Source organism: Oryctolagus cuniculus, chromosome X (genome assembly GCF_964237555.1).
Source record: "Oryctolagus cuniculus chromosome X, mOryCun1.1, whole genome shotgun sequence".
Lineage (NCBI taxonomy): Eukaryota > Metazoa > Chordata > Mammalia > Lagomorpha > Leporidae > Oryctolagus > Oryctolagus cuniculus.
In genome coordinates, this window is record NC_091453.1 from 37,966,207 (window position 1) to 38,110,385 (window position 144,179).

At 42.9% G+C, this 144,179-nt stretch overlaps 1 protein-coding gene and 1 non-coding gene across 9 annotated transcripts; both read right to left on the reverse strand.

Moving 5' to 3' along the window:
- Positions 1–11,076: 11,076 nt before the first annotated feature.
- On the reverse strand, positions 11,077–117,730 carry PHF8 (PHD finger protein 8). Of its 8 annotated transcripts, none has more exons than XM_070067348.1 (22): positions 117,617–117,730; positions 115,142–115,346; positions 96,057–96,142; positions 95,621–95,729; positions 93,249–93,409; positions 92,175–92,316; positions 90,601–90,787; positions 86,089–86,251; positions 72,221–72,308; positions 71,444–71,550; positions 69,763–69,854; positions 64,379–64,468; positions 62,256–62,558; positions 61,387–61,490; positions 54,006–54,184; positions 53,611–53,696; positions 52,266–52,399; positions 51,367–51,680; positions 37,210–37,305; positions 19,385–19,494; positions 14,733–15,069; positions 11,077–13,662 (listed from the first exon to the last, which is right to left on the reverse strand). In XM_070067348.1, the coding sequence occupies exons 2-22, from the start codon at positions 115,237–115,239 to the stop codon at positions 13,574–13,576; spliced, it is 3,075 nt and encodes a 1,024-aa protein (XP_069923449.1). In that variant the 5' UTR covers positions 115,240–115,346; positions 117,617–117,730; the 3' UTR covers positions 11,077–13,573. The 8 variants fall into 8 exon arrangements, with proteins under 8 accessions (XP_069923449.1, XP_002720073.1, XP_051683673.1 ...); XM_002720027.5 differs by having other exon boundaries at positions 117,563–117,730; XM_051827713.2 differs by lacking the exon at positions 117,617–117,730 and adding an exon at positions 116,371–116,571 and having other exon boundaries at positions 15,013–15,069.
- Positions 117,731–131,955: 14,225 nt separating this feature from the next.
- LOC127485037 (small nucleolar RNA SNORA69) lies at positions 131,956–132,083 on the reverse strand. Its single transcript, XR_007912238.1, has one exon. It is a non-coding gene; the product is annotated as a small nucleolar RNA SNORA69 (small nucleolar RNA).
- Between the last annotated feature and the right edge of the window lie 12,096 nt (positions 132,084–144,179).

A 144,179-nucleotide genomic window follows, 5' to 3' on the forward strand; every position in this document is an offset into this window, starting at 1 on the left:
TTTCATCATTTCTATCCTTTGGCTCTCAGTTGGAAATCTTTCTGGTTCTTGGTATGATTTTTTTTTTAAATCCTTACTATTTTGGGTGTTATTATGAGACTCTGGCACTCAGTTAAATCTTCTGTGTTGGTCTCTTATGAGAAGGTTCTGGTAGGGGAAGGATGTGATGCTGCCTCATTAATGCCAAATATGGTAAAAGACCAAGCTCTCCACTTAGCTTTGTCTCTTGGTGGGGAATGGGGGGATATTGGAGCCTGGGAAATGTCTATGCTTTTCAATCAGTCTGATGGTGAGGGTAATGGTGGAGTCAGTTTTTCTCCAGTGTTTGACTGGAGTACAATTGTCATTGTCTGTTTTCTGTATTGCCAGACCACCCCTTTCATGGGCCTTCAGCTGGAAAAATCGGACTTTCCTTGGTGTTCTTTTTTCTGCCTCTGTGGGTTGCTGGCTTCTCCAGTGTCTAGTCTAGGACCCAGTGTCTAGTCTAGGACGTGTGCGGCAAGAAAGAAAACCAAGGAACTCAGCACAGTATCTTCCTTTAGATCTCAGTGTCCCTGGCTGATCTGCTTTCTCATTACCTCTCAAAGTCTTATGTTTGCTTTGTACTTAATATCCAGGGTTTTTAGTTGCATTTGGTGGGCAGAATAGGGGAAAATATATCTACTCCATCTTCTCTGAAGTGGAAGTTTCAAAAAAAACATCTTTTGGGGTGGGCATTTGGTGCAGCAGCTTAAGTCACTACTTGGAACACCTGCATTCCCATATCAAAATGCCTGGAGTTCCAGCTATTCCACCTCCAATCCAGCTGCCTGCCAATGTGTACAGTAGAAAGCAACACAGGATCACTTGAGTATTTGGGTGCCTTACATCCACACAGGGGACCTGGATGAAGTTCTGGACTCCTGGCTTCAGCTTGGTCAAGCTCTGGCTGTTACGAATATTTATGGAGTGGACCAGCAGATGGAAGGCCTGTCTGTCTGTCTGTCTGTCTCTCTCTCTCTCTCTCCCTTTCTCCAAACATAACAAAAATAAATTTAAAAAGAAAATATCTCTTGATGCTGAGTTGCAATTAGACTGGAGGAAAACCATGGAGGAGACAGCAATATAGGGTAGGAGGTTATTGTAATTTTCTAGATGATAGGTGACAATGGTGTGGTCAAAGTGGTAGCAGTGAAAATGGTGAGGAGTGGTCAGATTCTACGAATATTTTTAAGGAAATCCAAAAAAAATTTGCTTATGGCTTGGATATGGGGGCTGGGAAACAGAGGAATCAAGGATTATCCAAGGTTTTTGGTTTGAGCAACTGGAAAAATGATTGTGCTAATTACTAATGGGGAAGGGAGAGAAGCAAGGTTGGAGAGAACAGATTAGGAGTTTAAGTTTGGATATATTTTTCGGGTGAAAATGTTGAGAAGACAGTTGTGCACTACTTCTCTCCCCCTTCTCTTTTTTTTTTTCTTTGACAGGCAGAGTGGACAGTGAGAGAGAGAGACAGAGAGAAAGGTCTTCCTTTGCCGTTGGTTCACCTTCCAATGGCCGCTGTGGCCGGCACGCTACGGCCAGCGCACCGCGCTGATCCGATGGCAGGAGCCAGGTACTTATCCTGGTCTCCCATGGGGTGCAGGGCCCAAGGACTTGGGCCATCCTCCACTGCACTCCCGGGCCATAGCAGAAAGCTGGCCTGGAAGAGTGGCAACCGGGACAGAATCCGGCGCCCCGACCGGGACTAGAACCCGGTGTGCCGGCGCCGCAAGGCGGAGGATTAGCCTAGTGAGCCGCGGCGCTGGCCTATCCCTCTTCTCTTTATTTATTCCTTTTAATTTATTTATTCCTTTTAGCTATTTGTGAGACCTCATTTTATGTTCCACATATGCTGGCCTCTTGCTCTCTCTCTCTCTCTCTCTCTCTCTTCTGTTATTTGCTGAATAAGTTCTTAAGATCCATTTTCCAATTACATTATCTCTCCACAAGTAACTCATCTCTGCTTAACTCATTCATTGACTTTTTTTTAAAGATTTATTTATTTACTTGAAAGTCAGAGTTACACAGAGAGGAGAGGCAGAGAGAGAGAGAAAAGAGAGAGAGAGAGAGAATCTTTCATCCACTGGTTCACTCCCCAATATCCAGCTATAGAGAGCTGGATAGGAAGTGGAGCAGCTGGGACCGGCGCCCACGTGGGATGCCAGCGCTTCAGGCCAGGGCGTTAACCTGCTGAGCCACAGCACTGGGCCCCATTGACTTTTAAATTTTCACTTTTACCTCTTAGTATCTACATGGGATTGGTTTCAGGACCCTCCCTCCGTGCATACCAAAATCTGTGGATACTCAAGTCCCTTATAGAAAAATGATACAGTATCTGCATATAACCTACACATATTCTTCTACTTTAAAATTATTTATAATACATCATGCAATCTAAATGCTGTGTAAATAGTTGCTAAATTGTATTTTTTAGGAAATGATGTATGTTCAAAACAGAAAATAAAAAAAGTTATTTCCACAGTTGATTGAATCCTTGGTTGCAGAATTCACACAGTCAATTGTATTGTATTTTTGATTTCTAGAAGGCTGCTCTGTTTTTTTTTTTTTTTCAAATATAGCTGTCCTTTTCAGTAACATCTTGTTCTTTTTATTTCTTCTTGTATGTCCTCCATCATTTTGTAAAATTTATTTATTTTAAATTATAGCCTTAATCATTTTAACATTTATTATCTCTGTGAGCTTTCTTGTTATCTGAAGTTCATAGAAGTTTAATCCTACTGTCTATTGTGTTTGCTGACTCTTGCTTATTGTGGATTTTTTTACTCATGTTCAGCTAGGATTCATTGATGACAATCCTGTTCATCCTGACTAGAAGGCATACTTACACTGAGAGGTTTGGTTTTTGTTTTTTTCCAGATATCTGAGAAAGACCAATTTATGTGTTAATCTCAGAAGTTGTAGGTTCTGTGACCAATCAGGTAGTTCAGATTTGAACCGTAAATGGGGTTAAGCATTCATAGAGAAGGAAAACAAAACTTCCTCCATCCTAGGTCCAGGCCAAAATCAGACAAACCACCTACCTTGTGTCCCTATGCCAATGGGAAGGTTATTTCCTAGTCCCTTTCCCTGAGGGTATAGTTCTTTGAAGGCAACCTCATCATAAGGATGTCCAAAAGCACTCTCTTTCCCTTTCAAATTAAGACAAATTCCCGGGGGCCGGCGGCACTGTGACCAAGCAGATAAAGCTGCCGCCTCCATTGCTGTCATCCATATGGACACCACACGGGCCCGGCTGCTCCACTTCCGATCCAGCTTTCTGCTGTGGCCTGGGATAGCAGAAGATGGCCCAAGTGTTTGGGCCCCTGCACCCATGTGGGAGACCTGGAAGAAGCCCCTGGCTCCTGTCTTCGTATCAGCCCAGCTCTAGCCATTGTGGCTGTTTGGGGGGTGAACCAGCAGATGAAATCTCTCTCTGCTTCTGCCTCTCTGTAACTCTTTCAAATAAATACATAAATATTAAAAAAAGAATAATCCCACTTTGTTCTAATATTTCTTAATTTGGGTGATGATTTATCAATATTTACCTTTAAAATTTGTACCCTTCTCTACATGTAGATTATATTTTAATTAAAAAGTATATGAAAAATAGGCCGGTGCCGTGGCTCACTAGGCTAATCCTCCACCTGCGGCGCCGGCACTCTGGGTTCTAGTCCCGGTCGGGGCACCGGGATTTGGTCCCGGTTGCTCCTCTTCCAGTCCAGCTCTCTGCTGTGGCCTGGGAAGGCAGTGGAGGATGGCCCAAGTGCTTGGGCCCTGCACCCACATGGGAGAGCAGGAGGAAGCACCTGGCTCCTGGCTTCGGATTGGCGCAGCACGCCAGCCAATGGCGGCCATTTAGGGGGTGAACCAACGGAAGGTTTCTGTCTGTCTCTCTCTCACTAATTCTGCCTGTCAAGAAAAAAAAAAGGATATGAAAAGCAAAACATGTTTTTAAACCATTAATGGGCCAATTCTACCCAAATTGATATATAGATTACAGGCAATTCCTTTCAAAATGTCAGCGAGAGAAAAGTTTGTTCTAAAATATATATGTATGGGTGAGCATTTGGAACAGTGGGTATGTTGCACTTGAGACATCCACATACCATATCAGAGCACCTAGTTTGAATCTCAGATAATTCATTTCAAATATAGTTTCCTGCTTATGCATACCCTGGAAGACAGCAGGTGATGGCTAAAGTACTGAGGTCCCTGCTACCCATGCGGGAGACCCATATGGAGTTCTGGGCTCTTGGTTTTGGCCTAGCCCAGTCCTGGCTTTTGCAGGCATTTGAGGAGTCAACCAGTGAATGGAAGGGCTCTCTCCATCTGTTTCTCTCTCTGCCTTTCAAATAAAAATTTAAAAATATGTATCTATATGAAAAGTCACAGGCCCTATAAAATGGAAGGAACCATTCTGCCCAATAGTAAGGATTGCTATATAGGTACATTAATTAAAACTGTGATTTTGGTGGAGGATTTATGGAACAGAATACAGATTCCAGAAAGAGACCCATACAAGTGTGGCCACCTGATTTTTGGCAAAGGCAACTAACTCAATAGAGTAAGGATGGTATTTTTCAATAAATTATGTTTGTACAATTGTACATTTCATAAGTAAAAAAGAACTTTGACTTAAACCTCTTATTATATACTAAAAGTATCTCAAAAGGAATCATAGATCTAAACATAAAACTATGTACAATTTTAAGAGTTAACATAGAAATTTTTCATGACCTAGAGTTAGGCAAAGAATTTTTAAACAGGATAATCCAGAAAATAAATAAAATTGATAAATTAGAATTTATCCAAATTAAGACACTGATAAAAGGATAAAAAGACAGGCTACAGACTGGAGAGATATTAGCAAGTCACATATCTAACAAAGGATTTGTATCCTAAATATATAAAAAGCTCCCCAAACTCAACCATAAGCAAACCATCCAATTAAAAATATCAAAAGACTTGAACAGACACTTCACCACAGATGTATAAATGGCACATAAGCACAAGTATGGAAGCATTGTGGTGGAAGTGATGTGGTTTATGTGGGATGACCACACTCACAACTCCAGAGGGTCCTTTTTTGCCACAACGACTACAGCCTATAATCCAGGCCTAAATCGGCAAGTAGATGGCATTCCTAGACTACGGGGATCAAGTCAGGGATAATTAAACTGGTACAAAACTCAGACCTGTTTTGAAAAATATTTGTGGGAAATGATCACATCCTCATTTGTTGCAGGCAGCCATCCTGTGACCATGAAGTATCCAGAAGATAAAATTAACACATATCAAAGAGGGTAGCACTGAAGTGAATCAAATCTCTGAATACACTGTGCCTAAAACCCACATACCTCTACATTTTCAAATGACATAAGCCAATGTCCCATGCTTGATTTGTGTTTTTTGTCATTTCCAATTGAAAACATCCTCATGTCTACCACACTTACTACAAGTCAACATCCTTTAAGACTTGTTTCACCTTCAGGAAATTTTTCATGTCTGTTAAATGTTCCTTTTTCCTCTGAGCTCTTCCAGTTCAGAGTCTGAGCCACTCACCTTATCACGGCTCTCCCACCCTCTTTCTGACATGTGCGCGCATGCACACACACACACACACGCCCCAAACCCTTATGGCATCTTCATGTTGCTTTGCCTCACATTTCATCCCTTCCTCAGTTGTATCACTGATCCTGGTACAATGTGATACTCAACATTTGTTAAAATTGTGACTCTGTTTCCTCTACAAGACCATCAGTTCTTGAGGGTCTGACAATCCTTCCACTTGGCTCCTCCCTGCTCCACTATTTCTTGCATTAAGCCATAAAGATGAGGCTCAGTAGCAAGAGAAAGAGGTTCAAGGGCATCCATGCTTGTTTATTACTGCTTGTGTATCCCTCCTCCTAGTCATCTGCCTCCATGCCTTTGCTGGAGATGGAGCCAGCCAAGTTCCACCTGGAGCATCTTTCTATTTTCATGCGTTCTAAATTCTACCCCTTCAAACTCAAGTCTTGCTCTAGGAGGGAGGAAGGCTGTGAGGGACTGGGAAGGGACTAATGGGAACTGAGTGGATGGTTATGTTCATATCTTGACACGGGCATGAGCTAGAGGTGTATACATTTGTTTAAACACATGAAATTATACTCTTAAGATGTGCACATTTATTACATTGTATGAATATTTTACCTTAAAAAAGAATCACATTGAACTCTAGTAAATGGCATGGATTCTGAAGTCTTCAAAGGAATGTATACCCACATATAATTATGAAGTGCATAAAATAAAGATGGGTCGATGCATAAACATATCTGATAAAATCCATTGTAGTAAAATGGTAGTTATGGAATCTGGGTGGTGGATATATGGGTGTTCATGGTAGAGTTACTTTGACTTTCTGAATGTTTGAAAATGTTCATAGTAAAATGTTAAAGACAAAATTAAAGGATGTGGATTAACATTTCTGGTATCTTCACACTCGTTAGACCTCCGTTACATATTAATCAGAAACTCACAACCAGCCTTCACGCTGGTTTCTAACCCACTTTGGTCTTTATAACCCCAAGGATCCCCAAAGAGAACATTCTGAAAGATAAATCTGACCTCCATGTTCCAGGCCCTGTTGGCCTCTTCAGCTTCATCCCGATATGCCTCGCTACTTCAGACTGAGATCTAGCTCAACTCAAGGGCTTGTAGTTTGATTCACATATGAGGATGCTTCAGGACATCTGACTTTTGCTGTCCCTCCTGCTTGGAATTTTTCCAACTTCCCTTCTCTGGTAAATGCTTTGAAACTCAACTCAGGTGTTAAAATCTTTCCAGAATACTTTCCTACTTTGCAGAATGGGTTGGGTCTCCCTACTTCATTCTCCCGTGGCACCTTGTACTCATTAGCGACACAGTATTAATCCCAATATGCTGTACTTGGGTTTTTATCGCTGCATACTAAAGCACATGCTTCCTGAAGATCAATGGTATGCACGGGGCCTGACATGAGAGTCTGTGATAAGTCACTGTAGAACTGAGCCACTGATACTGAACTGGCATCTTTCAACAACTCTGTCACAAATTTGTATTTTCACTACAGGAATTTAAGGACCACCACACCAATAGATTCAGCCACCTCCCTTTGTTCTTTAAACAGCACCTTCCTCATGTAGCTGACAACCTTATGATGTAGGGATTATGTCTTAATTTTACAGATGGCAAAATTGAGGCAAGGAGATATGAAGCAACCAGCTCAAGATAGCATAAGTGGCAGAACCGAAATTGAATCACTGATGTTTTCAACTCCCAAACACATCCACTTTCCACAAGAGTCCACTGTCTATGTTGGGTCAGGTTTTGGAAAACCTTGAAATCTTGGGTTGTAAAAAGCAAAGGAAGGCCATGGAATGTTCTTTAAAAAAGCAGGAGAAGAAAATAGAACTGTAGGGAGGTACTCCTGATAGGTTGTATATGACAGAATGGAAATAGAATGTAGGGAAAGGCGCTGGCCTCTGAGAATATAAAATGATTATTTTATCTCTCCTACCACATCCAGTGATGAGAGGTGGCATTATGGTTGGTTCTACGGTAAAATGAACTGCTTTGAGTTTAAAAACTGAAAGGGGGATACAGGAGTCCATCTTCTTTACTTTGGGTTCTGAGTGGCTGACTCCATTGTTTTACCTTCTGGAAATGGCTTGGATTTCCACCCCTTATGAGATGTAGAAATAGGACAAAGTCACCATTTGACGAGACAGCTGGGTAAAGGGTTCCTAGTGAAGTGGCTTTCGATGGGAGCAATTATAAGATGGTGCCCTCCCCATCTTTCTGTAACTTCCACACTAGCCTCCCTGGCTTCAATCTCTCCCCCAAAGAGATCCTTTTTAAAAGTAAGTTGGAGCTGGTGCTGTGGCATAGTGGGTAAAATCACTGCCTGTGATGCCAGAAACTTACATGGGTGGCAGTTGGAGTCCCAGCTGATCCACTTCTGATCCAGCTCCCTGCTAATGTGCCTGGAACAGCAGCAGCAGTTTGCCCAAGTTCTTGGGCCCCTGCATCCATATGGGTGACCCGGATAAAGCTCCTGGATTCAGCCTGGCCCAGCCCTGGCTGTTGTGGTCATTTGGGGAGTGAACGAACCAGTGAATGGAAGTGCTCTCTCTTCCTCTTTCAAATAACTAATTTTTTAAAATAAGTTTTCTGTTTAAAACTCTTTACTGCTCTCTGCCATTAAATAGGACTCCAGTCCTCCATTATCTGGGGTTTTGAAATAAATATTAAAGACCTAATTAATTATAATCACATACCTTCTCAAAATACACCTTTCCTCCTGGAGATTCTACATAAGCCCCACCCCCTCCTTCTCAGTGAGTCAAGGCTGCACTTACACCAAATTGCTTGTCCTTCTCTTCATCTCTTTCTCCACCTATTTTTATTCATGCTATGGCCTTGGTATGGAACATTCTTCCCACTGCCTCTCCTAATTACTTTTCATTTTTCAGTTCAGGCATCATCTGACAGGAAGCCTTCCCTAAATTACCTGCTTCCTTAAGATGGATTCCCTGTCCAATATGCCATTTTCATCTCTACCACTATGCTCTACCATCTGGTGCTCTTCTCTACACAACTTATTGGAGCGCAAGTATCTTTTCAGTCAACTTGGTGTGAACAGGGTCCTAATGGAGGGGCTGTTTAGTTTAGGCAGGGTACACTATGTGAGCAAGCAAAAATGGAGATCTGTACCCAGGGCAAGTCAGGGCTAGAGGATTCAGTTTGGGAATTTATAGCATTCAGAAAGTTCAGGGAAAATCAAGCCTCTAGAGGGCTTCTTAGCTGAGATAATTAAAGTTGGCAAATGTAGACCCAGAGAGCCCTCTCTCTGCTCTGGTTTGGATGTGGTTTGTCTCTCTCAAAACTCATGTTGAAATTTGGTTGTCAATGCAGTGGCGTTGGAATGTGGGCCTTTGGGTGGTGAATGGGTCATGGGAACACAATCCTCAAGAAATGATTCTTTCTCTAGATAATGGGTTAGTTCTTGAGACTGGATTAGTTCTAGCAACAGTGGGTTATTATAAAGCTGGCATCTCCTGTCACACGTGCCCCTCTTGCACATATTCCTCTCCTACTTTTCCATCATGAGGTGAAGCAGCATGTGGCACTTGCCAGATGAGGTCACCTGACCTTGTACTTCCTAGCCTCCATGCTCACGAGCCAAAAGAAACCTCTTTTCTTTATGACTTACCCAGTCTATGGCATTCTATTTTAGCTACACAAAACATGCTCCCAAATTACTCATTGAGATGGAAAGCTCTTGTGTAATTTTTTTCTATATACTTTTTCACTCCATACTGGAAAAAGGGAATAATGGCGCTGGGTGCCTTGCTCCCCTCCCAGAGTTAGAAAGCAGCCTCTGATCTGCTGGCATCTCCTGCCTGGACTGAGAAGTAAGGTGACTAAGACTCTAGGTTATCCTCTAACCTGAGGCTGGTGCTTTGTCCCTTCACAGAATAGGCTGGGAGTTGGTGACATAAAAAACCTAGCCTATCATTTCTGGAAAGGCTATGAAATCCCTCTGCTTTCCTGTTGCCTTTCTATCAAGAGATGTAGTTCCTTGTGCCCCAGACATGAATCTTCTCTACCCAAATCCTGGCTAATACTGAGACTCAGATTGAGAACTGGAGATGATTTAACCAGTAGGTGCCAGACTCAGACTGCTTCACTCCAGACCCCCGAAGTAGAATTTTCAAGACATCTTAGATAGGGTTTCTTTAACAGGTACTCAGGGTCACATAGTGTCAAAGTGGTGGTGAATTTGAAATTAGGTTCCAAACTGTATTCTCAGGATAGTCCTCTGGACACAACTCTTAATTCTGTACCTTGCATGCAACAGGTGCTGAATAGACATCCAGGGGTGCTTGAGCTTCAAAAGGTTTTTGGGCATGGTAAAGGGGAAAAAACAACAAACATGAGCTTTGGAACCAGGAAGATGCTGGCAAGTTTGTCTCCTTAACTGTAAAACAAGGCTAATTATTTCATGAGGTTGTCAGTGAGGATTAAACTAGCCCTAAACTGGCACCCTAAAGGCACTTGATAAATGATAGCAGTTATCAGTGAGATGTGGTGGAATACAGTAATAAGAACACAGACTCTGGGGCCAGCATTGTGGCACAGCAGGTTAAACTGCTGCCTATAATGCTGGCACCCCATGTGGCTGCCAGCTCAGGTTCTGCTGTTCCACTTCTGATCCAGCTCCCTGTGAATATGTCAGAAAAAGCAGAAGATGGCCCAAGTGCTTGGGCCACTGCCACCCACATGGGAGACCCAAATGGTGTTTCTGAATCCTGGCTTTGGATTGGCCTAGCCTTGACTGCTGTGGCCATTTCGGGAGTAAACCAGTGGATGGAAGATATCCCCCCAGCAGCCCCCCCATAACTCTGCCTTTCAAATAAATAAATAAATAAAATCTTAAGAATAAAAAGAATTTGCATTCTATGAAAAAAACAAACATTCTAGATCCAGGCTGGCCCCAGAACTTCTTATATATGCGATGCTGGAAGGTTGCTTTGCCTGTTCCCTCACTGGCAGGATGAGGATGTTGGTGAGGATGAAATGAGTCCATATATATATATACACATACATATACATATATATATATATATATATATATATATATATATATATGTATGTATGTTATCCCACATTCACAAAAAGAAGACACAAGCACAGTCAGTATAAACAGCTTCTTCATGGAAGCTATGGAAAGTCTCTCCACTGAACTTTTAAGTCCCTCTGAATTGTTGCACCCTTTCTTTTCTGCCCACTATACTTCTGGTTATCTGTTTCGAGTGTGTGAACTGTGTCCCTCCTAAGGGCAGGGATCCTGTCCCCTTCCCACACCAGGCACAAGGCTGGGCACCAGAAGTGCCTAGTGACAATTTGCTGAAAGACAAAAAGAATACAACGAGAAGGTAGAAGGCGGAACTCCTGGACCCCACACCACATTACCACCAACAAAAACAAATCAAAACAAAAAAAGAAAAGAAAAGAAAAGAATGCCAAGCAAAGCAATTGCCAAGATAAATCACTTTTATCTCTATAGGAAAGGGAGAATCTAAAAAAAATATAAATTACATTAGTAACACAACATAAGAAAAAAACAGGGGAAAAAAAAAACGAGAAGTCTGGATGATACTACTCTAACCTATTTATAAAAAGGCCCTGCATCAGAAATTCACAATCCTACCCACTTCTAAAAATATATTTAGACATGTACAGAAGCGGTGGGCTTGTTTTTAAATTGTTTGCTTTGTCTGTAAAAATATATTAAAGGTGAATAGAAATCCTCTCTCCCTGCCCCCTATCTAACCCTCAGCTCTCTGCTGGGGATTGGAGATCAGAGGTAACTATCTCACCATGTTCTAAACCTTGGTTACTACCAACTCCCAACCTCCTCCTCAACTCACTTCACTTAGAACCTGAAACATTAAAAACAAAAACAAAAAACACCAGCCTCTTTGGAAAAGCGTAACTCTGAGGGTAAACTTGCTTTTCATTGGAAACAACACAAAACAACAAACAGGAGGCTATGAGAATCCAACTAAACTAAATAAAACCCAGTCAAATGGAGGCTGGGTTTCAGCTCCACAGAAACTAACAAAGAAACAAAGGGAAAGAGGCCTGGAATCAGGGGAATTTGCTAGCAATTAGCTGCCTTTGAAAGATCAAGAGTAGGTGTTAACGGGCAAAGGGCTGGGGACCTGGTATTGGTTACAGCAGCCAGCGCCTAGTCAGGCAGTCGCCTACACAGGGACAGAGGTTTCTCCTGCCCTCCCCTCACTATTCTCTGCTCCCTTGAAATCCCCAAGACAAGCAAAGCTGGGTAGAAACAGAGGGGAGGGAAATAGGACCTCAAGTGCTAAGGGGGAGGTAGCCAGGCTTTTTGCCTTTGGTGTGACTAGATGGAGGACTGCTTGGCCCCTGGGGTCCCCAAGGTAGAAAAAGCAAATGGACTAAGGGACCCCTGATTCCAAGGAAGGAGAGTAGAGGAGGGGCTATGGAGAAAAGAAAGACAAACTGGAGACACAAAGAACACAAAGGAAGCCTCACAAATTCCCTGTGGCCTGCATGGTAGCTGTTCAATTCCCCAGAAGCACTGAGCAAGCTGGGGTGAGGTTGGAGTGAAGGGTAAAGATCAAGGATACACTCCATTTGGGAAGTGCCAAAATGGAGGGGCAGGGGATTCTCCATCAAGTCCAGATTGCCAATGAGACAAGACAGGAGGGAGGTGGGGGCACTGTCTGGACAATGCAGACAATCCACGCAGGAAAGAAGGGGGAAGGGAGGATCATCATCAGATGGTCTGCTTCTTCACATCTGAATGTCTCTTCTGGGCCTAGGGTCAGCAGTGGCCCATCTGTACTTTGCTTGAACGTCGAGTTGACCTGTGGCCTGGAAGTGCAAAAGCCCAGGATTGAAAATGTGAAACCTGAAGTTTTCTTCAGACTGAGACCTCAGGTGAGGAAAGAAGCATAGAGGTTCCCAGGGATGGGTTGTCCTGCCGCACCCTGTCTGGAAGGTCCAGGCTGGGCTCGGTGGTATAGGTGGAAGAAACAGGTTGGAGGGCCAAGGTTATGTGCTTCAGTGGCAGGTGCTTTCAGGTTTCTGGGAGATGGTTTTCATCTGCTGGGGCCCGACCACAGCCACGTGGATAATGTTCTGCAGGATCTCAAAGTCCAGGCAAATCCCTGGAGCTTACCTGGCACGAGGGGCTTCAAATGTAGCCAGCCAAAAGTAGCTTCTTCCAATGGGCCACAAAGTCAATGGTCAACAGCTTGGGTGTCTGTTCTCTCCCAACTTAAAAGTGACAGGAATCTCTTTTCCTCCCAAGGATAAGTGAAGTCAGCCTTTCTAGGCTACCTCTGGAAATGGCCCACAGTGGGGCAGTACGAAAGACACTAGGCCCTCCTCTTTATTTCCACAAAGTTTTGGCAAGAGGGGGCAGACACCATAGCCTTCTCTCAGGAACAAGTTTGGAGGTGGGGCACATCCACTGGATTGGGAGGAAGACGAAGGCAGAATGGACAGGCTTCTGGATAAAGGGCTTGAGTTGCACAAAGTATTGAGTACTGGGACCTCCCACTTCATGGCCAGAGAAATAGGGAGGGCCCAGGTTCTCTTTCTTCATGCCTCTCTGCCTCCTACCATCCAACTCTGGGGCAGGGTGGGGATGGGGGCCAAGAGTAAAGGACAGACAAGGCAGGTAAAAGGGACCTGGGCTGGAAAAGGAGAAAAGTGGTTCTGGTCAGCTGGAGACCTTTCCCATTTTCCTGCTACTCAGGGTATGGAGAGAAGGCGGCAGGATGATCCAGTGGAAATGGAGAAGGAGTTGGGAGCAGCTGGAGGACGGGGTCTGTGGGGGGAGTCCGTGCCTTTGGTCAGTCCAAAGAAAGCAGGACAGTGCACCTCAGCACCTTGTCCAGGGCAGATAAGATCCAGGAGTGCCCCGACAGTTGACAACAGAGAAGGCAATGGGGGTGTAGGGGTGAGAGCTGGAACACAAGGAAGCTCACAGAAGTAGTTTGCCATTTCTGTGGATTTTCAGGATACGGCCGAGTCTCTGTTTTGCTGTGGCCAGGCCCTTTTTGGGACGCTTTCCTGTGGGGGAAGGGAAAAGTAAGCAAGGGATATGGCAAGGGAGGGTGTCAGCAGCAACTCTAGCACCAACTATCCTCAGGTCACCTCCCCTCCTCTCTTTGCTCACCAAGCCTCCTCATCCTTCAACCATAATGGGCAAGAAGCCCTCTTTAATCATTTCCATCCAAGACCACATGCCCTGGTTCTTCCTCCTTTGACCTCCTGATGCAGATACAGACACAGACACCCTGCTTATAGTCTGTATGTTTTGTTTTCCTGTTTTCCTTTTAAAATTCTGCAAGGAAGTAAATGTGCTTCCATGTCATCTCATTTTGCCCACCAGGATTAGACAAGTGTCTGCTTAATGATTATAGCTCACCCATATTCTTACCACCCAACATTACACCAATTTCAGAATCCTTGATCTGCACACTCTAGGGACCCAGCTTTGAGGATCAATGTGAGGGAAGAGAGGGCTTGAACCCTGTTTCTTGCCTGTTTCTCTCCCCCCCACATCAAATCTCCTCCCTGGTTCCATCTGACCCTCTCCATCAGTTTATCCCCTCCCTCTCCATTTAGTCCCAGCTTTTCTTCACTTCTGCCTGAACCTGGATACAAGGGCAGTTCAAAAACTTTATGGAATATGGAATTAAAATATAGTTTATATTGGTGCATAAAGATCAAGGCTAACTAATTTGATGGTAAGGATGGAATGTGCTACCTTGAGAAATACTGAGTAGCTATTGCTGAGGTCATATAGGCAGAGACCCCATGTGTATTATGTATATCATAATACACATTTTCCATGAACATTTTGAATACCCTCCTATGTGTCTCCTTCCTAGAATTCCCACCTCCCATCTACCCTCTAATCTGCCTACTAGAAGGATGTTTCTAAAGCCAAACTTGATCTTGTCTCTGCTTAAAATCAGTCAACGTCTCTCCATGGCCCATGAGATTAAGATTAGTACAAGCACCTTAGATTGGCCTTCAGCATCCCTCCCTGATGTTCTCATCTACTAGAACACCTAGGGTTTAGAGCAGGTGGCCCTGAGATCCCTCTCAGTTCTTCAACAATATGGTAGTTGTACCTTGTCCTGTCTGATTGCTCTGGGAGCCAACTGAAGGGCGCCGCTGGGTCAAGAAGACGCCGGGGGCCATGGGTGTGGTGCTGCGGTTTGCCTGGGCCATGCCAAAAGCATTGGGACGAGCAGTATACTCATGGTCAGCAAGACTTCCTGACAGAGCCTCTTGTTTGGGTTCAGGAGGAGGCAGGGGTGAAGAAGAGGTGGGAAGCTGGGGAACAGCAGCCAGAGTTGGGGCTGGTACTGTCACACTGATATTGGAGTCTTGAGGTCGAGGTTGTTCTACCTCCTTTAGCAAAGGTTTCTTCTTGATGTATTTCTTCTTTTGGGCCTTCTGTAACTCCTGAAACACAAACCAAGTGAGAGCAGAGATTTAGGACTGGAGCAAAGAAGAAAATTTCCCAGGAAAAGAACTAGAGAATGATATGGTTCTGCAACCCATCACCCACCTCCCATCCCCACCAAGTCTAGCCAGCATATACACCACAACACAAATCCTTCCAGTACCTGAAGTGATCTCTTTGGTACCATCCATCCTTAAGTCATCACTACCACTGATCAGTACACTGGCAAGAGAACTGTAGATGAATTTGGAGACTTGGACTTTCGTCCTAGCTTTGTCACTAGTGAGTTGATGGTGAACATTTCTAACAACAACCAAATTTACACTAGGAGCTAAGGCACAGTAGACATTTTATCTTATTTAAATACTCAGAACAGCCCTAAGAATGAAGAACCCTCACTTTACAGATGAGATAACTGAGGTGCAGGGATATTAAGTAATTTGAGCCAAAAGCCTCACAGTTGAAGTAGTTAGTGTCAGTATTTAACCAGGTCTATCTAAAGATACACCCTGTGAACTTCTCAAAATCAAATATCTGGGGAGTAGAACTATTAGTTTTGGGATAATCAAGGCTTACACTCCATAAATTGGATCTTTGTCAAAGTTACTAATTTTTCTGAATCTCAGCTGCTTCACCTATAAAATGGCTAAAATAATATCTGCTTTTCAAAGTTGTGGGAAAGATTAAATAAATTAACAATATAAAAATACATAGCATGGGGGCTAGCACTGTGGCTCGGTGGGTTAAAGCCCCAGCCTGCAGCACTGGCATCCCATATGGGCAACAGTTTGTGTCCTGGCTGCTTCACTTCTGATCCAGCTCCCTGCTAATGTGCCTTGGAAATAATGGAGGATGGCCCAAGTGATTAGGCCCCTGCACACATGTGGGAGACCCAGAAAAAGCTCCTGGCTCCTAGATTTGGCCTGGCTCAGTCCTGGTTGTTGTGGCCATTTGGGGAGTGAACCAGCAGATGAAAGATCTCTATCTCTCCTCTCTCTAACTCTGCCTTTCAAATTAAAAAATAAATTTTTAAAAAATACATAGCATGCAGTGGCATTCAAGTGGTAAACCAGTCTATCTTTACCTCTTATAATGTATTATCTTCATTTTACTGGTGCTTTACATAAAAAGATTTATTTATTTGAAATACAGAGTGACAGAGAGAAGGGGGGAGGGGACAGAGGGAGAGGGAAAAAAAGAAGGAAAGAAAGAGAAGAGAAGAGAGAGATCTATCCACTGGTTCCATCAGCTGCCGTGCTGCTGGGGCTGGGCCAGGCCAAACCTAGGAGCCAGGAACTCCATCTGGGTCTCCTACATGGAGAGCAAGGATTCAAGCACTTGAGCCATCATCCTCTGCTTCCTAGGCACATTAGCAGGGAGCTGGATTGGAAGTGGAGTAGCTGGGACCTTAACCAGCATTCCCATATAGAATGTAGGCATCCCAATTGGTAGTTTAACCTAGTGCACCACAACATCTACCCTCTTTCACTGGTCCTTTCCTTTTCACAAAAAAAAAAACTTGACAATCCTCCAGGTCACTGGGTCTAAAAACCTCAATTTTATATGGGAGGGAGTAATAAGGAATTGTGTCACTTCTCCCAATACCTTGGATTTCATCCATCTATTGCTCCATGGGCTGCTATTCACTGTATAATGAATAGAATACCTGCATAATGGGCATCTGTAGCCCTGAGAACCTGGAAAGGTAGTGCTGAGAGCATGTGAACAACTTCACCTTCTGAAATGCTACACAGCCACACAGACCACCTCAGTGATTACATTTCTTTGCCTTCCCTTGGCAACACGAGCCTATTCCTGCCTTCAGAAGATCTGATAGTCCATGGCTACCATAGAAATTTCTGGAGGACAAGAATAATAATATTAGTAATACATGCAGGTACTGTTCTTTATTTAATTAATAAACATAAAAATACAAGAAGTAAGAATTATAATCACATTTTAAGAACGAAGGAACTGCGGCACAGAAAGGGTAAGTCAGTTCCCCCAGTGGCCAGACTGTGATTTAGACTGAAGCCATGTGGCTTTAGAATCTCTTCTCTCAGCCACACTGCTATTCTACCCATAGCAGAAAGAACATTTCTCTTCCCCTTTCTTTCATCTTGCTCTAAAACTGTCCCTTCATATCTAGATCACTTAGCCTAGATTTTTCTACCTTTGCTGCCAGTATCTTAGGCATACTTTTTATCCATATATCCCTTTAAATGACTAGAATACCTTACAGTAAAGACTACTTGCCAATTCATTCTCTTGCTGAAAAAGCTGTTAGCAGGTCCTCAACCAACTTCCAACTCCCTTGTCTGACATTCATGATCTTCACAGTGTGGCTGCTTACAGCTAGCCAACCCATAATGACAATGATGAAAGCTGACATGCCTATAGCACTTACTTTGTACCAAGTGCTGTTCTAAGAGTTTGTACATATATAACTTCATTTAATCCTAAGATAAAATCTATGAGGAAACTGAGGCAAGAACAAATTAAGTAACCTGCTCAAGTGGTAGAGCTGGGATTCAAACACAGGAAGGCTGGCCCCAAAATTTGTTCTTTTAACATTTCTTATTTTATCCCATTCTGTACCATGAAGTCTCCAATCTAGAAAAGTCACTCATTCACTAACCCAACACTGACTAAACACATCTGCTTACCATAGTGAGGACACCAAGTTAAATTAAATATATCCCCACTTTTAAAGCACCTGCAGTTTAGAAAGGGACATAGATGTACACTTAGGATCTTAAGCACTATGAGATAATGCTACAGAAGCATGGAAGAAAGTCACTAAAATAAACTGGTGGTAGGAGGTGTGGAGGGTTGTTAGGTAAGGCATCGAAGAGGGAAGAAGGAGCAGCTTGTGCAAAGGTGCAATGCATGAGACAACTAGAAACACGGAGTAAATTATGAGTACTATAGTGCAGTGTGGCTGGCATAAAGGATGTGTGCATGAAGGGCTGGGAGGAGAGGTGATTACAGACAAATCAAGAGGGCCTTGTATGTTGTACCAAGGTGTTCCCTTCTCCTGGACTGCCTCTCTGTTGCCTACAAAAAGCTTATCCTGTAAAACCCCTCCCCGATTTCAAAACTTCTTTGAGATAATCCCTGGTCAACCCAAACAGAAGTATGCTCCTTAAAAGGCACTAGTTCATACTCTTAATTAATTACTATATATTTAAAGAGTAGAATCCCTTTTCCTCAAAGTATGTCTTGCATAGCACTGGGGTATACCTACTAGATAGATGTTCTGGTCAAAGTAGGGCCACCTGGCCTGCTTGGTAACTACTGGCTCCAGTAATAGCCTCTGAGACATTTCTAAGCAACTCAAGAGCTCCATAAAACATACTATGAAAACATCATGCTATTAAATTTTATTTAAATAGGATATAATTAATAAATTATATAAACATTTAACTATTTATTTAAATAGCAAGAAACATAAAATCTGAAGTTAGAAGATATGAGTTTGAATCTTGTTTCCTCCATTTACTGGATGCATTATCCTGGACTATTCAAAGAGAGCCTCATTTTCTTCACCTGTAAAATGATGAAAATACCACCCATTGAACAGGGCTACTGGACATATGACATGAGACATTATACATGGAAACACCTGACACACAGATGCTCAATAATATGCTAAGCTAGGATACGGCATGAAGAACTAAGAAGATGTTGACAAGGAAAGAACCAAAAGATTCACCTCCAAACGTTCCTAGAGTTTGCGAACCACACTACATGTTGAAGAACTTTGTAATCTATAATGCTAAGAGGTGAATTTGATTCTAGTGATAATGCCACTTTAAGACAAAGTGGTGTGTAAAAGTTTTCTTGAGAGGCAGGTGGTTAAGATCAAAGTAATAGTATATTTAATAAAGGGGATAGGAATACTCCCTAACAGACCAAATTCCAATACTGAGTGGCTAAGAACTTGAGTGTACTCATTTGAGTGATCTCTTTGTGTTTTATCTGGGGGCAAAGGGGAGATCAGGTCCTTCTCATCTGAGAGACTTTTTATACAATCTGAAAGGCAAGTGATATCAGCAAGCGTTTTTCTCCAGCCCTGTATTTTCTTTCATCCTAAATCATGTCAATTATGTAACTTGTGGAAGTAGCTTGTCAATGAGTTGGGACATGAAGGATCTAGGAGGGGACAAGGATACTGCCAAGGATAAAGATCAAAGGTTACCCACTCTCCACTGAGACACTAGTGGGATCCTATCAGCCTGAAAATCCGAGTTTTAGATTCTAAGTCAAATAGGAATCAGTAGCAGGGTTAGTGTCTGAGATGTCAGCACTTACCTGTTGAGCCAGTTTTGCTGCTGCTGCAGCCAAGCCTGTCTCGATGGAGGCTACCCGTGTCCCTTCACGAACAGGACGATCCTGCTTTGGTAGAGTTGGGGTCACACGGGCTACAGGGAGACAGGATGAGAGAAGGTGTCACTCTCTAAGACAGTTATTAGAATGCCAACTATATATTCCCCACCTCCAAGCTCCCCAAATGTAATCTCATTGGCCTTACTGCTTCTGGCTTTTTCAAAGCCAGATTTTGCTTTCATTTAGGTAAAAAGCTAGCTCACCTATACTCAAAGAACACACCACTGGCCCAACTAACTAAAAAAAGGAAAGGCCCAAATCAATAAAATCAGAGATGAAAAATGGACTGTAACAACAGACACCATAGAAATAAAAAGAATCATCAGAAATTACTACAAAGAGTTGTATGCCAGCAAACAGGGAAAGCTATCAGAAATGGATAGATTCCTGGACACATGCAACCTACCTAAATTGAACCATGAAGACATAGAAAACCTAAACAGACCCATAACAGAGACAGAAATGGAATCAGTAATAAAGTCCCTCCCATCAAAGAAAAGCCCAGGACCAGACAGATTCATTGCTGAATTCTACCAGACATTTAAAGAAGAACTAACTCCAATTCTTCTCAAACTATTCAGAACAATCAAAAAAAGAGGGAATCCACCCAAATTCGTTCCATGAAGCCAGCATCACCTTAATCCCTAAGCCTGAAAAAGATGCAGCACTGACAGAAAATTACAGACCAATATCCCTGATGAACATAGATGCAAAAATCCTCAATAAAATTCTGCCTAATAGAATGCAACAACACATCAGAAAGATCATCCACCCAGACCAAGTGGGATTTAACCCTGGTATGCAGGGATGGTTCAATGTTCACAAATCAATGTGATACACCACATTAACAGACTGCAGAAGAAAAACCATATGATTATCTCAATAGACGCAGAGAAAGCATTTGATAAAATACAACACCCTTTCATGATGAAAACTCTAAGCAAACTGGGTACAGAAGGAACATTCCTCAATACAATCAAAGCAATTTATGAAAAACCCACGGCCAGCATCCTATTGAATGGGGAAAAGTTGGAAGCATTTCCACTGAGATCTGGTACCAGACAGGGATGCCCATTCTCACCATTGCTAGTCAATATAGTTCTCGAAGTTTGAGCCAGAGCCATCAGACAAGAAAAAGAAATTAAAGGGATACGACTTGGGAAGGAAGAAGTCAAACTATCCCTCTTTGCAGACGATACGATTCTTTATTTAGGCGATCCAAAGAACTCTACCAAGAGACTATTGGAACTCATAGAAGAGTTTGGCAAAGTGGCCGGATATAAAATCAATGCACAAAAATCAACAGCCTTTGTATACACAGGCAATGCCACAGCTGAGAAAGAACTTCTAAGATCAATCCCATTCGCAATAGCTACAAAAACAATCAAATATCTTGGAATAAACTTAACCAAGGACGTTAAAGATCTCTATGATGAGAATCACAAAATCTTAAAGAAAGAAACAGAAGAGGATACAAAAAAATGGAAAATCTTCCATGCTCATGGATTGGAAGAATCAATATCATCAAAAAGTCCATTCTCCCAAAAGGAATTTATAGATTCAATGCAATACCAATCAAAATACCAAAGACATTCTTCTCAGATCTGGAAAAAATGATGCTGAAATTCATATGGAGGCACAGGAGACCTCGAATAGCTAAAGCAATCTTGTACAACAAAAAGAAAGCTGGAGCCATCACAATACCAGATGTCAGGACATACTACAGGGCAGTTGTAATCAAAACAGCATGGTACTGGTACAGAAACAGATGGATAGACCAATGGAACAGAATTGAAACACCAGAAATCAACCCAAACATCTACAGCCAACTTATATTTGATCAAGGATCTAAAACCAACTCCTGGAGCAAGGACAGTCTATTCAACAAATGGTGCTGGGAAAACTGGATTTCCATGTGCAGAAGCATGAAGCAAGAGCCCTACCTTATACAAAAATCCACTCAACATGGATTAAAGATCTAAATCTACGACCCGACACCATCAAATTATTAGAGAACATCGGAGAAACTCTGTAAGATATAGGCACAGGCAAAGACTTCTAGGAAAAGACCCCGGAGACATAGGCAGTCAAAGCCAAAATTAACTATTGGGATTGCATCAAATTGAGAAGTTTCTGTACTGCAAAAGAAACAGTCAGGAAAGTGAAGAGGCAACCGACAGAATGGGAAAAAATATTTGCAAACTATGCAACAGATAAAGGATTAATAACCAGAATCTACAAAGAGATTAAGAAACTCCACAACAACAAAACAAACAACCCACTTAAGAGATGGGCCAAGGACCTCGACAGACATTTTTCAAAAAAGAAAATCCAAATGGCCAACAGACACATGAAAAAATGTTCAGGATCACTAGCCATCAGGGAAATGCAAATCAAAAACCACAATGAGGTTTCACCTCACCCGTTAGAATGGCTCACATACAGAAATCTACCAACAACAGATGCTGGCGAGGATGTAGGGAAAAAGGGACACTAACCCACTGTTGGTGGGAATGCAAACTGGTAAAGCCGCTATGGACGTCAGTCTGGAGATTCCTCAGAAACCTGAATATAACCCTACCATACAACCCAGCCATCCCACTCCTTGGAATTTTTACCCAAAGGAAATTAAATTGGCAAACAAAAAATCTGTCTGCACCTTAATGTTTACTGCAGCTCAATTCACAATAGCTAAGACCTGGAATCAACCTAAATGCCCATCAACAGTAGACTGGATAAAGAAATTTTGGGATATGTACTCTATAGAATACTATACAGCAGTAAAAAAAAATGAAATCCAGTCATTTGCAACAAAATGGAGGAATCTGGAAAACATCATGCTGAGTGAAATAAGCCAGTCCCAAAGAGACAAATATCGTATGTTCTCCCTGGTCAGTGACAACTAACTGAGCACCAAAAAGGAAACCTGTTGAAATGAAATGGACACTATGAGAAACAGTGACTCGATCAGCCCTTGTCCTGTCGATGAACAACTTAATACTTTATCCCTTTTAGTATACTTTTTTGTTCTACTTAATACTATTGGTTGAACTCTTTAATTAACACACAATTATTCTTAGGTGTTTAAATTTAACTGAAAAGTTATCCCTGCTAAATATAAGAGTGGGAATAAGAGAGGGAAGGAGATGTACAATTTGGGACATGCTCAATCGGACTTGCCCCAAACGGTACAGTTAGAAACGTGGCAGGGGATTCCAATTCAAGCCCATCAAGGTGGCATGTACCAATGCCATCTTGCTAGCCAAAGTGATCAGTTTCGGTTCACAATTGATCATAATGATAGGACTAAGAGTCAAAGGGATCACATAAAAAAGGCTAGTGTCTACTAATACTAACTGATAGAATTAAAAAGGAGAGAACAATCCAACATGGGAAGCGGGATACACAGCAAACTCAGAGAATGGCAGATGTCCTAAAGAGCACTCTAGCCTCAGAATCAGCCCTTGAGGCATTTGGATCTGGCTGAAGAGCCCATGAGAGTATTTTAGGCATGGAAAGCCAAGACACTCTGGCAAAAACAAACAAAAAACCTAAATGAAAGATCTCTGTGAGTGAGATCCCAGTAGAAAGAATGGGCCATCAAAGAAGGAGGTACCTTTCTCTGAAGGGAGGAGAGAACTTCCACTTTGACTATGGCCTTGTCTAAATAAGATCAGAGTTGGCGAACTCAAGAGGCTTCCATAGTCTTGGTAACTCATGACAAGAGCCTAGGGTGATTACTGACGCCATAAACAAGAGTGTCAACTGTTAAATCAACAACAGGTGTCACTGTGCACTTACTCCCCATCTCTGTCCTTAATGTGTTGTTCAATGTGAATTAATGCTATAACTAGTACTCAAACAGTACTTTACACTTTGTGTTTCTGTGTGGGTGCAAACTGTTGCAATCTTTACTTAGTATATACTGAATTGATCTTCTGTATATAAAGATAATTGAAAATGAATCTTGATGTGAATGGAATGGGAGAGGGAGTGGGAAATGGGAGGGTTACGGGTGGGAGGGAAGTTATGGGGGGAAAAAGCCACTGTAATCCAAAAACTGTACTTTGGAAATTTATATTTATTAAATAAAAGTTAAAAAAAGAAGAAAACAAACAAAAAGAATAAAAGTTGGGGTTGCCACTATGGTGCAGCGGGTAAAGCTGCCACCTGCAGTGCCAGCATCCCATATGGGTGCTGATTCAAAACCCCGGTGCTCCAATTCCAATCCAGCTCTCTGCTATGGCCCCTGGGAAAGCAGATGAAGACAGCCCAAGTGCTTGGACCCCTGTACCCACATGGGAGAATTGGAAGAAGCTCCTGGCTCCTGATGCCCAGCGCTGGCTCTTGCAGCCATGTGGGATGTGAACCAGCAGATGAAAGATCTCCATCTCTCTCTCTCTCTCTCTGCCCCTGCCTCTCTCTAACTCTGCCTTTCACATAAATAAATAAACCTTAAAAACAAATAAACAAAGTTAACCTCCCTGAATTGGCATTTAAAGTTGTCCAAATTCTGCTCCTGGGCTATTATCTTCCCAACTTTGTTCATATACCCAACCCACTGTTATGGTCTGAATGTCTCCTCCAAAACACAAGTTGAAATTTTTTTTTTTTATCTTTTGACAGGCAGAGTTAGACAGTGAGAGAGAGAGACAGAAAGGTCTTCCTTTGCCGTTGGTTCACGCCTCCCAATGGCCACTGCAGCCGACGCTGTGCCAATTCCAAGCCAGGAGCCAGGTGCTTCCTCCTGGTCTCCCATGAGGGGTCAGGGCCCAAGCACTTGGGCCATCCTCCGCTGTACTCCCGGGCCACAGCAGAGAGCTGGACTGGAAGAGGAACAACCGGGACAGAATCCGGCGCCCCAACCAGGACTAGAACCTGGGGTGCCGGCGCCGCAGGCGGAGGATTAGCCAAGTGAGCCACGGCGCCAGCCCAGAAGTTGAAATTGAATTGCCCCTGTGATAGTATTAAGAGGTGGGACCTTTAAGAGGTGATTCTGTCATCAACCGTCATGAATGGATTAAGATCATCACTGTGGAAATGGGATGGTTATAAAATGGGGGAGTTTGGACCTTTCTTCTCTCTCCCCTGTACGATCTCACCATGCGGCACCTTCCATCATGGGATGATGTAGCACAAAGTCTACATGATGCCAGATGCCAGCCAGCACAAAGCTCATGGACTTCCCAGCCTCCAGAACTGTGAACCAAATAAACTTTTACTCAGTCTGTAGTATTCTGTTATAGCCGCAGAAAACAGACAGAGACACCCACACTCTAAGATTCTCCAGATAGATGGCTTTCTTATTACAATTCCTGAATATGTATAGCTCATTCTCACTCCCTGTGCCTTCATTTAAACCATCTACTCTGACAGGAGTACCTCCTTCCCTTTTGCCTGTCTATTCATAACTTGCTCTTCCTTCAAAGACAAGCTGGAATCAGTCTCTTATGGGAAATCGCCAGGACTTCTACAGTCTCAGTGACTTTTCCTTCCTCTGAACTTATGATCTATATAAGCCACTTCAAGCACAGCACATATAACCTTGTCTCATCGATGTTGATGTATGCTTTTTTGTCTACAAACCAGGCTGAATTCATGAAGACTGACTTCTTGGATAACTCTTTTATGGGGCCTTAACAACCTTGAATCCAAAAATAGTTACTCATCCCACCTTTTCAATAGAAACTACATTTCAAGATAACCAAATAGCCCCAGATGACGAGGAGCAGCTCTTTAGTACCGAAGAAAACAGCTAATAAATGTAGAAGGAATGGCAGAATTAGAAAATCACAAATTTCAAGTTCTAATGAAACAACTGATTCTAGACAAGTGGATAGTCACACAGCACCAAATTACTTGCCATTCTCAAGAAGAAAATTCTGGGGCTGGTGCTATGGCATGTCCAGTAAAGCAGCTAGCTGCCTGTGATGCCAGCATCCCACACAGGTGCTACTTCAAGACCCAGCTGTTCCACTTCCTTTCCAACTCCCTGCTAATGAGCCTGGGAAAGCAACAGAAGATGGCCCAAGTTCTTGAGGCCCTGCACCTACATGGGAGATCCAGAAGTTTTTGATTCCTGACTTTGGCCTGGCCCAGCTCCAGCCATTGTGGCCATTGGGGGATTAAACCAGCGGGTGGAAGAGATATCTTTCTCTCTCTCCCCTTCACTTGCCTTCTCTCTCTACATAACTCTGCCTCCGAAATAAATAAATAAATCTTTTTCTAAAAAGAGAGAGAAGGGAGGGGGAAAGGAAGGGAGGGAGAGAGAAAGTAAGTCTTCTATCCATTGGTTCACTCCTCAAATGGCCACAACAGCTGGAGGTCGGCCGATCTGAAGCCAAGAGCTTCATCCGGATCTCCCATTTGGGTGCAGAGGCTCAAGCACTTGGGCCATGTTCCACTGCTTTCCCAGGCCACTAGCAGGGAGCAAGATCAGAAGTGGAGGAGCTGGGTCTCAAATCAGCGTCCATATGGGATGCTGGCGCCGAAGGAGGTGGCTTAATCTACTACGCCACAGTGCTGGCCCCAGTAAATAAATCTTTTAAAAAAGAAGAAGAAATACCTAATTTTACAATGGTAAGATCAGGAAATCACCACCTAAACAAAACATTAACTTTGGTGTCAGTAATAGACAGCAAGACATTTTGAACTTCCTGATGTAACACATTAGGAAATTCACAGCATCACCTGGGGAAGTAGTTATGTCAGAGTTAAAAATCAAGCAAGTCATTCTTATTGCTTCCAGTGTTTATGAATAAAAAACAAATTAAATGATTCCATGAGAAAACAAGCAAAACTTCTAAGATAACTGATCTAGTCTCTTGAAAAAACACCTTATCACATGGAAGCAAACAGACAATTGCAGAAGGTATGACATGCTAAAGGGTAACTGTATCAGTTTCTACAACAAATAAATAGCATGAAACAATAAAGGGGAGGGAGTAACCTAGATAAAGACTTAAAAGGCATGACTGTTAAATGCCACATAGACCCTGCTGAATTAGATGCTGACTTAAGCAAATCCATTGTAAAAATAACCATTTCAGACAAAGTAGGAAGTCTGGTTATGGGCTTGGGATTAAATATCAAATAATTATCAAATAATCATTGATTTTATCATGTATGATAACAGGCTTATAGTTTTGTGAAAAAATGTCCATATTTTTTAGAAATGCATACTGGGGGTCAGCACTGTGGCACAGCGGGTAAAGCTGCAGCCTGCAGTGCCAGCGTCCCAGATGGGTGCTGGTTCAAGTTCCGGCTGCTCCACTTCCAATCAAGCTCACTACCATGGCCTGGGAAAGCAGTAGAGGATGGTGGAAAAACAGTAAAAGATGACTCAAGTCCTTGGGACTTTGCACCCACGAGGGAGACCCGGAAGGAGCTCTTGTCTCCTGGCTTTGGATCTGTGCAACTCTGGCTGTTGAGGGCCCGTGGGGAGTGAACCAACAGATGGAAGACGTCTCTCTCTCTCTGCCTCTCCTTCTCTCTCTGTGTAACTCTGGCTTTCAAATAAATATATAAATCTTAAAAAAAGAGAAATGCATACTGAAGAAGCTGGCATTGTGGCATATTGGGTTAAGCTTCTGCCTGTGATGCCAAAATCCCATATAGGTGCTGATTCGAGACCCAGCTGCTCCACCTTCTGATCCAGCTCCTTGCTAATGCACCTGGGAAAGCAAGAGATGCCCCAAAGTACTTGGGTCCTTGCACGGACAAGACTCGGATGAAGCTCCAGGCTCCTTTCTTTGGCCTGGCCCAGGCCCAGCCCCAGCCATTATGGACATTTGGGAGTGACCAGCGGATGAAAGCTCACTCGCTCTCTTTCTATGCCTCTCTTCTCTCTGCAACTCTGCCTTTCAAATAAAATAAATAAATAAATCTTTAAAAAAATACATTCATACTGAAATACATGGTGGAAATGAAATCGTATCTGGTATTTGCTTTTTAAAGCAAAGACAATTTTAAAAAAAAGAAGAAAGAGATAAATATGGCAAAATCTTGATGACTGCTCACCTACATGAAGGATCTTTGTGAGTGAGACCCCAGCAGAAATAAGTGGCCACAGAAGGATGTACTTTTCTCTGAAGGGAGGCAAGAACTTGCACTTTGCTTATGGCCTTGTCTAAATACTGATAGAGTTTGTGGATTCAAAAAGCTTCCAAAGCCTAGGCAGCGCATGTCAAGAGCCTTGGGTGTTCACTGACATCATACTCTAGAGTGTTAACTGTTAAATTAACAATAGGAGTCAAAATGCACTAACGTTCCATGCAGGACCTCTATCCTCAATGAGCTGTATTATGAGAGTTAACTGTAAAACTTGTTCTCAAACAGTTTTGTGTGTGTGTGCATGCAAATTGTTGAAATCTTTACTTAGTATAGTATAGTGGTCTTCTCTGTATAAAGTTAATTGAAAATGAATCTTAATGGAGAATGGGAATGGGAGAGGGAAGAGGTGGAGGGATGGGAGGGTGGGAAGAATCACTATTTTCCTAAAGTTGTACTTATGAAATTTGTACTCATTAAATAAAAGGTTTCTTTGGGGGAAATAAAAAAGACACCTGCATTCTATATCAATGTCTGTGGGTTCAATTCCTGGCTGTACCTCCTAATTCCAACATGCTATCAACAAAGACCCTAGGAGATACCAATGATGGTTCAAGTAATTGGGTTTCTACCACCTATGTTGCAGACCTGGATTGCATTCCTGGCTCCCAGCTTCAGCCCCAGCCCAGTCCGTGCCCAGACCCAGCTGTTGCAGGCATTTAGGGAGTGAACCAGTAGATGGGAATGTTCTCTGTCTCATAAAAATGTTTTTAAATTATTATTTGGGAGGATTTTACATAATCTTACAAATAATGGAATCCTGTCAGTTATAGCAAAATGGATGGAACTCGAGGCTATCATGTTAAATGAAATAAATCAGACACAGAAAGACAAATGCCACATGATCTCCCTCATATGTGGAAGCTGAAAAAACCCCTCAATCTGCTGATTACTAGAAGCTTGGAGGGGTAGGTAGGGATAGAAGGAGTTAGGATAATGGGTATCAAATCAGAGTTAAACTGAAGGAATAAATTCTTAGTGTTACAAAGCACAGTAGGACGGGCCGGAACTGTGGCACAGTGGGTTAATGCCCTGGTCTGAAGTGTTGGCATCCCATATGGGCGCTGGTTCGAGACCCGGCTGCTCCACTTCCTATCCAGCTCTCTGCTATGGACTGGGAAAGCAGTAGAGGATGGCCCAAGCCCTTGGGCCCTTGCACCTGCGTGGGAGACCCAGAAGAAGCTCCTGTCTCTGGCTTTGGATCGGCACAGTTCCGGCCTTTGTGGCCATCTGGGGAGTGAACCATCAGATGGAAGACGTCTCTCTCTCTCTCTGCCCCTCCTCTCTCTGTGTAACTCTTTCAAATAAATGAATAAATCTTAAAAAAAATAAACAAAATATAGTAGGAGATAGTAATTCATAATAACATAGTATACACTTTTATGAGCAAACAGAAAAAAGCCTCCAATCATAAAGTAATGTGAAAGAAAAATGTTGATTACCCTGATTTGATTAGTATACATGTATTGAAATGTCATAATATAGCTTATAAAAATATAATTATTAATAAAATTTTTAAAAAATTATTGCTATTGTCAATAGGATCTTTTTCTAAGTATATTATGGTTATTACTAATATAATTCTTAAGTTTTGAATATCTGGTTTATATCCAATGATTACCCAATTTATTGAATTCTATTACTTTTAACAGTTTTTAATTCATTCCTTTGTATTTTCTAACATGTTTTAGTCATATATATCTATTTTCTTTTTTTTTTTTTTTAGATTTTATTTATTGAGAGGTAGAGTTACAGACAGAGAGGGAGAGACAGAGAGAAATGTCTTCTATGTGCTGGTTCACTCCCCAAATGGCTGCAATGGTTGGAGCTGGGCCAAAACAAAGCCAGGAGCCAGGAACTTCTTCCTGGTCTCCCATTCAGGTGCAGGGGCCCAAGCACTGGTTCCATCTTCCACTGCTTCCCCAGAACTGAAGCAGAGAGCTGGATAGGAAGAGCAGCTGGGACACGAACCGGCATCCATATGGAATGTCAACACCGCAGGCAGAGGCTTAGCCTACTATACCACAGCACCAGCTTCTCTATTTTCTATATATATTACACAATTATATAATTACTTTCACTTGTCAAGTACTTATTAAACATCTCCCAAGTACTAGGTACTATGTATGGTGCTACAGATTCAATGATGCACAAAAATGACAAGGATTATCACCCTGAGGAATCCTCAAATCATGATAATTTGGTCCCCTAATTTTTTTTTTTGACAGGCAGAATTAGACAGTGAGAGAGACAGAGAGAAAGGTCTTCCTTTTTCCGTTGGTTCACCCGCCAAGTGGCTGCTACGGCCGGCACACTGCACCAATCCGAAGCCAGGAACCAGGTGCTTCCTCCTGGTCTCCCATGCAGGTGCAGGGCCCAAGGACCTGGGCCATCCTCCACTGCACTCCCGGGCCACAGCAGAGAGCTAGACTGGAAGAGGAGCAACTGGGACAGAATCCGGCGCCCCAACTGGGACTAGAACCCGGGGTGCCGGCGCCATAGGCGGAGGATTAGCCTAGTGAGCCACGGTGCCAGCTGGTCTCTTAATTTTTAAAAGGTATTGTTCTTTTTTTTTTTTTTTTTTTTTTTTTTTTTTTTTTTTTTTTTTTGACAGGCAGAGTGGACAGTGAGAGAGAGAGACAGAGAGAAAGGTCTTCCTTTGCCATTGGTTCACCCTCCAATGGCCGCCCACGGCCGGTGCGCTGCGGCTGGCGCACCGCGCTGATCCGATGGCAGGAGCCAGGTAATTATCCTGGTCTCCCATGGGGTGCAGGGCCCAAGGACTTGGGCCATCCTCCACTGCACTCCCGGGCCACAGCAGAGAGCTGGCCTGGAAGAGGGGCAACTGGGACAGAATCCGGCGCCCTGACCAGGACTAGAACCTGGTGTGCCGGCGCCGCAAGGCGGAGGATTAGCCTAGTGAGCCGCGGCGCCGGCCAAAAGGTATTGTTCTTATTAGTGCTTCATTTCTAATATAACTGTTTAGAACTTCCTTAGAACAATGCTAAATAAAAAGCAGTGGGCACATTTGTCTTATTCTTGATTTTAATGAGAATAGCTTCAGTAGACTGTGTCAACCTTTTCAGAGTTAAGAACTCACTTTGAAAATGTGGTAAATTGGGGCCAGTACTGTAGCACAGAGAGTTAAGCAGCCACCTGCAAATCCAGCACCCCATATGAGTGCCAGTTTGAGTCTATGCTCCTCCACTTCCAATCCAGCTCCCTGCTAATGTGCCTGGGAAAGCAGCAGCAGATGGCCCAAGTACTTGAGTCTCTGCCATCCACATGAGAGACCCAAATGGAGCTCTAGGCTTTTAGCCTCAGCCTGGCACGGACCCAGCTGTTGAGGCCACTTGGGGAGTGAACCAGAAGATGATAAATCTTTCTTAAAAAAAGAAAACATGATAAATGTTACTAGCAAGGAAAATACATTTATATACACATACATTTATATAAAGTTTTAGATAATTCAAAGATCCAAAAGTCCATGAACACAAACTAAAACAGTTCTCTATAGTTTCATCCTGTTGATCTTAAGATAGACATTCTTCTTCATATTAAGGAAGCAACCTTTTATTTCTGGATAACTAAAAGTCACTATTTTTGAGATTTTTTTTTAAATTTAATTATTTCAGAGGCAGAGAGGGGAGGGGGGGAGGGGGTTACTCCCCTGACAGCTTGTTCACTCCCCAAATGCCCCTAACTGTGGGGGCTGTGCTTAGCCAAAGCTGAGAGCTGAGAACTTAGTCCAGGTCTCCGTGTGTGTGGCAGGAATCCAAAGAACTGAGCCATTACCTGCTGCCTCCCAGAGTACACATTAGCAAGAAGCTGGGGTTGGGAGCAGAGCCAGGACAGTTTGATATGGAATACAGGCATTTCAAGTGGTGTCTTAACTACTAGGTCAAATGCATCTCAACTTTGGGTTGCTTTTATTGTTTTGTAGGGTTTTTTAAAAAGTCACAAATAGGCATAGCGTAAGAGAGATAGCACACAAGAATAGACAAAAAGATTGATGGCACAAAGTAGATGCTCCCCAAGCAGTCCATGATATATATGAGTTAGTAGATAATGTAAAGAAAGCATTTCATGGGCTGGCATTGTGGCATAGTGAGATAAAGCCATGTCCTGCAGTGCCGACATCCCAAATGAGTGCTGGTTCAAGTCCCAGCTGCTCCACTACTGATCCAGCTCCCTGCTAATGCGCCTGGGAAAGCAGCTGTGGATGGCTCAAGTCCTTAGGCCCCTACACCCATGTGGGAGACCTGGAAGAAGCTCCTGGCTCCTGGCTTCAGCCTGGTCCAGCCCCAGCCATTGCAGCCATTTGGGGAGTGAATCAGTGGATGGAAGATCTCTGCCTCTGTCTCTCTCTCTCTAACTCTGCCTTTCAAATAAATAAATCCTTTTAAAATTTTTAAAAAGAAAGCATTTCAGCTTAGTGAGAATATGGTTCTAGTACTAATAGTTACCTAATTGTGGGGAGGGAACCAATTAAGACTCAGTTCAACATTATATTCTAAATAATTCTAGTTAGATTAAAACATTAGATGTTTAAAAATCATGCTTAAAAAATACAGGGGTGGGAGCGTGCATTGTGAGTGCATCAGGTTAAACTACTGCCTATGATGATGGCATCCCATATAAGTACTGGTTCAAGTCCCAGTTGCTCCACTTTTAATCCAGCTCCCTGCTAATACACCTGTAAAAACAGAGGAAGATGGCCCCAGTACTTGGGTCACTGCCACCCATGTGGGAGAGTCAGACAGAGTTCTGGGCTCCTGGCTTGCACCTGGCCCAACCCCGGCTATTTTGGCCAATTGGGGAGTGAACTGGCAGATGGAAGAGCCCTTTTTCTCCCTAACTATCCCTTTCTTGTAACTCTACCTTTCAAATAAATAATTATTTTTTTTGTTTTTTAAATGCATGAGTGCTAATTATCTGTTCTCTGACCAGGGAAACAATGGAAAAAAACAACATTTGATATAGAAATATCCAGGTTTTTCATTCATGAGGGAAATTACTATAAGCAAATTGTATTTTTTTTAAAAAAGATTTATTTATTTATTTGAAAGTCACAGTTACTGAGAGGGAAAGACAGAGACAGACAAATATTTTCCATCTGCTGTTTCACTTCTCAGATGGCTGCAATAGCAAGGGCTTTGCCTCGGTCTCCCAAGCACTTGAGCTATCTTCCACTGCTTTTCCCCATGCTTTACCCACAACACCACAATGCCAGCCCCAGCAAACTATATCTTTAAAAAGTATGTGTATTTGTGTGTGTGTATATACAGTCCCTGATTTATAACGGTTAAACACTGTATACTTTACAATGGTATGAGAATGATACATTCAGTAGAAACAGTACTTTGAATTCTGATTTTTGATCTTTTCCCTGGGCTAGGGCTTACACCCTACCATGTAACACTCTCTTATAATGTTAGTCATCAGCAGGGAGCCACAGCTTCCAATTGGCCACAGGATCATGATATTCTATAGTGTTGTTAAGCTATGATATTTGATAAATTGGGTGCATTAAAATGTATTTTCCAATATAATATTTTACACTTTGTGTTAATCAAGTTGAAATTTTGAGGCATAACTGTGTATGTGTATGTGTGTGTGTGTGTGTGTGTGTGTGTAAGGCAAAGGATAGCTATTAGCTATTTCTTTACTATCTAAATAGAAAGGGCAATTTAAAATGCTTGAAGACCCACAGGGATAAATGGGCAAAGGATAGAATCAAAATTTCCAAAATAAGAAATTGTAATGTACAAAAACATAGGCAATGATTAATCAAAAATGTAAATTAAACCAATGAGACTTGTTTGCTTATGAATTACCAAAGATCAAGGTAGACATTCCACATTTGCAACCAAGTATCTTTCTCCCTTTTCTGCTTAGTAATAAAAACTCTGATTTTGTGGGACAGCAATATGCCTAGATAAAAAACTACACTTCCTGGCTCCTGTGACATGTAGTCTTGGCCTTGACATAACTTCAGCCAAAGAGATGTTCAAAAGTAGAGGGGAACAGGTATTTACCATAGAATATGATAGGAAGTCCAACTATCCACACTGGAATGCTTGGGTTTAACACCTGGCTCTGGCTCGTGATTCCAGCTTTCTGGTAATGCAGATTCTAGGAGGAGCAATGATGGCTCAAGTAGCTGCGTTCCTGCTACTCATGGGAGACCTGAATTAAATTCTCAACTCCAAGTTTTGGTCCCAGGGATGACTAATGCAGGCATTTGAAAGGTGAACCAGTAGATGGGAACTGTCTTTCAAACAAATTTTTAAAAATTAGACCTTAAAACTCCTTGGAGGAGGTGAGGCTTAGCAGGCCATTTCCTTTTTCCTTTTGCTTTTCCCTTTTCTCCTGACTGCAACCCAGATTCAGTGCTGGAGGTAAAGTAATTATCTTGTGATCCTGAGGGAATAAGCACTCACTAAGGATGCTTGAGAGGTTCCTGCTATTCATAGGCAAACACTATTCCTCAAGGCCTACAAGGATTTCATAAAGAAGCATTCTCACACATGGCTGGTGGGAGTGTAAATTGGTACAACTTTTCTGAAAAGCAATTTGGCAATTAGTATCAAGAGCTTTAAAAACATTCATATTAACAAACTGTGTTGGCAAGCGTGTAGGGAAACAAGCACTCTCATGCATTGCTTGTAGCAGTGTAAACACATCTCTAAGATCTATTATTGAGTAAAGCAAAGCATGTAACAGTGTATAAAGTATGTTTCCATTTGAGTAAAAAAATAAAGAAAACATATACACATATTTGCTTATTTATACATAAATGATCTCTGACAAGATAAATAAGAAACTGTAACAGCAGTTGACTCCAAGTAAGGAACTGGAAAGCTATGGAACAGGGTTGTGAAGGAGACTCTGCACAGTTTTATCCTCATATACTTTGGTCCTTCTAAGGTTCCATGGGGATTTATCTGAAGTAAATAATCACAGAGATACATTTATGTACAAAGATGTCCATTCCAAATGTTATCACTAACTATGAAAACTTGACTATAGCATTAAAGGAGAAGCTAAGTAAATTGGGACTATCCATGGAATAGCTATTTTATTTCTATTCAAATATTTTATTTATAACCCATGGCTTAAGAACATGTTTATGGGGCCAGCACTATAGTATACCAAGTAAAGACACTGCCTGCAATGCCCACATACCATATGGGTGCAGGTTTGTGTCCCGGCTGCTCCACTTCAGACCCAGCTCCCTGCTAATGGCTTGGGAAAAGCAGTGGAAGATAAAAGCTCCCAGCTTTGGCCTGACCCAGTGTCAGCCGTTGTGGACATCTGGGGAGTGAACCAGTGGATGGGAGCTCTCTCTCTCTGTCTCTCCCTCTCTCAATAACTCTTTCAAAATGAATAAATCTTTATGAACATGCTTACAATATAATATTAAAAGACCAGGTATATTTATTAGTGTTCAATTTTTAAAGTCAATTTCTAGTAGATGTGGAATGTTAATCACAAGACAATGTATACAGTAACAACTTGGATGGTTTAAACATAAAGTGTGGATCACAGAAGATTGGAGGAGGGTAAGAACAGGGGCAGTGATATGCGTATCTTACAAAGTAGGTAATCAAGAGAGACTGACAGAAATTAGTGAAAGAAGAAATAGAGTTGATAAATAGGGAAATGAGGATATAAACTACTTTATCACCTTTAATTCTGAAGGCATTTACTAGGAAAATGAACACTATGAGGTTGCTGTTTAGACACAGGATTGAAGGTAGGAAAAGCAGGTGCAGAAGAACTTTGCATTTAATCTTAAACTCTTTTTTGTACTATTTGATATGCTATACATTCTACTTTGATTAAAAGGCAGAAAACAAAATGAAAAAGTAGGATACACAACTGTATACACAGTGTGATTTCAAACACCAAAAAGGAAAAATGCAGAGAAAACAAATACTAAAAGAAAATATGTCAAAATTTTAACAGTGGTTAATTCTAGATAGCAGAATCATGGGCAGTATCTTCTTTATAACTTCCTCTATTTTCAGTATTTTTCCTTTTTTTTTTTTTTTTTTTGACAGGCAGAGTGGACAGTGAGAGAGAGAGAGACAGAGAGAAAGGTCTTCCTTTGCCGTTGGTTCACCCTCCAATGGCCGCCGCGGCCGGCGCGCTGCGGCCGGCGCACCGCGCTGATCCGATGGCAGGAGCCAGGAGCCAGGTGCTTTTCCTGGTCTCCCATGGGGTGCAGGGCCCAAGCACCTGGGCCATCCTCCACTGCACTCCCTGGCCACAGCAGAGGGCTGGCCTGGAAGAGGGGCAACCGGGACAGAATCCGGTGCCCCGACCGGGACTAGAACCCGGTGTGCCGGCGCCGCTAGGCGGAGGATTAGCCTAGTGAGCTGCGGCGCCGGCCCTTTCCTTATTTTCCATTATACTAATGAGAAAAATTTACTTTGATAGAGGAGAAAATACAGGTAAAACTTACAGGAGAAAAAAAGTCAGAAAATGGGTCTAAAATTAAAAAAAAAAGAAAGAAACATTTGCTGATTGACTCACTAAGAGAGCCCTTCCCAGGAATATCCTGCTGCCCCACTCCATCAACCCTCGGCAAACACCAGAAAGGCCAAATATGGCTGAGAGGGAACAACAGGCATTCACAGATCCCAGCACCCTCTATAGCAGATATTTCATTGTGTGCATTCCTCCTTTGCAATGTGACTTTGCAGCTGTCCTCTCAAGAGGTGCAATCTACTTCCCACCCTTGGAACCAAAGCTTGGCTGTGTAATTTGCTTTTGGCCAACGGAACGGTAGCAGACATAAGTAGAGGCTTGAAAAGGATTTGCACATTTAGGTTTTTCCTCTCTTGCTGCTGGAAACCTTGCTCCTACTTTGTGAAAAAGATTGGACATTTTTTGAAAGACTATGTGGAAACAGGCCCTGGCCATCTAAGTTAGGACCCCAAGGAAGATACTTTTAGAATATCCAGCTCCTACTCTAGCTGGCCCAAACTGGAAGAACTCAGCCAACCTATAAAATCATGAGACATGACCAACTATTGCTACTTTAAGCTACTACATTTGGGGTACATTTAAGCTACTACATTGGGGTACTTTAAGTTACTACATTTATTGAGCAGCAAAAGCTTGCTGATAGACCCTCCAATGTGAAACTTAGTCCACAAGATAAAGAAAATTCTGTGATCACTCTAATTCCTATGTCCAACTCAATTATCATTCTTCCTTCCTCCCTAAGGGATGGTTTCTCAATATAGGAGACAGCTTTGGGCTTTGCAGAGTCAGCAAAATTTCCCTCTTGGACAATAAAATAACTAAAGGGCTGGGATGATGACATCACAATGTTTGCAGAAGCCTTAGACTGCTCTGTGAAATCTGAGTTCTTTCTTCCTTTCATCTCAAACCATGTAATATCAAAAGCAATGCTCCATTACTTCTGGTTTTGCTGCACTGATCATACAAACTCCATGTTTTACTGAGGATTTTAGCTCCGGCACCTAACATGGTACCTGAATACCACAAATGCTTGCAGAATAAACAAATGAGTGACTGAATTAGGTATTCTTAGATTAAATATCCCTCCTGCCCCAGCCTATATTTTCTCCAGACCACCCCCTACAAAGTTTAAGAGACTGGATCACCTTTAGGACTCCAGGGAGCATCATCTGAATTCTTCTTTTTCTTGGGTCGAGATTTCAAAGCAGGGTCGTCCTCATCAGACTCCAGTGAAGGGTAGACTGCAGGGAAAGGGGAAAACAGGACAAACTGAGATCTCATCCAAAAGGGTGAAGACAGAATGATAGATATCTATTTAACTCCTCCCACTCCCCTACAAGTGTACCCTTTCCTTAATCCATTCTCAACTCCAAGAACCCCTGAATATGCCACACATATTTCATGCCTTTCTTTCTACCTTTGCTGCAAATGTCCATTTCCAAGGTTCATGTAATTCTGACTCATTCATCCAATGTCCACTCAGTGCCTAACTTCATGGGTTTCACTTTACTCTTCAAAATTTAGCTCTAGATTCATCTCCGCACAAGCAGCCTTTCTTCACTCTCCTAATCTGATTCTGCCTGCTTGTCAGCTCACCATTATATCCTATGCATACTTCTATTGGAGTTATTTGTTATATAGTATTAAAGTGATTAGTAAATCTGTTGCCTCCAATTTACCATGAGGGCAGGGACACGTATTATTTCATATTAAGAGAGACTAACACAATGAAGAGTAGGTGTGCCCAGTGTTTGCTGACTGAATGGAAAAATAAGTGATATATAATTAATTCACAAAGGGAACAGAAAGAGCACTTGGGTGAATTAGGAACAAGATTACTGGAACTGCATGATCTAAATGACAAAACACACATACAGAAGTTATCTCATCTAACACAAACACAAACACATGGCTTTATCACATTGTCCTCGTAATTCACAAGCTACACACACAGGATTTAAAGGGAAGATGATCTAGAAAGGTCCTATTGATGAGGTCCATACTCTGATAATAGGGGCTGACGTTGCTGTATGGCAGGTTAAGCTGCTGACTGCAATACCGACATCTCATGTGAGTGCCAGTTCAAGTCCCAGCTGCTCTGCTTCTGATCCAGCTTCCTGCTAATGTGCATGGAAAGGCAGTGGAAGGTGGCCCAAGTATTTGGGTCTCTCATGGGGGAGACCTGTATGGAGTTTCTGGCTCCAGGCTTTGGACTGGCCCAGCCCTGGATGTGGCAGGCATTCAGGGAGTAAACCAGTAAATGGAAGATCCCTTCTCCATCTGTTCTTCTCTGTCACCCTGTCTTTCAAATAAATGAATAAATCTTAAAAAAAAAAAAACCTCTGAAACTGCTGCTAAACCTAGAAGAGAAATAATGTCAAAGAGTTAAAATGTCCTCCTAAATTATTGTAACGCCACTATTTCTAATAATCAGTGTCAAAATTCTATAGAAAATCCTACTTCATCAGAGGAACCTAGCTGCCTACTTCTTCCTAGAAGGGCCACTTTGCAGAAAAATAAGTCTACTTTTCAGGCCTTCCTCCTTGAGCAAAGAATTAAGAACTCCTGTATAATGATTTTCTTTTAAGAAAGAGGAGTAATTGTCCCTAGAAGGAAATGACACCTGGTAACACAGAGTAGTTAGTGTTATTTCACTGCATCTGAAAGATTTTCCAACTCAAGAGAAGTGAGATATGAAAGAAACACCCTGAGCCTCAGGGTCACAATTATTTTGAAATCTTGGACTGACCTACTAGTGACCTGGGAGAGCTTCTCTAAGTCTTATTATCTTCTTCAATAAGCCTGAAATAATAGATACCACCTGCCTTGCAAAGTTGTTGAGAATTAAGAGATTCTATCTGCAAAGTAACTTACAAAAGTAATTCCATTCTAAAGTTCAGGTCTTATTCAAGAGGGGATAAGATGTAGATAATAATTAACTCTGTACACTGAAAGAAAATATGTTTCAATATGCATATTAAAAATATGCACTTCCTCAACATGAAAAATAGCTAATATCACAATAGTAAAAGACTGAAGTTTTCCTTTAAGATCAAGAATAATACAAGACTGCCCACATCATTACTAGTCAACACTATAAATTATTTACTAGTACTGTTAATTCTAGCCATAGCAATTAGGCAAAGAAACAAAAGAGAAATAAAAGACAATCAAATTAAAAAGGAAGAAGTAAAACAATCTCTATTTACAAATAAACTTACATAAAAAAATTCTGAAGAATTCATATATACACAGAGAACAATTTAGAGCTAGTAATAGAATTCAGCAAAGTTCCAAGATACATGGTCAACAAACAAAAATTAGTTGTCTTTCTCTGTGTTAGTAATAAAAAATCTAGAAAATAAATTAAGAAAAATATTCCATTTATAATATCAACAAGAATAATATAGGTATGGATAAATTTAACAATGGAAGTACAAGATTTGCATGCTGAAAACTATAAAGTATTGCTGAAAGAAATTAAAAACCAAAATAACCAGAAAGACATCCAATGCTTACGGACTAGATGTCTTAATATTGTTAAGGTAGCTATAAAGCAATCTATAGATTAAATGCAATCACTATCAAAATAACAATGCTTTTTATTTTTTATTTTTATTTTTATTTTTTGCAGAAATGGAGCTCTTAAAATTTAAATGGAATTGCAGGGGACCCTGAATAGCCCAAAGAATTGTTCTCATCCATTTGTGTTTCTGTAACAAAAACACCATAATTTGAGTAGCTCATAAATGACAGAACCTTATTTTCAATAGTTCTAGAAGTTGTGAAGTCCAAGATCAAGGCACCAGCAGATTTAGTGTCTGATGAGGGCCTGCTTCCTGGTCACAACTAGCCGGCTGTCATCTTACTGTATCCTCACATTGGCAGAAAGAGCAAGGGATCTCTTAAGGGTGTCTTCCATAAAGGCAGCAATCTCATTCATGAGAATTCTGCCTATCATTCCCAAAATGCCTGCTCAGCAAGCACTATTACACTGGGGATAGGTTTCAACAAAGGAATTTGGAAGAACACAAACATGCAGCCCATACCAACAATGTTGAAAAAGAACAAATTGGACAATTCATATTTCCTAGTTTTAAAACTTTCTACGATGGCCGGCGCTGCAGCTCACTAGGCTAATCCTCCGCCTGCGGCACTGGCACACCAGGTTCTAGTCCTGGTCGGGGCGCCGGATTCTGTCCCGGTTGCTCCTCTTCCAGTCCAGCTCTCTGCTGTGGCCCGGGAGTGCAGTGGAGGATGGCCCAAGTCCTTGGGCCCTGCACCTACACAGGAGACCAGGAGAAGCACCTGGCTCCTGGCTTCGGATCAGCACGGCGTGCCGGCCACAGCGGCCATTGGAGGGTGAACCAACAGCAAAAAGAAGACCTTTCTCTCTGTTTGTCTCTCTCACTGTCCACTTTGCCTGTCAAAAAAAAAAAAAAAAAAAAAACTTTCTACGAAACTACAGTAATCAAAACATTATAGTCTCAGTATGAGAACAGACATGTACATTAATGGAATAGAACTGAGAGTATAGAAAGAATTTCATATACCTATAGTTAATTGATATTAGGGGTGCCAAGACCATTCAATTGAAGGAATTACCTCTTCAATAATTGATGTTATACAAAGAAAGAATAAAAATATCAATTGATAATTTAAAGCTGAATGCAGGCCGGCGCCGCAGCTCACTAGGCTAATCCTCCACCTAGCGATGCCGGCACACCGGGTTCTAGTCCCGGTTGCCCCTCTTCCAGGCCAGCTCTCTGCTGTGGCCAGGGAGTGCAGTGGAGGATGGCTCAAGTGCTTGGGCCCTGTACCCCATGGGAGACCAGGAGAAGCACCTGGCTCCTGCCATCGGATCAGCGTGGTGCGCAGGCCGCAGCGCACCAGCCGCGGCGGCCACTGGAGGGTGAACCAACGGCAAAAAGGACGACCTTTCTCTCTGTCTCTCTCTCTCTCACTGTCCACTCTGTCTGTAAAAAAAAAAAAATTAAAAAAAAAAAACTGAATGCAAAAAATTTATTCAAATCCAAAAGAAGGAAATGAGAAAAAGGAACAAAAAGTAGATGTAACAAAGAGAAATAAATAATACTAAACCTTTATCTTTATATAACTTCAATTACATTAGTTTAAAAACACCAACTAAAAGATCATTAACGCTGTCTATAAGAAAACTACTTAACTGTAATCATAAAGGTAAGCTAAAAATAAAAGGATAGAATAAGATGTAATATATTAACACTAATTAAAGAACTCTAAATCAGTTATATTATCAAAGTAACTACAAACCAAAGAAAATTACCAAGGATAAAAAGGGATATACCATTATTACAAGCAATGAATTCATAGAAATAGTAATCTTAAACGTGGATGCACCTAGCAGCAAAGGTTCCACATATATGAAACAAACACTGTTAGGGCGGAAAGGGCAAACAGAAAAATCCTCAAATACTCTTGGAGACTTCAACACATCTTTCTCAGTAATCAATGAACCAAGTAGAGAGATCTGCAAGGACACAGAAAAGTGTCATCAACCAACTTGATCTAATCAAAATTTATAGGCCACTTAACTCAGTAACAATAGAACAGAATTCTCAAGTTCATAAAGAAATTTCACCAAAATAGACTAAATCCTTGGTAATAAAATACATTTCTCTTTTTTAAAGATTTATTTATTTATTTGAAAAGGCAGAATTGAGAGAGAGAAAGAGAGAGACAGAGACAAAGATCCTCTATCCACTGGTCCATTCCTCAAATGGCTGCAACATTGTGGAGCTGGTCCAGTCTGAAGCCAGGAGCCAGGGAGCCTCCTCCGGGTCTCACACATGGGTAACAGGACACCAAAGCACTTGTACCATCCTCTGCTGCTATCCCAGGCACACCAGCAGCGAGTTGGACTGGAAGTGGAGCAGCCCAAAAGAAATCATACAAAGTATGTTCTCTGACCACAGTCAAACTAGACCATGAATCAGTATGGAAAGATAACTAGAATATCTCCAACACTTCAAATTAAAACATCCTTAGGGCCAGTGCTGTGGCATAGCGGGGAAAGCCACCACCTGCAGTGCCGGCATCCCATATGGCACTGCTTCGAGTCCTGGCTGCTCCACTTCCCTTCCAGCTCTCTGCTATGGCCTGGGAAAACAGTGGAAGATGGTCCAAGTCCTTGGGCCCCTGCACCCTCTTAGGAGACCCAAAAGAAGCTCCTGGCTCCTCGCTTTAGATCTGCGCAGCTCCAGCCATTGCAGCCAAATGGGGAGTGAACCAGCAGATGGAAGACCTCTCTCTCTTTGCCTCTCCTCTCTCTGTGTAACTCTTTCAAATAAAATAAATAAATCTCAAAAAAAAAAAAAAGAAATTAAAACATCCTTTTGATCCACGGGTCAAAGAAAAGAGTTCAAAGATAGAAAATAGTTTAATGTGACACAGAAAATTGGTGAGACATAGATGAAGTGCTGCTTAGAAAGAAATTTAAGGGGGCTGGCCATGTGACACAGTAGGCTAAGCATCAGCCTGTGGCCACCATCCCATAAGGGTGTCTGCTCGTGTTGCGGCTGCTCCACTTCCAATTCAGCTCTCTGCTATGGCCTGAGAAAGCAGTAGTAGATGGCCCAAGTGCTTGGGCCCCTGCACCTGTGTGGGAGACCCAGAAGAAGCTCCTGGCTCCTGACTTCAGATTGGCTTAGCTCCAGCCATTACAGCCATTTGGGGAGTGAACCAACGGATAGAAGACCCCCCCCCCCCAACTGTCTCTCTCTATATATAACTCTACCTCTCAAATAAATAAATAAGAAATTTAAGCATTAAATGTTTACATTAAATGGGCCAGTGCTATGGCACATAGGCTAAGCCTTGGCCTGTGGCACCAGCACCCCATAAGGGCGTCTGTTTGTGTCCCAGCTGCTCCATTTCCAATCTAGCTCCCTGCTGATAACCTGGAAAAAAGTGGAAGATGGCCCAAGTCTTTGGGTTCCTGCACCCATGTGGGAGACCTGGAGGAAGCTCATGGCTCCTGGCTTTGGATTGGCTCATCTCTGGCTGTTGAGGGCATTTGGGGAGTGAACCAGCAGATGGAAGACCTTTCTGTCTCTCCCTCTCTCTGTCTGTAACTCTACTCTCAAATAATAAATAAAACCTTCAAAAAAAGTTTACATTAGAAATGTAAAAAAGGCCTCAAATCAATAATCTCTATTTCTACTTTTGACATTAGAAAAAGAATAAAATAAATCCATAGCAAGCAGAACAATAATCTCAAGAGCAGAAATCAGGGGAAGAAGAGAGGAAGGGAATACTATGTTCCAAGAATTGTATCTACAAATCACATTGAAAACTAATGATAAACTAAATTTTTTGAAAAGCAAAAATTAATGAAATTGATACAGAAAATGGAATTGAAAGCTTTGAAAAGATCAATTAAATTGACAAAATGCCAACAAGAATGACAAAAAAGAAGCCACAAGTTACTAATATCAAAAATGAAAAAAGGGTTACCACTAAATGTCCCAAAGAAAATTAAAGGATAATGGGAGAACTCTATAAACTCTATGCCCAGAAACTGAACAACTTAGATGAAATGGATCAATTATTTGAAAGACACAAACTACCAAAAAATCATTCAAGGTGAAATAAATAACCTGAAAATCCTACAGCTTCTTTAAAAATTAATCCCACAGTTAAATTCTGAAAAAGAAATCTTGGAACCCAGGTGGTCACATTGTAAATTCTATCAAATCTTTAAAGAAGACAAGACACCAATTCTGCATAACGCCTTCCAGAAAATATTTTCTTTAAGAAGAAGGAACATTTCCCAACTCATTTTTTGAGGCCAGCATTAATCTGATACCAAAACTAGAGTAAAAGAATACAGGAAAAGAAAATTACAGATCACTATTCTCCATGTACACATGGAGAATATGTGTATATATACACACACACACACACAAAATCTCTGGTGAAATACTAAATTAATTCTGGCAATATGTAAGAATAATAATTATACATCATGATCAGATGGAATTTATCCTGTGAATATAAGGTTGGCTCAATATTCAAAAATCAATGTAATATACCATATTAACAGACTAAAGAAGAAAAATGGGGGAGTGGGCATTTAGCCTAGCAATTATGACTCCACTTGGGACAACAACATCCCATATTAGAGCGCCTGGGTTTAAGTTCTGACTCTGCTCCTGATGCAAATTCTCTTGTACTCTGTGGGAAAACATTTTGGTGGTTTCTCAAAGAGTTAAAAATAGAATTACTATGACTCAGTAATCCTACTCCTAGATATATGACCAAGAGAAATGAAAACATGTATCTGCACAGAAACATGCATAAGGATGTCTATAGCAGCATTATTCCTAACAGCCAAAAGGTGGAAACAAAAAATTTGTTTAGCACATGAATGGATAAAAAAATTGTGGTAATAAATGGGGGCTTTAAAAAGTTCAAGTAGGCCGGCGCCGCGGCTCACTAGGCTAATCCTCCGCCTTGCAGCGCCGGCACACCAGGTTCTAGTCCCGGTCGGGGCGCCGGATTCTGTCCCGGTTGCCCCTCTTCCAGGCCAGCTCTCTGCTGTGGCCAGGGAGTGCAGTGGAGGATGGCCCAAGTGCTTGGGCCCTGCATCCCATGGGAGACCAGGATAAGTACCTGGCTCCTGCCATCGGATCAGCGCAGTGCGCCGGCCACAGCGCGCCGGCCGCGGCGGCCATTGGAGGGTGAACCAACGGCAAAGGAAGACCTTTCTCTCTGTCTCTCTCTCTCACTGTTCACTCTGCCTATGAAAAAAAAAAAGTTCAAGTAAAATGTGTATTATGGAAAAACTACACAAAGATCTCAAAGTTTTTCACATGAAAAAAATCCTCATCTTTGAATCTGATTTCTCCACAAATTTTCTGAAACAGAAAGCAGATTGCGGGATACCAGAGGATAAAGAGATGAGGATATGGAGATTAATTATTTATTGAACATGAAGTATTTTCTAGTGAGGGCAATATCTTCAAAAATGGAAGTGACCATTTTATAGCACTGTAAATGCACTAATGCCACTGAACTATGCATTTTTAAATGGTTGTATGAAACAATAATAAATCTGATATTCTCAGTCCCGCATGTATCACTTAAATGGAAATATGGGAATGTGGATAAAAAAAGCTGTGTAAATAAAAAATAAAAATAAAGATGTTAATCCTCCCCAAATTATCTATATAGTTTGAAAGGCTTTTGTTTTAAAATCTAGTAATATGAGATTTTTTAAATGGTTTTCTGGTATCTTTTGACAAATAGTTTTTCTCGATTTATTTGTTAATGTGGTGATGAACATTAATAGGATTACTACTGACTTTATACCCAAATTTTCTTCTTGCAGTTAGCTGTACTTGGTCATAGTGTTCAACAATAGTGTGTCTAGTTTATTTTATTACCAGTATTTTCAAAAAGTAGGGATTTTTTTGTGTCTTATCATTTGGTTCTAATATTTGATGTTTACTATTTTCTTTCTTTGCTTTTCTTTTTTTAAAGTTTTCATTTTATTTGAAAGGCAGAGAGACAAACACAGAAAGACAGATCTTCTATTTATTGGTTCATTCTCCTTATGCTCCAATATCCAATTTGGGATGCCCACATGGAAGGCAGGGACCAACTATTTCAGCTATCACCTACTGCCTCCCAGGATGCACATTAGCAAAAAGTTGGAATCACGAGAAAAGCTAGGATGTGAAACTAGACACTCCAGTATGAGATGTGGGCATCCCAAGCGGTATCTTAACCACTGTGCCAAATGCCTGCCCTCACCTCCACCTCCCTCATCCCCAAATTAAAAGTATTTTCTTATGAAAGATGGAGCAGGCATTTAGCCTAGCAATTAAGATGCTGTGTCCCACATTAGAGTGCCTGGGTTCAATATTGGGCTCTAGCTCCAGACTCCAGCTTCCTTCTAATACAGACTCTGGGGAATAGCAGTGATGACTCAAGTGATGGGGTTTCTGCTACCCACATAGGAGTCCAGAATTGAGTTTCTAGCTCTTGGTTTTGGCTTGGCCCAGACCCAGCTGTTTCAGACATCTGAGGAGTGAATCAGTGAGTAGAACCTCTTTATCTGGAATATTTTTAAAAGAAAATGGAGAATGGGGGTAGGCATTCATAGCTCCTGCATTTGGGGAATGAACCAGCAGAAGATTTCTGTGTATGTATATGTATGTATATGTCTACCTTTCAAATGAAATGAAAATAAAAATTTTTAGAAAACTAAAAAGAAAAAGAAAAACAAGCTACACTCTGGGAGAAAATATCTGCCAATCACATATTCAATAAGGGACTACACAGACTATATGAAGCATATTCAAAGCTCAACAGTTAAGGAAAGAAAGAGCCCCAAAGAAAAACAGGCAAAAGTCATTTAAAGTGCTGTTTAAAGACACTTCAAAAAGAATGGATATATAAATGGCAAACACAGAAAAAGATGCTCATTCAAGATCATTAACCATTAAACAAGCCATTAAATGAGATATCACTACACTTATTAGGATGGCTAAAATATATATACTGACCAGTAGGTACAGCAACTTGAAGCTCATATACTTGTAATGGGAATGTAAAATGCCATAACTACTCTGGGAAAGTTTAGTAGTAATTTTCTAAAGTTAAAACATTCACAATCCATATTGTCTAGGAATCCCATTTCTAGGTATTTTAGTAAATAGAGAGATGAAATCTCATGTTCAAACAAAAGTCTGTTCACAGTATCACTATTTATAATCATCTCAAATTGGAAACAACTGAAATGTCCTTTAACATGTACATCCACACAATGGAATACTGCTCAACAATAAAAAGAAATAAGCTATTCATACACAACATGTATGAATCTTAAAGGTACTGTGCTGAGTGAAAGATTTCAATCTCAAAATATTACATACTAAATAATTCCATTTATATGGCATTCTGGCAAAGGCAAAAGTGCAGTGATGGAGAGTAGATCAATGGTTTCCAGGGTTAGGAGTAAGGAGAGAGTAAGGTGACAAAGAGGGGCAGGAGTAAGAAGACAAAGTGTTCTGTGTCCTGATTGTGGTAGCTGCTAGAATGTAAACATGGATACAGAAAAAAGCCAATTTTGCTTCAGACCAACTTAAAAAAATACAATTTTATAGACACAATGAAAGCAAATGAACAGAACTTTCAACTCAGGATGTCAGATGAAGAACATTAAAAGAGAGAATAAAATAAAATCAGAAACAACAAAAATAGGGGCGGGTGTTCGGTGCAGCAGTTAAGATACTATCACTTGGGAAAACCATGTTCCATATTAGAGTATGTGGGTTCCAAGTCCTGGCTCCACTTCCGATTCCAGCTTCTGCTATTATACACCCTGGGAGGCAGCAGAAGATGGCTCAAATTCTTGGGTATTTGCCTACCACATGGGTGACCCAAACTGAATTCCAGGCTCCTGGTCTCAGCCTGGCCCAGCCCCAGCTGTTGTGGACATTTTTTGGGGAGTGAATCAGTAGATCCAAGATTGATCTCTCTCTCTGCCTTTAAACTAAATAAATATTTTTAAAAAGATACCATAAAACCATTTGTTAAAACCTCATGTGACTTGATTTTGAAACAAACAAAAGCCTTCCAAACTAGAGATAGAGACTCTCCTGAACTTTATGAAAGTAGTCTACCAGAGACCTAGAGAGACTTACATACTGAGTAGAGAAACATAAGCAGTACTACTTTAAAGTCAGAAACAGCACAAGGATGCCCCCTATCTCCACTATGACAGCACTGTAATAAAACTAGAAAAATCATTAAGTATGAATATAGAAAGAAAGGGGATATTAGGGCCTGACCTGTGTCCTATAAAAATCTGTATGCTAAAGGCCTAATCCCGCAAAACCCAAGAGTGTGACTGCATTTGGGGATAAAGCCTTTAAAGAAGTAATTAAGTTAAAATAAGGCTGGGTGTGGTGGTGGCGGCACTAATCCAATCTGACTTCTGTCCTTACAAGAAGACATTAGGATGCACAGAGATACAATAGGGACACATGCACAGATGGATGATCACATGAAAAGGCAGCAAGAGGGATGTTATTTGTAAGATAAGGAGAGAGGCTTCACTGGAAACCAACTCTGCTGATACCTTGATCTTGGACTTCCAACTTCCAGAACTGTAAGGTTATAAACTTCTCTTGTTTAAACTGCACAGTCTACGGTATTTTGTTATGGCAGCACTATCAAACTAAAACAGAACAAATACATCAACTAGCTCAAGAACTCAAGACAATTACGAAAAAACTTAATAAAACTAGTAAGTATATAGTAAGGCAGTCCAATACAGGATCAATATGGAAAGAAAATAATTTGCCTACATACTTAGGAAAGCCAAATAGAAAATGTAACACATAAAAAGATGTCACTTTTAATAGCAACCAAAATAAAATACCTAAGAATAAACTGAAGAAGAAATAAACCAAGGAAGAGATATATGAGGGGGTCTTCAAAAAGTTTATAGAAAATGTATATTATAAAAAAGCTGTTCAGGGATTTAAAATTTTTTTTGCATCAAAATAAACAATTTTTAATTCCAACTTCCATGAACCTTTTCAAATGCCCTTGTACAAGAAGACCTGAATAAATTGAGAGATAGCTCATTTGTGAAGACAGAAAGACAAGATGACCTATTTTGTGTCTGCTTAAACCCAAAAGGTAAATAGGGGAACGACGTCAATGCTGTCCAGAAATTGTACTATTTCAAAAGCAATTTTCTCTGGCATACTGTTTCTAACCAATCCATGGTGGACTTTCTCAAAACTACAAAGAAAGCCTTAATAATATATGAAGATGTACAAAGATCCTGCAATTGTGCCACCTATCAGTGAAAGAGCAACTACTGGCTCTGTTTTCTACAAAATTAAGTTCTGATGGGATAGGAGACTGGTTAAAAGAGGAGATGAAAAAACTGCAAAGACATTTCCCCCCGTGTTTAAAAAATTGATGAAGACTAGACACTGGGTCAGATTTTAATTCAATTTTTATTTGATGAAGTTGATATGCATTTTAGGCAAATGCTTTTAAGACTCCACTTCTGGAAGGAAAAAGCCTGAGTCCAGGGTTTAAGACTCCAGTGATTGTGATCAGAGTAAATGCCAATGGCCTTTAATTGGACAAGTTAGGACTATTCATTATTTGGGTCAGCGTTTTGGCTTCAAAGGCATATACATTTTGAAAGATACGCCCCTAATCTCTTTTTCTTGTAAACCCTATTACTTTTACCACACAAATTTTCAAGATATGTGATTTTTCAGGAATGTATATACCCCATTATAGCAGAGGGGCCTCCAATAAAAGATGTCATTCTCCATAAATTAATCTATAAATATTATATACTCTTAAATCTTGAAATCTCAATTAAATTATTCGCTAATTCTAAAATTCACCTGGAATAGAAAAGGCTTAATACTAGCCTAGAAAATTTGAAAAAATAAAGACAAGTAGGGAGCTCTCTCCTTGTTAAACTGCCTTTGCAGTGTTGCTGGGCAAAGCAGGAAGGAGAAGGAGGAAGCAGAGGCTGAGTAAGCTGTTTTTTCTAAGAGGATTGGCTAAACCAGGTCCAGATGTCTTGGTTGCAGCTTAATGTGATTGGCTGCTGAAGGAAGAGTAGGTGGCCAGAAGAATGCCCCTAAGCCCAATCACAGGTTAGTACAGAGATGATGGGTTTGTTGAGCATTGTGCTCAAATCCAAAGTACATTCAGCACAAGGGATTAGCTGTACCAGACACAAGGCCTGTGGTAACTAACCTACCTCGTACTGCCATAGGAATAAACAAATTAATTTTATGGAACAGAATAATATTAATAATATCTAACACACAGTGCTTACTATATGCTGGGAAATGCTTTAAATGCTTTTTGTATATGTAATCCTCATAATAACCTATGAGGTAGGTACTATTATCAAAAAGAGGCATAGAGAGATTAACTAGCTTGGCCAAGGTCATGTACCCATTAAAACACAGAACTGAGGACTACAGTAAAAAAACAAATCCACATATAAACAAATATGGGAATTTATTTTATGACAAAGGCAGGACTTCAAATCAGGGAGACAATGGTGAACTATCAATAAATGGTATTGAGGTAAACGACTATCTGTGTGGAAAAAAATAAGGTTAGATTCTTACCTCCCATAATTCAAAAAACTTAATTCCCGATAAAGAACTAAAAGTTTGGGGCTGGCATTGTGGCACAATGAGATAAGCTCCATCTACAACACCGGCATCCCATATCAGAATGCTGGTTTGAGTACCATTATCTACGCATGTCTATATAAGGGAATAAACACAATAAAAGGAAAGTTATACATCAAATTACTAACAAAGGATGCCTTTGGACCCAGGTTAGAGTGTTAGTCACAAGAATTTTTTTTATCATGTTCTAATTTTGACCAATAACCTTGACCAAATAAATAACTTTTGATAATACTACCAAATTAAAAACCTCTCATCACCTGTATTATACAAAAAATTCTTTACACATTGCAGTTTCACTAAATCTTAGCTTAAAAATAAGGGCTCAGTTCCTAAACGTAAAATGCCCATGGAAAGGTCATTACAGTCATCCCTCAGAATCCACAGGGATTGGTTTGCAGAGGTCCTGTGGACACAAAAATCTGTGGCTGCTCAAATTCCTTATATAAAATGGTCTAGTCTTTGCACATAAGCTATACATATCCTCCTACATACTTAAAAATCATCTCTACTTATAAAATCTAATACACTGTAAATGCTATGCAAATGGTTGTCAAACTGTATTGTTTAGGGAATAATGATAAGGAAGGTCTGCACAAGTCCAGTACAGATGCAATTTTTTCCCCAACACTTGGTTGAATCTGCAGATGCAGAAACTGTGGATACAGAGGGCAGACTATATATACCTTTGCAAGGCATGAACTGCCAGATAACATAAATACAAGTTGTGGAAATAAAATAGGCCAGGAAAAAACCAAGAGTTACAAGCAATGAAAATTGGACAGTACTAAAAATTGATGATAGCTAATTATAACAGCTACCATTTCTTGAGGACTTCCCATAAACAAGACACTGTGCCAAGTGCTCTGTACAAGCATAGTCTTTAATTCTTACACAACCTGAGAAACGCCCCCATTTTACACATTAAGTAAACATGGCTCAGAGAAACTAACAGGCTTAAAGCCAGGCCTTTTGTGAACTACAGCCTGTCCTCTGTTGGGGCTGGGTTTGAGACTGGGGCTGAGGGGAGCCCTTCTGGCCTGGACCCACGTGCTTAGCTGCCCTTACTATACTCTGCGTCCTTGAAGCATGCTCCCAAGCTGTCCTGTTCATCCAGACTGGCGTTCTCCTCCTCCTCCTCGCTCTCGGTTCTCCAGTATGCTGGCCGCTTGATGGGCCGCTTCCCTGGGGTGCGCTGGGAAGCAGGACTGTTAGACACTGTGCCCAGCCCACTGCTGGAGCTCCCACTGCTTCGGTCCTGCCCCCCGGTCCACCAGGCCTGCAGGCTGGAGGTAGCCGGTGAGGACGATGAGGACTGCAGGTTGGCCATGCACAGCATGCCCTGGATAGCCTCCTGAGTGCTGGGAGAGGCTGGGGCCTCGCTGCAAGGGACAGAGGAGAAATGCTGAGGGAATTTCTCTAGTTGTCAGAGGAAGCCAGTCATCAGAATAATCAGGGTGGAGGGACAACAGCTGTGGGGATCAAGGAGGGAAGAAGAAGGGGGGGACCACTCAAGGTGATAAACTAGAAATCAAGCTAAAGGATCAAGACAGTATTAAAGATCGTTTTTATGAAAAGCCAGTCCCTCTTGTCTCAAGTGCCTCCATAGACAGTAGGCAAGATGGCAAAAACTAAGGAGCATACCTCCCACCCAGTTCACCCATGCTGCATTCTCTCCTTTTATTTTTAACTGTACTCCTTCCATGATTCTTCTAAACTCTCCCAATCTCCAAAGTTCCCCAAATTTATTTCCCTTGAAATCTGTATATCCTATCACTGTCAGATCTTATGCTCCTCAGGACAGGTTTCTTATCTACTTTATTCTTTCACCCCAAATGCCCTCAATAATTCTTTGTTCCTTTAAATGGCTCAAAACATATCTACTGATTGGCTGACCTAGCCCCTTGGGTGGGAGGGAAGAATGCTGTCTGATAGCATGGAAAGGGAAGACCAAAGCCAATACTCACGTGAGAGCAGCATAGTCAGGTCCCCCCACCTGCCTGCTGGCCTTGAGCAGATCAAGAATTCCACCAGCTCCACTTCCATTCCCAAGCTTGCTTTCAACCCCTTCCATCATGTCTTCATCTGTTGTGTAGTCCTCCTGTTAGGGAGAGAACATGTAATGTCAGTTGCCCAGAGTTCCTCTCACAAGGTTTTTTTTTTTAATTTTATTTACTAAATATAAATCTCCAAAGTACAGGTTATGGATTATAATGGCTTTTTCCCCCCATAACTTCCCTCCCACCCACAACCCTCCCATCTCCCGCTCCCTCTCCCATTCCATTCACATCAAGATTCATTTTCAATTATCTTTATATACAGAAGATCAAGTTAGCATATATTAAGTAAAGATTTCATCAGTTTGCACCCACACAGAAACAGAGTTTAAAGTACTGTTTGAGTACTAGTTATAGCATTAATTCACATTGAACAACACATTAAGGACAGAGATCTTACATGAGGAGTAAGTGCACAGTGACTCCTGTTGTTGACTTAACAAATTGACACTCTTGTTTATGGTGTCTGTAATCTCCCTAGGCTCTTGTCATGAGTTGCCAAGGCTATGGAAGCCTTTTTGAGTTCACCGACTCTGATCATATTTAGACAAGGTCATAGTCAAAGTGGAAGTTCTCTCCTCCCTTCAGAGAAAGGTACCTCCTTCTTTGATGGTCCGTTCTTTCTACTGGGATCTCACTGAGATCTTTCATTTAGGTTTTTCTTTTTTTTTTTTTTTAACAGAGTGTCTTGGCTTTCCATGCCTAAAATACTCTCATGGGCTCTTCAGCCAGATCCAAATGCCTCAAGGGCTGATTCTGAGGCCAGAGTGCTGTTTAGGACATCTGCTATTCTACTCTCATAAGGTTTGAATACAGAGTTGACAGTCTGACTTCTGATAGTATCTTCTGAGCACCAAGTACTATGCAGAATATTCACACTTTCATCTTAATCTCTGCAGCACCTTTGCGAGTTAAGAATTCTAACATCCATATTTTAAAGATAAGGAAACTAAGGCTCAGTAAAGCTAAATACTTTGAGTAAGGTCACATCAGATACTCCAAATCAGATATGCTTTCTGCTACATCACACTGTCTTTATTCTATTCTGTATTAAAAGATTTTAAAAATATTTCAACTAACCTGTAATTTCCCATTTTAATGCGAAGCAGTCCTTAGCAAATGATCTTTTACTTAATGGACACTTCAGGAACTGAATGCACAGGACATTTCGACTCCCTCCCAATGAGAATGACAATCTGTCGTCTATCTCCATGACCAGAATGAGCAGAAGACTAGATATAGGATGGGTTCCTACCTCAATGTCAAACTCAACTTCTCCTGGTTCACGAACTCGGTTAGGGTCAGAGCAAGGCTTTGCACGGGGCAACTTCCGGGGAAATTCTTAAACAAAACAAAAACAAAACAACCAGAACGCACTTATTTTGAAGCCAAGATTAGCATCTGAGCCAAATACCCAGAGGGAAGAAAATAACACAGTAATTTTCCTGGAAGTAATGATCACAGCCCACTAATTTAGAGAGATGAAACATTAACTGATAAATCTCTAGAGAAAAGGAAACAATGGGGGGGCCTACAAAGTCTGGTAAATCAGAATCTCAACAAATTCAGGCCTAATGTTTTGAGACTACCAAAGGGGCCAAAAATATATATGAAATGGGCAGGCCAGGGAAGAGAAAATTAGAGACACACTTGGTCTTATTATCAAGGTCGCCTTTTCCTTTCCCAGTCTCTCGTCTATCTGGAGCTCATCATCTGAATCCAAGTCAAATTCATCCTCCATCATCTGTTCTGTCACCGCCCTAGCCTTTTCGGACTTCTTTGCAATCTTGGCTCGCCGGGATTTGGGTAAGCTCTTCATCCTCTTGGTACTGAAGATAAAGGGAAGGAGAACAAAAAAAGCAAACAATCATACGCAATATTGTTAAGATGGTAATTCTCCCATAATTGATCTTGGCAAGATTCATTGCAACCTCTATCAAAATCCAGCCAGCTTTTTTTGTATACTGACAAACTGATAGTAAATTGTACATAGTCATGCAAAAAGTTTTAAATAGCCAACACTATTTCAAAAAAGAAAAAAGTTGGAAGACATATTACTCAATTACAAAGCTTATAATAAAGCTATAGTAATCAAAACAATGCAATATTGGCTTAAGGATAGACATACAGATCAGTGGAACAGAACTGTGAGTCCAGAATAATCTCCTAAATTTATGATCAACTGATTTTTGACAAAGGTGTCAAGGTAATTCAGTAGGGAAAAGATTTCAAGAAATGGTACTGAGACAGGGTTGGTGTTATGAGGTAGCAGGTAAAGCTGCCATCTGTGATACTGGCATCCCGTATGGGTGTTGGTTCAAGTCCTAGCTGTTCCATTTCCTATCCAGCTGCCTGCTAATGTGCTTGGGAACGCAGCCGGGTGGGGTGGGGGGATGGCCCAAGTGCTTGGGCCCCTGCATCCACGTGGGAGATCCTGAAGAGTCTCCTAATTCTTTGCTTTGGCTTGGCCCAGCCCCAGCCAATGTGGCTATTTGAGAAGTGAACCAGTGGATGGAACATTCTCTCTCTCTCTCTCTCTTCCTCTGTGTGACTCAAATAAAATAAACAAATCTTGTTCAAAAAGAAAGAGATGGTGCTGATAAAACTGAATAGCCATATGCAAAGAAATGAATATGGACCCTTATCTCACATCATACACAAAAATTAACTAAAAATACATCATAAACTTAAATGTGAAAGCTAAAACTATAAACTCTCTAGAAGAAATCACAGGAAAATATCTTTTGACCTGACAATAGGTAAATTAAAAACTGACCATTAAGAAGATAATGCTTATCCAAACAATCCTGCCATTTGTGACAATATATTCTTAGGGGACATTAACCTAAGTGAAACAAGTCAGACACGCAATGAAGAATACTCCATGGGGCTGGCATTGTGGCACAGCATGTTAAGCCACCACCTGTAGCACTGGAATCCCATTGGTTTGAGACCCTGCTGCTCACTTCTGATCCAACTCCCTGCTAATGCACCTAGGAAAACAGCAAAGATGGCTCAAGTACTTGGTTGGGCGCCTGCACCCACATGGGAGACTGGAAAGTACTCCTGGCTCCTGGCTTTGGCCTGGCACAGCCCTTCCTGGCTATTGCAGCCATTTGGGGAGTCAACCAGCAGATGGAAGATTCTCTGTCTCTCCATCTCTCTGTAACTCTGCCTTTCAAATAAAAAACAAATCTTTAAAAAAGAAATACGCAGTGACTTCACTTATATACGGAACCTACAGACATAAAATTTATAGAAACAAAATGTATAACTGTGGTTTTGAAAGGCTGTGGGGTAAGGGAACATGCTAACCAGAGTTTCAGTTATGTGGGATGAAAAAGTTCTAGAAATCTCATGCACAGCAAGATGACTACAGACATATACCTGAAATTTCCCAAGAGTAGATAAAAACACAAACACACAAAATGGTAAGTGTGTAAGGGGATGACTTTGTTAATTAGCCTGACTACAGCAATCATTTCACAATTTAGATGTGTATCAAAACTTATATATATATGTGTGTGTGTGTATGTATATAATTTTTATCAAAAAATGAGATACCACTTTGCATCTCTCAGAATGGCTATAATTAAAAAAAAAACAATTGTTGGTCAATACGTGAAGAAACTCATGGTTCCTGGTGGGACTGCAAAATGGTACACACATTTTGGAATAATCTTTGGCAGTTTCTTAAAAAGCTAAATATAGTGTTACCATGTGACTGGGTAATTTTACTCATAGGTGAGAAATGAAAACCTATGTCTACACAAAAACTTATACATCAATGTTCAAAGCAGTATTATTCGTAGTAGCCAAAAAGCAGAAGTAATGCAAATGACCATTAACTAGTAAATGTTTAGATAAATATAATGTGATATATCCATACAATGAAATGTTGTTCAGTGGTAAAAACGAATCAACTAATGATACATGCTACATCATGAATGATCTACCCACCCCCCAACATTATGCTCTAAGTGAAAGAAGCCAGATATGGAGGACCACGTATTGCATGATTCCATTTCTACAAAAGATCCAGAAAAAGCAAATCTATAGAAAGTAGATTAGTAGTTGCTTGGGCCTAGAGATGAGAATGAGGACTGCCTGCAAATAGGCAAGAGGGATCCTTTTGTTCTTACAGAAATGTTCTTGTACTGGATTGTAATGGTTGTACAATTCTGTAGAGTTACTAAAATTCATTTAACCACAGGTTAATTTAACCTAGAAAAGGCAAATTTTATGGTATATGAATCATGTGTCAAGAATGCTGTTAAAAATATGTAAAGGAAAAGGAAAAACTCAAAATGGCTTGGATAATTCTGTTACACATAGTGAACAATATTAATCAGTACAAACTGATCAATGAAACCTCATAAACCACAGTCCTTCAGTGAATTGGTTGTCATTAAATTGGCCTGCTTTCTACCTCATAAGGCTGTTGGGGAATACTAAATGAGCTAATGAGCCTGACAAGCGGCAAGTGCCAAATTGTAGCTAATATTATAATTAAGTTCTCTGGGTCCCAATTTTCACATGAGTAAAATGGGGTAACAATATGAGAGTACCTAAAAAGTTTTTGGAAAATGGAATTAAGGGGCCAGTACTGTGGTGCAGCAGGTTAAGATGCCGTGGCACCAGTTTGAGTCCCAGATACTCAGCTTCTGATATAGCTCCCTGCTAATCCATGTGGGAAGGCAGGGGGAAATGATTCCTGCTGTCCATGTGGGAGTCCTGATTTTGGCCTGCCCCAGCATCTGGCTGTTGCAGACATTTGGGGCATGAATCAGTGGATGAAAACTCGCTCTCTAACTCTTTGGCCTTCCAAATACATAGATATGTATGTGTACACACACACACACACACACACACATATATGAATATATATATATATCTTTAAAAAGAAAATAGAATTAAAACAAGTTCATTTTGGTGCAAAAATATTGAAATTCATACACAGTTCTTTCAAATACACACTTTCCATGAACTTTTTGAAGATCCCTTGCAATTTTTTTTTTTTTTTTTTTGACAGGCAGAGTGGACAGTGAGAGAGAGAGAGACAGAGAGAAAGGTCTTCCTTTGCCGTTGGTTCACCCTCCAATGGCCGCCACGGCCAGCACGCTGCGGCTGGCGCACTGCGCTGATCCGATGGCAGGAGCCAGGTACTTCTCCTGGTCTCCCATGGGGTGCAGGGCCCAAGCACCTGGGCCATCCTCCACTGCACTCCCTGGCCACAGCAGAGAGCTGGCCTGGAAGAGGGGTAACCGGGACAGAATCCGGCGCCCCAACCGGGACTAGAACCCGGTGTGCCAGCACCGAAAGGCAGAGGATTAGCCTTGTGAGCCGTGGCGCCGGCCTGCACTTATTTTTAAAATTTATTTATTTATTTATTTGAAAGTCAGAGTTGGGGCCGGTGCTGTGGCACAGTGGGTTAAAGCCTCAGCCCGCAGTGCCAGCATCCTGTATGGGTGTTAATTCATGTCCCAGTTGCTCCTCTTCTGATCCAGCTCTCTGCTATGGCCTGGGAAAGCAGTAGAAGATGGCCCAAGTCCTTGGGCCCCTGCACCCATGTGGGAGACTCGGAAGAAGCTCCTGACTCCTGGCTTCAGATCAGCACAGCTCCAGCCATTGCAGCCATCTGGGGAGTGAACCAGCAGATAGAAGACTTCTCTCTCTGCTTCTACCTCTCTCTGTAACTCTTTCAAATAAATAAAATAAATCTTTTAAAAAAAAGCGAGCGAGGACTTGAACTCAGACACTTTTCATATGGAATGTAGGTGTTCCAAACAGCATCTTAAACACTGCGTGGGAAACCTGGAAGAAGCTCCTGGCTCCTGGCTTCGGATCAGCTCAGCTCTGGCCATTGCGGTCATTTGGGGAGTGAACCAGTAGAATGGAAGACCTCTCTCTCTCTGGCTCTGCCTCTCTCTGTAACTCTTTTCAAATAAATAAAATAATTCTTTAAAAAAAAAAAAAAAGAGAAGAAGACACACACACACACACATAATGTATCCCTTCCATCTACTGGTTTACTCCCAGATGACCACAATTGACAAAGCTGGGCCAGGCCAAAGTCAAGAGCAAGGAACTACATCCCAGTCTCCCACATGGGTGGCGGGGGCCCAAGTACTTGGGCCATCTTGTGTTGCTTTTTCCAGGCCATTAATAGGGAGCTGGACACAACACTGGCTCTGTACTTTTTCAAGGTTGTGGGGACTAAAAAACATATTTAAACAAGTTTGACACAGAGCAGATGCCCAATAAATAATAGCTATTTGTAACCTGACCTTTTATTAACTTCTGATTGTGAGAAATTTCAAACATATAAAAACACAAACGTTTAATGAAGTCCCATCTATCACCCAGCTAAGTCTCTGCAATTATCAACACACATCTAATCTTGTTTTATTTATCCTTCTCTCCTTACAAAGGACTAAATTTGGAGAAAAGTCCAGACATAATACCCTATCATCTGTATATATTTCTACACCTTGACTATCTAGATTCAATTAACAGCAGCTTCTGGCAGCTACAGCAGGCAACAGAAGCAGAATAAGAAAGACCGATGGGGAAAGAAAAAATGTTTCATTATATCCTTAGTAGATAATACATACTGGATTCTTTGGACTCAGTTGTTTCCTCTTCAGGCGACCTACCAGAAATTCTGAATAAAGACAACACCCAACAATCTCTCTAATATTACTTTTACAAATGGAGTTGTCAAACCCCAAGAATAGCTATGCTGCTTTCAGAATATGCCCTACTCTCACTCCCTTTCCCTTACTTTCCAGACAGATGGACCTACCACAACGCTCCGTTGGGGTCTAAAGATAATCTTTTCCTACAAAGAGGCTATTAAGGTACCCCTGTTGTTTGTGCTCCAATTCTGTACTTGGCTCTTGAATGCTGCTGTCTAGTGCTTTAAGAACCCAGATGATAGGGCTGACACCGTGGCTCACTTGGTTAATCCTCTGCCTGCGGCACCGGCATCCCATGTGGGCAGCAGGTTCTAGTCCTGGTTGCTCCTCTTCCAGTCCAGCTCTCTGCTGTGGCCTGGGAGGGCAGTGGAGGATGGCCCAAGTGTTTGGGCTCCTGCACCCACATGGGAGACCAGGAGGAAGCACCTGACTCCTGGCTTCGGATCGGCGCAGCACCGGCCATAATGGCCATTTGGGGAGTGAACCAATGGAGGGAAGACCTTTCTGTCTGTCTCTCTCACTGTCCATAACTCTATCTGTCAAATTAAAAAACAAAAAAGAACCCAGATGATAATACTTACTACCTTCTCCTGTCTCTGCCTCCAGCTCCATATGTATTTCAGGGTTTCTGATGACCTTCTCCACTTCTGGCCACACCTACATCGTTACATCTTCATATTTGAGATACTATTTGTTATACAACAGATCCTTTGATAAGCACTTTGCATGCATTCTCTCATTTAACCCTCCAACAACCATAAGGCAAATTTTTTTTTATAAATCTTTTTTTTTTTATTTGACTGGTAGAGTTATAGACACAGAGAGAAAGAGAGAAAGGTCTTGCTTCTGTTGGTTCACTCCCCAAATGGCCGCTGCAGCCAGCACTGTGCCGATCTAAAGCCAGGAGCCAGGTGCTTCCTCCTGGTCTCCCATGCGGATGCAGGGCCCAAGCACTTGGGCCATCCTCTACTACATACGGCAAATTTTATCTACAGAACAGATAAGATGAAGACACTGAAGTTCAGATAGGCTCATGTGCCAAAGTCACACATGAACACATGTCACAGCTGTGATTTAAAGTAGGAATTCCCAAGTCCCTGATTTTGTTGTTTTTATTCTTTTAGAAAATGTTGCCTACAATTATTTTCAGAAGACTAATACATGCTCATTATACTCATACAAATTTCAGTGCTACTGAAGTGAAAATTTCCTCTCCCACCACCCCTGTACTACTCTCCAAACATAAAACACTTTTGAATACATGGTATAACAACTATAAAATATGTTACAAACACAATTATTTGCTAGAATGCATATAAATATCTCTGGAAGGAAACCACTGAAATTGGTTTTTTATGAGGCACCTTTCTCATAGTTTTTGAATTTTAAACTTCAAAAAATTTAAACTAAAGGGAGGGGCTGGCATTGTGGCATAGTGGGTAAAGCCACTGCTTACAATGCTGGCATCCCATATGGGTGCTGGTTCAAGTCCTAGCCACTCCACTTCTGATCCAGCTCCTTGCTAATGTACCTAAGAAAGCAGTAGAAAATGGCCCAAGTCCTTGGGCCCCTGTACCCACATGGGAGACCCACATGAAGGTCCTGGCTCCTGACTTCAGACTCTTCCAACCCTGGACGTCGCAACCATTTGGGGAGTGAACAAGCAGATGGAAGACTTCTATCTCTGTCTGCCTCTGCCTCTCTCTAACTCTTTGAAATTAAATAAATAAAACTTTTTTAAAAAATAAAGTGAAAAGTCTGTTGCTTTTCTACACATGACTAAACATATTTTTGTGCAAAGATGCCTTTAAAAAATAAAAATGGAACTATTCCTATATATTATCTCTTTCACTTAGGAATATACCTTAGACATGTTTCTGTGTCAACAGATAGTAAACTGTCTCATTCTTTTTAAACGACTACATGGTAATTCTTTCTACAGATGTATAAAAATTGATTTATTCAACCCTTATTGATAAACATTTGGATGCTTACAATTATTTACCATTATGAAAACTGATGCAGTGAACACTTCTCATTACACTCTTGTACAAACATTTCTACAAACTAAATTCCTAACACTCAAACTGCAAATCAAAAGGTATATAAGAAATTAATGCTTTTAACAAGCATGCCATACCACCTCTTATTTCTCCCAGTGGTTATTACTATCTTGATGAAACTTCTAGAACTAGTATTCTTCTCAAGACTTCCAATTATACTGCAATTAGATTACAATGCCCCTACCCTAACCCCTCCACCACCCATGTCTTAACACCAAGGTTCCAATTTTGTCAGTCCCATTATTTCTGTACTCCTTCTTACCACCTCACCTGCCATTAGACATCAAAACAGCCAATGGGCTCTCATTCCCATCAAGGTCCAGGTCTGGCGAGTCATCCTCCGAGTCATTCAAGCGGGTACCAGCAATATTGAACTGCAGAAGGAGGAGGCTCAGTTGTCAGCAGTCTGAGACTCCCATCTCAATCACGATGGTCAGTTCCCTCTGGTTTCACTGGTTGAGTTCACTGTCAAAACCATCTGAACCAAGGCCTTCTGCTCTGTTTCCCTCCCTTTCCCACCCTCCAAACATCACAGAAGCACGAGGCTGAGAATGAGTGAGTGGCTCCGGGGAAACCTGTCAATCTTGTGAAACACGTTCTCTAAAAGGGTGGGGGGCAGCTTCAGATGCCTATAGAGGGCACCAAAATATTGAGGCAAGGTAGAACCCTGAGGGAAAACTTTTCTAAAGGACTTATTTAAAATTCTAACCTGATAGTCATATGCAATGTTCTCAAATCCCATTCCCTCTGGGAATTTCAAGATTCAACTCAGGTGTCTTGTTTTCTGAAGAGCCCCTGACCATTTTCTATACCTCAAACCCCTCTGTATGTGTCACAGAGTCTCACAGATACCTTGATTGTGGCATCTATATAGCACTTTGTTGCACTCATTTGTTTTGATGCCTATCTTTCTCACTGGCCTATCATATGAGACTCTTGAGAGTTATGCCCACAGCACCTATCACAGTGCCCAGCACAGAAAAGGTCTCAATAAATGCCTGTTAAATGAGTGGGACTGGTAGCCAAACACCAGGGGCCCTACGGGAGGTGGGAGCAATACAGGAAAGCCTGTCTTTTTGAAACCCTGCTCTTCCAAGGGACCCAAAAGGGTTGGGCTGAACCCATGGGTCCGCACCCACCTTTGCTTTCTGGAAAGAGCCTGTCTTCAGTGCCTGATGATTGTATGTATCCATGAGATTATAGCTCAATTGGCCAGCAGGCCCCAAGGGTGAACTCTCCTTGCCCTTTTGCTCTTCCTTCTTGAAGAGTTCCTTGGGCTTCAGGCCTTTCTTCTTTGAACCACTTTTGGAGGGCAGTGACAGCCTGGAAATGGATACTGAAGTGGAATGGGCTGGCCTGTTTAAGGGAATGGAGCCGGCTGGGAAGATCCTCTGCAGCCCAAAGATATTGCTCGTCTTCCCAACGTTCTGTTGGAAGATGTCCTACAAGAGTATTAGTACATGAGGGGGTTAGCGCTTACTCAAAGATTCTCTCTATATTAAGAGCAGAGGTCTGAAGTGGCTTATAGATACTCTACAAATGCACACCCTAGTTTTTGTACAATGACTCATCAAGAATTTATTGGGTGGCATTTCTTAACCCAGCCATTGACAAGTGTGAAGACGAGCAAAGAAAAAGTCCAGCAATGCTGTCAAAATTGGAGAGAAAAGACTCCAAGAGTAGCTGACATGAAACAGAAAATAATCAAGTACAAAACTGTGGTTCAAACTCTAAGAACTACAAGATTTGAGAGAAGGAGAGATGATCTAGTCCTAATTTTGCTACTAGCTATCTAAATCTATGACCTCAGGAAAGTTATCTGACCCCTTTATGGCTGTTTGCTCAGCTGTAAAATTAAAGGACTAGATTCTAAAGGTGATTTCCAAAGATGTTCTATGGCTCCTAACCTAGCTTCTTGAAAGAAACCCTGGAGACTCCAAGCAGATAGAAAGTATATAAAAGGAACAAGGCCTCCCATCATCACTGTATTCAAAGCAGCTATTCTGATTTGTCATATATATATTGGGTTTCCATGTGAAATCTCATTTGTAAAAGAGGAGTCCAGTGCTGTAAAAAATTTTAAAACCAATGGATCAGATATGGTCTATATCTAAGTCCTCTTCCAACCAGCCCAAAGTTCTGTTTATAAGACTGATTTAAGTAGAAAGAGCTGGAGAAAAGGTAAACCTTTCCTGAAGGATTTTGACAGCTGGAAATGGAGGAAAATAAGGTAGGGGGGAGTGGACACTGTAAGCTACAGTTATAGGCAGTGAAACACTCTTCAAGCAGTGAGGCTAGAAGCTTAACTCCCCAGTAGCTCACTGTATCTATCATTCAGCAAGGATTACATCCTAGGTAGTAAATGGAACTTGACAGTTCCTGAGCTAAACGAAAGTTGAAACATACTAAGTCCAATTCTCCTCTGGTGCCTCTGCTACTTCACCATCCCACACTGAGTTCTCTCTTTGCTACAAAGTCTATTAATAACAACAGCTCACATTTATTGAGTACTTACTCTGCCAGGCACTGTATGAGAGGCTCTACATATATTAGCTGTTAATCCCAACAAAACTTTGAAACGTTAGTAAAGTTGGTTCCTACTTTACAGATGAGGAAACTGAGACTCTGAAAGACTTGCAAGTGATAGAGTAGGAACCAGAATCCAGGTTTCTCTGAGTCTCTTACCACTATACCTTACTGCCTCGTGGTATATGCCACCTGCTGAAACATGGCTTTGTAATCATCTGCAACCCGAGAGAACTGTCATTTTGTAGAATGCAGAGACTGAATCAAAATATTAACAACAACAGCTACTACTAGTACCACCGCTGCCGCCACCACCACCCACCACTACCACCACAACCCATCATAATTTATTAAGGATCTATTGTGTGCCAAACACTATATTTGACACTCAACCCACATTACCTTATGTAATTCTCTTAACAATCCTTGAGTAGATACAATTATCCCCATTTAAGAGATGAAGAAACTGAGGCTCAAGAGAGGTTAACTTTGCTAAGGCTCCTCAAACAGACTATAAGTTTACTGTGGGCAGGCACTGTATTATTTATGTATTCTTAGAGGGTAGCCCAATGTGTAGAACACATTTGAAGCACATAATAATTATCTGAATGAACAAATAGGTTGCTTGATGGGATTTTCCCAATCCTTCCTCTGGGCGCTCATGTCAACTGCAGAAACCTGATCTGCCATTTGAGCCTTGAGCCCAAATGCCTTTCCCTCTTCCCATGCTTCTTACTTCAACCAGGCGAATCTCCCTAGCCAGATCTTTAATGAGTTGTACAGTCCGTACTGTCTCCGGGATCTCATCCTCGTGGTCTGGAAGAGCCTGTCAAATAAGAGGCATGAGAAAGAGACCCACAAGTAAATAAACAACTGATTTTCAATAAATGTGTCAATCAACAAATGATACTGGATCAATTAGAAATCTATGTACAAAAAAAAAAAAAAAAAAAAGACACAAGAACGTTGATCCAGATCTTACACACAATGGCTCATGGATCTAAAAATAAAAATTATAAACCCATTATTTTTAGAAGAGAGTAGAAAACCTTTGGAACCTCCAGTTAGGCAAAGATTTCATAGGATATAAAAAACATGAACAAGCAAAGAAAAAAGTGATAAATTAGACATATTAAAAAACTCTCTGCAAAATCTCCACTACTTTACCATCAATGCTACTTTTAAGACAAGCTAAAGGGGCCAGTGCTGTGGTGTAGTGGTTAAAGCCATAGCCTGCAGTGCTGGCATCCCATATGGGTGCCAGTTCAAGCCCCGGCTGCTCCACTTCTGGTCCAGCTCTCTGCTATGGCCTGGCAAAGCAGTGGTAGATGGCCCATGTCCCTGGGCTCCTGCACCCACATGGGAGAACCAGAAGAAGCTCCTGGCCCCTGGCTTCGGACAGCCCAGCTACAGCCATTGTGGCCATCTGGGGAGTGAACCAGCGGAAGGAAGACTCATCTGTCTCTCTCTGTGTGTCTCTCCTTCTCTGTAATCCTGCCTTTCAAATAAATAAATAAATCTTTAAAAAAAAACACAAGTTACAGACTGAGAGAAAATATTTACCAAATATATCTGCTAAAGGACAGTATCAAGAGGTGTAAGGAACTCAATTGTGGGTTGGAGCTACACCGCTCAAAAAATTAAGGACCTGTCTCCTTGTAACTCTGCCTTTCAAAAAAACAAACACATCTTTAAAAAAATCAAGGACCTGAGGGAGATGAATGGGGACAAAATGGCCTCTGCGCTTTAGAGGATAGAACTCAGTACTCAGCAGCTACAGGCCTATACCTAGCTCAACTATAAACTGGGGGATAACATGTCAGTTGTCTCTCTTTCAAATTTATTTTCCATATTTTTTAATATGAAGATTTATATTTTATGTAGATCTGAAACTTTTTCTTTGTCATTTCTTCTACTACTTTTTACATTACTTTTGCATCCAGAGGATGGAAAAAATTTCCTCAGCATTCCCTTGCTTCTCAAGGTTGGATTCTTTTTTTTTTTTTCTTTTCATTTAACTCCTTTAATCTATCTAGAATTTATTTTAGTGGTTGGATCAGGGGCCAAGAATCTATGTGACCCAGCATAACTTTAATGGCTCCCTCCCTCCCCTCTAAGACCTGGGCTCAGGAAAGGTGAGGAAGCAAGTGCTTCCCAAGACAGACAGTATACTTCACAGACTTCTTCCGTGAGCATGGGCTCCTCAGAAATGTCTTACTCTCCTTCAGTTCCATTTGATCACACTGCTTGGGGCCATCCCTTGGTTCTTAACCAAGAGCATGAGTACTTTCTACCCATGCAACTCTTTTTTTAGTATTCCTGGGGACCCAATCATGGTGAAGTTTCATTCATGGGATGGGCTCAGTGTTCAAACTCAAGGAAACCACACCTATAAGGTGTTCAGAAACAGAGTCACAGACTAAGGCCCAGGTATAGGTGAGTGCAGGGAGCAAGGGAAGGCCTAAAGTGTGAAGGCCAAGAATATCTATGGGAAAGTCTGGTAACAAGAAATGGGAGACTGTGTGGGATAAGCCTCAATGGCTGAAAGGTCTCCTTAGGACAATGAAGTAGCTACCTGAAGTCTAAGTGTACATATTGATATTTCTTCTGCTTTCTTGGATTTCATAAACTTGCTTGCTTTTTTAAAAAGATTTATTTATTTATTTGAAAGTCAGAGTTACACAGAGAGAGAAGACGAGGCAGAGAGAGAGAGAGAGAGAGAGAGAGGTCTTCCATCCACTAGTTCACTGCCCAGATGGCTGCAATGGCCGGAGCTGAGCTGATCTGAAGCTGGGAGCCAGGAGCTTCTTCTGGGTTTCCCACACGGGTGCAGGAGCCCAAAGACTTGGGCCATCTTCTACCACTTTCTCATGCCACAGCAGAGAGCTGGATCAGAAGTGGAACAGCTGGGACTCGAAGCAGCACCCATATGGGATGCTGGCACTGTGGACAGAGGCTTTACCCACTACTCCACAGCACCGGGCCCCACTTGCTTGCTTTTTAAGAACTCAACATTTTGGGGTAGGCACTCTGTTACAGCAGGTTAAGCTACCTCTGGATATACCAGCACTCCATAATGCAGGCTCAAGTCTAGGCTCCTCTGCTTCTGAGCCAGCTACCTGAGAATGGGCCTGGGAAAACAGCAGATGGTGTCTCAATTACTTGAATTCCTGCCACCTATGTGGGAGACCCAGACAGAGTTCCTGGTTTCTGGCTTCAACCTGACCCAACCCTAGCTATTGCAGGCATTTGGGGAGTGAACCAGTAGATAGAATTAATCTCTCTCTCTTTCTCTCTCTCTCTCTCTCTCTCTCTCTTCCCCCCTCCCTTCCTGTCACTCTCCCTCTCAAATATGTCACTTTAATAAAGAAAGAAATGGGAGATATGTAGGTTAAGCCTGCAATAGCTGAGAAGTCTCTTTAGGTCACTGAATGCAGGGGGAGGAATCTATAGGGTACATGCAGCCTAAACATAAACACTCATATATCTTCCATTTTCTTGCATTCCACAAACTTGGTGTGGTTTTTTTTTTTGGAGATTTTTTTTTTTAAATTCATTTGAGAGGAAGAGTTACAAACAGAGAGAGGGAGAGACAGAGAAAGAGGTCTTCCATCTGTTGGTTCACTCTTCAAATGGCCATAATAGCCGGGGCTGGGCCAATCTGAAGCCAGGAGCCAGGAGCTTCTTCCAGGTCTCCCACGTGAGTGCAGGGGCCCACGCCCCTGGGTCAGCTTTTTTTTTTTTTTTTTTTTGACAGGCAGAGTGGACAGTGAGAGAGAGAGACAGAGAGAAAGGTCTTCCTTTTGCCATTGGTTCACCCTCCAATGGCCGCCACGGCCGGCGCGCTGCGGCCAGCGCACCGCGCTGATCCGATGGCAGGAGCCAGGTACTTCTCCTGGTCTCCCATGGGGTGCAGGGCCCAAGCACTTGGGCCATCCTCCACTGCACTCCCTGGCCACAGCAGAGAGCTGGCCTGGAAGAGGAGCAACCGGGACAGAATCCGGTGCCCCGACCGGGACTAGAACCCGGTGTGCCGGCGCCACAAGGTGGAGGATTAGCCTAGTGAGCCGTGGCGCCGGCCAGTGGGTCAGCTTATACTGCTTTCTCAAGCCATGAGCAGGGAGCTAGATCAGAAGAGGAGCAGTCAGGACTCCAACCAGCACTATATGGAATGCCAGTGCTACAGGCGGAGGTTTAACCTACTACGCCACAGTACCAGCTCCATTTTGGTTTTGGCTTGACACAGCTCTGGCTATTATGGCCATTTAGGGAGCAAACCAGGGATGGAAAAATCTCTTTCTGTCTCTCCCTCTATGTAACTCTTTCTTTCAAATAAATAAATATTTTTTTAAAAGCAAATAATATGAAAAAATATCAGAGTGCCTAGGTTCAATCCCCAGCTCTGCCTCCTAATTCCAGTTTCTTGCCAATGAAGATCCTGGAAGGCAGCAGATGACAGTTCAAGTAGTTGCATCCTTGCTAGCACATGGGAGATCTGGATTGAGTTCCTAGCTCCAAGTTTTGGCCTGGCCTTATCCTGGCCATGGCAAGCATTTGGGGAGTTAATCAGCAGATGAGAATGCTTTGCACTCATTCATGCTCTCTGAATCCCTACCTCTCAAATGTGTGTGTGTGTGTGTGTGTGTGTAAAAGATAACTAGTGAAAGGTCTCATCCTACCTTGTCCCTACCATCACCTCCATAAACTAACCCACAAATAATACTTCCTTTGTTTTTATATTCCTCAAGATGTGTCTTCAGGCAAATACAAGTATATGCAAATATAATTCTTGCTTTTTCCTTTTTTGCATATAAAGTAGTATAGTTTACACATGGTTCTATGCTTTTAGTTGACAAATTCTGGAGATCTTTCCAAATCAGTACATAGAAAGCTTTCTTATTGTCTGTCACAGCTGTTTAGTATTCAGTTGGATTGATGTTTATTGGTACATTTCTAAAAAGCCATTTTGGCAGTATGCATCAAGAGCCTTACATTTTTTTCATAAACTCTGATGTAATAACTGCTCTTAATCAAACAATGTGGGATAAAGACTGATGCATACAGATAATTATTGTAAGACTCTCTATACCTCTTCCAAATAAATAATTAAAAGGACACAATAACAAGTAGTTAGGTAAGGATGATACAGTCCTACTGAAGTATATCATGTAATTATTAAATGCTCATGTTTATGAAAATTACAATAAGCCAATAGACTCAAACATAGAATTAGATTACAGCATGATTGCAATTATGTTTTTAAAATTCATATAGGAGAGCTGGTGTCGTGACATAGCAGGTAAAGCCACTGCCTGCAATGCCTGCATCCTAGCTGCTCTACTTCCAATCCAGCTCCCTGCTAATAGCCTAGGAAAAGCAGCAGAAGATGGTCCCAGTGCTCCTATGTGGGAGACCTGGAAGAAGCTCCTGGCTTCAGCCTGGCCCAGTCCGGCCATTGTGGTCATCTGGGGAGTAAACCAGTGGTTCTACTCTCTCTGTAACTCTTTCAAACAAATAAATAAATCATTAAAAATAATTCATATAGAGGAAGACATTTGGGCCAGTAGGTAACCCAAGGGTTAGGGCACCTGCATCCCATTATCAGAGTGCCTCTGTTTGGAGCTTCAGCTCAGCTCCCAAGTCTAGCTTCCTGGTAATATGTGCCCTGGGAGGCAACAGGTGATGGTTCAAGTAGTTGAATCCCTGCTACCCATGTAGAAAGCCTTGATTGAGTTTCCCACCCCCGGTTTCAGCCACAAGCCTGAGTCATCATGGACATCTGGAAAGTCAACCAGTAAATGGGAGTTCCGTCTGTCTCTCAAATAAATAAAATTAAAAATAAACAAAACACATAAGAAGATCAGAAATACAAGCATGTCCAAATATTAATAGTTCCCTATAAGTATTAAAATTACAGATGATGTTTTCTTATTTTATATTCTTTTTATTTGTCTAAAGTATGTATGCATTACTTTTATGAGCTAAAAGAAAGGTTTAATAATGTAATCCAAGGAATCCTAGCCCAGTCCTCCACTCTTCTGCTTCTTCAAAGCACATGCCCAAAGACAGTCCCTACAGGGGGCAGAACTCCCAAGGAGATAAAGAAATAGACATATTTACTTCTTTTCTTGTCCAGGCTCTAAAGGCCAAGTTCAGTGCTTTACCACCATGTACCAGGTAGGAGGCAGGGTGTCTCCTGTTCTGTCGCAAACCTAAAGAGGGAAAGAGGAAAGCAGAGTATCAGTGAAGCGCTGCAGGAAAGTAAATACAACTAGGGAAATCATACAACTAGAGAAAATGCTCAGAGTTCTGAGTTCAACTCTAGATTTGAAGTTCTCTTATTGGTGTTCATTTACTGTGTATCTACTACATGTGAATCCTTATAACCACCCTACTAGGCAGGTATTAGTATCTTCATTTTGCAGTTCAGGAAACTGGGTTTCAGAGAAAAAAACAGATTTGACCAAGTGGCCACACCTGGTAAAGGCCAGAGCCAAGAGTGAAATCCTAATTGAATCTGAGGGTGTGCTTCTTCCATTAAACTACTCTGCCAACTGGGTTTCAAAATGAGAACACTCAGGATGACCATGGTTGCTACATTAGGATGTGAAGGGCCATTAACATAGAAGATGGATTAGCTGTGCTTGGTCTCACTTCAGGGGAAGACTATTAGAACCAGATTTGGGCTTTATAAAGAATTCTCATGGCCGGTGCTGTGGTGCAGCGGGTTAAAGCCCTGGCCTGGGGTGCCGGCATCCCATATGGGCACTGGTTCTAATACCAGCTGCTCCTCTTCCAATCCAGTTCTCTGCTATGGCCTGGGAAAGCAGTAGAAGATGGCCCAAGTCCTTGGGCCCCTGCACCCACGTGGGAGACCCAGAAGAAGCTCCTGGCTCCTGGCTTCAGATTGGCTCAGCTCCAGCCATTGCAGCCATCTGGGGAGTGAACCAGCGGGACCTCTCTCTCTCTCTCTGTAACTCTTTCAAAATAAATAAAATAAATCTTTTTAAAAAAAGAATTCCATGAAACCTCCTGGTTGGCATCCTTTGGAGCTCACATGTAGATGCCAACCCAGAACAAGATGATGAAGGCGACACAGTTCATAAAGAACAAGGCCACCAAGGAGAAGATACTCTCCATAGATATCTCAAGTGCACATGGCAGGAATGACCTCATAAACAAAGAACCAAGTGGGGCCAGCGCTGTGGCACAGTAGGTTAATCTTCCACCTGTGGCACCTGCATCCATATGGGCACCAGTTCTAGCCCCAGCTGCTCCTCTTTCAATCCAGCTCTCTGCTATGGCCTGGGAAAGCAATAGAAGATGGCCCAAGTCCTTGGGCCCTTGCACCCATGTGGGAGACCAGAAGAAGCTCCTGGCTCCTGGCTTCAGATTGGCGCAGCTCCGGCCGTTGTGGCCATTTGGGGAGTGAACTAGCGGATGGAAGACCTCTCTCTCTGTCTCTCCCTCTCACTGTCAGTAACTCTACCTCTCAAATAAATAAATAAAATCTTTTTTTAAAAACAAAGAACCAAGTGAAGAACATGCGAGTGGCCAAAAGCACCATGGTCAGATGAGGGAAGACAGCCAGGTTCATGGCCTTGAGCTCCATTTTCCCCAGAACAGGGTAAGCTATATGCCCACCACCAGAAGAAAGTGTCAACACAATGTTTTCATATACATAGGAGATCTTTGTGGTGATGAATAGTACTATATCTTGATCAAGTTGATAGTTATACATATTCATATTCTCTCTCTCTCACACACACAGTCAGGGGAGCAGGACATAACGGACCCATACCTCGAAAGATGTCCAGGATGTGCTTTCCCACATACCAACAAATGGTCTCAAAGTTGGGGAACTTAAAGAGGTCTGCTGTGCTCAGCCGCTTCTCAATCTCATAGGCTCTGGAAGAAAGAGGCATAACAAGGATCTATTTACTTAGCAATTACTACATACCAGGCATATTCTGGGTACTTTGTATATATTATCTCTAATACTCAAAAGACCCCATAAAAGGGGCTATTGGCATGATGCAGCTGGCTAAGCTATTGCCTGCAAAGCTGGCATCCTACATTGGAGTGCTGGTTTGAGTCTTGGCTGCTCTGCTTCTAATCCAGCTCCCTACTAATGTGCCTGGGAAAGCAACAAAAGATGGCCCAAATACGTGGGCCCCTGCCACCTATGTGGAAAACCAGGATGGAGTTCCTCACTTTGGCCTGCCCCATCCCCAGCCATTGTGGCCATTTGTGGACTAAACAAACAGATGGAAGATCTCTGTGTCTGCCTCTCTCTCTGTCACTGCCTTTAAAATAATTTTCTTAAAAAAGGATCCTGTAAGATTTATATTTAGGAGACTTTGGAATCAAAGGTTACAATGTCTTGCCCAAGGTCACTTAACTAGTATGTGAGGAAAAGTTGTTAATCCTTAAACTGAACAGCATCAGGAACCAGGATCCATTTCCATCTGATCATCATGCCTCCTTCTATGCTGCACTTCCTTGCTCTAAGGAAGAGTCCAAGAACTCCAGCAGACAGGAGGGGCCAACTCAGGATCACCACAGCCTCAGGACTCACTTGAGCTGCATTTCAATGTTAAGGCTATGTAAGAAATTCCCTCCAAAGGCAAGGCAGTCCACAGGGGTCAGCACAGCATGGATCCATCCTGCAGTGTAACAAAGCAAAAATTATAGTTGATACAGGGCCTTTCTTCCTCTCTCCATAGCCCACTCAAGTCAACTCCAACTCCTGAAGAGCAGATGACTCAGAACTTTCTTAGTTAATACACTCTTTCAACACCCAGCCTGCCATCATTTATAATCCTGCATTGGACCAAAATATGGGGTTAATGCACTTCTGCCACCTCGCTCCTCTCCATTTCAAAATATTTCCGTTGCCTTACCATCCAATCTTTTGTCTCTAAGGACATCAACTCCTTCCTATAACTATTCCTTCTACCTCTAACCTGGCTAAACAAAAAGCTTTTGTGCTGGTCAGACCTGAGTTCAAATTCTGCCATTTCCTAGGTAACTATCTACCTCACAGTGTGGTTATGAAGCACACACCCAACTGGAACTCAATTATTCCTTTTACCCCTGACACAGTACCTCCTTCTGGGACCTGAAGATTTTTCTTCTTGGGGTCAGCACTGTGGTACAGTAGGTAAAAGCCACAGCCTGCAACACCAGCATCCCATAAGGGTGCCAGTTCAAGTCTTGGCTACTTCACTTCTGATCCAGCTCCCTGCTAATGCTCCTGGGAAAGCAACAGAAGATGGCCCAACTCCCTGGGCCCCTGCACCCACGTGAGAGACCTGGAAGAAGCTCCTGGTTCCTGGCTTCAGCCTGGCCCAGCCCTAGCCAATGTGGCCACTGGGGAGTGAACCAGCAAATGGAAGATCTCTCTGTGCCTCTCCTTTTCTCTGTAATTCTGCCTTTCAAATAAATAAATCCTTTAAAAATATTTTTATTCTTAAATCTCTCAAATTCATCTCCCTTTCTCTATCTATCCATCCTACTAATGCTTTGGTTCAAATCCCTCACTATCTCTCATCTAGGCTACTGTAACAGCCTCTAAACTGGCTTCTGTACGCCAGTTGTTCTCAAGGTATGATTCAGAGAAACCTCATGCTCCCTGAGACTTTCAGAGAATATGAAAGGCCAAATCTATATTCATGATATTTTTAAGAAGCAGCTCAACCACACTGCCAAGATATGGGAGTACAGCAACAGCTTCTACTGATATAAGTAATATCATACCCACAAGACACCAAGAAACCTGCAGGAACTCCAGCAACAAAAAATATAAAGCGACAGAGAAAGCAGTAATGTGGAAAAGGTGGTTAGTGATTAGAAAATTCTGTGGTGGGGCCGGCGCTGTGGTGCAGTTGGTTAACGCCCTGGCCTGCAGTGCCAGCATCCCATATGGGCGCCGGTTCTAGTCCTGGCTGCTCCTCTTCCAATCCAGCCCCCTGCTATGGCCTGGGATAGCAGTAGAAGAGGGCGCAAGACCTTGGGCCCCTGTACCCATGTGGGAGACCCGGAAGAAGCTCTTGGCTCCTGGCTTCAGGTCAGTGCAGCTCCGACCATTGCGGCCATCTGAGGATTGAACCATCGGACAGAAGACCTCGCTCTCTCTCTGCCTCTCCTAACTCTTTCAAATAAATAAATAAATCTTAAAAAAAAAAAAAAGGAAAATTCTGTGGCAATCTAGTTTTAGTCTAAGTGAAACTGGGAACATAATAAAGATAACACAGCAGGGGCCGGCGCCGCGGCTCACTAGGCTAATCCTCCGCCTTGCGGCGCCGGCACACCGGGTTCTAGTCCCGGTCGGGGCGCCGGATTCTGTCCCGGTTGCCCCTCTTCCAGGCCAGCCCTCTGCTGTGGCCAGGGAGTGCAGTGGAGGATGGCCCAGGTGCTTGGGCCCTGCACCCCATGGGAGACCAGGAAAAGCACCTGGCTCCTGGCTCCTGCCATCGGATCAGCGCGGTGCGCTGGCCGCAGCGCGCCGGCCGCGGCGGCCATTGGAGGGTGAACCAACGGCAAAGGAAGACCTTTCTCTCTGTCTCTCTCTCACTGTCCACTCTGCCTGTCAAAAAAAAAAAAAGATAACACAGCAGGAAGCACAAAGCTGCTCCCTCTTCTATCCTCATATTTTCATACAATAATTTCTTATGCATCAAATAGGAAAACACCATCCTCACACTAGCCATCAGATTTGGCCCAATTTTACCACCTGGCTTTGCACAAATGATGACCAAAAATAATTGGCCATTTACCCACCTTGGTATCTATTGCAACCTTTATCTTTGTGTGATTTGATCTTTCTTCAGCTTCACAAAGAAGGCATATTATTTAAGATTTCCCAGAATTTAGACAGAAACTATTTCACTGTTTCAACTAGAATCAGAAGACACTTGTGGGGCCAGTGCTGTGGCACAGCAGGTAAAGCCACCACCTGCAGTGCTGACATCCCAAATGGGCACCAATTCGAGTCCTGGCTGCTCCACTTCCAATCCAGCTCTCTGCTATGGCCTGGGAAAGCAGTAGAAGATGGCCCAAGTCCTTGGGCTCCTGTACCCACGTGGGAGAACCGGAAGAAGCCCCTGGCTCCTGGCTCCTGATTGGCTGAGTTCTGGCCATTGCAGCCAATTGGGTAATGAACCAATGGTTGGAAGACCTCTCCCTCCTTCCCTCCTTCCCTCCCTCCCTCCCTCCCTGCCTCTCCTTCTCTCTGTGTGTAACTCTTTCAAATAAATACATAAATCTTTAAAAAAAAAAAAGACAACATTTGTTCCACTTTAAATTATATCTTAGGAAGCCCTTTGGAGACTGAAAGTAGAATTTTCTGAGCATTAAAAAATCATGAAAAATATTGTGTTCAAAGGGGATCTTATCAAAACATTGATGGTCCTTTCTTAATTAAATTACTGGCTACAGGCAGGCGCTGTGGCATAGTAGGCTAAGCCTCCACTTGCAGCACTGGCATCCCTATGGGCGCCGGTTGAAGTCCCAGCTGCTCCTCTTCCAATACAGCTCTCTGCTTATGGCCTGGGAGAACAATGAAAGATGGCCCAAATACCTGGGTCCCTGCACCCATGTGGGAGACCTGGAAGAAGCTTCTGGCTTCTGGCTTCATATTGGCCCAGATCCTGCTGTTGCAGCCATTTGGGGAGTGAACCAATGGATGGAAGACCTCTCTCTGTCTCTCCCTGTCTATAACTCTGCCTCTTAAATAAATAAATAAATCTTTAAAAAAATTATACATGACTGGCTACAAGAAAACTAAATGCTTAAATCATTTTAATTTTAAATATAAATTCTGTAATGTGATTTTAGGATACTTTATTTATATATATGTGAATGTATATACATGTACATATATGTATGTGTGTATACATACTTACATACGGTTCCCTTATGCCATAAATGTTTTTCAGATTATATTAACATTCTGATTTAACATCACTCAAGATCATAGAAAATATATCAATGCTGCAACAAGTTGAATCTTAGACCTAGTGTTCTGAGATGAAATGGGTTTGAACTGCCTCAATCAGAAAGACTAATAATTCCTATTAACATGTACATTGATCTCACATATAGAGAGGAAATCAGTATCAGGCAGAAATACAATTTAACAAGACTGCTTGACCCAATTAATATTCAAAAAGCTCCTTTTTTCTAGTTAGGAGTTGTGACCATGTGTTACCTTTTTCCTAAGTAATGAAGTGTTTCACAGTCAATTTGTGGTACAAGTATTGCTCTTGTTTTTCCTTGCTTATACTGGACAGCTGTGAGACAGACACATTGGGATGCCTACTCTTGTTAGTATTCATGTTTGCTGCCCAAGATCATTTATTCTAGAATCCTACACACATCCTTGAGATCAGGTGATTCTGTCCTTGCTGATGAAGTATTTCTGTATTTGACTCTAGGAAAAAAAGGTATTCTTTGTCTTTTTTACCGTCAACTTCTTGCAGGTATACCATGTTTCCCGAAGAGGATATGACATAATATTAAAGGCAGAAACAGATTTGAGAATGCAGTCATTTTCTATTATCCTCGACACTAAAGATTTGCAAAAATATAAAACAATGTAACACTTCTCACTAAATGATTTTGCTTAAAAGTTATTTTTCAAAAATACTAAAATTTGATAGGTTTATTATTTCTCCATGAATTAATACATATATGTTTAAAAATTTTGTTTTTGGAGCCTATGTTGTGACGCAGCTGGTTAAGCCATCACCTGCAATGCCAGCATCTCATATGACCATGGCTTCAAATCCCAGCTGCTCCAATTCTGATCCAGCTCCCTGCTAATGTGCCTAGGAAAACAGCAGAAGATGAGAAGATAGTCCAAGTGCTTGGGTCTCTGTACCCACATGGGAGACCCAGATGAAGCTAGCTCTTGGGTTCAGCCTGGATCAGCCCGAGCCATTGCAGTCATTTGGGGAGTGAACCAACAGATGGAAAATCTGTCTCCCTCACTCCTTGCAACTCTGCCTTTCAAATAAATAACACTTCAAAAATGAAAAAACTTGTTTTAATATATAGATTGATAAATCTATACTACACAAGAAAAAGTTCTTTTGGGTTTGCAATGATTTTTAAAAGTATACAGGAGGGGATTGGGGCTGTGGCATAGTGGGCAAAGCCACGGCCTGCAGTGCCAGTGTCCCATATGGGCGCCGATTTGAGTCCCAGCTGCTCCACTTCCAATGCAGCTCTTTGCTATGGCCTGGAAAAGCAGTGGAAGATGGCCCAAGTCCTTGGACCCCTGCACCTGCGCAGAAGACCTGGAAGAAGCTCCTGGCTCCTGCCTTCGGGTCAGCCCAGCTCCAGCTGTTGTAGCCAACTGAGGAGTGACCCGGCGGATACAAGACACCTCTCCCTCTCTCTCTCTCTCTCTCTTTCTCTCTCTCTCTCTCTCTCTGCCTCTCTGTAACTCTTCCAAATAAATAAATCTTTAAAAAAAGTATAAAGGAATACAAAATGTTTATAAACCATTGCTCTATACCAATCTAAAATCTGTCATCCATATCCAATCCTAAATGATCTATCTATAATGCATATCTCCCCATGTCATCCATTCCCTGTCTTAAAAATCTCCAATGAAATGTCCACCCACAGGAGAATGAATACATTTTCATAAGCTTATAAAATGGAAAACTATAAAAAAAGTGAAATGCATGAACTATAGCTACATGTATCAACATGTACCTCACAGTCAATGTTCAGAGAATAAAGTTGAGAATAATGTAATCAATGTGTCCATTTGTATAACATTTAAAAACATGTGAAAAAATAACTGTTTGGTGAGGCATGTCTATGAAACAGAAGGATAAAAATGCATGAGAATCGGAAACACTAACTTCAGGACAATGGTTAGCTCTGAGAGGGAAGAATGACCATGTAATTAAGAAGAGATATTGTGGCTGTGGCATAGCAGGTAAAGCTGCCACCTGCGGTAAAGCCACCGCCTGCAGTGCCAGTGTCCCATATGGGCACTGGTTCAAGTCCTGGTTGCTCCATTTCCGATTCAGCTCTCTGCTATGGCCTGGGAAAGCAGTGGAAGATGGCCAAAGTCCTTCAACCCCTGAACCCACATGGGAGACCCAGAAGAAGCTCCTGGCTCCTTTCTTCAGATCAGCACAGCTCCGGCCATTACAGCCAATTGCAGAGTGGACCAGCGATGGAAGACCTCTCTCTCTCCCTCTCTCTCTCTCTCTCATTGCCTCTCCTTCTTTGTGTAACTCTTTCAAATAAATAAGTCTTTTTAAAAAAAGGAGTGGTATTATTGGAAAATTCAAATATATATGGCATATTTTATATTTTTAGTTTAATTATAAGTACAATTTTATTCATTATATTTTTTGCTACATCTGAAATATCCCATTAGAAATTTTATTTTATTTTATTTTTTTTTTTGACAGGCAGAGTGGACAGTGAGAGAGAGAGACAGAGAGAAAGGTCTTCCTTTGCCATTGGTTCACCCTTCAATGGCCGGCGCACCACGCTGATCCGATGGCAGGAGCCAGGTAATTATCCTGGTCTCCCATGGGGTGCAGGGCCCAAGGACTTCGGCCATCCTCCACTGCACTCCCTGGCCACAGCAGAGAGCTGGCCTGGAAGAGGGGCAACCGGGACAGAATCCGGCGCCCCGACCGGGACTAGAACCCGGTGTGCCGGCGCCGCAAGGCAGAGGATTAGCCTAGTGAGCCGCGGCACCAGCTGACCCATTAGAAATTAAATAAACAAACCATTGGCCTTTAATGGCTTTCAGCTTCATCCACTTCCAAGCCTTGGCTCTTCAGGCTCTAGTAGTCATAAACTGCCTCACACAGCCTTGGTTCACTTGTGTCTTTCCCTATATCTTAACCACCTTTCCTGCCTTCCTCTCCTAGGTCAATCCATACTCATCCTTCAAATATAACTCTGATAAGATTTCCTGATCCCAGCGGAAAGAACGGGCCATCAAAGAAGCAGGTACCTTTCTCTGAAGAGAGGAGAGAACTTCTATTTTGACTATGTCCTTATCCAAATAAGATCAGAGTTGGCGAACTCAAGAGGCTTCCATAGCCTTAGCAGCTCATAACAAGAGCCTCGGGTGGTTACTGACGTTATAAATAAGAGTGTCAATTGTTAAATCAACAACAGGAGTCACTGTGCACTTATTCCCCATGTTGGATCTCTGTCCTTAATGTGTTGTACTATGTGAATTAATGCTATAACTAGTCCTCAAACAGTACTTTACACTTTGTGTTTCTGTGTGGGTGCAAACTGTTGAAATCTTTATTTAGTATATACTAAATTGATCTTCTGTATATAAAGATAATTGAAAATGAATCGATGTGAATGGGATGGGAGAGGGAGTGGGAGATGGGATGGTTGCAGGTGGGAGGGAGGTTATGGGGGAAAAAAGGCGCTATAATCCAAAAGCTGTAATTTGGAAATTTATATTTATTAAATAAAAGTTAAAAAAAAAGATTTCCAAAAACCACTTGTGAAACCAAGTACTGTTCTTTGTGCTTCCAAAACTTCTGGTGAATATCTCTATTGGTGTTACCGTGGTTATAAGAACATCATGCTGAAATGTCCTTTCGATCTATCCCTAGCACCTAGCCGAATGCTGAGACACAGAATCAACACTCAATGCTTATGGACTGAACATTTCTATCAAGACATAAATTAATCTAAATCAAATACATAGTAGGCAAATTTCAATTCACTAAGCAGTTATCAAGTACCCAAAGCTGTCAAAGGATTCAAAGATGGGTAAATAAATGCCTTAGAATAGAAAACTTAATAGTTTTCTACATAGAGGATGACTGGCTTAAACACATATTAAACATTCTACAAAATTAATAAAATCAAATCAGTGCTATTGATACATGAACAGAAAAACAGATCTGTGCAATAAAAAATCCAAAATTATACAACATAATGTTAGAGATGGTAGAAAGAAAACTGAGAATTTAAAGATAAATCAATAGCAATTACCCAATCTGAACATTAACAGAGAGAAAAAAATGCTTAGGGGATTGAAGGACTAAAACAAAACACAACATTCATATAACCATCACTCTAAAAAAGAGAAGTTAAAGTATTTGAAGAAATAATATTTAAAAAGTTCACAACTATGGCAAAAGACATACACCTACACATTCAAGAAGCTAAGTGAACATACACAGCATTATAAACCCAAAGTAATACATGCCAAAACACATCCCAAACTGCTTAAAACTAAAGAAAAAGAAAAACAATTACTGAAAGGAGTATTGAATGACTCATTTATCTATAGGGGAAAAACAACTCAAAGGAAGCAATACAACATTCTTCAAGGGCTGAAAGATAAGAACCTATCAATCCAGAATTCTATATCCAGCAAAAATATATCTCAGGAGCAAAAGGGAAATCGCGATACTTACAGATAAGGAAAATTAAGAAAATTTGCTGCAATCAGACCTACCATGAAACTCTAAACAGAAAAAATTACAAAAGAAGAAATCTCGTAACGAACACCATAAAGGAAGACAGAATGAAAGAAAAGACATAACAGAATTTCCTTCTCTTGAGCTTTCTAAATTATGTTTGGCAGTTGAAGAAAAAGTTATTAACACAGTGTGATGTAGCTTTCAGGGTCTGCAGAGAAAATACTTATGAGAACTTCATGGAAAAAAGTTAAGACATAGGAAAATATTAGAAAATGGATGGGAAGTGGGATGTAAACAGAATTCTGTAAGTTTTCAACCCTTCCCTCAAACTGCTAAACATAAATACCAGTAGACTGAGATATGCTATGTAAAATATAACAACTAGTACAACCACTGAACAGTAAATCAAGAGCAAATAAAAAGTAACTAGAATAACCAGTAAAAGCAGTTTAAAAATCTGAACCTAAAAATTCATGGGAAAATTCACGGGACCAAGAATAGCCAAAATAATTTTGAAAAAATAAATCAAGTTGGAGGGCTGAAACAACCAGTTTCAAATGCACAGTGACTGAGACAATATGATACTACACATAAGAGACATGTAGAGCAATGGAATAGAATTTATGGCCAAAAAATAAACCCATCCATCTATGGTCCTGACTTTTGACTAAGGTGTCAAGACAATTCACTGATGAACAGAATAGGTCTTGTCACATGGTTCTGGGACAACTGGATAGCTACAGTGCAAAGAATGAAATTGGACCCTTGCCTCATGCCACATAAAAATTAACTTAAAATGGATTAAAGATTTAAATGTAAGAACTAAAAACTATAAAATACTTAGAGGCATAGGCACAAATCTTTACGATCCTGAGGAACAGGTACTGTGGTACTGTGGGTTAAGCTGCTGCTTGGGATACCTGCATCCCATATCAGAGTCCCTGGTTCAAGACTCAACTATTCCATGCTTTGATCCAGCTTCCTGCTAATACTTTTGGGAGGCAGCAGATGATGGCCCAAGTGCTTGGGTAGCTGTCACTCATGTTGGAGATCCGGATGGAGTTTCTGGTTCCTGGTTCCTAGCTTTGGCCTGGCCTAGACCAGGTTGTTGCAGACATTTGTGGAATAACCCAGTAGATGGAAGATTGATAGCTCTTGCTCTCTCTCTCATACATCATTTTGCCTTTCAAATAAACAAATCTTTAAACCTAAATAAAGGGGGCTGGTGTTGTGTATAGTGGGTAAACCTGCTGCCTACAGCACTGACATCCCATGTGGGCATCAGTGTGAGTCACAGCTGCTCAGCTTCCCATCCAACTTCCTGACAATGCACCTGGGAAAGCGGCAGAAGATAGCCTGAGTGCTTGGACCCCTGCACCCATGTGGGAGATCCAGAAGAAGCTCCTGGCTCCTGGCTTCAGACCGGCTAGCTCCAGCTTTTGCACCCATTTGGGGAGTGCATCAGCAGACGGAAGATCTCTGTCTGTCCCTCTCTCTCTCTGTAACTCTGCCTTAAAAAAAAACTAAAGTAAATATTTATGTTCTGAATTAAGCACCAGTTTCTTAGACATCAAAAGAATAAGCAAATAAAAAAAAATGGGACATCAAAATTCATAAATTTGTGCCTTGTATGATACTATCAAGAAAGTGAAAAAGCCTTAAGAAAAAATATTTTCAAATCATATATCTGATAAAGGTCTAGAATACAAAACATGTAAAGTAGTCTTACAAATCAACAATAAAAAGAGAATCTAATTTATGAATGGGCCAAGAATTTGACTGAGTATTTCTTTCTCCAACCAAAAGAAAAGATACATAAATGTCCAATCACCATGTGGAAAGAAGTTCAACACCAATAGTTATTAGGAAAATATAAACCAAAAACTCAATAGTACACCACTTTACTCTCACTAGGATGGCTGTAATCATACAGACAGACAATAACAAATGTTGGGGAGGATATGAAGAAATTGGAACCCTCATTCCTGCTGTCAAGAATATAAAATAGCACATGCAGCTGCCTTGGAAAACAGTCTGGCATTTCTTTGAAAGTTTAAACACAGTTAAATTCCTTCCTAGGTCTACATGCAGGAAAATTGAAAATATAAGTTGAGTATCCCTATCAAAAATGCTTAAGACCAGAAGTCCTAGATTATGGATTTTGGAAGATTTATATATACAAAATGAGATATCTTGGGGATGGAACCCAATTCTAAATAAAAAATTCATTTGTATTTCATATATATATATATATATATATGCTTAGCCTATGGTAATTTTGAAAAATTTATTTATTGTCACTTTATTTGAAAGGCAGAGAGACAGAGATCTTCTATCCCTAGATTTACTCTCAGATGCCTGCAACAGAAAGGCTGAAGCCAGAAGCCCAGAACACAATCCAGGCCTCCCACACGGGTGAAAAAGACACAAGCACTTCATCTATCTGCTGTTGCCTCTCAGGATGTGCCTTAGCAGGAAGCTGAATTTAAAGTGGAGGAGCTGGGACACAAACCAGGCACTCTGATATGGGATTCAGGCATCCTAGGTAGCAGCTTAACTGCTGCAAACACCTACCCTAGCATCAAGAAAATATGATGCAGTATTTTTAGTATACTGGCAGTTTTAAAAAAATTTTAAACTTATCTGAAAGGCAGGGAGGCCGGCGCCACGGCTCACTAGGCTAATCCTCCGCCTTGTGGCGCTGGCACACCGGGTTCTAGTCCCGGTCGGGGCACCGAATTCTGTCCCGGTTGCCCCTCTTCCAGGCCAGCTCTCTGCTATGGCCCAGGAGTACAGTGGAGGATGGCCCAAGTCCTTGGGTCCTGCACCCCATGGGAGACCAGGAGAAGTACCTGGCTCCTGCCATCGGATCAGCGTGGTGCGCCGGCCATGGCGGCCATTGGAGGGTGAACTAACGGCAAAAGGAAGACCTTTCTGTCTCCCACCCAAAGTGCTGGTTAATTGTCCAAATACCCATGATGCAGAGCCAAAGCTGGGAGCTGAGAACTCAATCCAGGTCTCCCACATGGGTAGCAGGAACCCAAGCATTTGAGTCATCACCAGTGCCTCTCACAGTCTGCATTAGCAAGAAGCTACAGTCAAGAATAGAGCCAGGCATTGAATCTAAGCACTCAAATATGGGATGCAGGCATCTTAACCACTAAGTTTAAATGCCCATCCTGCCTGAGTTTTGACCACGACCTATCAAATAAAGTCAGGTGTGAAATGTTCCTCTGTGTCAGGCTGCTTCTTAAAAGCTTCAGATTTTGGAGCATTTCAGATTTTAGATTTGGGATGCCTAATTTATGTATATTTACACAAATAACATAAATGAATGTTTATAGCAGCATTACTTGTAAGAGCCAAAAGTAAAAACAATTCATCAACTGATACATGGATAAATAAAATATGCCATATCTACACAATGGCATTATTAGGCTTTTAAAAATGAATTACTGATAAATGCTGTAACATGATGAATCTTGAAAACATGCTGAGTAAAGGAAGCCAGACACAAAAGAAAACATATTAATTACATTTATATGAAACATTCAGAAGAGCAAAATCTGTATACAGGGGAAGTACAAAAGTAGTTGCCAGGGACTGAGGGAGAGGAGATATGGGGTTTCTTTCGGAAGTGATGAACATTTTCTGGTATTAGATAGCAGTGATGCATGTATAACTTTATAAATATACTAAAAACAAATTAATTATGTCCTTTAAAGTACTACATTTTATGTTATATGGATTATACCTTAATTTTTTTCAAAAGCACATTTAACTAAATGAAAATACAATATATCAAAACTTATGTGGTATAGTTAAATCAGTACTAAGAGGGAAATTTACAGCACATGTTTACATTAGGAAAGAAAGTTTTAAATCCATAATTTAGGCTCCCATCTCAAGAGTAGAAAAAGGAGAGCAAAATAAACCCACAGCAAGCAGAAGAACAATAAAGATAAAAGCAGAAATCAATTCAATTGAAAACAGACAACAGAGAAAACAATGAAACATAATGTGGTTCTTTGAAAAGATAATAAAGTTGACCAACCTCTAGGTAAGACTAACATGAATAAGAGAGAAGACACACATAATAGAGGAATGAATCAGGATACCACTTGTGTTCTGGAAGAAAACAAAATTATAATGGTGTAATGGTTAAGATGCCACTTAGGACACTCACATCCCATACTGGAGTGTCTGGGCTTCCAGCTTCCTGGGATTTACATACTGGGAGACAGCAGGTGATGGCTCAAGTACTTGGGTCACTGTCATCCATATAAGAGATCTGGATTGAGTTCCTGGTTGCTAATTTTGGCCTGGACTGGCCCTTGCTGTTGTAGGCATTTGGGGAGTGAACCCTCAGATAAGATCTCTTTCTCTGTCTCCCCCCTGTCTCTACCTTTCAATTAAATACTTAAATTTTTTAAAAAGATAATAAATACTTTACACACATAAATTTGACAATTCAGATTTTATAAAATATACCAATTCCTTGAAAAAAACAGACTCCCACAATTCATCCAATGTGAAATAGATAATTTGAATGGCCTCATAAAAATTAAGGCAATTGAATAGGGCAGCATTTGGCCTAGTGATTAAGATACCAGTTAGAAACCTGTGCCCCACATCAGAGTGACTGAGTTCAATCATCAGTTCTATCTCCTAACTAGCTTCATGCTAACGGGAACCCTAGGAGGCAGCAGTGATGGCTTAACTAGATATTTGCCACCTGTGTGCAAGACCTGGCTTGGTTTCCCAGCCCAGTTGGAGCACTCGCATGTTTTCTCCTACCCCTAACCACTCCCACCATTTTCTATAGCTCAAGTAAATTAATTCACTTATTAAATTTTAAAAAGAAAATTAAATTTTAATTAAAAATTTCCCACCAAAGAAATATCCAAGTCTATATGACTTCACTAGAGAATTATATCAAACATGTCAAGAAAACTTAACATTAATTATGATTAATGAAACAAAGGGAGGGGCCGGCACTGTGGCGCAGTGGGTTAACGCCTTGGCCTGAAGCACTGGTATCCCATATGGGTGCTGGTTATAATACCGGCTTGCTCCTCTTCCGATCCAGTTCTCTGCTATGGCCTGGGATAGCAGTAGAAGATGGCCCAAGTCTTTGAGCCCCTGCACCCACATGGGAGACCTGGAAGAAGCTCCTGGCTTCAGATCAGTGCAGCTCCGGCCATTGCAGCCATCTGGGGAGTGAACCAGCAGATGGAAGACCTCTCTCTCTGTCTCTACCTCTCTCTGTAACTCTTTCAATAAATAAAATAAATCTTAAAGAAAAAAAAAAGAAACCAAGGGAAATCGAAACAAACGGAAAGACATACTGTGTTCATGAAAGACCTAACAAATTAAAGATATCAGTTCTCCCAAATGGAAACAATGAGGTGCAGACTTTTTAAAAATCCACATATTTAGTTGGGAGGGAGGGTATGGTTCCTAAATTTGTATTATGTTCCTAAATTTGTATTTATGAAATGCATGAAGTTTGTATACCTTAAATAAAAGGCTTCTAGGTTTAAAAAAACCACATATGCAGACTCTACCTGGATTTAAGAATTCATAATTATAGGGGTGAAGCACAGGCATGTATATTTTTAAGGGAGAAAAAAAAACCCACTCCTGCCTGAGGTCATTGATTTATAGCCTAGAATGCCAGCTTTCCAGTCACTTAGTCATGAGGCTATGAAATCCTATTTTCTATCTGTCTGACAAGTTGACCATTGACCCAGTGAAAAGAATCCATCACCTTCCTCGTGGACAACTCTCCCCTCACTGTTCACTTGCAGCCTCCCCAAGGAACCATGCTGCCCACTGGTCACCACACGAGTTTTCTTGAGGTCCAGTTCTGAGCCTCAACTGATACGACAGAGATATCCATATAAACAGACTAATGCATTATGGGAAGTGGTCAACTTGTGGTGCCACAAGCTCCCTTATTCTTTCCATCCCTACACAAACCCTCCCACCGGGGCCCAAGGAAGACCTGTAGGAATGAAAAGCGTCTGTCCTTGCTTCACTGAACACTTGTAGCACTTCTCCACCTGGTCCCCGAAGAACATCTCGTTCTGATTAGAGGAGCTGCTCCAGCACTCAAACAGAGTCAGATTGGCATTTGTTGGGCGGATCAGGTAGAAGATCTTCTCACCCTGAAACAAATAGAGATTGAAGTACCCCAAAATACATTTGGTTTCCAGAAAAGTCCATCAGGGGTGCTGCAAAGGGAAATTCTCTCATGCTCAAAGACTGCTGACTATCTGCCAGAGTTCAAAACCCATCTAACAATCATTTTTATGTGGAATTGGAAAACTTGAAAAGGTCTTTTTGCACTTTGCACTGCCGAATTCCTATAAATTTGACAAAAACAATTTGGAAAGGTCATTTCAAACAAAATTGTTCAAGTTAGGATAAATGGACACCAAGTATTCCTATTTTAGACACAATGCCAAATGAAAAATGGCCTCTACAAATGAGTAGATCAATACCACTAGCCCTAGGAGAATTTAAGGCCACATTACTGATGAAAAGAAAATTGAAGTTGTCTTTAAATGCCATTACTGAATGTTCCTTCTCACACCTGCAATCAAAGTTAATAAAAGTTTAAAAGTTCAGTAATCACCCAAGGATTTCTAAGATTACATTAGGTGATTATCTGTTAGAACATTTTATTTCTTAATCGTGTTTTCTTTGATAATCACTAGATAAGAAACGAAAACTCACCAGCACAAAGACATCCTGAGAGCTTGACTGGTTTAATCAAAATTTCACAATAGTAAATCAGAACAGAGAAAACCAACACTAGAAAAATCTGTATAACTGGACAAACTCATATCTGTAATTAGTAGAACTGCATCAATGTTAATTTCCTAATTTGGTAACTAGATAATTATATTATATAAGAGCATGATTTACTTTTAAGACTGCACACTCGAGATAAAGGGACTATATCTATACTCTCAAATATCTCAGAAAAAAACACTTTGTTACGTCTACTTTAGAAAAAGAGAATGTAACAAATCATAACATTTGGGAATCTGGGTGAAGGGCACACAGGAATTCGTTCCATTATTTTTGAAACTCTTCTATAAAAATTAAACTACTTTTTATTTTTAAGTAAAAGTTAAATCTTGGGGCCAGCACTATGGCACAGTGGATTAATGCCCTGGCCTGAAGTGCCAGCATCCCATGTGGGCGCCGTTCGAGACCCAGCTGCTCCACTTCCAATCCAGCTGTCTGCTATGGCCTGGGAAACCAGTATAAGATAGCCCAAGTCCCTGGGCCCCTGTACCCGCGTGAGAGACCCAGAAGAAGCTCCTGTCTCCTGGCTTCGGATCAGTGCAGCTCCAGCTGTTGCGGCCATTTGGGGAGTGAACCATTGGATGAAAGACCCCCTCCCCACCGCCTCTCCTCTCTGTGTAACTCTGACTTTCAAATAAATAAATCTTTAAAAAAAATTTACATTTGCATAAAAACACTTTTATTTACATATTTCAATTTCTTTATGGTAAGCCAACAAAACATCCAGTTTACAGACTAATAAAACATTTTTAAAGATTTTATTTATTTGGGCCGGCATGGTGGTACAGGTTAAACCTTTGGCACCGGCATCCCATATGGGCGCCGGTTCCAGTCCCAGCTGCTCCTCTTCCAATCCAGCTCTCTGCTATGGCCTGGGAAAACAGTGGAAGATGGCCAAAATGCTTGGGCCCCTGCACCCGTGTGGGAGACTGGGAAGAAACATCTGCTCCTGGCTTTGGATTGGTGCAGCTCCAGCTGTTGCGGCCATTTGGAGAGGGAACCAACAGAAGGAAAACTTCCTCTGTGTCTCATCTTCTCACTGTCTGTCATGAAAGTTACAGAGAGAGGGGAGAGAGAAAGACAGAGATCTTCTATTTGCTGGTTCATTCCCCAGATAGCCGCAATGGTCAGGGCTGGGTCTGGCTGAAGCCAGGAGCCAAGAGCTTCTTCCAGGTCTTCCACATGGTTGGTAGATGCTCAAGCACTTGGGTCATCTTGCTACTTCTCCCAGGCCATTGGCAGAGAGCTAGATAAGAAGTGGAGCAGGGACCGGTGCTGTGGCATAGCAGATAAAGCCGCTGTCTGCATGCCAGCATCCCATATGGGCGCCGGTTTGAGACCTGGCTGTTGCACTTCAGATCCAGCTCTCTGCTATGGCCTGGAAAAGCAGTACAAGATGGCCCAAGTCCTTGGGCTTCTGCACCCACAGGGGAGACCCGGAGGAAGCTCCTGGCTCCTTGCTTCGGATCAGCGCAGCTCCAGCCATTGTGATCGACTGGGGAGTGAACCATCAGATGGAAGACCTCTCCCTCTTTCTCGCTTTCTCTCTCTCTCTCTCTCTCTCACACACACACACACACACACTCTGCTTCTTCTCTGTATAACTCTGACTTTCAAGTAAATAAATAAAAAAATCTTTAAAAGAAATTGATAAAAAAATTATAACCTTCACCTTCAAACATACAAAGTTTCCTTAAAAAAAAAAAAAAAGCAGATGGAAAATCTGTCAGTCTATCTCTCTCTTTCAAATAGCTTTTAAAAATTAAAATTGAGGGAGCCAGCGCCGTGGCTCACTTGGCTAATCCTTTGCCTGCACCGCTGGCATCCCATATGGGCACCGGGTTCTAGTCCTGGCTGCTCCTCTTCCAGTCCAGCTCTCTGCTGTGGCCAGGAAGGCAGTGGAGGATGGCCCAAGCGCTTGGGCACCTGCACCCATGTGGGAGACCAGGAGGAAGCACCTGGCTCCTGGCTTCAGAAGGTGTAGCTCCAGCCGTAGCAGCCATCTGGGGGGTGAACCAACAGAAGGAAGACCTTTCTCTCTGTATCTCTCTCTCACTGTCTAACTCTGTCAAATTAAAAAAAAATTAAAATTGAAATTGAAAAAGGAAAAAAAAGAAAACAGCTACTTCAGAATTTGTGATCACTTGGACAGAGCCTATAATCCAAGATTTCTGCTCTTTCCTTGGCATTTCTGGTAAGAAAACTAAATAATATGAACAAGGGTAGAAAACAGTAACAATCAAAAGTATTTAAGTAATTTGCTCTCCAGCCCTCAGAAATCATTTATAGGGATGGCGTTGTGGTACAACAAGTTAAGCCACTACAAGGAAGCTTACATCCCATATCAGAGTGCTGTGCACTACGCTTCTGATCCAGCTTCCAGCTCATGCATTTGGAAGCCAGCAGATGATTGCTTAAGTACTTTAGTCACAGCCACCCGTGTAGAAGACCTGGATGGAGTTCCTGGCTCCTTGCTTCAGCCTGGTCCAGTCCTGGCTATTGCAAGCATTTGGGAAGTGAATCAGCAGACAGATGATCCCTCTCTGTCTCTCCCTCTTTCTCTGTCACTCTGCCTTTCAAATAAATAAATAAATCTTTTTAAAAAAGATGTTGGAGGCCGACACCACAGCTCACTAGACTAATCCTCCGCCTTGCGGCGCCGGCACACCGGGTTCTAGTCCCGGTCGGGGCACCGAATTCTGTCCTGGTTGCCCCTCTTCCAGCTCTCTGCTATGGCCAGCTCTCTGCAGAGGCCAGCTCTCTGCTATGGCCCGGGAGTACAGTGGAGGATGGCCCAAGTCCTTGGGCCGTGCACCCCATGGGAGACCAGGATAAGTACCTGGCTCCTGCCATCGGATCAGCGCGGTGCGCCGGCCATGGCGGCCATTGGAGGGTGAACCAACGGCAAAAGGAAGACCTTTCTCTCTGTCTCTCTCACTGTCCACTCTGCCTGTCAAAAAAAGAAAAAATTATTATTCTAGGCCGGCGCCGCGGCTCAATAGGCTAATCCTCTGCCTAGCAGCGCCAGCACACCAGGTTCTAGTCCCGGTCGGGGCACCGGATTCTGTCCCGGTTGCCCCTCTTCCAGGCCAGCTCTCTGCTGTGGCCCGGGAGCACAGTGGAGGATGGCCCAAGTGCTTGGGCCCTGCACCCCATGGGAGACCAGGAGAAGCACCTGGCTCCTGGCTCCTGCCTTCGGATAGGCGCGGTGCGCCGGCCGCAGCACACTGGCCGCAGCGGCCATTGGAGGGTGAACCAACGGCAAAAGGAAGACCTTTCTCTCTCTCTCTCTCTCACTGTCCACTCTGTTAAAAATAAATAAATAAATAATTACTCTATGAAGGGGAGAGGGAGGAGGAACTCTCATGTTACTAGGAATTTCTGAAGGACATATGTGGTCTGAAGGACCACACATGTTGGTAGGAGCATAAATCGCTTCAATTAAAGAAGGAAACAGTTGGAAAAACCATAGACATTTGATGCTTTTCAAAACAATTTTGATAAACTGTACAGACAAACAATCATCAGGGTGTATGGCACATCTACCAAATACTAAATTCTGACAAAGCAGTTATATGGAAATGTTACCCAAACAGAATGTGGTAAGTATGTGGTCCATAGCAGCCTGTTTTGTGCTGACACCTGATACAAGAAGGGGGCCCAAGGCCTGTTTACCTCTAGAAGCCATATCCAGTCATACCTTGAGCACATGGTACCAGACTGAGGTGCCACCAAAGTCAATGTGAAAGTCTGTATAACTATCTCGCACACTCATGAGGCAATACTTCTGCACATTGGGTCTCTCAAAGACACAGTCCTCTGGCCACAAGTTCTCGACCCATGACAGTTTTCGAACAATCTTGGGTGTCTCCACAAGGTTAGAAAGCCTAGCAAGTAAGAGAGAGTGAAAGTAGATGTCAGCTGATCAGGGATTGGAGCCTGAATAAAATACCCTGCATCTCAGTCAGATCAAATAAGACGGAAAACAAGTTCATTCCATAGAATCCCCAAAGGCACATAGGATACTTATTTCTGTAATTCTGGTCAGCATTCTCATTCCATTCAGCTCCAGAAGTCCCAAGTTCCAGCTGCACAGCCTTCCCCAGTGGAAGGTGGTCATTTTCTCTACTAAATGCTCATCATACTCACCCTCCAATACCAGTCTACTCACTTGGCCCTTGATTTATAAGTTATTGTGCTGTCCTCACCTCATAGTGTCTTCTTTATGAGAAACCATTAGGGAAACCTCTCAGGGCTTAGTTACAGGTAAAGAAGTGTTTTTCTGAAACATCCGGTTGTTTTTATCCTATGTAAAACCACAAATCTTAAAAACGTTGCATTCTCCTTTATTCTGACCTTCAGGAAATTCAGTGAAAACTCTATAATACATCTCTATCAATTATCAAAACATTCATTATATACATTTTATGTGCAGAGTACCCACCAGATGCATCCTACTTCAATACCTGAAATTTCTTTTGTCCTAATTATCTTTTTTTTACCTCACTGCATTCTCTGTAAGCTACCTCAAATCATCTTTCAGAAGTGAGGCATAAAGAAACAGTTTTTAAACATCTTCAGGTTGTTTAGCCTAGTATTTTAAAAACAAAAGCAAGGGTTTTAATATTGTACTATAATAATGTAAGATGTTACTATGTGGAACACTGGAAGAAGACACATGACCAACTTCCTGGGAATATCTAATTATTTCAAAACTAAAAGTCAAAAAATGTAAATGAGCATACAGCAAGCTTCCTAAGAGCAAAAAGACATGTGATTTCTTGGTATTTCCCTCAGTTCTGAGCACTGAGAAGACTATTTATCTATTGAGTGTGGAAGTCTAGACAGAATCATTTAAATGTTATGATACAGCCTTTTCCTTTTCTTTTTCAATCCAAATGCTTATCCTTAGACAACCTACTTGGTAAATTTAGTAAATTTAGACAAAGGACTTATCCTGGTAGTCAAAACAGTGACCATGCCACAATCTAAATAACAGAAAAAGGTCAAAGAAAGCTGCCCTAGATCTTGAAGGTGATAAAAATAAATTAAAATAGCTACTGTGTAATTTATCCAATGTTAGAAATTATACAGAAGAAATATTATGACTTGGTTGTTATAATGAAAGCTGCTACCCTAGAAACTGTAACTCGGCTCCCCATCTCAAAGGAAGAAACCACAAAGAGGAAGGGAGAAGAACACAGAAAAGATACTCAGTATATCATAAGTTCTAGACAATTCGTCATGCTTTTTTGTTACCCCTGCCCCTCCTACCTGGTGTCAGAGAATTCCAAACTAATGACATTGAGGACTTTCTCCCTCTTCCCACTGTAATAGTACTTCACAAAATCACCAAGCTTCATCTTGCAGTCAGCCTGGCGGGTCACATCAATCACATCGATCTCTTTGTCAGAACCTGAAGTAAAGAGACAAGTTCTGCTCCAGGTGGTCTTGAGAAAACTCTCAGTCCCTTACCAGTCCATAGAATGGCTTTTTGCTCAAGGCTTCTCTCCTCAGACATTGTATGTACAGGTATTGTGTGGGTTTGGGGAGCAGGAGCAAGAATCCATCATACTTTTGTGGTAGGTCCAGTATTGCTAGAGTTACAGAACTACCTGACTCACAGCCTCACACAAAGTACAGTCACCTGCTAGGGTCAGCCGTGTTAATCAATTTTTCTCCTCCTCTCCCCCCAAAACTCAACTGGTATGTAAGGGTAAAAGTCAAAGGCATTGGGGCTAGCGCTGTGGCACATGCAGTGCTGGCATCCTATATGGGCACCAGCTGGAGTCCTGGCTGCTCCACTTCCAATCAGCTCTTTGCTATGGCCTGGGAAAGCAGCAGAAGATGGCCCAAGTCACTGGGCTCCTGCACCCTCATGGGAGACCCAGAAGAAGCTCCTGGCTCCTGGTTTTGGATTGGTGCAGTTCTGGCCATTGTAGCCAACTGGGGAGTGAACCAGTGGATGGAAGACTTCTCTTTCTCTGCCTCTCCATCTCTCTCTGTGTAATTCTGACTTTCAAATAAATAAATACATCTTTAAAAAAAAAGTCAAAGGCATTATCATCTCAGTAGAGGACAAGAGGACAGAGAGACTAAGATCCCTAGAATTTCCCTGATAAAAAGATGCAGCTCCATATAGGGCTATGTAGTCTATTAAGAGGAAAAGGAAGAAAAGAGTAAGATTTTGGCTCTAGTTTTGCCAAAGAATGACTTCAGGGAAGGTACATCACCTCAGATTCCTAAGATGGCTAGAAAGGAAATGCAAAAAGTAGACTAAAGAGGAAGGGACATGGGTCTTGAAGGGAGTGAACAATGTTACTGCTGAGAGAGTCTGTGGCCTCTTACCAACATAGTGTTCCACATCCCTCACAGTGAATGATGGCGAGGGCAGAGTCATCCCCAACCCATCCTTCTTCAAGACCAGGATGGGCACACTGAAGCTATTCTCTTCCAGGAATTCCACAGTCAGCTGACTTCCAGTGGGCTTCAGGATCACTTCATCTGAGCTGTGGGCCACAGGAGAGAAAGCCTAAGCCTGAGCCCTGCCTATCAAAGGGCTACTACACTCACCACACTCATTCAATGGATGGAGGCTTCCTGAGAGAAGCTAATGTGAGTTAGAAATTAATAGCATAAACTTTATGTGCCAGGGAATAATGACCTGTCCAAGAGGCCAGGTGACCAGAAAAGGTGGGCAAAATCCATTCAACAGGGTGTTCTTCTGTGGTTGACAAAGGAAGAAATCAATCAATAGCCTACCCAGGGAGAAAAAGCATATATGGTAAATCTAGCTAATTTGTTCTAAACCAGAGCAATAGCATCCAATTTAAAACATTGCACAAAAAAAAAATAGGAAATAACTTAAAAGAAAAAAAAAAACAAACAAATTTTATACTTAACTAGAAAATATGGAATTTTTTAAAAATCATGTTGCCAGATCAGTGCATGGTCAAGCAGCCACCTGTGGCACCAGCATCCCATGTGAGTGTTGGCTTAGGTCCAGGCTACTCCACTTCTGATCCAGCTTCCTACTAATGCTCCTGGGACAGCAATGGAAAATAGCCCAAGTACTGGGGCTCCTGCTACCCAATTAGGAGTCCCAGATGGTGTTTCAGGTTCATGGCTTGGGCCTGGCCCAGCTCTAGCTGTTGCCGCCCTTTGGGAAGTGAACCAGCAGATGGAAGATATCTTTCTCTCTCACTGTAATTCTGGCTTTATAATAAATAAATAAATCTCTTTTTAAAAAAAGAAAAAGAAAAACTGAGATTCTTTTTTAAAAAAATCATGCTGGATAAAATGGCATACTATTTGACAAGTTGTATTTGGTCAAACATATTTAGCTCAGTATCTATCTTATTCTCTATATAATGCTAGATGGCACAAAGATTAAATTACAAAAGATAAAGCCATAAGAACAGTAGAAAAAAACACAGAAAATACAAGGTCCAGTACTCACTAAAAATAGTAACAAGTTTAACTATATAAAAATAAGATTTTCTGCAAGGAAAGCCATTAAATATCAATAAGATGTCGACAAAAGTAGGCAGTTAATAGAAAAACAGAAAAAGACAGATTGCTTATAATGTACAAAAATCAACCTCTTTCATAATCAAAGAAATTTAAGTAGAAACTAGATTTCATTCTTTATCTTATTAAAAGGGCAAAAAAAATAAAACAATGGTGGCCAGGACGTAAGAAAATCAGCACCCCAACACACTGTCTATGGGAGTATGAAATGGTCAAGTCATTTTGGAAACAATTGGCAATATTTATATTTTTAAAGCTCTTACTTTTTGATCTAACAATTTTGCTTTTAGACAGGAAATCTACATATACTCACCATATATGGAAAAACTTAAGTACTTGATATTCACTGCAGGATTTTTTAAACAGCAAAATACTGGAATCAAATATTCATCAATAGATTAAATAAAGTGTATATCCATACAATTTAATATTAGATGACAATGGGGAAAAATGAGAAATACGTATATATGCTGTTCTGGATTAATCTCCAAGTTATATAATTTAGATTAGACAAGAAGATGCAGAATATAGTGTTTCCACTAGTGTCAAAAAATGAGAAAAAGAGGAATAAACATATATATTTGTTTATGCAAAAACTATTTTTGAGAGAATACACAAGAAATTGGTCAATTTTGGGATCTGGGATAGAGAGGAGACTCACTACCTTTAAATAAACAAAACAAAAAACATTAAGTTCAAGAAAAGACCTGAAAATGGTCTAGAGAATTAAAAACAAAGTAAAAATGCTTTATTGATTTTTACCTCATTATTTTTACTCAAGTAATTTATTTTTAATAAGTGAAGGTTAATAAAAATATTCTGTTTGCAAAAAGAAATATGACCACTAAAAATTTTTATTTTTAGAAGTGTTTCCTCTTCTCCACAATAAGAGAATTAATCTTTATGCTCTTTAAGACTTCTAGTTGTAGCATTCCTTGGGTGCATGTAAATATCCTCGCTTGATTTATGTGAATTCTGACTCCCAACTACCAAAAGTTTTTATAAGTGGACCTTAATATACTCTGTATATCATATTTACTCTGGCTACTATTTCTCAGAAACTGACCAATACATAGACACCCACAAATCGAGGAGCATCTAATGGGATGACCAATGGGAAAGTTGGGAAGAGAGGAGTCTCAGCCTCCCAAAGTCCTGGCACTCACCAGCCCTGAAGCATAGGTCCTCACCTGTCAAAAGTCCTACTCCGGAGCTCTCGAATGAATGTAGGGCTTCCAGTCTTCACTGGCTTCCCCTTATGTGTATCATGCCCTTTGGTAGATGCACGACGTTTTTTCACTAAGCGAGAAAAAGACAAGAGATTATGAGACAGGATGACTATGAGTTGAGCAAGAACGAAGACATAAGTAGATCCTTTTTCTCTTCTAATCTAACACCCCCTTAGAACATCTGGAATCAAGGAGGCCTTCAAGGAATCAGTAAAGCTCCTAGTGAAGATGGGTAACTCCTCCAGGCAAACCCACTCTACATTTCAAATAAATTAATAAACTTCACTATTTCCTAAGGGAAATCTGCAGTGTGCAGCCAAAAGCAACTGCCCTCTTAAACTTCACTTTGTCTCTCCTCTGAACAGCCTTCTGTTGGAAACCCCTAAGATCTACTCACTAATGGAAGGTCCATGTAAGACCTCACAGTTTGGGCAGTGGTAGAGGTCAATGTCAGCAGCCTTCTCTTCTTCAACACCAACACAACTGGAAAAGAGAAAAACAGGCAAGGTTTATAGAAATTTTATTGAAAAAAATTCTTATGTAAATATTTTTATATATTTGAAAGGCAGAGAGAGAGAGGGAGAGAGAGAGAGGGAGGGAGAGAGAGGGAGGGAGGGCGGGAGGGAGGGAAAATATCTTCCATCCACTGGAGAGAGAGAGGGAGGGAGGGAGAGGGAGAAAATACCTTCCATCCACTGGTTTGTTCCCCAAATGCCCACAATAGCTGAAGCTAGGGCAGGCTGAAACCAGAGACCTAAAACTCCATCCAGGTTTCCCAAGTAGGTGGGAGGGACCTAATTACTTGAGCCATCATCTCTGGCTTACAGAATCTGCATTACCAGGAAGCTGGAATCAAGAGCCAGGGATGGAGTTTTGAACCCAGGGCTCCAATGTGAGAAGTGGAGTTTTAACTACTAGATAAAATGCCCATCACCCAAATATGTAATTTAAATATTTTAACATCCACATTTAAAACATAAAAAGAAACAGATGAAATTAATATCTTATTTAACCCAAAACACATTGGGCACACTTACTCCACAATGCTTCAAAATCTGACAACTGAGGCCGGTGCTGTGGGGTAGTGGGGACTCTGCCTATGACACTGGCATCCCATGTGGATATTGGTTCAGGTCCTGGCTGCTCCTCTTCTGATCCAGCTCTCTGCTATGGCCTGGGAAAGCAGTAGAAGGCGGCCCAAGTTCTTGAGCCCCTGCACCCACTTTAGGAGACCTAGAAGAAGCTCCTGGCTCCTGGATTTGGATTGACCCAGCTATGGCCATTGCAGCCATTTGGGGAGTGAACTAGTGGATGGAAGACCTTTCTCGCTGTCTCTCCCTCTCTCTGTAACTCTCTCTCAAATAAATAAAATCTTCAAAAAAAGAATCTGACACTTGAGCACCAACATGATGCCACAAACTGAAAAAAACATGCATCTGCATGTGACTGGTTGCAGTGAAAACAGACACACTTTAAAAATTGTAGTAACTGGCCGGCACCACGGCTCACTAGGCTAATCCTCTGCCTTGCGGCGCCAGCACACCGGGTTCTAGTCCCGGTCAGGGCGCCGGATTCTGTCCCGGTTGCCCCTCTTCCAGGCCAGTTCTCTGCTGTGGCCAGGCAGTGCGGTGGGGGATGGCACAAGTGCTTGGGCCCTGCACCCCATGGGAGACCAGGATAAGTACCTGGCTCCTGCCATCAGATCAGCGCGGTGCGCCAGCCACAGCGCCCCGGCCGCGGCGGCCATTGGAGGGTGAACCAATGGCAAAGGAAGACCTTTCTCTCTGTCTCTCTCTCTCACTGTCCACTCTGCCTGTCAAAAAAAATAAATTAAAAAAAAAAAAAGAAAAATTGTAGTAAGTGCTTCCAGGCTATATGTATAATGTATATGTGAAACATAAATGAAGTTCATGTTTAGACCTATGTCCAATCCTAAGATATCTCATATAAATAGATATTCTGAAATCCCTGAAATCTAAAAAAGTTCTGGTTCTAAACATTTAATTAAAAAAAATCTAGGGCTTGCAGTGTGTTAAACTACCACCTGAGACACCAGCATTCCATATGGGTAACTGGTTCACGTCCCAGCTGCTCCACCTCTGATCCACCTGCAGCTAATGTGCCTGGGAAAGCAGCGAAAAGATGGTCCAAGTCCTTGGGCCCCTGCTACCCATGTGGGAGACCTGGAAGAAGCTCCTGGCTACTGGCTTAAGCTTGGTCTAGCCCTGGCAGTTTTGGCCATCTGGGGAGTGAATCAGCAGATGGACGAGTTCTCTAGACAGACAGACAGACAAAGAGAGAAGAGATAGTCTTCCATCTGCTCATTTACTCCCCAAATATCCACAACAGCCAGGGTCAGGCAAAGGCTCTCAGGGTGTGCAATAGCAGGATTTAAGCACAGACACTGCAATATGGGATGTGGGTGCCCCAAGTGGTGTTTTAACCACTGTACTAAATGCCTGCCTTGGTCCTGAATACTGTGAATATGTGATATTCAATCTGTATAACCAAATAATTCAACCATATTTTGACATAGAATCCAAATTTTAAACTTTGAGATACTTTATTAAATGAAAATACTCTAAAAAGAAGATTTTATATTTAACAGTGGTTCTGAAAGAAGGATTATGGGTAATCATTTTTCTTATGGTAAACAATATACTTACAATGGCCTAAAAGGCCTTGCTTCTCTGGCCTCATCTTTTGCCCCTCACATACAGTGTCAGCTATAGTTTGTGGAGTCTAGTAAAAATAAAAAGTGGGATTCCCTTTTCAAAAAAAAAAAAAAAAAACAGAAAAAAAAGATTTTTTTGCTCTTTCTTCCATGGTTTCTCAATTTACCATGGATGGGGCTTCTATCTGCTATTTACTGTCCTGCTCCCTGGGATATAGGGCTATTCAAAGGGCAAGTGCAGTCCCTCACATGTTCCCTGGGACCCCACCCCTTGACGCAGTGTACAAGGTATATGTACATGACTTGAATCTATATCTGCATCTGAGCCTGGTGCCCCAAGTAGCTAGCCAAAAACCTGTTTGGGGAGGCAGCAGGAGGTAGGACCACACATGAGACAGGAGTCTTAAGTGCCCAGCACAGGCTCCATGGTCCTATTACATACAAAACATAACTTCGAAAGTAAAATTATTAGGATTTCAAGATGACAACTGCAGAGTATTAACCCTCAAGCATGGGTCCCCAAGTGACTACAGTGGTCACACACCCCTGAAGCCAGCTCTGTTCTAAAAAAAAACCAGCTGCACTCTCAGTGCCATGTTCTTTCTAGCCTCTGGACTTGACTGCACATGGCGCTCTCTGCCATGAACAATCCTCTTTCTTGCTGCCTTGGCCAGCCCCACACACTAGTCCCTATTTCAGCTCTCACCAAGCTGACTGGCAACTACTCCCTTACTTGCTGTCTGCCCTCACTACATTAGGTAGACAACATATCTTGCTCACTAAAAGTCCTTATCTTCCCCATCTTCCAGTCTTGCTTTATTTATTTTTCAATTCAATTCAACAAACATACATTGGGCTAGATAACTCCTCAGCTCAGGGGCACAGAGAGATGAAAATCAGGCTATTGCTGCACTTTCTCAATAATTATCACCAGGAACCAAGAGTAATTAGTGCTGTTTTGCTCTGGGTGGCTTCCTCAGGGAAGAAGACAATTATGACAGCACCAGGTCTCAAGATTAAGAATTATCCCCAAGATGTACTGCAAAACCTAGCACAGACACTCAAATATTTGTTAAGTAAATGAGTGCATAAATTCAACCAATATTGATTAAACACAGACACTGTCTTCATGGAGTAGACATTCTAGAGATACAGACAAGTGGAGCCAGAAATATCAAAAGTGCTAAAAAATAAATAAGGCAAGGTAATAGGATGGTGAGTGGCAGAGTAAATGTGAAGCTAGCAGCAAAGGAACTGAGAAGAAAACTGAGCTATAAACTTCTTATAAATTATGGTATTTAATCTCCACAACAAATCAGGGCATTCTGTGCAGTATTCTGAGACACTAAAGTACAGAGGTTAAAAATTCCTGTCTCCCAGGCATTTGGGGAGTCAACAGTAGATAGAACTTCTCTGCGTCTCAAATTCAAAAATGTTGATTAATTTAAATTAAAAAGCCAGAAGCTGAGGCATCTACCTTTCCCACCAATGGCTCCCAGTCCTCCAGACACAAAGGACTTGGAGGACTGCAAAGGACACAGAGCAAGTTCCAGTGACCTGGGAAATCTTTTCTTTGTCTACCTAGTCCCCAGCATGTGAGTCTGCCATATAACAGGCTTCATTAAATTCTGTATGCACCAACAGAATAACTGCATATGTGCTGGCATGCACACAAAACAGGTTACCTCTGTCTCCAAAAATATGAAATTAAAAACCTCTCCTTTACTCTCTCACTGATCCATTACTCTGTTCCCCTTTACATTAAAACTCCACAAAATCCAATCTATCAGCAATTCCTGTATCAATATATATTCAAAATCCAACTACTCTCATCACCACTGACTCTGGTACAAGTCACCAATATGTAACCAGATCAATGGTTCTCAAGTTTTAGGGACAGAATCACCTAGAGGGTTTGTCAAAACAGACTCCTGGTCCAGTGGGTTAAGACACAGCCCACAACATCGATATCCAAAATCAAAATGCTGGTTGGAATCCCAACTGTTCTGGTTCTTATCTAGCTCCCTGCTAATGCACCTAGAAAAGCAGTGGCTAAGGGCCCAGCACTTGGGTCCCTGTCACCCATGTGAGAGTCCCAAATGGTGTTCCAGGCTCCGGGCTTTGCACTGGCCCAGCCGCAGCCATTGCGGCCATTTGGGAAGACCTCTTTCTTTCTCCGTCTCTCCCTCTCTCTCTGGCACTCTGCCTTTCAATAAATAAATAAATAAATCTTTATTAAAAAACAACAAAGATTCCTAGGCCTTATCCTCAGAGATCCTGATTCATTAGGTCTGAGGTGGGGCTTATAAACATGTGTTTCAAGTGAGCTCCCAGGGGATGTTGATGCTTCTGGTCCAGACTACACTTTAAGGAATAATAATCTACAGTAGCCCCCAGATTCTTCAGCTTCCACCCTTGCTCTTCATCTTGAGTTCATCCTCACAACAGCCAAAATCTAATTCAGATAGCAACTCTCCATTGCTCAAAACCCCTCTGTGGCTCCCATAACAGAGTCTTTACAATGGCCTACAGGGCCCTACACCTAGGTTTCTCAAACTTCTGTGTGCACCACAATCACCTGAAGGGCTGTTAATCACCTGGGCCCTGCCTCCAGAGTTTCGGATTCAGTAAGGCTAGGCCAGTTCTCAGGTAATGCTGATCCTGCTACTCTGGGGACCCCACACAAAGGATCACTGCCCTCCATGATCTGTGCCTCTACCCTTAACATCAACTTCTACTACTATCCTCCTCTGTTCCAATAACGTTGCCTCCTGGCTGTAACTCCAGTGGCAATGTGCTAGTCCTGCTCCTCACTCAGGTCCTTTATTTTTTCTACCTGGAACACTCTTTGCCACTTTAGCACTTCCCCGACTTAGTGTAAGAGATGACAGAGGTTCCCTTCCTCTCACTTTGCTTCAGGCTTTTGCTCATGTGTAACCCATACATAATCACCCTACATAAAATAATCATGGTGGGCAGGTATGATGGGAAGAGTAACTATATACCTGAAGTTGTACTTTTGAAATTTGTATTTTCATTGGAAAATAAAATAAAATAATCATGGCTCCACCCCTGGAATGGCACTCCTTCTCCTGCCCACCTTGCTTTACTTTTATCATCTATTATCACTTGGTACACAATACATTTAACTGTTAGTTTACTGCTGTATCCCCCCACCCCCAGTGTCTAGAGCAGTGCCTGGCACATAGCATATATCTGTTAATAAGAGTGCATAAATGAGGGGCCGCTGTGGCGTAGAGGGTAAAGCCACTGCCTGCAGTGCTGCCATCCCATATGGGCGCTGGATTGAGTCCCAGCTGCTTCACTTCGAATCCCGCTCTCTGCTGTGGCCTGGGAAAGCTGCAGAAGATGGCCCAAGTCCTTGGGTCCCTGCAAGAGGTGGAAGAAGTTCCTGGCTTCAGATCGGTGCAGCTCCAGCCTTTGCAGCCAACTGGTGAGTGAACCAGCAGATGGAAGACCGACCTCTCTCTCTCTCTCTCTCTCTCTCTCTCTCTCTCTGCCTCTCCTTTCTCTCTCTGTGTAACTCTGAATTCAAATAAATAAATAAATCTTTAAAAAAAAGAGTGCATAAATGAATGACTAAATTAATGAACCTATCTAATCTATCTTGAGATTATCTAGAGGTCACAACTCTTATCCATCTCTATATATAGTTTTTAAAAATATCTGTGGCTCTGTGGGCCAAAGGATCTTTACTTTTAAATTTGAAAGAGTTACAGAGACAGAGAGGGATGGAGAGAGACAAGTGGTGAGGGCAGGGCAGGGTAGGGGGAGAGAAAGATTTTCCATCCACTGGTTCACTCCCCAAATGGCCACAACAGCCAGAGTTGGGACAGCCCAAATTCAGGAGCCTGTGACTTCATCTGGATCTCCCACATAGGTGATAGGGGCCCAAGTACTTGGGCCATCTTCTGCTGCCTTCCTAGGCACATTAGCAGGGAGCTGGATCAGAAGTGGAGCGGCTGGGACTTGAACAGACCCTCATGTGGAATGCTGGTGTCTAAGATGGCGGCTTAACCTACCGCACCATGGCACTTGCCCCTTTGCATATAGTTCCTTATGTTACTCACTGGCAAACAATAACAATTTACTGCATGATTGGTGATAGTCATAATCCAGTATTTATTGTACCAAGGACTGTGCTACATGCTTTACTGACATTTTTAAAGCCTCACAACAAGTATAGGAAATAAGGATTCTCCATGTTTTAAAGCTGGGGGGCAGTGCTGTGGTGCAGTGGGTTAAAGCCCCGGCCTGCAGTGCCTGCATCCCATATGGGTACCCATTCGAGTCCTGGCTGCTCCTCCTCCAATTAAGCTCTCTGCTATCGTCTGGCAAAGCAGCAGAGGATGACCCAAGTCCTTGGGCCCCTGTACCCACATGGGAGACCCGGAAGAAGCTCCTGGCTCCTTTCTTCAGATCAGCACAGCTCTGGCCACTGCAGCCATCTGGGGAGTGAACCAGTGGATGGAAGACAAATGGTTTTGAACTTGGAGCAAAAATAAGGTTTGTGACTTTATAAGCTCCAATCTTCCCTTACCTTCCACAATTTCACCTAAACCGTCATTTATACTGTCTATAATACTATATATTCTATAGCAAGAGCCCGAGAAATCCAGGTTTGACTTGTGGTTCAGTAGCCAACCAGCTATGTGGCTTGGGGCAATTTATTTAACCTCATGAGGGAAAATAGTTATCTCCAAAGAGCTACTTTAAAGATTATTGGTCACATCGTGTTCTGGAACAATATGAAGTAAATGTACTTCTCCCTATTCCTCCCACTAAGCACAGTTAAAATCTTTGGACATTACATAAAAAACAAACAAGGAGACTCTGAACAGTAGAAAGAAGGCAAAACAACTAAGGACAGTAGGACCTGTTCTCCTGACAGGTGGTGGGTATTAGTAGAGACCAAGTGGGGAACCTGGACTCTCACACCCACATGGCAATAACAAAATGGTACCCTATTCCTGCCAATAAAGCACAATGTCTGAAGAGGCTGGTAAAAATGGAAGTTTTAAATAAGAATCTCATAACAATGCCTGGACTGTCCAGGATATAATTAAAACAATCATTCATCATAGCGAGAACAAAGAAAATCACAACTTGAATGAGAAAAGAAAATAAACTGATGTCAACATTGAGATGACACAGATGCTGGAATTATCTGACAAGGATTTTAAAGGAGCCATCATACAAATGCTTCCATGAACAATTATAAACATTCCTGAAACAGTTAAATAAGAGTGTCAGCAAAAAATAAAAAATTTCTACAAAGAAACAGAAGATATAGAAAAGAACCAAATGAGGGGCCAGCACTGTGGCGCAGCGGGTTAATGCCCTGGCCTGAAGCGCCAGCATTCCATATGGGCGCCGATTTGAGACCCAGTCGCTTCACTGCCGATCCAGCTCTCTGCTGTGGCCTGGGAAAGCAGTAGAAGATGGCTCAGGTCCCTGGGCCCCTGCACCCACGTGGGAGACCTCAAAGAAGCTTCTGGCTTCGGATCAGCGCAGTTCCGGCCATCGCGGCCAATTGAGGAGTGAAGCAGCAGATGGAAGACCTCGCGCGCGCGTGCTTTCTCCCTCTCTCTCTGCCTCTCCTCTCTCTGTGTAACTCTTTCAAATAAATAAATCTTTTTTTAAAAAAAGAAAAGAACACGGCCGGCGCTGTGGCTCACTAGGCTAATCCTCTGCCTTGCGGCGCCGGCGCACCGGGTTCTAGTCCCGGTTGGGGCACCAGATTCTGTCCCGGTTGCCCCTCTTCCAGGTCAGCTCTCTGCTGTGGCCAGGGAGTGCAGTGGAGGATGGCCCAGGTGCTTGGGCCCTGCACCCCATGGGAGACCAGGAGAAGTATCTGACTCCTGCCATCGGATCAGCGCGGCCATTGGAGGGTGAACCAACGGCAAAAGGAAGACCTTTCTCTCTCTCTCACTGTCCACTCTGCCTTTCAAAAAAAGAAAGAAAGAAAGAAAAGAACCAAATGGAACTTCTAGATCTGAAAAACAGAAATTTCATTGGATAAGCTGAACAGCAGAATGGAGTCAACAGAAAAAAGAATCAGTGAACTTGACAACAAAACAACAGAACTTAAACAGAAAGAAAATAGATTGAAAAAAATGAAGAGAGATTCAGGAATCTATATGACTCTAACAAAAGACAAACCCAAAGAAATCTAGGGACATGACTTAATCAGACCCCTAAAAACAAAAGGCAAAGGAAAAATTTTGAAAGTAGAGCAACTACATATTACTTAAAGGAGAACACCAATTTGACTGACAATGGATCTTTCATCAGATCCAAACTATATGCTGTTGGCAAGTAATTCACTTCATACACAGCTACTTCCATGAAGGACAAAAGGAAACAGCACAACAGTTTTCAAGTCCTGAAAGAAAAGAACTGGAATTGCAAGATTCTATTATCAAGTGAAAAGATCTTTCAGGAATTCAAGGGAAATCAGGACATTCTCAGATGAAGGAAAACTATATTTTTTGTTGGTAACAGATCTTACCCTAAAGAATGTGTAAAGAAAACCTCTCTAAACAGAAAGGAAATGATGAAAGGAATCCTGAAACATCAGGAAGTAAGGAAAAACAGGAGTAAAAATATGTATGAATAATGCTTCCTAGCTCCTCATGAATTTTCTAACCCCATGTTTGAGGGTTGAAGCAAAAAATTATAGCCCTGTCTGACATGATTCTCAATGTATGGCATAGCAAATACTTAAGATTAATGATATGATAAACAAGGGAGCATAAAGAAAATTTTTTTTGACAGGCAGAGTGGACAGTGAGAGAGAGAGACAGAGAAAAAGGTCTTCCTTTGCCGTTGGTTCACCCTCCAATGGCTGCCGCGGCCGGCGCACTGCAGCCGGCGCACCGAGCTGATCCAATGGCAGGAGCCAGGAGCCAGGTGCTTTTCCTGGTCTCCCATGGGGTGCAGGGCCCAAGCACCTGGGCCATCCCCCACTGCCTTCCCGGGCCACAGCAGAGAGCTGGCCTGGAAGAGGGGCAACCGGGACAGAATCCGGCGCCCCAACCGGGACTAGAACCCGGTGTGCCGTCGCCGCTAGGCGGAGGATTAGCCTAGTGAGCCGCGGCGCCGGCTAGCATAAAGAAATTTAAAGAAAAGATTCTACTCTTCAAACTGGTACATTGTTGGCTGTGGTTAAAATATGCATATATGATATAATACACAGAACAAATACTGAAACAGTTCTACAGTGAAATACACTCAAACACACCACAAATAAATCAAAATGGAATTGTAAAAAAGGTTTAAGTAACCCAGAGAAAAGCAGAAGAAAATACAACAGAGGCAGAAAGAAACACATGACTTTCTTCCCAAAAACTAAAAAAAAAAAAAAAAAAGAAAAGAAAAGAAAAGAAAAAGGGAGAAGAAAGAAAAGAAAGAAGGATGGGAAGGAGAAAGGAGGGGAGGCGGGGGAGGAGGAGGGAGGGAGGAATGGAATATTACATTCTTAGAATTCTATGTACAAATCATATGGAATCTGAAATCTAAAATAATTAACAAAAATGACAAAATTAAGCTTTAATATATCAATAACCACACTAAAATAGCCTAAATATGCCAATTTAGAAAGAATAACAGGCTTCTTCTTCAAAAGAACACCAAATGGTGGATGATGCCAGTGCAGCGCGGGGGGAGGCTCCAGAGGCCCTGGAATGGGAGGCCAAGGCAGCTTCTGCAGAGGCTTCAGCAGCAGAGGCATCTGGGGCTACAGTTGCAACAGGGGTCCTGGCTGGGAACAAGGCAGTAGAGCTCTAGGAGTCAAGGTGGAGGACAAGGAGTGGCTCCCAAGCTGAGCAGCCTGGTCAAGGACACGAAAAACAGGTCCCTGGAGATCTATCTCTTCTCTCCAGCCCATCATTGACTTTTTCCTGGGGGCATCCCTCAAGGATGAGGTTTTCAAGATTATGCTGGTGCAAAAGCAGAGGCTGCTGGCCAGCAGACCAGGTTCAAGGCATTTGTCGTCATCAGGGATGACAATGGTTACACATGCCTGGGTGTGAAGTGCTCCAAGCAGATAGCCACTGCCATCTGAGGGGACATCATTCTGGCCAAGCCCTCCGTTGTGCCCATGCAGAGAGGCTACTGGGGGAACAAGATTAGTAAACCTCACACCGTGCCTGCATGATGCTGTGGCTCTATGCTGGTGCCTCATCCCTGGACCCAGAGGCACTGGCATCATGTTGGCCCCTGTCCCCAATGAGCTGTTACTGATGGCTGCCATTGATGACTGCTACACCTCAGCCAGGAACTGCACCACAAACCTGGGCAACTTTACCAAGGCCACTTTTGATACCATCTCCAAGACCTACAGTTATCTGACCTCTGAACTCTGGAAGGAGACCGTGTTCACCAAGTCTCCCTATCAGGACTTCACCGACCATCTTGAAAAGACTCACACCACAATTTGTAAAGTCAACAACAGGAGTCACTGTGCACTTACTCCTCATGTAGGATCTCTGTCCTTAATGTGCTGTACATTGAGATTTGATGCTATAACGAGTACTCAAACAGTATATTTCACTTTGTGTTTCTATGGGGGTGCAAACTGTTGAAATCTTTACTTAATGCATACTAAACTGATCTTCTGTAAAAAAAAAAAAAAAAGAAATTATCAATTCCCAACTTGACTCTCACTGGGATTAAACATGACAATAGGTCTGATCTGATTTCATCATTATTTAAAAAATGATCTATTATTTTTCACTTTATGTTTCTGTGTGGGAGCAAACTGTTGAAATCTTTACTTAATGTATACTAAGCTGATCTTCTGTATATTAAGATAATCGAAAATGAATCTTGATGTGAATGGAAGGGGAGAGGGAGTGGGAAAGGGGAGGGTTGCGGGTGGGAGGGACGTTATGGGGGAGAAGCCATTGTAATCCATAAACCGTACTTTGGAAATTTATATTCATTAAATAAAAGTTAAAAAAAAAAAAGCAGAAAAAAAAAAGAAAAGACTCACACCAGAGTGTCTGTGCAGAGGATATAGGCTCCACCTGGGGTTAGAACACATGGTTTTACACAAGTAAACTTAATTGTGCTTATTTTAAAAAGAAAGATTAGGGGCCAGGATTATGGTTAGCAGGTTAAGCTGTCACCTATAGTACCAACACTGGCACCTCAAATGGGTACCGGTTCAAGTCCAGCTGCTCACACAGTTCCAATAAAGCACCCTGCTAAAGTGCCTGGGAAAGCAGCAGAAGATGGCACAAGTACTTGGGCCCCTACACCATGTAGGAGACCCAAAAGCTCCTGGCCCCTGGCTTTGGCTTGGCCCAGCCCTGGCTGTTGCAAAAATTTGAGAAGTGAACTAACGGATGGAAGAAATCTCTAATTCTTCCTTTCAAATAAATAAATAAATCTTAAAAAAAAAAAAAAAGAAAAAGAAAAGAAAGATTAGCAGAGTGGATAAAAAGATTCCAAACTACATGCTATTGACCAGAAACTCACTTTATATATAATATACAAATAGGCTAAAAATAAAAGGGTAGAAAAATATATGCCATACTATCCTTAATCAAAAGAAAACAAAAATTGCTATAATTAATATCAGGTGAAGCAGACTTTCATGCAAAAAAATTTAGAGACAGAGAAGGACAATATAAAATAACAAAAGGTTCAATCCACCAAGAAGACAGGAGTACAAATGTGTCAAACAATGAAGTTACAAAACATGTGAAGCAACAAATGATACAACTGAAAAGAGGAACAGATTATAGTTGGTCACTTCAACATCTTCCTCTCAACAACTGACTAAACAACTATATAGAAAAATCAGCAAATAGAGAGAATTCAGTTAAGTGACATTTACAGAACACTTCACCCAACAACAGAATACACATTCTTTTCAAGTAATCTTACAACATTTACCAAGATAGGTTATATACTGAGATGTAAAAAAAAATAAATAAATTTAAAGGAATTGAAGTAACACAGACTATATTCTCTAACCACTAGGAAATCAAACTAGAAGTCAACAACAGATTAACAGGAACTTCCACGAATACCTGGAAATAATTCATGGGTCAAACAGTAAGTCGCAAAAAAATTTTAAAAGGCATTTATTTGAAATGGAAAACATAACATATCAAAATTTGTGGGACACAGCTAAATTGGTGCTGAGAGAGAAATTTATAACACTAAATGCTTACATTAGAAGAGTCAGAAAATCTTAATCCAGGCTCTCACCTCAAGAAACTAGATAAAGAGAAGAAAAATAAACCAAAAGCAAACAGAAGAGGTAACAAAATCCATAAATCAATGAAATTGAAAACAGAAAAACAAAAGCCAACGAAACAAAAAGCCTCTTATTTGAAAATATTATCAAAAATGAGAACAAGAAAAATAATGACAAGCCTCTAACAAATGTGATAAAGAAAAAGACATGAATTTTTAATATAAAAAATGAAACAAGATAACACCAGAGGTTGCAGATACCAAAAGAATAATAAGGGAATACTATGACAATTCTATAAACATAAATTTGACAACTCAGATGAAATGGATCAATTCCTTGAAAAGTATACACTACTACAAGACATTCAATACATAATTTGAAATGTTCTATAACTATGAAAGAGAATTCACAATTTTAAAACTCTCAAAAAAACTATGTCATTAGGCAACAAACACATTTAGCATAGTGCCTAGCATGTTAGCTAGTGCTTATAATAACTACAACCATTTCATTTAGATCAGTACAACCTCTCTTAACGAAACTGAGGTTTCACAGAAATTAGATCCTTTGCTAATAAGTTCACAGCCAGAATTTGGACACAGAACTGAAATCACTACCCCTTCCTGTAGAGTATAGAATTCATACCACAGCTAACTTCTTAGGGATATGTCAAATACTTCCTTTATAAAAAGGAAAACTGTAAAGAAGAGAAGTTTATGCCAAAATCCCACATGTCAATAAATACTTGCCAACCAGTTTTAGTCCAGTGCACAGCAATGATTGCCAAATGTTAGGAGGTATCCAAATCATCTGTTTGTTAAAAATATAGATTGAATCCCAGTCTAAGAATTAGCATTTTTAACAAATTCCTGGTTGATGAACCATTACTTTAAGAACAACTAGTACAGTAATGGTATATTAGCCCATCCACGCTGCAATATCAGAAGCTATCACACTCCACAGAAGGCGAAAACAGGATAATGCTTTTTTTTTTTTTTTTGACAGGCAGAGTGGACAGTGAGAGAGACAGAGAGAAAGGTCTTCCTTTTGCCGTTGGTTCACCCTCCAAAGTCCACCGCAGCTGGCGCGCTGTGGCCAGCGCACCGCGCTGATCTGAAGGCAGGAGCCAGGAGCCAGGTGCTTTTCCTGGTCTCCCATGGGGTGCAGGGCCCAAGCACTTGGGCCATCCTCCACTGCACTCCCTGGCCACAGCAGAGAGCTGACCTGGAAGAGGGGCAACCGGGACAGAATCCGGCGCCCCAACCGGGACTAGAACCCGGTGTGCCGGCGCCGCAAGGCAGAGGATTAGCCTATTGAGCCACGGCGCCGGCCTGGATAATGCTTTTAATCAGTAGTTCTTTGGGGTGGGCCCCACTAACCAACCAAATCAGAAACACAATGAGTGGCCCCTACCTACTATGTTTTAACAGGTCTGCCAAGTGATCCTGATGCATGCTAAATTTTGAGAGCTACTGCTAAACGAGTCTATGTGTCTTTGCAAAACCCAGTTACAGGAGGAATTAAGCTATTTCATATTTTCTCAAATTTTGAAAACCTGAGCTCTGGAACCAAGTAATTCAAAGTTCAAATCCACACTCAGAAAGTCACGTAACCTCCAAGAGTTCCAGGTTCTCATCAGCTAAATGGAATAGATGCCTCCCTTGCTATGATCTTTCCAAGAAGTATTTTGGCATTACATACTATAATCCCTAACCGCACTCCAAGAAATCTATTTTATAGAAGTCATCAGGGCCAGCGCCGCGGCTCACTAGGCTAATCCTCCGCCTTGCGGTGCCGGCACACGGGGTTCTAGTCCCGGTCGAGGCGCTGGATTCTGTCCCAGTTGCCCCTCTTCCAGGCCAGCTCTCTGCTGTGGCCCGGGAAGGCAGTGGGGGATGGCCCAAGTGCTTGGGCCCTGCACCCACATGGGAGACCAGGAGAAGCACCTGGCTCCTGCCTTCAGATCAGCACGGTGCGCCGGCCACAGCGCGCCAGCCGTGGTGGCCATTGGAGGGTGAACCAACGGCAAAAGGAAGACCTTTCTCTCTGTCTCTCTCTCTCACTGTCCACTCTGCCTGTCAAAAAAAAAAAGTCATCAAAGGTATGTGGATTTAAAATTTGTGAGCTTCAAATAAAAAAGAGGGGCCATGGCCTGTGGAACCAGCATCCCACGTGGATGCCAGTTCAAGTTTCAGCTTCTCCATTTCCAATCCAGCCTCCTGATAATGTGCCTGGGAAAGCAGCAAAGGATGGTGCAGGTCTGTGTGCCCCTGCATAGACACTGGAGACCTGAATGACACTCTGGGCTCCTGCCTTCAGCTTGGCCCAGCCCTGGTTGTTGCTGCCTTTTAGGGAGTGAACCAATGGATGGAGGACCTACCCCTCCACCTTCTGCCTCTTCCTCTCTGTAATTCTTTCAAATAAATAAACAAATCTTAAAAAAATTAAGAGAAAAAATATAATTTGTGGGCTTAACTATTATAACCAGCCATGAAAAGTTCACAGTATTTAGCAACTCTCAACTATACTGAAGTATAAACTTCAATGGAGTACTGTGAGTCTGGCGTGTGTGAGCAATGCACTGAGTAAGCAAGAGCAGCCACCCACCAAGGACCTGATTCTCAGCTAGCTTCCTTGTTCTCTGGCAGCCCATCGAAAGAAGCAGAAGAGGCAAAAGAAAAAATAAGGTTTCTTTCATGGAGCAAAAATTGTGTCAGGGTGGTAACAGAAACACAGGTCTCACCATAGAAGTGTAATTAAAGAGGGGATTGGCCCATAAACTGATTTTCATACTTGTACACCTTGAATGCTTTTTAAAAAGATTTATTTATTTATTTATTTATTTGAAAGGTAGAGTTAGAGGAGGGAGAGAATCTTCCATCTGCTGATTCACTTCCCAAATGGCTACAAAGGCCAGGGCTATGCCAGGAGCCAAGAACTCTTCCTGGGTCTCCCATGTGGGTGGCAGGGGGCCCAGGCACTCAGGCCATCTTCTACTGTTTTCCCAGGTGCTTTAGCAGAGAACTGAATCAGAAGTGGAACAGCTGGAACTTGAACCAGTTTGCCTATGAGATGCTGGCATTGTGGTGTGTGGCAGCTTAACCCACTATGCCACAATGCTGGTCTCAAACCTACAATTCCTAAATGTCCCAGTGGTACTCCTCATAAATGTCAAGTGTCTGCTAGTCAAGGAAGTTTACCACAATAATGCTTTTTCTTTTTAACTAGCATGAATATTAAGAAGCAAAACTTTGGGCCATTGTTGTGGTTACCAGGTAAAGCTGCTGCCCACAAGACTGGCATCCCATATTGCACCAGTTCAAATCCTGGATGTTCCACTTCCAATCCAGCTACCCCGCCAATGGTCTAGGAAAAGCAGTGGAGGATGGCCCAGGTGCTTTGGCCCCTGCTACCATGTGGAAGATCTGGAGGGAGATCCTGGCTCTGGGCTTCAGCCTGGCCCAGTGCTGGCTATTGAGGCCAACCGAGGAGTGAACTAGTGGATGGAAGCTCACTTGCTTGCTCCCTCTCGCTCTCTTTCTTTCTCCCTCCCTTCCCACATGTCCTCCTCTGTAAGCTTCAAATAAAAAAAAAGATGCAAAACCTTTCCAGGTCCCCAAAGTTTACTCACCTCATGCTATTATTTATAATATTAAAAAGTGCAAATAGGGGCCTGCATTGTGGCACAAGTTAGGCTGCTGCTGCCTGCAATGTTGGCATCCTATATGGGCGTCATTCTGAGTCCTGACTACTCCATTCCTGATCCAGCTCCCTGCGCATGTGCCTGGGAGAGCAGTGGCAGATGGCTCAAGTTTTTTGGCCAATGCACCAACATAGGAGACCCAAATGGATTTCCAGGTTCCTGACTTCAGACTGGCCCAGCCCCTGTAGTTGTGGTCATTTTGGGAAGTGATCCAATGGATGGAAGATTGAATGATCGATCAATCAATCTTCTCTCTCACACCCCCCCACCTTTCTCTGTAACTCTGCCTTTCTAATAAATAAAATAAACCCTTTTTAAAAAAGTACAAATAATATAAGTGTACACCCATTAAGGAAATGACCAAGTAACTGGTAACAAATATATGTGGTGGGATATCATCAGAAACCAGGTTTAAGTAAGCATTTAAACACATGGCAAATAATCACATAACATTGGGTAGGAATAAAAGGTTGCAAAATGGTATTTTTAATACAGATTCTACTCTATAAAAATATATGCTTATATTTCAAGTCAAAATATGGGAGTTAATAAAAATGTGCAGTGCATTGTCAAACTGTATACTCATAGATGACATTCATTCCCTTCTTTATTCTTTTACTATACTTTTTTAATAATGAGCATATCTCACCTATATAATCAGGAAAAATTAAAAACATTATTCAAAAGAAAAATACATGGCCGGTGCCACAGCTCAATAGGCTAATCCTCCACCTGCGGTGCTGGCACACTGGGTTCTAGTCCCAGTCAGGGCACTGGATTCTGTCCTGGTTGCTCCTCTTCGAATCCAGCTCCCTGCTGTAGCCAGGGAGTGCAGTGGAGGATGGCCCAAGTCCTTGGGCCCTGCACCCGCATGGGAGACCAGGAGAAGCACCTGGCTCCTGGCTTCGGATCAGCGCGGTGCGCTGGCTGCAGCAGCCATTGGGGGGTGAACCAACAGAAAAGGAAGACCTTTCTCTCTCTTTCTTTCTCTCTCTCTCTCTCTCACTGTCCACTCTGCCTGTCCAAAACAAAAACAAACAAACAAACAAAAAAAAAAGAAAAATACCTTTCAGGTTTGTGGGTAGATTAAATAATTTATGCAAAATCCTTGTCATAGTGTCTGGCACACAGTAAGCACTTAGGAAGCATTTATTCTCTGTTCCCAGAGTAGAGTTAGGGTCTTTATATTATAAGCAAAAATTCTCCAGGGCTGAACTACACATGTCCCATACAATCCAAAGGGCAACACACAATAGCTTTTCTCATGAACAGTCATTCATTCAAAACTGTACCCAATATCCATTACATATTTAGCACTGAACTAGCTCCAGCTAGCCTAATGAATGACAGACATATTTATAACTATGTTAAAATTATTTGTTTTTAACAAGATGCATACAAAATTTAATGTCAAACCCAGAAAGATTTCTCTAACAGGGGAGGTGTTCTATGAGTTGTAAAGAGAAGGAAATTAATGAGAATGGCATATACAAAGAGGCAGAAGAGAGTACAGAATTTTCCCAGACCTGCAGGTAGTTCAGTCTTGCTGGGACATAATCAAATGAGGAGGAGTGGCAGGAAATGATAGAACAATGAGATCACAAAAGGTCTTGTTTTTCACACAAAAGTTACTAAACTTCATCCTATAGGGGAAACACTGACAGAAGAATGTTTACCTGAGGAATTACTTGATCAGCACTAGCAAAGATAGCTAGAATCCTGAAAGACATCCCCAACTTACTTCCAGGGCAAGGGAAAAGACCCCACCTGCCAGGTTTGTTCCCTCTTAAACAACAAGGGGCAATAAACAGAACTCTGCACCTGGCACACAGTAAATAGTCAATAAAGATCAGTTAAATATGAATTGGGATGCACTGAGTGTGGGCAGTCAGTCCCTGCTGAGGGTCAAATTTTAGTTTAGTCTTGCACATGACAACAGAACAGCTCCTCTGCAAGGGGCTAATGACAGCTAGTGACAACTAACATGCATCAGGAGGGTGGCACCACAGAGTGTAAAAATTCCCCTCATGGTTATCTTTCCATAGCTGGGATTTTAATCCCAATAATGGGATAATATTACACTTTTATTCCACACACTAACCGCTCTGGAATCCTCAGTGACAGGTGCTTATGGGCACACATGGTTAACTTGAGGGAATTCATTAGCAATTTTACTCCTGCTGTTTTACCCAACGTCTCTTTTGCTTAATTAAATTTAGTTGGATGGTTCTGCAGATAAGTACTGTAAATACTATGGCATTTCTGCTTCCAAATTTATTGAGTTCGGGCAAAGTGCTTTATATAGTCCAGAGGATATATTTGATGCATGGTATAGGAAGAGACAATGAGGCTCAGAGAAGCAAAGCAACTTGCCCAAGGTCACTCTGATAGTAAGTGCAAAGCCATGGCTCCAATCCATGTTTGTTGGACTCAAATATCTCAAAAATGCAGTACTGTCTCCCCTGAAGCCAGTGTCTAAGGCAAAATACAAGTACCAGAATACAAAAATGACATTTTCTTTGTGGCTGGAGAGAAAGAGACTCAAATATGTTTTTTTAAAAAAAATTTCAAAAGAAGGGTGCAAAGAAATACATTGGGGAAAACAGAGAAAAAGGGGAAACCAGAGATTAAGGACCTGGCTAGGCCCTGGTTTGCAAGGAGGGAGGAAGGGAGGAAGATGGGAGGGAGGGAGTGAGTGGGTGAGTGAGTGAGTGAGCTAGCAAGCAGGGTACTGGGATGGTAATTAATTATTGGTAGTGGTGGTTGGTTAGAGGGGTGTTTCTGAGCCTGAGCGGGAACCTAAAACAGAGCTGAAGAAAGGAGAGCGAGCAAGTGAGCCACTACACCTTGTCCAGCCTGGCCTGCCCTCCTTACCTGCCGTGAAACCAGTCCTGGCACATGTCACACTCAATCATGAAGCGGGTCACATCGTAAGGCAGCCGGCAGAGGCAATACACGGGCACCGAGGCCATCTTCCCCCTGCCTGGGAGCGTTCCGTGGAGGGCCAGGTTCGTGATGGCAGGAGGGGCCGGAGGCGGCAGCGGCAGCGGCGGCGGCACGCGTCCTCTCTGGACGAAGGCTAGGCACAAACAACACTTTTTACAGAGTGAATCAGGTGTCCCCCTCCCCCGCCGCCCCCGTCCCCGCCCTCGCCCTCGCCCCCGCCCCCGCCTCCAGCCAGGGTTCCCGAGCGGCGGGCGCGTCCGGCGGCGGGATGCAACCCAGCTGGCGCGGCTGTAGGGGGCCCCGGAGCAAGTCCGCCCGGCCTATAGAATTTCTTTCACACGGAAAGAGCGTCGGGCGCTTGGCCGTCCAGGCTCCCCGCCCCCCACCCCCCCCACACCCCACCTCCCCGGGCCCCAAGTCCGTGATAACTTCTTTCCGGGTTTCAGGATAATACCTGACGCCTTTTCAGGAAGGCTTTTAATCCCTCACGGAAAACCCTTCCTCCCCCTTCCCCCCTCGGGGGGCTCGCTTTTATGGGGAGACAAAACCCCAGCCTAAAGAATGAGGCTCGGGGTGGGGTGGGGGTGTGCCTCGCGGAAAGCCCCTTCTTTCACACACCCCCCAAAATAGAGGCAGCCTTGAAAAGTCTGCTCGGGTTACTCGGAAATTATCTCAAAGCCTTCGGGAACAAGGCAGAGCCTACTGGGCGCTCAACTCCAATCACAGTTCTGGGGTCGCGTTTGCTGAGTTTAAATGATCCCTTCCGTCACTCTCAGTCTATCCGTCCGCTCCCGACCCGTCAGGAGTCTCGTCACCCTCCCCACCCCCCAAAAGGAAAGGGATCCCAATTTCAAAACTGATCAGCTCGTCCCCTACTTGAAAAATGGCACGGTTCTCGTTGCACCCCTCAAACTAAAAACCATCTCTTTCCCCAAACCCCGAAGCTGGGTAGAATCTCCTCAGTCTCCCGAAACTAAGCATGGATTGTTTCTTGTCGCTCCAAAACTGGCAGGCATCTCCTCACAGCCCCCTGAAACTCATCAGCGTTTCCGCGTCCCTCCGCCCCCCCCCCCCCCCGCCGCCACAAATTGACAGGGATCTACATCATCCTAGAATCTGAAACTGACAGGAATCTCCTCACAGCCCCCGAAACTTACGAGGATCGCCTCACGCCTCCCCAACTGACAGGAACCTCCTCACGTCCCCAAACCTGACAAGAACGTCTTCAATCCTGAACCGTACAAGGGCTCCTCACGCCCGCGGAGCTCAGTCCCAGCGACACGCCGGCGGCCGGGCTCGCTCCGCGGCGGCGCGGCGCCTCGCTCAGCGGAGGCTCGCCGGGCAGTTCCGGCCCCAGCGGCGGCGCGCGCCGAATTCTGGGAGAGACGCCGTAACGCAGCAAACCTTGCTCGCTTTTCCCCTCAAGCCACCCCCCGGGTCGCGAGGTGCTGCCGCCCGCAGGGATTCAGGAGAGCTTTCTCCACAGCACACCCCCACCCCACCCCCCGGCCCGGCCCGTTTGGGCCTACTGGAAACCACGGTTCAGGCCTAGTCCAGCGGCCGCTTCCCCCCCCAACCCCCACCCCACCCCACCCCGGCCAACGGGCTAGTGGCGTTGTCGCTGAGCCGGCAGCAGATTGCAGCGAGCAAATCAGCGAGGAATGAAATGAACCGGCCCCTAGGTCTGAGAAAGACGATCCAAAAAGTCACCGGCAGAAGCCCGGTGGTGGTGGTAGACAATTCAGGGGAGTCAATAAAGTTTATTCAAAACAACGAGGAAGTTGGGGAGGAGAAATATGAGGTAAACAGCTACCATATTGAGAGTGGCGGCACGGCCGCCGAGAGGCGAGCCGGCCGCCATCTTATGAAGGCCGGGCATGCGAGGTAACCGCGGTGGAGGCGGGGAGCAGCGCGCCGGCGACTCCCGCGTGACGTAATCGGGGGCGGAGCAGCACCTTGAGAAAGGAGGGCGGTGTTCAGCTACCTTTAGACCCGCTCGTCTCTTAAAGGTGCCCAATAGCCGCCGAAGACCTTGAGCCAAGAGGCGGAGAAGCCGCCATCTTAGGCGAGGCAGGCGTTTGGTTCCATTTTGAGTGGGGCCAGAAATTTCCTAGCCTTCCTCCTCCTCTGGGCACGCAGGGAGTTAAGCAGTTCTGTCACACACACACGCTCGCGCTCGCTCTCGCTCTCGCACACACTCACACACACGCACTCCTCCTCCTCAGCCTTCTCCTCCTATGAGAAGAGGTGAACTCCACGACTCCAAACTACAAAATTAATAGGCGACGGGGGCGGGCTGCAGCCGGGGTACAGGCAGAGTAGTCCCAGAGGCTCCCGTTCGTTGCGCACCTTCAGCGGCCCCATAAGCTCTTTCCCACGGTCTCCATGTCGCTTGTTCTTTACCCTGTGAGGGAAGCTCTGTCGTTACCCCGAAATACAGCTTAAGAGAAGCCTGCTTCAGAAGCGGGAAGTTAAACCTTTCGCCTTCTGCCACCTCGGCGTTTCAACTTCATCCCCTCCCTCTGTGTTGCTTGGCTCCTCCCTCTGAACTCTTTTGCATTGACCCTGTTACTCAGTTCAAATTGGGTTCATGGATTTTGCTTCACCTGTTCCAAGATTTTCTGACTGCAGCCTGAGGGGGTGGGATTACAAGAGAGGTTGAGTGAATCCAGCTCAAAACACCTGGTCGTGGTTTTCAAAAGCACTCTAGAAATTAATCTAGTTCGCTTAATAGACCTCCTTCTTAAAGGGCCCCAATACTTAAAAAAAATGTGGGGTTAGCATCTTGGCGTAGCAGGACTCGGCCTGTAGTGTGGGCACCTGTATGGGCACCAGTTAGCACCCTGGCTGTTCCACTTCTGATCCTGCTCTCTGCTATGGCCTGGGACAACAGTGGAAGATGGCCCAGGGGCTTGGGCCCCTGCACCCACGTGGAAGACCCAGAAGCAACTTCTGGCTTCGGCCTGGCCCAGCTCTGGCTGTTGAGACCATTTGGGGAGTGAACCAGCGGATGGAAGACCTTTCTGTCTTTCCCTCTCTCTGTAACTCGACCTCCCAGATAAGTAAATCTTTTAAAAAAACAGAAAATTGTGTGCGTGTGCATATGCACAGTGGCGTACAGCAATTTCCTAATCAGTGCCCTTTGAGTTATGTTCTGACGATACTCATAGTGACGACAGTGTGTTAGGTCCTGGAGTACTTGTACAATGATGAAAAGATTTCCCTCTGCAGTGGGAAATAACAAGCCAGGGCAGGAGACAAGTTTGCAAGTATGCAATTGGAATGGAAGACCCAGTAAGCACACAAATACCTCATGCAAAGAGCAAAGTGAAGCTACGAAACAGCTGGGGCAGTGTGTGTAGGGGGTGGTTCCTGGTTCAGCAGGTTAAGCTGCCACCTTGGACACCAGCCTCCCCTATACCCACATTCCCTAGGAGAGTGCCTGAGTTCAAGTCCTGACTACTCCCAATCCAGCTCCCTCCTAGTACACCTAGAAGTCAACAGGTGATAACCCAAGTGCTTAGGTTTCCGCAAACTACGTGCAGGAATTTGGGGGAAGTGAGTCAACAGATGAAAGATGGCTCTTTTCTCTCTCTCTGTCACTCGGCATTTCAAATAAATAAACAAATAAGATAAAAGAAAGAGCCTCAGAAACTGTTTGCTGCGGCTAGGAAGACGTCAGGAAGATTCGGAGGCTACAGAAATAAACAAGAATAAGTACATAAAAGGATCAACATGTACAAATGCATGGAGGCACATACATTTCCCTAAAGATATTGACTATTGTTGAAACAAAGAGGAAGGACAAAATATAGGTAGGAAGTCAAACTAAGTAAAGAGGGCAAGAAAGATTGCAAAAAATGCAAGAGTTTAGATTTTATCCTGAAAGCAGTAAGAAACCAGTGAAGGGTTTTCAGCAGGAGTAACTAAGTCACACTTGTGTCTTAGCCAGAGGAAATTCCAATTTTAGTGGGATCTGAAGCTTACAGTTTGGGGGAGGGAGGATGTCTTAAAGAAAAGAATAGGTGTAGGGAGTAGGTGGGCCCATTTGACCCAGCAGTCAAGACCCTACTTGGGGAGCCCACCCTGCGGCGTACTAAGTTAAGCCTCTGCCTACGGAGCCAAAATCCCATGTGGGCGGCCAGTGTCCCAGCTATTCCTCTTCCAATTCACCTATCTGCTTAAGGCCTGGGAAAGCAGTGAAAGATGGCCCAAGTGCTTGGGCCCCTGCATCCATGTGGGAGACCTGGAAGAAGCTCCTAATTTTGTCTTAGCCCAGCTCTGGCCTTTGCTCCATTTGGGGACTGAACCAGCAGTTAGATCTGTCTCTCCTTCTCTCTGTAACTCTACCTCTCAAATAAATAAATAAAATAGTAAAAAAAATATTATTTATTTGAGAGGTGGAGTTACAGACAGTGAGAGGGAGAGAAAGAGAGAAAGGTCCTCCTTCCGTTGGTTCACTCCCCAAATGGCCGCAACGGCCAGAGGTGTGCCGATCTGAAGCCAGGAGCCAAGTGCTTCTTCTTGGTCTGCCATGCGGGTGCAGGGGCCCAAGGACTTGGGCCATCTTCTACTCCTTTTCCAGGCCACAGCAGACAGTTGGATTGGAAGAGGAGCAGCTGGGACTCGCACTGGCACCCGGATGGGATGCCAGCGCCACAGGCAGATTATCCTACTGTGCCACAGCAGCGGCACCAATAATCTTTAAAAAAAAAAAAAAGCACCCTACTTGGGACTCTGGAATCCCATATCATAGTGCTTGTTTTATTTTATTTTTTTTTTTTTTTATTTTTGACAGGCAGAGTGGACAGTGAGAGAGAGACAGAGAGAGAAAGGTCTTCCTTTTTGCCGTTGGTTCACCCTCCAATGGCCGCCGCTGCAGCCGGCGCACCGCGCTGATCCGATGGCAGGAGCCAGGAGCCAGGTGCTTTTTCCTGGTCTCCCATGGGGTGCAGGGCCCAAGCACCTGGGCCATCCTCCACTGCACTCCCTGGCCATAGCAGAGAGCTGGCCTGGAAGAGGGGCAACCGGGACAGAATCCGGCGCCCCGACCGGGACTAGAACCCGGTGTGCCGGCGCCGCAAGGTGGAGGATTAGCCTATTGAGCCACGGCGCCGGCCTCATAGTGCTTGTTTTAGAGTCCTGGTTCTGTTTTGGATTCTAGCTTCCTGCTGATGCAAACCCTGGGAGGCAGCAGGTGATGGCTCAAGTAGTTGAGCTCCTGCCACCCACATGAGACACCTGGATTGAGTTCTGGGCTCCTGACTTCAGCCAGCCCCTGCTGTTGGGGACATTTGATGAGTGACAGATCTTTCTCTGTCTCTGTATATTTCTCTCTGCCTTTCAAATAAAATGATAATAAGTGGCATGTTTTTGAAGTTCTTTTTTTAAAAAAAGAAATATAGACTTATGGATACAAAATTAGATTCAAAGGTGAGCAAGAAGAGTATTTCTAGAAGCAACTTCTACACCTGGGTAATATGTGTGACTAGAAGTGATATAAACCACATATAAATGTCTGACAAAACTCAAACTCTATTCCCCAAAGCAATGTTCACTTAAGTCATAATGCTATGTAATGCAAGGGAAAGTATGGTCAGGTTCTCAGTGGAAAGGGCAGTTTGAATCGATTGAAGTTTAAACACATTTTGAAACATTATAGGGGCCAGCGCTGTGGTGTAGCAGGTAAAGCTGCCACCTGCAGTGCCTCCATCCTATATGGGTTTCCAGATATGAATGAGACTCTTTTTTATGATTCATTTATTTATTTGAAAGTCAGAATTACAGAGACAGATGGAGAAAGAGAGAGAGAGAGAGAGAACCTTCCATCCACTGGTTCACTCCCCAAATGGCTGCAAATGCTAGGGCTAGCTAGGGCTGGGCCAGGCGAAAGCAAGGAGCCAGGAGCTTCATCAGGGTCTTCCATGTGGACACCAGGGGGCCCAGGGACTTGGGCCATCTTGCACAGCTTTCCCAGGTGCATTAGCAGGGAGCTGGATTAGAAGTGGAACAGCCAGGACTTGAACTGGCATCCATAGGATTGCAGCTAGCACCACAGCACCAGCCCTGAGACTCTATTTATTCATTTATTTTGAAAGCCAGTTACGGAGAGGGAGTGACAGAGAGAGACTCTTCTATCCACTGGTTCACTCCCCAGATAGCCGCAATGGACAGTGCTGGGCCAGGCCAAAACCAGGAGCTTCATCTGGGTCTCCCACATGGGTAGCAGGAGCCTGAATAGTCAGGACATTCTCAGCTGCTTTTCACAGGACATTAACAGGGAGCTAGATCAGAAGCAGAGTAGCTGGGACACATGGGATGCCAGTGTTGAGACAGTGGCTTTATACACTATGCCACAAGATCTATTCATTTATTTGAAAGGCAGAGTTACAGAGAAAGAAGGAGAGACAGAGTGAAAAAGAGATCTTCCATCTGCTAGTTTACCTCCCAAATGGCTAAAATCCAGGAGCCAGGAACTCCATCCAGATCTCTTACATGGGTAGCAAGGGCCCAAGGACTTGGGCCATCTTCTGCTCTCCCAGGTGCATTATCAGGGGACTGGATCAGAAGTGGAGCAGCTGGGACTTGAACAGGCACTCATAGGATATTAGTGTCACAGGTGGCAGCCTAACCCGCTGTGCCACAATGTGGCCCCAAAAGATGCTTAAGGAGTATACAATCTAATGAGGGAGACAAGGGAAAATGAACAAAGGCTGAGAAAGATCAAACTTTATGTGCTACCTGAAGTATGAGCAACTTGTGTGTGAACAAAGAGTTATAAATCAAACATGTCCAGTCAGTGTGTCAGGAAAGGCTTGACAGGACGTAGCATTTGACCACATACAGTGGAGTGTCTACAATTTGGATATTTGTTCCGCTATTAAATGTCCCCCCAAATACCCATGTCTTAAAGGCTTGGTTCCCCAAAGTCTTAAGTTAACGGTACTAAGAAGGTAGAAACTTAATCCAATTAGGGTGTTTGGAGGTAGGGCCTTTGGGAGGTGATGAGATTGGACTGCATCATTAGAGAGCCCCATGATTAAATCCTGGTGGCTTTATAAAGAACTCTTCCAGCAAGAATGCCATCACCAGATACTGAACCAAATGGGGCCTGCTGATCTTAGACTGTGACCTTTCAAAACTGTGAGTTGAAATATACTCCTTCCTTTGTAAGTAGTTTGTTTCAGATATTTAGTTATAGTGATGAAAAACTGAGTAATGCTGGTACTCACCCTATGCCCTGAAAGTTCCTCCCCAGTATTCCGGAGAGGTAAGCAGAGGGAGCTTCGAATTTTGAGAAAGGCAAAGCTGCCAGGGAGCTGAACCCAAGGAAGTACGATTTGCTGGCAAAGAAAACTCTAGCCATTGCCAAGTTTGGGAAGCAGCTAGTTGCTTCCCTGTGTGGTCTGGTGCCTTGTCTCTTAGAGGATGTAGTGCACGATCTGGACTGACTGCCATAGCATGAGGGTGCTCTGGAAGCTTTCCTCCAATACCCACCTCCACTTAACAGTTATAAGCTTTTCTTTTTAGTTATACAGATAAGAGATTGCATTCCCATTGTGAGTATTCAAACAGCTAGGGTGAAGTTCACCCCTGACCACCATTCAATCCCTGCTCTTTGCCAACTCATTTCTCGGCAGAATTCTAAGTACTATAGCTGCTGAGAGGAGACATGATGAGGGTCACAGCAGGGAAAAAAGAACACATGTGAGAAAGTACAGTCTTGCCCTAAAACAGATTTGAAAGTACATGGAGAGTTGAAACAAAAGACAAAATGACAAATCTGAGACTTTATCAGGTGGTGCATGGTTCCTTAGATGCATTAGCTTACTTAATCCTTCCAGCCACCCCATGAGGGCGGTGCTAGGATGATCCCCATTTTATAGATGAAGAAGCTGTATATAGAGACTTTAATTCACTTGTTTCGGGCTGCATAGCTAGTATGTGTCCAAGCAGGGGTTCCTGGTGATGCAGGTCCAGAATCCAGGCACATCACCAATCCATTCTATCACTGGTGTGGATTTAACAACCAATGTATAGATGTCATGGAGGAAGGTAATCAATCAACAGTTATTGGCTTGATTTGAACATCAGAAGGAAAACATGCTGTTACACACACTTGGAATAAAAATGAGCAGAATGGTGTCCTAGGTGCCAAACAACGAAGTTGAGGAACACCACTTTCCCCTTCAGGATAATAGGTGCACCATGCAGTTTAAGGCATACTCTTACTGTCTTGAAATCCTTAACAGTTTATGTTCGAACTTGTGTTTTGTAAATGTAACCTGAGAAGCCGTCGCTTTGGTGCAGCAGGTTAATGCCCTGGCCTGAGGCGCCAGCATCCCATATGGATGCCGGTTTGAGACCTGGCTGCTCCTCTTCCAATCCAGCTTTCTACAGTGGCCTGGGAAAGCAGTAGAAGATGGCCCCTGCAGCCACGTGGGAGACCCAAAAGAAGCTCCTGGCTCCTGGCTTCAGATCGGCGCAGTTCCGGCCTTTGTGGCCAATTGGGGAGTGAACCAGCAGATGGAAGACCTCTCTCTCTCTCTCTCTCTCTCTCTGTGTAACTCTGACTTTCAAATAAATAAATAAATCTTTTAAAAAATGTAATCTGAAATGCGAATGGAGCATGCATGAGAGCAGAGGAGATGCACTGAGTGTCAGTGCTCAGTCTCTGGGCAGTGCAGAGAGTGAGCATGCTGACCCATTGGCCAGGCCACCTGGTGTGCACAAGCACATTGGGGGAAGTCCAGGACACCACAGGGCCCAGAGAGGGATATCAGGCCAGCAACCAGAGGGGCAACAGTAGCAGAAGCAGCAGTGGAGCCAGCAGTAGCCACAGCCCTGGAAGAGAGAAGGATCTCTGCATAGGGGCAGTGAGGGGACCCTTGATGAGAGGCAAGCTAGTCCTGTCACCAGAACTTGTCCCTACAGTATCTGCACAAAGATGAACTCTTTAGCCTGCACACTGAGATAGGAACTGCTGGTGCTTAGGCAGTAAACTTTCCCAGGAAATGATTACAAAATAAAAACATACCCTTGGACATTGCAGAAATGTATGTGAAGGACTTCTTAGAATTTGTCAGAGTTTAGAATCTCTGGTTCAGTAAAGTAGTACAACTTTGCAAAGAAATGTCCTCAGGCTTAGAAATAGAGATAGAAATTACATGTAATGTCAACATAATAGACACATCAGACAAAAAAAAAATTAGGATGAATCAACCATTAAAGAGGAAGATAATGGAAAAGTTTTTCCTTGTAATTGGAGATACAGCAGTAGAATACAGACATTCATAGCCGCCTGCAATGCCAGCATCCCATATGGGCATCTGTTCAAGTCCTGGCTACTCCTCTTCTGATTAAGCGCACTGCTAATGGCCTGGGAAAAGCAGCAGACGATGGCCTGACTACTTGGGCCCCTGCCACATGGATGAAGCTCCTGGTTCCTGGCTTTGGCCTGGCCTAGGCCTGGCTGTTACAGCCATGTGGGGAGTGAACCAGAGGACTGAAGATTCTCTACACCCCCATAACTCTGATTTTCAAAATAAATAAATAAAAGAAAGAAAAAAAGAAAGATCCAAAAAAGTTAGAGAAAACATTAAATGCCATTGTATAAATTTATATTTAAAATTAGATTCAGACTTCCATGAAACTAATGTATGAAGTTAAATATTTTTAGAAAAATGTTTGTGCAAGAATCATCAGCTCTAGATGTACTAAAATTTGAATTTTGAAATAATTCATCACAGATATTGTCACTGCCTGCCTACAAAATACTCTTAACAGTGCCAATGACAGTGGTATCAGCAGAAAATCATCCTCAGAATTAAAAACCTATCAAATCTTATTGCAATCTTGTGACTGACATTATTTCCAAGCATTTTGGCACAGTTAAGATGCTGGATGGGGTGCTCACAACCCATATTGGAGTGGCTGGATTCAAGTTGCAGCTCCGTTCTGATTCCAGCTTCCTGTTAATGCAGACCCTGGGAGGCAGTGGTGATGGCTCAGGTAACTGGGTTCCTATCACTCATGTGGGAGGCCTGAAGTGAGTTCCCAATTTCCGGGTTTAGCCAGGCCCAGTTCTGCCCTTTGTTGGCATTTTGGGGAGTTAACCAGAGGATGGAAGTTCTGTCTCCCTGCTTCTCATTTTAAACTGATAAAATTTGCTTTAAAAATGATAAAATATAAATTTTGATGACAAAGTAATTGAATTTGCAGACTAGTAAGCCAGAAAAATCTTATGATGAAGATATATTAATATTTGTTGTAGGGGCCAGTGTTTTGGTGCAGTGTTAAGCCACTGCCATGAGAGCATCAGCTCAAGTCTTGGCTGCTCCACTTCTGATCCAGTATCCTGCTAATGTGCCTGGGAAAACAGCAGATAATGGCCCCTGCAACCCACGTGGGAAACCTGGATGGAGTTCCAGGATCCTGGTTTCTGCCTGGCCCAGCCCCTGTTTTAGCCATCTTTTTTTTTTTTTTAAGATGCATTTATTTATTTGAAAGGCAGAGTTACAGAGAGGAAGAGGCAGAGAGAGAGAGAGAGATCTTCCATTCCGCTGGTTCACTCCCCAGATGGGCACAATGGCCAGGGCTGAGCTAAACCAAAGCCAAGCGCCAGAGGCTTCTTCTGGGTCTCCCATGCAGGTGCAGGAACCCAAGGACTTGGACCATCTTCTGCTTTCCCAGGCCATAGCAGAGAGCTGGATTAAAAGTGGAGCCGCGGAGACTCAAACTGGTGCCCATATGGGTTGTTGGCACTGCAGGCAGCAGCTTTACCTGCTATGTCATGGTGCCCGCCCCAATAAATACATTTAAAAAAAAAAACTCTAAAGAAAAAAATGTACCAGCTAGGACTTTTAATTACACTTTCTCCCCTTTCCCCTGCTTGTTGAACAAGGGGCCCTCCACTTTCACTTTACACCAGGCCCCACAAAACACGTAACAGGGTCTCTCTCCTGCTTGGTGCTGATTGTGAGGTGAACTGGGATAGCAGCTACATAAACAGCCTCACTGCTCTAAACAAACTCCACTGGGAGTAGGGGTAGGCGTGAAGACAGGCAGGATAATAATACAGAAATACAGAAGTCAGTGTGGCTCCTTATCGTTTCACACGAATGGGATCATATTGTTCATTCATATTATGTAACAAATTGCTTTCTTCACTTGACAATATGTCTTGGAGATCTTTCTACAAAAAAGGGAAATGTACCTTCTTCCTTTTACCTGATGCAGGAAATTCCATTGTATGGATGTGTATTACTTTATTATTTCTCCACTCCCCTGATGGGTATTTGAATTTTTTTAGAAGGCATAGTTTCTCCTTTTTTAAAAAAGTATTATATATAAATATATATATATATAATTTTTGAAAGGCAAAGAGACAGTGATTTTCCATCTGCTGGTTCACTCCTCAAATGCCTGTAACAGCTGGGCCAGGCCAAAGTCAGGAGCCAGGGTGGCAGGGACCCAACTGCTTGAGTCATCATCTCCTGTCTCCCAGGGTGTGTATTAGCCAGAATCAGAAGCGAGCGAGGGGGCTGGCGCTGTGGCGCAGCAGGTTAAATCCCTGGCATGAAGCGCTGGCATCCCATTTGAGTGCCAGTTCTAGTCCTGGTTGCTCTGCTTCTGATCCAGCTCTCTGCTGTGGCCTGGGAAAGCAGTAGAGGATGGCCCAAGTCCTTGGGCCCCTGCACCCACGTGGGAGACCCAGAAGAAGCTCCCGGCTCCTGTCTTCGGATTGGCACAGCCGATCGGTTGCAGCCATCTGCGGAGTGAACTAGCAGATGGAAGACCTCTTTCTCTCTCTCTCTCTGCCTCTGTCTGCAACTCTTTCAAATAAACAAAATAAATCTTTAAAAACAAAAAACGAGCGAGGACTTGAACTCAGACACTTTTCATATGGAATGTAGGTATTCCAAACAATATCTTAAACACTGCACAAAAAAACCACCGCTGAAGTAGTTCTAATTTTTCACTGTTGCAGAGCTGCAGTGAACCTTCTGGTAGGGCTTCCTGGTGCTGACATGTTTCTCCAGGTGAACACTCAAAAGTGGGTTCCAGGTCATGGAGTACAGATATCTTCAATTTTACTAATACTGCTCATTTCCCCTTCAAAAGTATTATGCCAATTACCAATCCCATCAGTGGTATGTTTTGACATTTACTAAGACTCTGACCTTTAAACTGCCAATCTAATGGATGTAAAATGTTAACTCGGGGCCAGGGTTCTGTTGTTTGCAGTGGGTTAAGCCACCACCTGCAACACCAGCATCCCATATAAGCACTGGTTCCAGTTTCACCTGCTCCACCTCTGATCCAGCTCCCTGCTAATGCACCTGGGGAGGCAGCAGAAGATGGCCCAAGTGCTTGGGCCCCTGCCACCCATGTGGGAGACCCAGATGGAGTTCCTGGATCCTGGCTTTGGCCTGACCCAGCCCTGGCTGTTGTGGTCATTTGGGGAGTGAACCAGTGGATGGAAGACCTCTCATTCTTTTTCCCCTCTCTGCCTTTCAAATAAATAAATCTTTAAAAAGAAAAATGTTAACCTATGTTTGTTAATTTGCATTCCCTCATCACTAGTGATGTTGAGCATCTTTTCATATGATGTTTAATGGATATCCTCTGTCAATTGTTTAAAACCTTTGCAGGACCATGCCTCTGTAATAGTGGGCAAAGCCACCACCTTCAGTACTGGCATCCCATATGGGTGCCGGTTTGTGTCCCGGCTGCTCTATTTCCAATCTAGCTCTCTGCCATGGCCTGGGAAAACAGTAGAGGATGGCCCAGGTCCTTGGGCCCCTGCACCCATGTGGGAAGACCCAGAGGAAGCCCCTAGCTCCTGACTTTGGATCAGAACAGCTCTGGCCATTGTGGCCATTTGGGGAGTGAACCAACAGATAGAAGACTTTGACTCTCTCTGCGTCTGCCTCTGTCCCTCTGTAACTCTGCCTTTCAAATAAATAAATAAATAAATAAATAAATATTTTTTAAAAATAAAAACTTTGTCTATTTTTAATTTGACAGGTAGAGCTATAGACAGTGAGAGGGAGAGACAGAGAGAAAGGTCTTCCTTCTGTTGGTTCACCCCCACAAATGGCCACTACAGCCGGCGCTACGCCAATCTGAAGCCAGGAGCCAGGCGCTTCTTCTTGGTCTCCCATGCGGGTGCAGGGGCCCAACCACTTGGGCCACAGCAGAGAGCTAGACTGGAAGAGGAGCAGCCAGGACTAGAACCTGGCGCCCATATGAGATGCTGGCGCCGCAGGTGGAGGATTAACCAAGTGAGCCACGGCACCAGCCCCGCCTATTTTTTCTTGCCATATATCTTTTGAATGAGTCAAAGATAGTTACAATATTATTTAGTACACTGATTCTCAACACTGGTTGTGTATAAGAACCATACTTGGAGATTTATTTAAAATTCAGATACAGAATGTTTATTAGCCTCCTAGGGCAGCCACAATTGATTACCACAATCTGGATGGTTTAAAACAACAAAATTGGGGCTGGCGCTGTGGTGTAGTGGGTAAGACTGCCGCCTGCAGTGCCGGCATCCCATGTGGGCGCCGGTTCTAGTCCCAGCTACTCCTCTTCTGATCCAGCTCTCTGCTTGGCCTGGGAAAGCAGTGGAAGATGGCCCAAGTCCTGGGCCCCTGCACCCGTGTGGGAGATCCAGAAGAAGCTCCTGGCTCCTGGCTATGGATCGGCGAAGCTCCGGGTATTGCAGCCAACTGGGAAGTGAACAGCAGATGGAAGACCTCTCTCTCTCTCTCTTTCTCTCTCTCTCTGCCTCTCCTGTGTATAACTCTGACTTTCAAATAAATAAATAAATCTTTAAAAAAAAAAAGCCACTGCCTAAAAAATAGCTAAAACAACAGAAATGTATTGTCTTATAGTCCTGGAGCCTAGAAGTCTGGAATCAAGGTGTTGGCAGAGGCATGTTCTCTGAAGGCTCTAGAGAGCATCCTTCTTCACTTCTGGTACTTACAGTCCTTGCCATTCCTTGGCTTACAGAACTGTCATTCTGCCTCCCTTGTCCCATGTTGTACTCCTTCTGTCTTAATTTTCCTTTTGTTATTAGGGCCCCAAACATTGGATTAGGGCCCACCCTAATATAGCCTGACCTCATTTTAATATGACTACATCTGCAAAGACCCTATTTCCAAATAAGGTCATGATCACAGATTCCAGGTGAACATGAACTTGGGGTAACACAATTCATGTACTATATGTCATAATTTTTAAAAATAAATATATTTATTTGAGAGGCAGAGAGAGAGAGAGAGAGAGAGATCTTCAACTGCTGGTTCACTCCCCAAATACCCACAACAGCCCGGGCTAGACTAGGCTACAGTCAGGAGCCAAGAATTCCACCTACTCTTCCACATCGGTGGCAGGAATTCAAGTATTTGAGTCATCATCCACTGCCTCCCAGACACATTAGCAGGAAGCTGAATCAAAAGTGCAGGGAGTTGGTACTTTCATAATTTATCTTTATTAAATAAAAGTTTTGTAAAAAAAAAAAAAAAGTGCAGAGTAGGGGCCAGCACTGTTGCGCTGTGGTGTAGTGGGTAAAGCCGCTGCCTGCAGTTCCACCATCCCATATGGGTGCCCGTTTGAGTCCTGGCTGCTCCACTTCCCATCCAGCTTACTGCTATGGCCTGGGAAAGCAGTAGAAGATGGCCCAAGTCCTCGGGCCCCTGTACCCGTGTGGGAGACCCGGAAGAAGCTCCTGGCTCCTGGCTTCGGATCAGCGAAGCTCTGGCTGTGGCGGCCATTTGGAGGAGTGAACCAGCAGATGGAAGACTCTCTCTCTCTCTGTGTCTCTGCCTCTGCTTTTCTGTAACCCTGCCTTTCAAATAAATTAATTAATTAAAAAAGAAGTGCAGAGTAGCAGGGGAAATGCAGAGGAGCAGGGACTTGAACCTGCACTTTGATATGAGATGCAGACATCCAAAACATCAGATCAACCTGTTGTACTACAATGCCCACTCCAGAATGTTGTATACTTTTTAAAGATCTAATTTTTATTTGAAAGGCAGAGTTACAGACAAACACACACACACACACACACACACAGAGAGAGAGAGAGAGAGAGAGAGAGAGAGAATCTTTTATCTGCTGGTCCACTCCCCAAATGGCCGCAATAGTCAGAGCTGGGCTAATCTGAAGCCAGGAGTCAGGAGGTTCTTTTGGGTCTCCCACGCGGGTGCAGGGGCCCAAGTTCTTAGGCCATCTTCTGCTGCTTTGCCAGGTGTACCAGCAGGGAGCTGGACCAGAAATGGAGCAGCCAGGACTTGAACCAGCACCCATATGGGATGCTGATGCCACAGGTAGTGGCTTTACTCACTATGCCACAGTACCAGCCCCAAGAATATTATATTTTTAAAACATGTTTCACTATATTTTGAAATTTGTTTTCTGTGAGTGAAGTTGAACATGTTTTAATTTGATTATTGTTTATAGCCCTTGCCTATTTTTCTGCTGGAATATGATCTTTTTATTTTTGGTTTGTTGAACTCTCTACTTAGCAGAGCCATTAAACCTTTGGTTATATTATAAATCAAAAATTTTATCTTAAGAAATAATAAAGAAAATATTAAGTTGAAAAAATGTACTTCACTATGTCTGGAATGGAGGCTCAGAATTTCAAATTTTACTTGTAATTTAAGAGACAGATACACACACACATACACAGAGACATCTATATTTATATCTGTTTCTATATCATCTATCTATCTGTCTATCTATCATTTATCTATCGAGAGAAGGGCAAGAGATATTTCTCTCTCCCACTGGTTCATTCTCCAATTACTTGGGCCAGAACCACTGCCTGCCAGGGTCTGCATTAGCAGAAAGTTGGAGCCAGGAGTTGGAGCTGGGCATCAAACCCAGGTGCTCCAATATGGACACAGGCATTTTAACCACTAGGCCAAATGCCCATCTTCTAGCAGCCCCAACTTTGAAAGGTTTTCTGAGTTGGCAAATGATTATGATATTCACTTGAAAAAGTAAACCATGAGAGAATAACCAGAACATTTGTAAAAATTAAAATGATAGAAGACAATTTCTGTCAGACATTTAAAATACTACAAAGATAAAATGATCCAGTTTAGTAAAGAAAAATTAGGCCAATGAGGAAAAATGGATTGCATAAGTAGATTCACAAAGCATAAGATAATTTTTTTTAAAGATTTTATTTATTTATTTGAGAGGTAGAGCTACAGACAGTGAGAGGGAGAAACAGAGAGAGAGATCTTCTATCCGATGATTCACTCCCCAATTGGCCGCAACTGCACCAATCCAAAGCCAGGAGCTTCTTCCAGGTCTCCCACGAGGTTGCAGGGGCCCAAGGACTGCTATGGCTTTCCCAGGCCATAGCAGAGAGCTGGACTGGAAGAGGAGGAGCCGGGACTTGAACTGGTGCCCATATGGGATGCCGGTGCCGCAGGTGGAGGATTAACCTACTGCTCCACAGCGCCGGCCCCAGCGTAAGATAATTTTATTTATGATAAACATAGCAACTGAAATCAGTGGAGAGTAAGAGGGCTTCTTCCACAGTAGATGATAAAGTGGAAGTATGCTTATCTCATTGTTTTTGGCCAAAATATAGTTCTAGATGGACCAGAAGTAAAAACACAATTCCAGATTAAAATATGAATGTACTTATTTGTATTCTAGGAATGGGGAAGGCCCTTTTATATTTTTTAAGATTTTTTTACTTCTTTTTTATTCAGAATTGTTCATGTCAGTCTGTCATGATTTTACCTGCATTTTAGGCAAAATCGAAAATGAGTAACACAGCTTCTTTCAGCAGGATAATATCAGTATTGCCACAAAATGTAGTATAACTGCAAACTGTTTTTTTTAATTTAGTTTTTTTATTTGAAAGTCAGAATCACAGGGATAGAGGGACAGAAAGATCATCCATCTGCTGGTTCACTCCCCAAGTGGCTGCAATGGCCAAGGCTGAGCCAGGCCAAAGCCAGGAGCCAGGAGCTTCCTCCAGGTCTCCCATGTGGGTGCAGGGGCCCAAGGACTTGTGCCATCTTCCGCTGCTTTCCCAGGCCATAAGCAGGGAGCTGGATCAGAAGCGGAGCAGCTGGGACTCAAACTGGCGCTCATATGGCATGCCAGTGTCGCAGGTGGCAGCTTAACCTGTTATGCCACAAAGCTGGCCCCAGTGAAGGCCATTTTAAACTCAGGTATCATAAGGAAAATATTAGTGAATTTGACTACTTAAAAGGTCAGAGTTTTGTGATGCAAAAAAATCATAAACATTCATTAATTGTGACAGATACTAATATGATATTAATGGAGAAATGGGGTGAGAATATATGTGAATTCGTTGTATTATTGCCCCAGAATTTTTGTTTTGTAAATTTAAAACTATTCTGAAATAAAATTCTAAATAAAGTTAAAAATAGAAAAGACAAAACTTAGAAAACATATTTCCAACATATAAGGGGTCTATAAAACATTCATAGAAAATATATTCTATGGGCCGGCGCCATGGCTTACTTGGCTAATCCTCCACCTGTGGTGCCGGCACCCTGAGTTCTAGTCCCGGTTGGGGCACTGGATTCTGTCCCGGTTGCTCCTCTTCCAGTCCAGCTCTCTGCTGTGGCCCGGGAAGGCAGTGGAGGATGGCCCAAGTGCTTGGGTCCTGCACCTGCATGGGAGACCAGGAGGAAGCACCTGGCTCCTGGCTTCGGATTGCGTGGCACCAGCCATAGCGGCCATTTGGGGGGTGAACCAACGGAAGGAAGACATTTCTGTCTCTGTCTCTCTCTCTTTCTCACTAACTCTGCCAAGAAAGGAAGGAAGGAAGGAAGGAAGGAAGGAAGGAAGGAAGGAAGGAAGGAAGGAAGGAAGGAAGGAAGATATATTCTATGAAAAATCTATGCATGGCTTTCAAGTTTTTTTGCACCAAAATAAACTTATATTTTAATTTCATTTTCATGAACTTTTTGAAATACCCTCACACATGCCAAAGGGCTAGTTTTTGTTTGTTTCTTTTTTTAAAGTTACAAAGATTTCAGAAAAATCTATATGGGAGCAGGTATTGTGGCACAGTGAGCTAAGTTGGTGCATGTGAATTTGGCATCCCATATCGGAGCACAGGTTCTAGTGCTTGCTACTAAAAGTCAACAGAAGACAGCCGAAAGTGCTCAGGCTCATGCCACCCACATGGAGATTTGGATGCACCTCTGAGCTCATGGCTTCAGCCTGGCCCAGTCCAGCCATTATGGCCATTTGGAGAGTAAACCAGTGGATGAAAGATCTCTCTCTCTCTCTCTCTCTCTATATATATATATATATATATATATAATTTCCCTCTCTATCATTCTATCTTTCAAATAAGTAATTCTCTAAGAAGAACGGTATGAAAAAGGCAAAATCCGATAGTCAGTGAGCTCAGGAATAAGCAAATAGTTTAGAAAGGAAGGTAAATACATAACAGAGATTCGAAATGCTGTCTAACCTCATCCACAGTTAAAGAAATACAAATCAAAACAATAAAACACCATATGTACATGCCAGATTGGGAAATATTTTGATTTCTGATTACACACAGGGCTAGTGATGACATTAGGAAACATATTTTTCGTGTACTGCTGGGAAGATCATTAATTAGTGCAATCTTTCGAGGGTATAATCTGGCAACATATATTAAAATAGAACATGCGTCTAATGCTTGATTGAATGCTGTGGCCTTTGATAGTGCCTTCTCAACATGCATCCCCACCTTTTCCTTTGTAGTAATCACTAGATTTTTATTTGTGTATCCATTCTTCCCACTCATAGCCCATGTATTTTAGGATACGTTGCTCCTACTCCAAGTTCTTCTGATCACCGACATTATTCAGCAGAGCACTTGTGACTTAAGCAAGCCAGTTAGGGTGAGCCTTGGGAATCCTGCTGGGAATGGTGAGCAGTTTTCTTTTTCCTCTTGGCCTTAAAGGAAGAGACTCATAACCTCCATTGTCACTGGCAACCATCTTTTGGCTTCCTTGGCTAAAGCAATGAATAGTCCTCAACTTTTAGCATGCATTCGAGTCACCTAGCTTGTTAAAGCATAGAATGCTAGTTACAGATTCTGTACATCTGAGGTGGGGACTGATAATTTGCTTTCTAAGAAGTTCCAGATGATGGTGTTGCTGCTGATGCAGGGATGGAGGCAGAGTGATGTTTCTACACTGAGAAAACTACTTGGAAGGCCAGCGCCGCGGCTCACTAGGCTAATCCTCTGCCTTGCGGCGCCGGCACACCGGGTTCTAGTCCCAGTCGGGGCACCGGATTCTGTCCCGGTTGCCCCTCTTCCAGGCCAGCTCTCTGCTGTGGCCAGGGAGTGCAGTGGAGGATGGCCCAAGTGCTTGGGCCCTGCACCCCATGGGAGGCCAGGAGAAACACCTGGCTCCTGCCTTCAGATCAGCGTGGTGCGCCGGCCGCAGCGTGCTGGCCGGGGCGGCCACTGGAGGGTGAACCAACGGCAAAGGAAGACCTTTCTCTCTGTCTCTCTCTCTCTCACTGTCCACTCTGCCTGACAACAATTAAAAAATTAAAAAAAAAAAAAAAACTACTTGGATAAGGTATGGCCAGCACGGAAGACAGTCTAATAGAAAACTGAACAGCTTCAGCAATTTAGCAATCCTGCTAGAATCGGGGGTTTGTTTAAGTAACAATCAAAAGCAACATATCCAACAATCTTTTTTTTTTTTTTTTTTTTTGACAGGCAGAGTGGACAGTGAGAGAGACAGACAGAGAGAGAAAGGTCTTCCTTTGCCGTTGGTTCACCCTCCAATGGCCGCCGCTGCAGCCGGCGCACCGCACTGATCCGATGGCAGGAGCCAGGATCCAGGTGCTTTTCCTGGTCTCCCATGGGGTGCAGGGCCCAAGCACCTGGGCCATCCTCCACTGCACTCCCTGGCCATAGCAGAGAGCTGGCCTGGAAGAGGGGCAACCGGGACAGAATCCGGTGCCCCAACCGGGACTAGAACCCGGTGTGCCGGCGCCGCAAGGTGGAGGATTAGCCTATTGAGCCACGGCGCCGGCTCAACAATCTTGACACTAAAAATTTATGCTCTGGATATCTTTGTACAAGTTTACCAATATATATGTACATGGATGATCCTTGCAATACACCTAAAACAGGAAATCGCTGTAGCTTTAGTTCAACAGGTTAATACCACCCAGCATGTGAAATGATCACAACAGTTATCAATAAGGAATTTATCCATCTAATGAATAGGACATGGGATTAAATATTATGAAATAGGGAGGCCGCCTCTGTGATGCAGCAGGCTAAGACACCATTTGTGATTCTGGCATCCCACATCAGAGTGCTGGTTTGAATCCTAGCTGCTCTGCTTCCAATCAAACTCCCTGCTAATGCACCTGGGAAGCAGCAGTGATGGCCCAACTAATTGGGCCCCTGCCACCCACAGAGAGACCCGGATGGAGTTCCTGGCTCTTGGCTTCAGCCTGGACAAGCTCTGGCCATTGTGGCCATTTAAGGGAATGGATAACAAATGGAAGATCTCCCTCTCTGTCACTCAGACTTTGAAATAAATACGTCTTTTATTAAAAAAAAAAAAAACAGTGCATATGTTGTGCAATGGTTTCAGTGTCACCCCCCCCCATTCCCAATGTCCATGGCTGGAAACTACATTCTTCATTGTGGCAGTGTTGGAAGGTAGGATCAAGTGAGTGGTGTTTGGGTCATGGAGGCACGGATGATTGCCTTTCTTTCAGGACTGAGTTAATTCTCTCATTAATGTGATACTGCAAGGCTGGATTATTCACCACCAGAAGGGGGTTTTTATAAAGCAAGCTTGCCTGTGGCATTTTGCCTCTTTTGCATGTGCCCACTTGTCCTTCTGTTTTCTGCCATGAGTTGAAATGATATAAAGAATTAACCTGTATTTTTTTTTAAAGACTTTTTTTTTCTTGACAGGCAGAGTGGACAGTGAGAGAGAGACAGAGAGAAAGGTCTTCCTTTGCCGTTGGTTCACCCTCCAATGGCCGCCGCGGCAGGCGCACTGCGGCCGGCGCACCGCGCTGATCCGATGGCAAGAGCCAGGAGCCAGGTGCTTTTCCTGGTCTCCCATGGGGTGCAGGGCCCAAGCACCTGGGCCATCCTCCACTGCAGTCCCTGGCCACAGCAGAGGGCTGGCCTGGAAGAGGGGCAACCGGGACAGAATCCGGCGCCCCAACTGGGACTAGAACCCGGTGTGCCGGCGCCGCAAGGCGGAGGATTAGCCTAGTGAGCCGCGGCACCGGCCTAACCTGTATTCTTTAAGTAAAAATCATCATCCAGAATAATGTATTGTGTTATAACAGCAAATGGACTCATGCATGCTTTTAGAAAAATAGCTCTGAAAAATATTAAGTATAAAAATATGATGATTATGTTTTATAGTTTTAAGCAACAATAAAAAATAAACAGATATACATATAAAGGTATATGTCAATTTTCTAGAAGGAAATACTGATTATGAATGGCTATATTTGGGGAAGGGGGTTGGGATTAAGGTGGTACTACAGGTTCTTCAGTATTCTCTTTGTGCATTTCTATTCTGTTTGAATTGTCTAAGCTGTTTTTCAATTTTTACTTATTTATTTTGGTTTTTATTTTCATTCTCTTTGAAAGGTAGAGAAACAGACAGGCACACATACACACACAAGTCTCTTCCATCTACTGGTTCACTCCCCAAATGCCACTAACAGCTGAGGCTGCACCATGCAAAAGCCAGGAGCAAATAACACAGTCCAGGTCTCCCAGATGGATGGCAGGGACATTAGTGCCTGCTGCCTCCAAGCATGCACATCAGTAGAAGCATGGACTTGAACCCAGGCACTGCAATATAGGATGTGGGTGTTCCAAGCAGCATAACCCCTGAGCCAGACACACCCTTGGGTTTTCTATTTTTTCTTTAAAGATTTATTGATTTACTTTAGAGGCAGAGATATGGACACAGAGAGGTCTTCCATCTGCTTGTTCACTCCCTAAATGGTCACAACAGCTGGAGCTGTGCTGATCCGAAGCCAGGAGCCAGGAGCCAGGAGCTTCCTCTGGGTCTCTCAGGTGGGTGCAGGAGCCCAAGGAGCTGGGCCATCTTTCATTGCTTTCCCAGGCCATAGCAGAGAGCTGGACTGGAAGTAGAGCAGCCAGGACGTGAACTGGTGCCCATATGGATACAGATGCTTAACCTACCACACCACAGTGCCGGCCCCTGGGTATTCTATTTTTTTTAAAAAAAGAAAATGTCAGCCGGCGCCGTGGCTCAATAGGCTAATCCTCCACCTTGCGGCGCCGGCACACCGGGTTCTAGTCCCGGTCGGGGCGCCGGATTCTGTCCCGGTTGCCCCTCTTCCAGGCCAGCTCTCTGCTATGGCCAGGGAGTGCAGTGGAGGATGGCCCAGGTGCTTGGGCCCTGCACCCCATGGGAGACCAGGAAAAAAAAAAAGCACCTGGATCCTGGCTCCTGCCATCGGATCAGCGCGGTGCGCCGGCTGCAGCGGCGGCCATTGGAGGGTGATCCAACGGCAAAAGGAAAACCTTTCTCTCTCTGTCTCTCTCTCTCACTGTCCACTCTGCCTGTCCAAAAAAAAAAAAAAAAAAAAAAAAAAAAGAAAATGTCATTTGAGCTATCTGGGCAAGGCATAGTTCAATTTTAATTTTTTTCTTTGTATCTCTGTGTGAGAAGATGACTAGTAAACATTATAAGTCATGAAAAGATGCACAGAAAATGAAGACTTCACAAATGTGCTGATATATAGTCAGCTTTGAGTGCCACTGTCATGGAGCCTAGGTTACAACTGGTGAAGACTTATATCTATCTAGATTTAGATTACATTATAATGCTGATTTAATGTGCATTTGAATTACAAAGGGATCTTGTTAAAACGCAGATTCTCATTGAGTAAAACTGAGGTGGGGCCCAATAGTCTGCATTTCTAACAGATTTCCAAGTGATGCTAATGTTGCTGAACCACTGCTCACTGGAATAGAAAGAAGGAAAATGGGGCAGGATATAAAGATGAAGAAGAGAGACAGATATGAGAGGCTGCAGAAGAAGTGATTAGGTATGTAGCATGAAGAGTCTGAGATGACTGAAGTTTCAGGCCTGAGTGAATATGAAGGTGGTGGTGGCGCCATTAATCAGATATGGGGCAATCAAGTTAGATGAGGAGGACAGGGCTGGCACTGTGGCATAGTGGGTAAAGCCACCACCTGCAGTGTCAGCATCCCATATGGGTGCTGGTTCAAGTCCCGGCTGCTCCAATTCCTGTCTAGCTCTCTGCTATGGCCTAGGAAATCAGTAGAAGATGGTCCAAATCCTTGGGCCCCAGGAGCTCTTCGCTCCTGGATTCGGATTGGCCCAGTTCTGGCCATTGTTGCCATTTGGGGAGTGAACTAGCAGATGGAAGTCTTTCTCTCTCTCTGCTCTGGTTCTCTGTAACTCTTTCAAATGAATAAATAAAATCTTAGGAAAAAAGATGATGAAATATAGGAATCAATGGAGGGGCAGGTTCAAGACTTCACATTTGAACATCTGTGATTTTTCTGGAAGAGTATTATGCGGGCTTGTCTGGCAGTCTACTTGAGTTCCTCATCTGGAGCTCAGCAGAGCTGAGTAGACTTAGGAGGCATCTATCTATCTATCTATCTATCAATCATCTATCTATCTATATGTTAAATGTTGAGCCCATAGAATAAGATGAAACTGACCAGTGAGAGTATAGTGAGAAGACAACTGAGCATAGAAAATCTGGGAAATGCTAATCTTAAGAGACACACTAAGGAAGCAAAGTAGTCAGGGAGGCAGTATAGAAGAGAAGATAATGTGAAGAGCCCTCTGTGTACAGATCAAGTAGATCTTGCAGTAAAGTATAATTTGTATTGCATTACTGGTTCTGTATTAGCAATTGCTATATAATAAACCATCTCAAAACTCAGTGGCTTGAAACCACAACCATTTATCATTGTTCATGAGTCCATGGGTCAGTTACATAGTTCTGCTGATTTGTAGTAGGTTTGGCTAATCTGGTATGGGCTCACTAATATATCTGCAGTATGCTCTTGGGTTGGCTGGAGGCTGGCGAATCTAGGGTGGTCTTGGCTGGGGTACTTGAATGACAAGGTCTCTCGCCTCCAGAAGGCTAGCCCATGATGATTCATATGGTAATTCCAGGGATTCCAGAGAGTGAGTAGAGGAGCTGGCTCCGTGGCACAGCAGGTTAATCTACTTCCTGCAGTGCCCGCATCCCCCATGGGCGCTGGTTCAAGTGCTGGTTACTCCATTTCCAATCCTGCTCCCTGCCAATGTGCCTGAGAAAGCAGCAGAAGATGGCCCAAATCTTTGGGCCGTGCCACCCATGAAGAAGCTCCTGGCTCCTGGCTTCAGATCGGCTTCAAATGCGGCCATATGGGGAGTGAACCAGCAGATGGAAGACCTCTCTCTTTCTCTCTGCATCTGCTTCTCTGTTACTATGCCTTTCAAATAAATAAATAATTCTTTAATTATAAAAAAAAACAGTGCAACCATGTCTTATTTAGCGTATTTTAAATGTTTACATGCATTAGACTGTTATTCTCAAAACTATGTGTAAGGGGGATAAGGTAGGCATTATTTATTAGTCCTACTTCCTAATACTTTTAAAAATAACTTTTCCCTGCCTTATAAAGGTGAATATGTGCATGCTGTAGATCTCAGCAGGAGATAAGTAGTCATTGTGGATTGGTGTTACTTGGGCCATCATCTGCTGCTTTCCCAGGTGCATTAGCAGGGAGCTGAATCTGAAGTGGAGCAGCCAGGACTCCAACCAGTGCTCATATGCGATGCTGGCAGTGCAAGCGGTGGCTTAACTTGCTGCATCACAATACCAGTCCCTCAAAGCCCAATTTTAAAACACATCTAGGCCGGCACCACGGCTCACTAGGCTAATCCTCCACCTAGCGGTGCTGGCACACCGGGTTCTAGTCCTGGTCGGGGCGCCGGATTCTGTCCCGGTTGCCCCTCTTCCAGGCCAGCTCTCTGCTGTGGCCAGGGAGTGCAGTGGAGGATGGCCCAAGTGCTTGGGCCCTGCACCCCATGGGAGACCAGGAGAAGCACCTGGCTCCTGCCATCAGATCAGTGTGGTGCGCCGGCCGCAGCGTGCTGGCCACGGCAGCCATTGGAGGGTGAACCAACAGCAAAAAGGACGACCTTTCTCTCTGTCTCTCTCTCTCTCTCACTGTCCACTCTGCCCGTCAAAAAAAAAAAAAAAACACATCTAGGTGCTGGCACTGTGTCACAATGGGTTAAAGCCCCAACATGCTGGCATCCCATATGGGTGCTGGTTCAAGTTTTGGCTGCTTCTCTTCTGATCCAGCTCTCTACTATGGTCTGGGAAAGCAGTGGAAGATAGCCCAGCTCCTTGGGCCCCTGCACCCATGTGGGAGACCTGAAAGAAGCCTCTGGCTCCTGGCTTCAGATCAACTCAGCTCTGGCCGTTGTGTCATTTGAGGAGTGAACCAGTGGAATGGAAGACCTTTCTCTGTGGGGAGCAGGGTCCGTCTCCCGCAACATGGTGGGGCGCCCGGGAGACAAATAAGTACTGAGACTGTGGACTGAAACTAACTCTCTGCATCTGATCTCCCACAACATGGCGCTGAGAGGGAGTAAACAAATCTTACACAGCTGCTTCGTTAATTAGCTGATTCCCGATCCAGCCTCTGATTGGAGGAAAGCGGCGTGCTCAGCACACGGGCAGCGGAGCACGGATTGGTGGGAGAGGACTATAAAAGGGGGAGAGAGACAACATGCGAGGCCCCTGAGAGAGTCGGTTGAAGAGCTCGATGGTGCCGCTCCTCCGCGGAGGCAGGGGAGCGGCAGCAAATCCGGGAAGGACCGGGAAAGAAAACAGCATACGGTGCCGCTCCTCCGCGAGTGGGGGAGCGACATTTCTCTCTCTCTCTCTGGCTCTACTTGTCTCTGTAACTCTTTCGAATAAATAAAATAATTCTTTTAAAAAAAACCCACATCTAAATGAGTATCATCCAGGCTTGACCCCTCATACTCTTTTGGCACCAGCATATCCTTTTTGAAAGTCTACAATCTGCTTTTTTTAAAAATTATTTTATTTATTTGAAAGACAGAGTTACAGAGAGAGGTAGAGCCAGAAAGAGAGGTCTTCCATTCCGCTGGTTCACTCCCCAAATGACTGCAACGGCCAGAGCTGAGCTGATCCGAAGCCAGGAGCTTCTTCCAGGTCTCCCACATGGGTGCAGGGGCCCAAGCACTTGGGCCATCCTCCACTGCTTTCCCAGGCCATAGCAGAGAGCTGGATCAGAAGAGGAGCAGCCAGGACTCAAACCGACGCCCATACAGGATGCCGGTGCTGCAGGCTGGGGCTTTAACACACTGCACCACAGCGCCAGCCCTTACAATCTGCTTTTATCAAAGAACATTTTCAAAGGTGTTCTTGATTTATTCATCAAACTGAATTTACTAAGTACATGCTGTAAAGTGCCAAGAATACACAGATGGTCAAGCACATTGCTCTCAAATTTAATTCAGGGTCAGAGACACAACAAAGTGCTATGGGAGCTGGCTGTGATGAGTCTGTATGGGGATTCCTACCTAGTTGTGAATCATGAAAATAATCATAAAGACATGAGCTGAATGTTGGAGGAAAAAGTTGAGACTGTACCAGAGGCAAAGGGAGAGATGCATTCTCAATAACAGTACAAGCAAATGAGAAGAAATGAGTATGGACAACTTAATGTGCATGAGATGTACTTTACTACCACTGGAATGGGCGAGGGGGGTAGGAAATGAGGCTACAAAAGTGGCCAGGGGCCAGATCATAAGGGAGCCATGGAAGCTGAGAAGCAGTGTACAGATTACTCAGGAAGCTGATAAACTTGATTTTTTTTTTGATAGGCAGAGTGGTCAGTGAGAGAGAGAGACAGAGAGAAAGGTATTCCTTTTGCCGTTGGTTCACCCTCCAATGGCCGCCGCGGCCGGCGCGCTGTGGCCGGCGCACTGCGCTGATCCGATGGCAGGAGCCAAGTACTTATCCTGGTCTCCCATGGGATGCAGGGCCCAAGCACTTGGGCCATCCTCCACTGCACTCCCTGGCCACAGCAGAGAGCTGGCCTGGAAGAGGGGCAACCGGGACAGAATCCGGCGCCCCAACCGGGACTAGAACCCGGTGTGCTGGCGCCGCAAGGCAGAGGATTAGCCTAGAGAGCTGCGGCGCCGGCCAACATGATGTGTTAAACAAATGGTTCTTGTGTCATAGACTCCTTCAAGAACCTAGAAAAAGGTATGGGCTCTTTTGTCATAGAAAGGTACACTGTTGGGGCTGGCACTGTGGTGTAGTGGGTAAAGCTGTCAACTGCAGCACCGGCATCCCACATAGGTGCCATTTCAAGTCCTGGCTGCTCTTCTTTTGCTTCAGCTCCCTCTTAATGCTCCTGGAAAAGCAGCAGAGGATGGCCCAAGTTCTTGGTCTCCTGCACCCATGTGGATGAGCCAGAGGAGGCTCCTGGCTCCTGATTCCAGATCAGCCCAGCTCCGGCCATTGCGGCCAATTGGGGAATAAACCAGCAGATGGAAGATCTTTGTTTCTCTCTCTGTAATTCTGCCTTTCAAATACATAAATAAATCTAAAAGGGGGGGTATGTCACATTGTCTTCGATGCAAAATGTTGCTTACAATCATCTGACTGGGAGTAAGACAGGAAAGCAACTACAACAGTCCAGGTGAGACATGCGGAAGCCTGAACCACGGAAGGTACAGGAGCAAGGACAGAAAAGAGGAGAGATGTGAGAAATGGAAAGACAGTTTTGTTGATAGCAGCTAGATTTGAGGCATGAAGGAAAGGGATGAGGCAAGATAACTGACACCCAGGTCAGCAAGTAGAAGGCTGTGCCACTCATGAAAAGGAGCAGACTTCGGAAAGATAAGTTCCATTTGGGAGATGTGGAGTCAAAGGTACCTTTAGAAGAAGTCAATCAGGATGTAAAATATGCTCTTGCTTTTGATGATTCTTGTACTGAGTCTCTTGCCCTGATATTCTACAGATAGACCCCTAAATCTCTGTACAATACTTCTGGAACCAACAGAAGTATATCCCCCATTTGCACAAAGAGTTCCAGAGATGGGAGAAGAAATCACACTTCACACGCCTAAAATTATTTCACAATTTTTTTTTACTAAAAGAATAAACTTTTATTAAGCGCTGTAAGTTTCTTTCCATCAGCATTAACAGAACAACAGACCAGATTCCATCACAGAACAACTCCTGAGACATTCTCTTTCCTTTCTGAAACATTTCCATTAACTCCTGTAGTTTCCCCAAAGAAGCATCCATTCAAACTTACATTAATAAACTATGGAGCTTTTGTAGTGAGGTGGGCCAAAAAGGCAGGGAATTTGGAATCTGGGAGTGGGAAAGAGAAATACATATTATCCATCCACTAAACACACTGTCAAGAGCACAGGAGAGGAGATAGTAACACAGGAAAAAAACAATGAAAGAATCTCTTACTTTTGTCAATAACATCATTATCAGGGAGCACTAAAAAAAATCACTGACTCTTTGTAGTTAAAGTTCTTTACCTAGTGTGTTAGTCTAAAAATAGAATAGAATAAAATGAAAGGTAGGAGGGGGAAGTGCCTTCTGGGAAGTAGTATAAAGTCATCAGATTTGGCAGGGTTATGAGAGATTAATAAAACCTGAAATACTTAATTTGCTTCATTTACATGAAAATTCACTAGTCATTAGTTACTACCAACACGGACAAAAAGAGCATCTATAAAAGTACAAGGGCAACGTCAAAAGCTGAAATGGGCACCCTAGCACAGGGGATGTTTTATTTTGCTTTTAACTTGGAACAGATGATTTTGTAGAAAAATGACGTTATTTTCCTAGAACATCAAAATAACCTCTGACAATACTGAAGGTA

Bases quoted from the DNA above. Each gene is read 5' to 3' on its own strand.
- PHF8 (XM_070067348.1), bottom strand. From the start codon at position 115,239: ATGGCCTCGGTGCCCGTGTATTGCCTCTGCCGGCTGCCTTACGATGTG. The intron at 72,309-86,088 runs GTCTTCCTTGGG...GTTACACTGCAG, and splicing joins GACGCTTTTCATTCCTACAG to GATGGATCCATGCTGTGCTG. The intron at 37,306-51,366 runs GTAAGGGCAGCT...CTTTCCCTGCAG, and splicing joins CTTCAAGGACGCAGAGTATA to TCTACCCTTCACTGGAGTCT.